This window comes from Hemiscyllium ocellatum, chromosome 14, assembly GCF_020745735.1.
Source record: "Hemiscyllium ocellatum isolate sHemOce1 chromosome 14, sHemOce1.pat.X.cur, whole genome shotgun sequence".
In the NCBI taxonomy this organism is placed as follows: domain Eukaryota; kingdom Metazoa; phylum Chordata; class Chondrichthyes; order Orectolobiformes; family Hemiscylliidae; genus Hemiscyllium; species Hemiscyllium ocellatum.
The window spans coordinates 36826948-36971126 of record NC_083414.1 but is presented as its reverse complement, the minus strand read 5'-3'; the positions used below and the strand labels follow the sequence as shown (position 1 = coordinate 36971126).

The 144179-nt window shown below is 46.8% G+C and overlaps 1 protein-coding gene across 4 annotated transcripts; it reads left to right on the top strand.

Annotated features, from left to right (window-relative positions):
• The first annotated feature begins 33157 nt into the window (after nucleotides 1-33157).
• LOC132822354 (protein FAM3C-like) lies at nucleotides 33158-91680 on the top strand. 4 transcript variants are annotated; one of them, XM_060835650.1, is made up of 10 exons: nucleotides 33158-33314; nucleotides 50627-50739; nucleotides 51668-51725; nucleotides 65132-65239; nucleotides 72025-72145; nucleotides 72889-72947; nucleotides 73045-73095; nucleotides 73351-73435; nucleotides 77980-78106; nucleotides 90985-91680. In XM_060835650.1, exons 3-10 carry the CDS (start codon nucleotides 51668-51670, stop codon nucleotides 91072-91074), a joined length of 699 nt encoding a protein of 232 aa, XP_060691633.1. In that variant the 5' UTR covers nucleotides 33158-33314; nucleotides 50627-50739; the 3' UTR covers nucleotides 91075-91680. The 4 variants fall into 4 exon arrangements, with proteins under 4 accessions (XP_060691633.1, XP_060691634.1, XP_060691636.1 ...); XM_060835651.1 differs by lacking the exon at nucleotides 51668-51725 and having other exon boundaries at nucleotides 33160-33314; XM_060835653.1 differs by lacking the exons at nucleotides 33158-33314; nucleotides 50627-50739; nucleotides 51668-51725 and adding an exon at nucleotides 51743-51900.
• Nucleotides 91681-144179: the final 52499 nt, after the last annotated feature.

Genomic DNA, 144179 nt, shown 5'->3' with positions numbered 1-144179 from the left:
AAATAATGTTCCAGAAACTTTAATGTTTGCATGAGAGTAGACATCTGTGATTAAGGTCCCAATTCCATGACATTGTAATGTCACAGTGTTTTAGAATGAGGAATTAAGCTGGGCATGGACAGTTTATTAACTCCCTGTTCATATAAATAAGAAGCGATAGTCACAAGAATGTAGATGTATTGTTAATTGAGGAAAGGTTAATTTTGCTAAAAGCTTCAAGTAGGATTGAGTGTGACAATGACACGGAGGAGTGCATCAATATCACTGCTGAAAAATCCTGAAAATATGTCTTTATATGTTCTCAGTAAAAAGTACAAAATATTAATGCAGTCTTTGGGTAAGAATTTTTTAAAAATCTGCACTGAAGCTTCCATTTGAATTAAATACTCATGTTATTTAAATGTGATTGCATCATGCCCCCATGTGGCAGTGCAACATTGGTGCATTCAATTAAATGGTAAATTTGTTCATCGTACGCATGTATGGTTTTAGATTGAAAGTAGCACACAGCAGAATTAACACCAATGCAGGTTACTTTTGTGAGCTTGTCTAGATGTGTAACTTATATAATTTATGGACAAAATGTACCACCTAGCTCATTGGGTCTTTGGTAATGCCATATTTGTACTAACTCCTCGAATTCACAGTCTTTCACAGTACTACTTAATAGTTTTGTTCTTCAAATGCATAATTTCTTTTGAAAGCTGGATTATCTTCAGTGGATTATTTTGGTAAAATATTGTAGAATGAAAAAGCTATTGTTGAAGACAGAGTGTGGTACATTAGAGAATTAAATAACAGCCTTCTTCTGTTACAGTTACAGATTGAATCAGGTGTCCAAGGAAAAGACCAAGTCATCCAATTTAAATATATACTTCTTATGGGATGTATTCTAATATATATTTGATTGGCAAGTCTTTTGGACCTTAATTGTTGCTTAAATTTGCATGATCATTTTTAATATTAAAATTTGCAGCCTATCTGATTCAAATTTAAAAGTGCATCTGAATCTTCAGGGACATGTGTGTGCAGCATTATAACTAATAATGTGCTCTGGGATTGTAATTTTCTTGACGTTTAAAAATCTTAAATTTATTAACACATCACTTTGCTTCGTTGGCATTTAATGTGAAATTTATCACCAATTACAGTATTAGTGTTTTGGCAGAATGTGTAACCCATTACCTGTAATAAATCTACAACATATCGGAAATTAAGTAGTTTGAAATAAAGGTGGCGTGATGAGGTGACATATTGTCATCATAATTTATTGCCATGGATTAGTAGAGTCAGAAATTATATTTGATCATGCTTGATTTCCCACAAGATAAGGTCCTTGTTTAAACCAAACCTCCGTAGAGGATAGGTACTGAAAATTGAGCAGGAATTGGTATTACTTTTTTGCACATTGAATTGTAGAATAAATTTAGCATAACAAAGATTTAGAAAATCAGCATCTGTCCACCCTGTTCCTTGTACGCACAGGACTTAAAAGAGTTGACATATCAAAATTGAACTATTTTGGAAAGGTACCAAGTGAGCTCCTGATAATTCGAGTTTGTCTATAGAGCAACAAAGTCACATTATATATGAAGGTCTCTAGTTCAGTTTTTCAATGTCCAAAACTGGTCCTAAGATCAGTTTCAAGTAGTTCTTAACTTGTTTGTATAACCCCTAGCACCCAATCAAATTATCATTTACCCTCGTTGCAGCTGCCGATACTCTATAATGCTATCTAAAAATAAATTGCTGGTCATTGGTGTGCTTCTTTTTAAGATTTATTAGAAGAGATTTTTATATCCCTAGTTGTTTTAAAATATCTTCTCATTTCTTTCATAATGTACTGATCAAACTCATCAAATGATAATTGACTGTTGTTTGGCTTTGATGATTTGCAATCACGAAATAAATAAATATTTTCTTTTGTGTCTCAGTTCCATGCCACTGCACATTTGTTTGGTGGAATTTATTTCCTGTTCTATTCACCATTTTAAAGCCTTTGGCCTTACTCTTGTCAGCACAACTGCAGCTGCAAAAGCTCAACTGTGAATTTTTGGCACCCCTCTGACCTATTGGAGCTATGACCTCTTGAAGTAGCTGCTATACTGGGAGGGTGACAGAAGTGAGGGATTGATAAAGATCTTTAAAGATCCAAGTTCTAATATATCTAAGTTAAAGATATAGTAGAACCTGGGAAGAGAATGTACTGGCCCAAACTAGACTTTTGTTTCCAAATATTCAAACAGTAATTTGGATTCATGTACAATAATTCCGATGTTTCACCATTTTTTAACTTGTATAAGCATAAAAGATGAAGACAAATTGCTTATTGGAGAAATCTGAGCATTAGAATCATTACAAATGGTTTTCTGGGCAGAAAGGATGTGAAATTTCAGAAGGTATAAAAGAGGGCTTTAGTGATGGTTAGGCTTAATGTAAAATTTGTCCCTGCAATTCCTGTTGAAATGCAAATTGAATTAGTTTCAATACTGATCCCCCTTCTCGTTAACACACTATAATCTGAATATTTTGCTTGTCAAATCAAGGTATTTCTGGATTAATTTGAATCAATGGCAGCTAATGAGATATAATAGCTCAGATGTTCCAATCTGGCTTGGAAACTCTTATTTTCACTCTGGCAGCTGTTGTGGAAGGGTATGTATGTCAGGCAAGTGTGGGCTTAGAGTGACATTCAGTTGAGGGATTAGAGTGCCAGTGGAGCAAAGTAGTCAGTCAGGTGGGTGAGCTGGGTATAATATCAGGTGGGTGAAGTGCGTATGGTGTCGATTGGATAGGTTGCTGGATGCTAGCTAAGTAAATTGGTACTTAGGATAAGTCAGGAATTATCAGGTCCAACAGTGAGTTTGGTTCTGCCAGAAAGTCAGGTAGGTAGGGGCATTGTTGGCCCAGAATTTGGTCAAGGTGGAGAATTGCTGGATCTGGGCGGGTCAGGTCGCTATAGGTGAAGTCTCAGTTCAAGCTGGATGGAGGGGAGATGTAGGACTGAGATTCACTCAGGGATGAAGGCTGTCAGGTCTAGGGTTGGCAGGACAACTTGGAGGGGGTGATAGTGGGTAAAAGGGCAGTGGAAAGGCTGCAAGATCTGGGAGTAAAAAGTGAGGTCTGCAGATGCTGGAGATCAGAGCTGAAAATGTGTTGCTGGTCAAAGCACAGCAGGTCAGGCTGATGAAGGGCTCTGGCCCGAAACGTCGAATTTCCTGTTCCTCGGATGCTGCCTGACCTGCTGTGCTTTGACCAGCAACACATTTTCAGCTCTGCAAGATCTGGGAGCCATGGTGCTTGCGTCCAGGTAGATCAGACTGGCAAGTGGAAGGTGCCTGGTCCAGTGGACTTACCAGGTCAAGGGCTATAAGTGGAAGTGGGACTGGGGAATAAAGTTCAGGACAGTTAGGAGTCAGTTTAATAATTACCCAGACGTTAGAGTAGATTTTTGATCTTCTAACATTTCCAGGGTAGCTATTAAGCTTAAGTGAATGAATTCTTAGACTTTAATGGATTTTTTGGAGCATTCCAGGCACAGTAGAATTGCCTAATGAAAAATTCAATTCAATGGATAGTTCCCTTGCATCAGAGATTTTGTGTAGACCAGATGCACAATTCCAGTCTACACTTCAGCACTTCTCTGTCATTGAAATGTATGGGTCAACATGTTCCAAGACTCGGTTTGTGAGTGCTTCGAACAGGAAGGGAAATGATGGCATATTTACAATTACACAGTTCCCACATGTGCATGGCTGTGATCTGGCATTTTCTTTCGGCTCTCTCATACACCAGCATGTCATTCTGTGTATCTCTGCATCCCTCTTGTAAATGCTCACCTGACTTTAGACTAAACAAAATGCTGAAAAGAGAGACATTACTGAGCTTATTTTGCCGTTGAAGAGCATTATAAATCATTGTGATGGTTTGACGTTTGACATTCCTGATGTCTGCAAGACAAAATTATTCAGCAGTGCCTCTCTTTCCTCAACAATTCTCTCTAGGTTGTTTCATCATTACATTTTTTGCAATGAACATACTTTTGAATGTCATTTTACTGTATTAAGTTTATTTAATTATGCATAGTTATGAATGTGTTTTGAACCGTTGCAGTAATCAAACTTATACATATTCAACACTGAGAAGGCATGAGGAGCTGAATATTTCAGAGGACTCTGCCATCTGCAGGCAGGATCGAGATGGCACTGACTCCAATAAGGTAAAATAATAAAATGCACGTTATTCTTGATAAGACTGCCTTCATTTTCAGTAATTGAGTTTTATCTTTTGATGTATTTATTATGCACTTTAGTTTTAGATCGCAACACAACACAAAAACAAAATAGAAGTAAACCATAATTGTTATTCGTAAAGCATTTTCTGGAAAACATTTCAGCCTGTAATGGAATTCTCTTTCTCATTTGTTTACTGAGCATTTTATTTTTGATTTTATTTTCTACAAATCCATGGAAACAACTCTTGGGTATTTCTTGAAGAGGAATTCTTCATGCCAAGGTGTAGGGATGTAAAGGGTATTTATCAGTTTGGTTACTCAGGGCTGACAATGGTTAAAATGTAAAAATTTTAAACAGGAATCTTCACCCACCTTAAACTCAGTCACTTATGTTTTCAACAGAGACAGAACAAGAGACAATGACCAACCTACATGCAGAGCCTACACATCATTAATATACTGTAATGAGATTGCCTGCCTTCAGTTTAATAGTCATTCTATTTTTAGCTTACTATAGCCAGTTTTGACAAGCATTGGATAACCTGACAGCTGAAAGAAGATGAAAACAGCTGAATCCATGTGCTAAGTAGAGCAATACTTCAGAAGCAGGAGTGTTATTCTCAGCTTCAACAAGGTTGTAACCTCCCACCAGCATCACATGACTTCCCACCCTCCCCACTCCTACCCTTGAAGTCTCCACGCTGTACTTCAAGCTGCTGTGCAGGAAAATCTTGAAGAAGCCCACTAATCAAAAATGCAGGACTTTGCTAATGCCCATTCGTACAAATTACCCAAACACCCAACACTTCCCAATCCAGATCTCGTCTCTGAGCTAGAGTCCAGGCCTTAGTGACATTTTAAGTGCTCCCGGCTACGAGTACATTGTCTCTGAAAACAAAAATGCCTGAAGAAAGCATTCCTGAAGAAGGGCTTATGCCCGAAACGTTGATTCTCCTGCTCCTTTGATGCTGCCTGACCTGCTGCGTTTTTCCAGCAACATATTTTTCAGCTCTGATTTTCGGGAATGTTTGGTTCTCTCATACCCAACCCCTCATTGATGCTAAACGTTTCTTTATCTCACTGTAGGGAAAATTGAAGTCAACCTTTCAAATTCCATCAGCATATCCTGTTTCAATCAACCTCCTTGCTGCTCTCAGTTTTTGGTTTTACTCCGTACCCTACGTTTACCCCATTGTGAAGAATCTTGTAAGATCCATATTGTTTGTGTTCTTACCTCCATTTAGAAATCCTGAGTCCAGAAATCTACGAGTGGTTCCTGAACTGCTATTCTCACAAGATTCCACTCTTCATGGCTTTTGGCTCATATAAAATTCATGTTTTTTCCAATAAAGAGTCTCTTGCACACAGCATCCATGTCAAGCCACATGGTTTCCTTTGCACAACAAATTAATCCTGCTTTGTCTGAACAATGTTCTTCGCTGGACATGCTGTTCATTCTGACTCTGGATTTCTGCCTGCTCTTCATTCTACAGTGAACCACTCATACTTTATGTTCCTACCCATTAATATCTTGTACCATCACTCTCTTTGCCTTGGTGCCAATTGCCATGACTTCAGAAGCCTCCTAAACGTTCATCTTAGTCTGTGCTTTTTGTCCGTCCGCTTCCATATGATCCCAAATTCTATCCTTTACTTATCAATTGCCTTGTCATTCATTTTGGAATGCATTAGGTACTGTACCAGTGAATATTGTCATTGATAATCAGGTATGCCATGCAAAAAGATGAGCAGGGCAATATGAGAGTGGTATGACTGACATTCAGAGAGGACTGTGAAGAATATCAGTTAAAAATGGTTTGAAAAGAAGCTGCTACTCTGACATTCTCCTGCTCTGTTAATTTTGCAGGTTGATTTTAATTTGAGTTGTCAGATGATATCTAATCATTATAATGCATGTTTTTGAAACTGAGGGTCACCTCTGCCAGGTTTCTTGGAATCAACAGATGCTGATTGCATTCTGAGCTCTAGTCAATAACAGAGGTTTCCGCCAGCATTTGTCTTGACAGGACCTGTTTATAGTGTCTGTTTCATTCTAATAACATTTTCATCAAAGTCAAAATTTCTGACCTGTATGCACTAAGCATTATCTTTGTCCAGGCTTTTCATTTGCAGAAGACATCCTTTTTATTCCTAGTTTAAATGAATCCAATTTAGTCTTTCTCTTTCTGGTTATGAAGAACATTTTTAGTTCCAGTGCTTAATATTTTCAGTACATTTTTGAATAAGTTTTGTGAATGTATTGTTCTATATCAATATTGGGTACAAGAAGTACAAGAATAAATTGTTAATAATAAATAATGGAGAATTATTCATGCTTTCTTCCCCACATGGAAGAATAAGAGTTAGTGGGAGCTAAATTAGATAAAATAATTAATTTGCAGCCATAGTTTCCATTGCAGGCAGTATGCAGTTTTGTCATAGCTGCTAATTAATATGACTGTGGCTTGCAGCTAGTATTAACCATGCTATTGAATGACTGTGCACATCAGCAGGGGAGCCAAAGTTGTGAAAGACAAACATCAGCTAATGCTAGACTGCACAATTTCAAATCAACTTGCAGCTTTGAAGGGAAAGTTGTATTGTGGCTAAAGTAGGTGCTGGAATTTATTGTGGAATTTACCTTAACATGGAAAAAGATAGGAGAGAGTAGACTCCAAGCTTGTTGCACCAGAATCATTTGTTGAGGAGATGCAGAGGATGATGACTTTTTCCCACTGGGTCTTCCAGACAGAAATTGTGAAGCTGTGGAGCAGGTAGCCATCACAGCCAAAATCATGCCCCCAGGAGCTATGGACCAAACAAAACTTTCAATGACCTCCAGCACGTGCCATGGACTGCACCATTTGTTTCACACCCTGTGCAACACACTGCACTCTGTCACTCCCAACAACCTCTGTCATTCATGACTTGTAACTCATATTCATAATCTCATTCTCACACACCTAACACTACTGCAAACCTCATACCCACAATTCATAACTTGCACATGCTAGTGCTATTCAACCACGACAACCACATCACCCAAACCGACTGCACCACACTCCTTGACATACTTTCCTCTCTCTTGCAGAACAAAATGCCAACTGATGGGGCCAGGGAGGGGGACCAGGGAGGGGGTGTGTGAGATAGGGTGGAGGTTTCTCTGTTGTTGCAATGTGGCTTTCATTGATCTAATTCTCCTTCCATGTATGTATGATTTGTGTACCATCAGTGAATACTCCATGTCACCCAATAACAATCCTCTGGTTTACCAGTGATGACACAGAAGCACGCAGCACAGTGGACTTCCACAGTATCGTGGCACTATGATGGTTGTCGGATTATTTGGCATTCACCTTCATGACTTGCCTGCGTACCGGTTAGATATCAATGGAATATATCACTTGTGGTATTTCTCAGGGTCTTTGTGCAGCAGCCATAAAGCCACGTGCCTGCTCTGCCTGCTGCACTCTGTCAAGAGGAAATAAATCTAGTCAGCTCAGAAAGAATACAAGTCTCTTTTACTCCATCCAGGGAATGTCGGAATTAGAGATAGTGAATTCCTACTCCTATCTGGATGGGGTCCAATGCAAAAGTATTCATGGCTATAGCCAGCTTCTTCTCAGCTACTGGCAATGCCATCCTCTCCCAACTGTGAGGTTGCAGCAGGTGGCTGCAGTAGGTAGCACATTTCAGCGAGGACATTACACTGTGTAGTGCAAGTGTCTCACACATTTATTCTTGCTGAGGTGCAAATGCATAATTGCTCTCTGAATACTCTGGGTTGATCTGTTGCTGCTGAAAATTGACCCTGTCCTCCTCACCCTCTTGCAGTTTGCCCTGATCTGTGTGCCATCTGCCCAGTCTCCCAATCATGCTGTAGTGTTTCTTATTTGGGAGGAAGTGGTTTGTGAAATCAGGACCCAAGTCCTTCATCATTTGCTGTGTTAATCCCTGTAGTCATTTGCACCTTCGAAGAACTCTAGGTAGTACCAAACACGTACAATGGTAGCAACAACCAAGAAAAAAGTCAACAGGCAAGAACTTGAAACTTGATCCCTTTAGTAATGCTGGTTCCGGCTGCTGGCTACATTTTAATCAGCATGTGTAATTAAAACAGGGCATTAACTGGCGGGTCAAACTCCAGGCCAACTTACTTGTTAGCATCACAGCCTATCTGCTTTGCATACTCTGTGCCACCTTCGCCACATGCACTGACACCCGCACTAATATATGACAGACTCAACTCACAACAGAAGTGATTGCATGTATTATCTTTTGTCTCGAGAACCACTCATGTCCAAAACACGTTTGATATATATTTACACTGTATTCCATTACAGAACCTTTGACTTGAGCACTGGATTCTCCCTTATTCTGTTCTCTCTATTCACTCTTAGCTATTCGATATGTGTATCTTCATAACAGCTACCCACCCAAGACCTATATGTTATTTGAGTTCTCACATGTGTAATTTGACTGCAGCTCCACAGTCCTTTTTTCATTTTTGACTTTCTATTTTGTTATTTCATTTTGTTTTAACCCTCCTAAATCCCACTCCTGTTCTTTCACCCCTCTCAGATACTATACCCTCCCATATCACTGCCCTCACACTTCAACCTTCCTAAACCTTCCTACTGCCCTGCCTCCATACACCATAAACAAAATAGAAAGCTGTTATTTCAATGGTTTGTCTGAAATGTTTTCCATTGCTATCAAAATGCCTCCAGGCAACATGATTCAGGAGCGAACAAGTCAGTTTCACCAATAATTCAGTCACTGCGAGGGAAAGAGAAAGCCGAGAATATTCATGAAGTTTAACTGATAAATCTACTTACTTCAGGACAGATCTACAAGTGGAGTGAGAACTAAATGCCACTAATAAAATCAAGTAATGGTGCATGCAATTCATCAGAAAATATCACTAAGAAGACACAAATAATGTGCAAAATATGCTAGGAAAGTAATTGCCTACTATAAAAGGGACCAGACTGACAGCTTTAAAAAATATACATATATCATTCAAGTTCCCTCTGAAAGAAATACAAAAGGTTTGGGGCCATCCAGTTCAAGAGAGAAGCACAGATCTCAGACCATCAGGAAGGCAGTGTGAATCATCTACCTTCCACTCAACCAGCTACCACTCTTGATGTAAACATCACCCATTGCGATGATGACAGAGACTGAGAGTAAAGAATGAGCTCATAGGAGGAAGCCATGAGGCCAATGTGCTGCTTATAGTCTCTGTGGTAATGTAGGTCATATCCATATAATCTGTGAATAGGTGCAGTCATACAATACGCTTCCTTTTGTTTACTCAACAATTTCTTTCCAGTTAGACCAGAAAAGTGGCTATCCTCATCTACGCTATATGCTTGAAGGAACACACACTTGCAACAGTGCATTGATTCTTTCTCAAGATAAATAATGATCAATATTTAGTCTGTATCAGGGATTCTGATATCATTAGGCACCCCAACTTGATATCTTTACAGGGGCCTCATAAATGCATGAACATTTAGAAATATCATATGACAAAATGAAGAAGTATTTGTGGTACATTTAACACAAATATTTCTATTTGTTGTCTTTCGCCCATAAGCTTTCTTCTCCTTTATAGATGCATTGAAACAATTCAGTAAAGGAGCATCTTAATGGTCAGTGAACTTCCAATCTTTCATACTTAGAAGAATCCCTGCTAAGAGCTTGTAAGTTTTGGACTTTCACTCGCCTTGTGTTCCTTTACTGAGTTATGAATACATCATTGCGGTTTGAAGGTTAATTTGAATTAACACTTACATTCTTTGCCCTTTTAATTTTTTTTCTCTGCACACAGGGTATGTTGGAATGAATGAATGCAACAGGTTTTGATGGAACCAGAATGAAGACTGTGCTGAAATTCACTTTGCTACTTTCAGTAAGCCCAAAGTGCAGGCTTTGAATGAATTTTGGATTCAGTGCTTCTGTTTCATGTGTGCTTATTTTTGGTGGATTCTGTGTACATGGTATAAAATTGAAAAGAATAATACCTTATTACCAACAAGTTATGAACATTGATGCAAACCAATTCAACGTTTGTTTTATTTGCATGTCAATAGTAAACAACTGAGCAAATGTAGCCAACATGGGCGTACAAAGCATCTACATAATCGAATTTCAAAAAGTGCTAATGATTATTAGAGTGATATGTTCATTTATTATAAATTGTTGCTGAGGGATTTCATTATTCAGTTTTACAATTAAATTCTACAGTAATTCCGCGCTGTGATTGATTTAATACATTTGAGTAAGTCAAAAATTTTCTATCATTGCAAAAGCTAAAATTAATCCTAAAGTAATAGTTACCAACTCTAAAGTGAACCATAAGTAATAGTTACGTTGTGTCATTATAACATGATTATGCAGAAAAATTAGTAGATGATAGATGCTGCAATCAGTCTGTAATTTACATATTTTCAATCCATCAGTTGAATTGATAAATTTCATAAAGTATGAAAGGGAATTTCACAGAACACAGCAGATTTAGTTTGTGTGCAAAATTGTATTAAAATGAAAGTGGTCTGTGTGTTCGAAACTATTCACACCACTAATAATCTATCAAACCGATGACAAATTAGGTTCAGATGCATTTGTAGATTGAGTTCTTCCAATGTTTTTCTCTTTGGGGAATGCAGTTCTTATTATATTTTTGTTAGTGTGTGTATGTCTACATCCTTCCTGTCACTCCTTATTACATCAGCTGGACCCTCAGACGATATTGCACAGTGAAGTCAGAATCATTAATAGGAAAGGATTTGCAATATGCCAGGCTGTCCTTTTTAATGATTTAGGACATAAGGAAAAGCTTTAACTTTCTCTTTAGATTCTCTCAGCTCTCTTGTCTGTGGAGCTTGGATGGGTAAGTATTTACTTACCTCCAGTAATGCCATTTTCAGCAAGTACTGACTAATCTTGATTTTGGCAGAGATCTTGGACTGTTTTCAATTTTCTTCTTTTCCCTGAGAACAGGTCATTTAATCCTTTGAGCCTATTCTGCCATTCACTAAGGTCATAGTCGATCTGAACCTTAACATTGTAGACTTTCCTGTGTCTCATATACCTTAATAACCCCGATAAGCACAATATTATCAATCTCAGATTTAATCTCAACAATTGACCTTGTGTCAACTGCTTGATATGCAAGAGAGTCCAAACCTCTACTTCTTGTTTATGGAAGTATTTCTTCGTTTTACTTACAAAAGGCAATGGGGAAACATCTAATCTCCACTTAACAGATCACATCGTCAATTTTAAATCTCTGCACCTCCCCCACAAGTTGTTCTGTTTTCTCATGATCTGTTCTGATTTACGTTCGTAATTCAAAAACAATTAACAGCAACTAAAACATATTTCTGTAGCCAGATGTTTTTTGTCACCTGATTAATTGCTTTACTTAGTTGCCTTGACGAATTTTACAAAACAGGCAAAAGTGGATATTCCAGCTTCAGTGAGAGGCCATTGCAATGGAAGCCCCTGGCACTGAGTGAGCTTCTTCACAGTGGAGCCAAAATGGCTGCCACACATGAGCAGACACAGCCCATGATGTCAGCTGACAGCGAGCAGCATCTCAAAGGGTGTGTGCCATTGACATCATCAGGCTGTGTGCAAAGGGGAGGGAGTGGCTGGAGGTGAAGGGAGAGGGGGTGTGGGGGAGGGAGAAATGTGGGCTGTGGGTGAAGGGGACATAAGGGTGAAGAGGCAGCAAAAAATGGGGGCTTTGGGTGAAGGAGAGATGATAGAGCTGGGTGATTGGAGGTGCAGCAAGTTAGGGTCTGGCGACGAGATGAAGGTGGGAGCAGAGCTTCCAAATGATATGGGGTCCCTCTCCATCACTTTGTGCCACCTGGAGGTGCTGTTTGCAACAGTTGTTGCTGAGCTCAAACTGAGAGGCAGCAGCTTTTAAAAATAAGAACCAAAATTGCTGGAAATACTCAGCAGGTCTGACGGTATCTGTGAAGAGAGAAACAAAATTTCCATCTCAGGTCAATGACATTCATCAGAACTGTTCTAATTTTTCCCCTTCTCAGATTCTGCCTGACTGACTGGGTATTTTGAGCATTTTCTATCTTTATAGTTCATAGACTCAGTGGCCCTTCGGCCCATCAAGACTGTGCCATTCAAAACAATTACCTGCACTAGTCTCATTTTCCCACACTGGAAGCATAGCCTTGAATGCTATGACATGTCAAGTGTTCATCCAAGTACTTTTCAAAGGCTGTGAGATTTCCCGCCTCAACTTCCCTCCTGGTCAGTGCATTCCAGAACCCCACCACCTTCTGTGTGGAAAAACATTTCCTCAAATTCTCTCTGAACTCCTGCCTTTCATTTAAAGTGTGTCCCCTTGTTCTCAACCCTTCCACTAAAGGAAACAGTTGCTTCCTATCCACCCTGTCCATGTGCCTAATAATCTCACACCTTTCAAACTTCTCTGCTCCAAAGAAAGCAACCTAAGTTTACCCAGCCTTCTTTATAGATAAAATGCTCCATCCCAGGCAACATCCTGGTGAGTTTCATCTGCAGCCCCTCCAATGCAATCACATCTTTCCTCTAGTGCAATGACCAGAACTGCACACAGTCCTCCAGCTGTGGCCTAGTCAGAGTTCTGTAAAGCTCCACAATAACCTTTACACCGCTGAGGCTAAACGCCAGCTTGCGGACCTCCACACACATTAGCCGTTTGGGTAAGCATGGTGTTTAGAGCTGTCCTAAGGGCCGTAATCTCTTGTAATTTGATAATAGAAGGTCTATCAGCTTATGCTGTTTCAGCTGCTTTTAAGCGAGCTTTGAGCAGACGCTGTTCTCCCTTTAATTTTTTCTGGGTCGCTGAGTAGGAGATGACCAAACCTTGCGTATAAGCTTTGATGGTCTCCCACATCATTGATGGGTTGTAGCCATACCTAAATTAATTTCTAAAAAAGTTTTAAATTCTTGACAGAAGTGCTTTACAAATTTACTATCTTTCATCAGGAAGGAGTCCATGCACCAATGCCGAGGGGATGTCCCGTTGTTCCTCGCCTTGATTTCCATATATACAGCAGCATGATCGGAAATTGCTACACTACCTATTTTACAGGATGATATGGAATTTTTAAAAAATCGAGGGGGCAAAAAAAACAAATCAATTCTGGTGTGACATTTATGTGGGTTGGAGTGAAAAGAAAAATCTCTGCCCTGTGGATGAAGACATCTCCATACATCTACTAATCCTAATTCTTTGTTCAGATCCACCAATTGTCTAGATCTGGGAGATACTTCTGCAGCACTCTTGGGAATCCTATCTATTTACAGATCCATAATACAATTAAAGTCTCCCCCTATAATTGTATGACGGGCACCAAGAGCCATCAATTTTGAGAAGGCTTCCGTTATAAATTTAAAAGGATGTGCCGGGGGGCAATGCAAATTTAAAATCCCATATTCCTCTCCATTTATGAGGACTTTAATCAGAATATATCATCCAGATTCGTCTTTTATCTGTTTTAGGATTTTGAGAGGGAAATTCTTCCGAATAAGAATAATAACTCCCCTGCTTTTTGAGCTAAAAGAAGAAAAAAAAAAGGCCTGATCAAATCCACCCTGTCGCAATTTCAAGTGTTCTTTATCCAACAGGTGTATCTCCTGTAGGAGAGCTATATCAATCCTTTTTCTTGAGATTTGATAATATTTTCTTCTTTTTGACTGGTGAATTACTCCCCTTGACATTCCAGGTGCACCACTTAACCGACCGATCAACCATAATCGTCCGGGCAAATCCGAGACCCCTCGGGAGGGGAAACCCTATCCAGAACATCTCAAGCATAGCGCATATAAAATTCACAAAAATAAAGGCTCTCTAATATACTCACAACAATATGATAAAATACTATTTCTAAATTAAAAAAATATAAAATGTATTTAAATGGAGATTTTCCCCCTTGTTTCCAGAGGGTGTCACTTCCTTTCCAAAGGTCCATTGTATCCTCTCCCAACCAGTGCCCCACCCTTAACCCAGACGCTCCTCAATAGGATGACGAAAATTCAAATATATTACAGAGCTAGAGTTAACAGTGAGCACCCTACCCCCACCCCCCTCCCCACCCACACCAACATCTGGGTATATTTGGTAATGCTAATACCATGTATAAACATATAACTATAAAATTACAACCTCAACAAGTAATACTTAACTATAATAATTCAAAATAACAAGGGAAAACAACCCCACTCCGAGAGACAGAGGTAAAATAGAATAAAGTAACCAACTCCCCCCACCAACATCAACTAGACCCCCCCGGCCTATATATATATAGAATAATTTAAAAAAACCAAGGGGGGGAGAAAATCCACCCTCACCTTAACCTCCTTCCACTTATCGCATTTCCAACGCCCCACCCCCAAGTCCCTCCTCCCTACCTTTTATCTTAGCCTACTAGGCACACTCTCCTCATTCCTGAAGAAGGGCTCATGCCCGAAACGTCGATTCTCCTGCTCCTTGGATGCTGCCTGACCTGCTGTGCTTTTCCAGCAACACATTTTCAGCTCTGATTTCCAGCATCTGCAGTCCTCACTTTCTCCACAATAACATCCCCGCTCTTATAATCTGTGCCTTACCTGATAAAGACAAACATCCCATATGCCTTTTTAACTACTCCATTTGCCTGTCCTGCCATCTTCAGGGATCTGTGGACAAGTACCCCAAGATCCCCTTGTTCCTAGTGCTTTGACATTCAGTGGTGGGCAATTTGTTGGAGGGAATCCTGAGGGACAAAATTTACATGTGTTTGGAAAGGCAAGGAATAATTAGGGATAGTTAGCATGGGTTTGTCTGTGGGAAATCATGCCTCACGAATTTGATTGAGTTTTTTGAAGAAGTAACAATGATGATTGATGAAGGCAAAGCAGTAGTTGTGATCTATGTGGACTTCAGTAAGGCGTTCGACAAGATTCCTCACTGGAGACTGGTTAGCAAGGTTAGATCTCATGGAATACAGAGAGAACTAGCCATTTGGATACAGAACTGGCTTGAAGGTAGAACACAAGGTGGTGGTGGAGGGTTGCTTTTCAGACTGGAGGCCTGTGACCTGTAGTGTGCTAGATCCACTGCTTTTTGTCATTTATACAAAATAAGTGGATGTGAACATCGGGGGCATAGTTAGTAAGTTTGTGGATTATACCAAAATTGGAGATGTAATGGACAGCAAAGAAAGTTACCTCAGAATACAGTGGGATCTTGATCAGTTGGGCCAATGGGCTGAGTGGCAGATGGAGTTTAGATAAATATGAGGTGCTGCATTTTGGAAAAGCAAATCAGAGCAGGACTTATACATTTAAGGTCCTAGGGAGTGTTATTGAACAAACAAACCTTGGAGTGCAGTTTCATAGTTCCTTGAAAGTAGAGTTGCAGGTATAGGATAGTGAAGAAGGTGTTTGGTGTGCTTTCCTCTATTGGTCAGAGCATTGAGTACAGGAGTTGGGAGGACATGTTACAACTGACATGTTACATTGGTTAGGCCACTGTTGGAATATTGCGTGCAATTCTGGTCTTCTTCCTATCGGAAATATGTTATGAAACTTGGAAGGGTTCAGAAAAGATTTGCAAGGAAGTTTCCAGGATTGGAGGATTTGAGCTATAGGGAAACACTGAATAGGCTGGGGCTGTTTTCCCTGGAGCATCGGAGGTTGAGGGGTGACCTGGTAGAGGTTTATAAAATCATTAGAAGCATGGATAGGATAAATAGACAAGGTATTTTCCCTGAGGTGGGGTAGTCCAGAACTAGAGGATATAGGTTTAGGATGAGAGGAGAACGATATAAAGGGACGTGAGGGGCAACTTTTTCACACAGAGGCTGATGCATGTATGGAATGAGCTGTCAGAGGTAGTGGTGGAGGCTGGTAGAACTACAGCATTTAAAAGACATCTGGATGGATAAATGAATAGGAAGGGCTTAGAGGGATATGGGCCAAGTGCTGCCAAATGGGACTAGATTGGGTTGGGATAACTGGATGCTGCCTAACCTGCTGTGCTGTAACCAGCAACACATTTTCAGCTTGGGATAACTGGTTGGCATGGACAAATTGGACTAAAGGGTATGTTTCCATGCTGTACATCTCTATGACTCTGTGAGTAATTCCTTCTCTTGTTCATTCTTCCAAAGTGCATCACCTCAAATTTATCAAGATTAAGTTCCATCAACCACTGATCTGCCCATCCACTTATATTCTCCTTTCAGATTTTCAGTCTTCAGTGCTTTCTTTATGCTTAGTTTTTGAAAAGTCTGCAGCTTCTCAGATCGGGGAAGTTGTGTTGATGCTGTGAAAGTGGGTTAAGTGTTGCCATGCTTTTTGGCAATGGCTGGGCAGCATTGCTTCCCTTTGCTGCTGTGCAAGTGAAGATGCTGCTGCAGGAAGGGCATTCAAAGAAGGCTGTTCTATTTGGAGATGCACAAAACCCTCCAGTGTAAGTGTTAGGTGATGGAAGCTCATGGTCAGGTACATTGGCAGTGAGACACGCTTACTGCAAAAGATATTTGTGGACAGCACAGTGGCAGTGGACGACACGGTGGCAGAGACCTGAGTTCAATTCCCGCCTCATGTAACTGTCTGTGTGGAGTTTGCACGCTCTCCCTGTGTCTGCGTGGATTTCCTCCGGGTGCTCTGGTTTCCTCCCATAGTCCAAAAAAAAATGCATGTTAGGTGAATTGGCCATGCTAAATTGCCCATAGTGTTAGGTTTAGGGGTATGGGTGGGTTGCTCTTTGGAGGGTCGGTGTGGACTTGTTGGGTCAAAGGGCCTGTTTCCACACTGTACGTAAACTAATCTAAAAAAAACTGCTAAGCGTATAAATGCAAAACAACCCTCCAAGATAAAAAAAAATCAACTAACCAGGCATGCATGATTAAGCCAGCTCCTAGGACTCTGCCTAGTTTGTAGGGGAAGAGCCTCAGCCACACATTATTTGGAGATCTTTATGGTTAAAATTAAACCACACATGCCAGTGTATGGTCTCAGCTCAGATTAGACCCTTTAGAGGAGTGTCCAGTTTTCAACCAGTGGTCAGTGGGGCTGCACAAAATCAAGCCTTGCAATTCCAACGTGTTTATTTTGGGCAGGATTTAGCTCCGGGATTGAGGTCCAATTGCATCGGCACCAAAGGCCCAAATCAATATGGCTGATTAGTGGCCAGGCAATGAAGGATGGCAGGCATGCCCAGATCAGCAGCTTCACCATTAGAGGGGAGAGCAGGAGAGAGGCTACCTCAAGATGTTTGCACCCTCTGAAGATTTTTGGAAAAGATAAGGTTAAACTGCCAGACAACTACCACAGACGGGTCATCTTGTGGCTGTAGCTGTGGGCACTTCAGTATGTTGGCTGTAGGGAGGGAGATGAAGTATGGAATGTTGATGGGGTGAGCTAATGGATGCTAAAACAATAGTGGAGCACTGACCAAGATGACCTCACAGCATTGACTTAATTTAATGTTACATTGGTTAGGCCACTGTTGGAATATTGCGTGCAATTCTGGTCTTCTTCCTATCGGAAATATGTTATGAAACTTGAAAGGGTTCAGAAAAGATTTACAAGGAAGTTTCCAGGATTAGAGGATTTGAGCTATAGGGAAACGCTGAATAGGCTGGGGCTGTTTTCCCTGGAGCATCGGAGGTTGAGGGGTGACCTGGTAGATTGTCGCTGTCAAACTCCCACCCACCCATTCCCATTCCCAATCCATCTTCCAAAATGGAGGAGGGGCAGGGACCAATGTTTGGGCTATCCTACCTCTACTCCTGTTGCTGACAGGAATCAGAAATTCTGTCTTTTGTCTCTTTAGATTATCCAATTATTACATGGTAATTATCACATTCAGGAGAAAGTGAGGATTGCAGATACTGGAGATCAGAGTTGAAGTGTGGTGCTGGAAAAGCACAGCAGGTCAGGCAGCATCCCAGGAGCAGGAAAATCGACCTTTCAAGCATAAGCCCTTCATCAGGAAAAGAGCTTATAATGAAAGGCTTATGGCCAATTCTTCTGCTCCTCGGATGCTGCCTGATCTGCTGTGCTTTTCCAGCACCACACTCTGACTAATTATTATATTTGACAACGTTCTGATGATAATTCATCAGTGTATGTGAAATCGTTGAATCATGCAGGTCAAAATAAAACTTGATATACTATCAATAAAAATCAATCTAGTTAAATTGATTTATCAAATGTCTGCAATGGTAATTGAGGGAGGGTCTCAAATATGAGGTTCTATTTGTATTGCTGTGCATTACAAAGTATTCAGTTGTGATTCAGTGTATAATTGTTACTCTGAGATGACTATTTTCATTCTTAATTACAATAGAGAAATGTCTATGAAATCTAGCAGTTATTATCGGAATGTGCATCTTAATGTAAACAGGCTCACCTTATTTATCTCACACTGGGAAGGTATGAAACTGTATACCTCATTTATACAAGGAACTGTCTGAACGAGTTACTGGCAGACATTTAATTTAGATTGGGAACTATGACCTTTGTTGGAGTTCATGTAATTTCCAGGAAATGTTCTTCCAGCTTAAAAAAAAATTGCAAAATATTAAAAATCATTGAGTTGGGCACAAGTTTATTCCACTAGAAAGAGAATGCAAAAAATTAAATATGGCAAAATTCACAAATGGTTAAATCTTCACTACAGATGGATTAAACTCTGAAATCTACGTCTCCATTGTGTATTCTGTTTGCAAAATGCATGATTAAAATTTTATTTCATAGTGATTGGATAGTAACTTGAAAATTCCCTTGACTGGGGAATTCAATTCGCAATATCAACTTGGCAAAAATAAATGAAATCTATCTTCCTGTCTCATTTTAGTAATTGAACATAGTTAGAAGAGAAAAACTCATCTGTCAACTAGATTTTGGTATTCTGCACCTGGCAAGTGTCTGGCAGTGTTGCAGGCTGATACATCTGCCAGTTTTGACTTTACCTGTTGTCTGCATATGATGGATAAGTCAAGATTATGTATCGACCTTTAAGGGGAAATCAAATTCCTCACTGTCCATATGTAGCATATTGATGCTGACCCATTGATTGTTATTTTCATAAGGTGCTTTATTTCATTATTTGTTACGGTAGTTATCTTACACCCAGCTTATCTTCTGGACATATCTATGCAGCAACTTGATCCTCTGGTTAATATTCTTCCTCTGGAATCAGAAATCTGTGGTTTCAAACCCCACTCCAACATATAACCTAAGCTATTGCTTTGAAGGGATGCTGAGGGACAACTAGACTGTTGGAGATAATATGCTTTTAATGCAATAATAAGCCAAGGCCCTGTCAGGTGACTGTAATAGATACTGTGGCAGTATGTGTAGATGACCAAGAGAGTTTTTCCAGTGTCATGAGTAAAATTATCCTTTAACCTACATCACAAAATTGGTTCCCATTTAATTCCCTCATTGCTCTTTGTGGCACCTTGCTATGTCTAAATTGCCTGCGACATATACCTTTAAAAAAACAGTGATGACACATTGAAAAATAAACTGTGCAACATTGTGGGGTACCCTGAGGTTGTAGAAGTTGCCATATAAATACAAGCTTTGAAGAATTAGAATGTGCTTTTGTCAATTATATGACAGTATAAATTGCTGCTTCCTTTGAAATTTGGCATTCTTTCATTTGGCCTGATGTGTGCAGATTAAAATTTGACACACATGGAGGTGGTGGTGTATTAGTGATGTCACTGAACTAGTAACCCAGAAGTTTAGGCTAATGTTCTGGGAATATGGATTCAAATCTTACCATTGCAAACGGTGAAGTTTGAATTTGATTTTAAAAGTCTGAGGATTAAAAGCCATGCTAGTGATGACCTTATAACCAATGTTGATTGGTGCAGTACTCTACCTGGTTCACTAATGCCCTTTAAGGCAAGAATTCTGTCACCCTTACCTAGTCTGACCTACCCTGTGACTCCAGATTCACAGCAGCATGATTGACTCTTAACTCAGCTAACAGTGGCCAACAAGCCACTAAATCCAAGGACATTTAGGGATGAGTAAGAAATATTGGCCTAATCATTGATGTCCAGATCCTGTAAACACATAAAAAAATATGGGGCATCAACTGATCCTGTCCTTTTGGACTATATAGTATGTCATCGATTCTATGGAACATGCATTCCTACGATCATAGTTTGCTAAAATAATTATGATCTCAGTTATTAGTGTTAGACTTTAATTAGTCAATATCATAGGTCAAATAGAGCTTAAAATTCCCCTTAGCAATCAGCAATATATTTTCACTGTATGTGGGATTAAAAAGCAAGGATTCCTCCAACAGCCAACATCTATTGAACTATTGTTCCAGTTATGGTGTGGTTTTTGTGGATCCAGTGTGCTATGTTGCCTCATTTCTTCAGTGGAAATTGAATTGTTTGGATGCAGTATGGAAATGTATGAACTGTCATCGACAACCAATATACCAATAATTTGTATGATACTTAAGTAGGAAAATAAATCAAGTGGCTCGCATTTCATAGTCATCAATGAAGTATTGGCACTTGCCACAATTATCTATTGATGTCTGTGGTGTAAGTGTCAGGTTTCTTGGCATTATTGTGATTTGACATTAGCTGACATCCAGCAACAAAGATATCACCAAAGAGGCTAAGCAGACAATCTCTTTGAAAAATTCGCATAAACCAGGAGGTTAAACCATTGATTTTCCTTCACGTTTTAATTATTTTAAGAAAGACCCTCCAGAAGGACTCTCACCAACTTTTACAGATGCACAATTGAAAGCATACTATTCGGGTGCATAACAGCCTGGTACGGCAACTGCTCTGCCCGGGACCGTAAGAAACTACACACGGTGGTGTGCACAGCCCAGATCATCATGGAAGTCCATCTGTGGACTCCATTTACACTTCCTGTTGCCACAGATTGGCTGTCAACATCATCAATAACCCCTCTCTATAACCTCTTCATCTGGCAGCAGATGCAGAAGTTTGAAAACACACACACACACACACACAAACACACATACACACACACACATACACACAAAACAGTTTCAAGAACAGCTTCTTCCCTACTGTTATTAGCCTGAAGAATGGACTCTCTAACATCAAATAATTGTTGATCGTGTTAATGTGGATCTTGCTTCATGCACCTCCTGTACAGTATAAGCTGTTTGCCTCACTCTGTGTGAGCACCCTATGATCTGTATGTCCTTTGCTTACTGTGTACTGTTCGCAAACAAAGTGCACTGAGGGACATGTGACTACAATAAATCAAATCAAATTATACGGACAGCAAAATAAAATTTGATATCCATGCATAAGATTAAGATAGAAGATGGAAGCTATCAAAAACACCTTTTTAAACACACGTATTTCAAAAACCTGAGAAATTTGACATTTTACAATTTTTAGTTAGTTTTTCAGGATCAGAGATGCTATCCAGCAACAGTGATTATGAATTTGGTATTCCATATATTACAATGGCCAGAGAATTGTTGGGGTAGTGTAGACTGGAGTTGTGTGTCCGAGCCACGCCTGGGAGTTTGAAATTTCCAATGGGAAATTTGCCTGCATCGAGAATCTTCCAGAAACCTCTTTTCAGTCAGTAACATGAATTGAATTAAATTGAATTGAATGATTTATTGTCAATGGCATTTTACAGTGAATAATACAGCAAAACACTTCGATGAAAAAATTCAAATGTCACTACAACCTGGCACCATTTTGAATGGTTTAAGAATAAAAGGATATATAGAGGAACCTTGAAATTCCGGCATTCAATTGTCGGAAATCGGATTGTCTGACAAGATTGCAAGCTCCCGATGCTTGGCTAAACTATATTATCTGGCATTTGATTATCTGGAATTCAATTAACTGAACGCAATACTCCCTGCCTGAGTCCTTCAGATAATTAAGGTTCCTCTGTAACCGAAAGAGAGTCTATCATCGTTCCACTGACTTCATCATGAGTCCAGAACCCTGAGCTGGCTCATCAACGATACCTGTGCCACCACCCCTCCTCCACCACCTCACCACACCCACTAACATAGGAGATGCCACTCTTTAGGCGCCATCTCGGCATCTGGGCCTACCTTGCCAACACTGATGCCAGAGCCTGTGCTGAACCCACACTCGCCCTGCAACCAGGAAACCCATCTCCACTGACACTGCCACCTCGCTGATAACCAGGAGCCCCTAGCTTCGCTGCCCCTCATTTAACACCAGGAGTCCCCACTCCAGGTATACCATGCTGCCACCAGATCGCCAACACCAGGAGTTCCACTCTGGGCCCACTGCAACTAGGAATCCTTGACTCCACTGCTAGGCTAGACTGTCACCTCACCAAGAGTCCTAGTCCGACCAACCTCCTCCAAATTGTTGCGTTGCAGTGCCATCATCTTGAAATGTCCGTTGCTGCTGCCCTCTCCAACCAATGGAGGAGCTTTGATGTTGCCACTGCCTCCAACAGCTGGGAGGCTGTTGCTGTATCACGCATGGCCCACTCTCACTTCCATGCTGATGCCACCGATTAACTCGCCACAAAAAAGCTTTAAGGAAAAGAAAATGAATGCAAAAATGAAAGAGAAAAAAACAGAAGTATAAAGAAAAATGAAAGAAAGCAGATGGAGAGCAGATGTGCCCCAGGCTTGAGAGCCCTCAGACAGCCATGCTACTCCGCCAGAGAGTGTAGACCGAACTAAGGTTAACAGTTAGCCAGAAAATATTAGGGGATTAAAAATCTTCTCATACGCCTGGGTAACTGATAAACTGATCCCCTGAGCTGCATGATTCCTGACCATTTATACCCCCATTTCTGACAACTATCCTCCAACCATTCCCATTATTTCAACCCTGTCCCGCTGCTGGATCTGACCCAAATTGACACACCCCTGCCATTGTCTAGCAAGTCTCAGTCCCTCAACCTAACCCCATCTCACCAGGCCAACCAACCACCCAGACAGCCCTGATTCTACGCCCTTTCAGAGCAGTTGTCAAAGTGCTCTGATGCATTATATCACAGAACCTGTCACACTGCTGTGTAAAGGGTGGGAGTGGGGTGGGTGGGGTTGCGGGAGCGGGCAGTGTTTAACACAAGGAAGTTTTTTTGCTGCTCAATTCATGGATTTCCGGACAGGTACATATCCAGATGCCCCTGGAATCCCCAGCACAGAAAGCAACTAAAGGTGAGTGGGAAATCTTTAATTCAACCAGGGTAAGAAATAAATGTAGTTGGTAAATGAGACGTAACATTTTTAGTGCTTTTTTTTTAACAGCAAGATGAATGGCACAGAATCACAAGTTTGCCTTAATTCAGGTGGTTTCAGGAAATTTCCGTCTGTGGTGTGGCTGCTCCTGCACAATCCTTCCCTGCAAAATCTACTCCCAGCTTCCACAATCTCCAGCATTCACTACTCTCCCCACACCCCTTTCAAGGGTCTTCTCCAACTCCACCCAACACCCCATCCCAGCCTCTCCTCCTTCTCCAATCCTTATCTAGGGCCTGGTCTAATGACCCTCAGAAAGTTATGTACAACATCCTACAGTTAATTTCTGGAAATTCTTACTTCTGGATTTCCCATGAGTATATGTTCCCTTCACTCCTGCGCTCTGCACAAACCCACAGTGCATTCATTTCTGAAGGATTTTTCAAAATTCAGGTTTATTTGCTATATTTATGGTAACGGAATAAAGTATAAGAGGGTGTTAAAAAAGACACATCCTGTTTTAACATGTCCATGTTTTAATAATAATACAAGGATTCATGATTTCATTTATTAGTCATTTATCACAGTGCAAAATTACAGTCTGAAGGAATTAAGTTTAATTCAGGTTCAGTGAAGTTCTCTGCCAGACATTAAATTCACATCTGATCTGAAAGTAGATCTGATACAGTCAGTTCTTACATAACATGATAGTTCCGATTTCATAAGATCCCGTGTTATAAGAAAATCGCGCGATAGCTGCACTATTCAAACTAATGGCGCCAGAATCATGTAATAGCTAATGCAGGTACGGAAAGTTTAGGTTCTACAAACAGCAGTCTAAATTCTTCAATTGTGTTGAAGCCAATTTGCATTGAAGAAACACATGTTATAGCAAACACAGTAGAGTCATAGAGTCATAGAGATGTACAACACAGAAACAGACCCTTCAGTCCAACTCATCCATGCCGACCAGATATCCTAATCTAGTCCCATTTGACAGCACTTGGCCTATATCGCTCCAAGCCCTTCCTATTCATATACTCATCTGGCTGTCTTTTAAATTGCTGCAATGCAGCCTTCACCACTTCCTCTGGCAGTTCATTCCACACACGCACCACCCTCTGTGTGAAAATGGTGCCCCTTAGGTCCCTTTTATAACTTTCCCTTCTCACCCTAAACCTATGCCCTCTGGTTCTGGATTCCCCTACCCCAGGGAAAAGACCTTGTCTATTTATCCTATCCATGCCCCTCATGATTTTATAAAACTCTGTAAGGTCACCCCTCAGCCTGCAAAGCCCCAGCCTGATCAGCCTCTCCCTATAGCTCAAATTCTCCAACCCTGGCAACAAATTTATTTTGAACCCTTTCAGGTTTTGCAACATGCTTCCGATAGGAAGGAGACCAGAATTGCATGCAATATTCCAAAAGTGGCAGAACCAATGTCCTGTACAGCCGCAACATGACCTCCCAACTCCTATACTCATTCTCTCACCAATAAAGGAAAACATGCCATACACCTTCTTCACTATCCGATCTACCTGTGACTCTACTTTCAAGGAACTATGAACCTGCACTCCAAGATTTGTTTGTTCAGCAACACTCCCCAGGACCTTACCGTTAAGTTTATAAATCCTGCTCTGATTTGCTTTTCCAAAACTGCAGCACCTTGCACTTATCTAAATTAAACTCTATCTGCCACTCCTCAGCCCATTCATCTATCTGATCTCTTTGTACTCTGAAGTAACCTTCTTCACTGTCCACTACAGCTCCTATTTTGGTGTCATCTGCAAACTTACTAACTATATGTCTTATGTTCAAGTGCAAATCATTCCTATAAATGACAAAAGGTAATGGACCAGCACCGATCCTTGTGGCACATCACTGATCACAGGCCTACAGTATGAAAAGCAACCCTCCACCACGACCCTCTGTGTTCTACCTTCGAGCCAGTTCTGTATCCAAATAGCTAGTTGTCCCTTTATTCCATGAGAGCTAACCTTACAAACTGGTCTCCCATGGGGAACCTTGTCAACTGCCTTACTGAAGTCTATATAGATCTCATCTATCACTCTGCCCTCATCAATCCTCTTTGTTATTTCTTCAAAAAACGCAATCAAGTTCACTTTAATTATTATTATGGGTATTTAATAAACTATCAAAAAATCATAGGACATTGAATTGTGATCATAGGCTAATTTGTTGCATTATAGTTTTTAGTTATTCATTACATAATGAATAACACAAATTTTACAGCTTAATATTATTTACACATGTAGACTAGGCTAATTATCTGCTGTAGTCAAAAAGTGTGGTGCTGGAAAACCTCAGCCAGTCAGGCAGCATCGAGGAGCAGGAGAGTCGACGTTTCGAGCATAAGCTCGTCATCAGGAATAGGTTGGGGGTGTCCAAGGGGGCTGAGCGATAAATGGGAGGTGGGGGGTTTGGGGGAAAGTAGCTGAGAATGTGGTAGATAGATGAAGGTGAGGTGGGGGGGTGGGAGTGATGGTGATCAGTCAGAGTGGAGGGTGGAGCGGATAGAAGGGAAGGAAGGTGGACAGGTCAGTCCATAGGGTGGTGACAGGTTGTTAGTTTGGATCTGGGATAAGGTGGAGGAGAGGAGAGATCAGGAAACTGGTGAAATCGACACTGATCCCATGTGGTTGGAGGGTTGCAAGGCGGAAGATGAGGCATTCTTCTTCCAGTGCCGGGTGGTGAGAGTTTGGTGGTGGAGGAAGCCCAGGACTTGTATGTCCTTGGCGGAGTGGAAGGGGAAGTTGAAGTGTTCAGCCACAGGGTGGTGGGCTTGATTGGTGCATGTGTCCCGGCTATGTTCCCTGAAACATTCCACAAGTTGGCGTCATCCCTGTTCATCTTCCTTCCCACCTATCTGCTCCACCCACCGCTCCAACCTATCACCATTGCCCCCACTTCATCTACCTATCGCATTCCCAGCTACCTTCCCCCCAGCTCCACCCCCCTCCTCCCATTTATCTCTCAGCCCCCTTGGGGCCCTCCCACATTCCTGATGAAGACCTTATGCGTGAAACATTGACTGTCCTGCTCCTCGGATGCTTCTTGACTTACTGTGCTTTTCCAGTACCACACTTTTTGACTCTGATCTCCAGCATCTGCAGCCCTCACTTTCTCCTAATTATCTGGTTGGTACCTTTCTTGTCTATGAATCACAAAGGTCTAGGTTCAAAGCGATTCCAGGACCTCAGTACAAAAATTAAGTTTGATACTTCACTGCACCTCTGATGTTAAATTGAGACCCTGACTGCTTCTCACATCAACATGAAAAATAATAGCAACATTTCAAAAAAAGGCAGGTTGGTTATCACCTATATCCTGACCAAAACATTACAATGTTATCACACTACTGTTTTGATGAGCTTGCTGTGTTCAAACTGGTTGCTGCATTTCCAGCAATGCACAAGTGAGTACATTTCAAAAGTATATTATTGGCTGTAAAGCACCTTGAGATGTCCAGTGATCATAGAAAACATGATACAAAAGGGAGTCATTTTTTTCCTTAATTAATAATGATGACTTACTTAATTATTCTGCATGTAACATGGATAAAGTAAGGTGTTCAACTGGGAAAACTAAATGATTCTGTCTTTCCAAGTTTTATGCCCAAGATCCAGTTCTTTTCTAAAAACTGAAAGAACGGCTGTTGCTGGAGATCAGAAACAAAACAGAAATTTTTGGAAAAGCTCAGCAGGTGTGGCAGCATCTGTGGAAAGAAATCAGAGTTAACATTTCAGATCAAGTCACCCTTCCTCAGAACAGCATTCCAGTTGCTTTCCGTTTACCTGATCTGTTGTGTTCTTCTGCCCCTTACTTGATAATAATGCGCAATTCTGGTCTCCTTCCTATCGGAAAGATGTTGTGAAACTTGAAAGGGTTCTGAAAAGATTCACAAGGATGCTGTCACGGTTGGAGGATTTGAGCTATAGGCAGAGGCTGATCAGGCCGGGGCTGTTTTCCCTGGAGGCTGAGGGGTGACCTTATAGAGGTTTACAAAATTATGAGGGACATGGATAGGGTAAATAGGCAAAGTCTTTTCCCTGGGGTTGGGAGTCCAGAACTAGAGGGCATAGGTTTAGGATGAGAGTGGAAAGATATAAAAGAGACCTAAGGGGCAGCGTTTTCACACAGAGGGTGGTAGGTGTATGGAATGAGCTGCCACAGGAAGTGGTGGAGGCTGGTACAATTGCAACATTTAAAAGGCATTTGGATGGGTATACGAATAGGAAGGGTTTGGAGGGATATGGGCCGGGTGCTGGCAGGTGGGACTAGATTGGGGTGTGATATGTGGTCAACATGAACGGGTTGGACCGAAGGGTCTGTTTCTTTGCTGTTCATCTCTATGACAATGACTCTATAAGTGTTGAAAAGTCCAACTATTCAAAATTATACTGTCCAAGCTTTGTTGGAGTGAGCCAAGTATTGAGGGACCTTTGTAGCTTTTTATGGGTTTTAAATGTTAGACATATTTTCAGAATCTGCTTAGAGTACATAAAATTCTTTCGCCTCTCACAGACACACCTAATATGTGAAGTCCCCTCGGAAATCATAACATTGTAACCTGCAATATTTCTCAAAATGTAGATGACCTGTGACCATCAGAACCAATTGGAGCAGCACTTTTATTCGGCTAAAAGCAGTGAATGTGGTTTCTGGATGTGGTCAGAAGTGCAGGCAGAAGGCCTGGAACCCCATACACCTCAGCAGCAATTTGTCTAAGTTGTGACTTTGCTATTTTCCCAAATTAAGGATTAAGATCCTACATAATACATTTCTATTAATAGTGTCTTTACAAAAACTTCCATGTCGTCTCAGGGGTAGCAGGGCCCCCAGACTTTAATCAGTTCCCATTCTAAAATAAACATATTTTGATCTGATACTATGATGGTATTTATACCTAAACTCAAAAGTTTAATTCATTTTCAGTAGCACAGTTGGATGGATTTAAGGAATGTCATTGCAGCTCTGACAGAAGGGCTAGGGGATATAACACAGGCAAGACAGCATCTCTCCCTGAAAGTGGGTGCAATAGCAATGTTATAAGTTTATATGTGCAGGTTTTGTCATCATTGTGATCTTAGAGTCATAGGGATGTACAGCACGGAAATAGACCAACTCGTCCATGCTGACCAGATATCCCAACCCAAACTAGTCCCATTTGGCAGCACTTGGCCCATATCCCTCTAAACCCTTCCTATTCATATACCCATCCAGATTCCTTTTAAAAGTTGTAACAGTATCAGCTTCTGCCACTTCCTTTGCAGTTCTTTCCATATACTCACCACCCTCTGTGTGAAAAAGTTGTCTCTTAGGTCCCTTTTCTATCTCTTCCCATTCACTTCAAACCTATGCCCTAACCTGGGGAAAAGAAATTGTTCAGGCTATCCGTGCCCCTCATGATTTTATAAACCTCTATAAGGTCACCCTTCAGCCTCTGAAGCTCCAGGGAAAATAGATCCAGCCTGTTCAGCCTTTCCCTACAGCTCAAACCCTCCAACCCTGGCAACATCCTTGTCAATCTTTTCTGAAAACATTCAAGTTTCACAACATGTTCCTGATAGCAAGGAGGCCAGTATTCTAAAAGTGGTCTAACCAATGCCCTGTACAGCCACAACATGACCTCTCAACTCATATATTCAATGCACTGACCAATGAAAGCAAGTATATCAAACACCTCCATCACTAATCTGTCTACCTGCGACTCCACTTTCAAGGAGCTCTGAACTTGCACTGCAAGGTGTCTCTGCACGGTAATTCTCCCCAGGACCTCACCATTAAGTGTATAAGTCCTGCGCTGATTTGCCCTACCAAAATTCAGCACCTCACATTTATCTAAACTCTATCTGCCACTCCTCTGCCCATCGGCCCATCTGATCAAGAATCTGTTGTACTGTGAGGTAACTACCTTCACTGTCCCCTGCACCACCAATTTTGGTTTCATCTGCAAATTTACTCACCATACTTCCTATATTCACATACAAATCATTTATACAAATGGCAAAAAGCGGTTGTTAATGTACAACTTGAGAAAGTTCATAACAGGAAGTTTTCTTTGGGCTCTCCTCATACCCGATTATTGGCCCGAGCTTTGTACCACCCATCCAGCCCTCTTTGGTTGTGTTGTTTTTAATTATATCTCAGGGAAGCATTTCAGGATGCTTTCCCTCTTAAAAATGACATATATATCAAAGCTGTTTCTGAAGTCTTCTTTCTTGTTGGTCAGTAAATTAATTATTAGCTATGGAATGTGTTTCAGCTTTAGTTTAATAATTATATGATATGATGCAATATTATTATTGTTCAGCTGGTTAAAACCAAACTACACAGTTTCATGGACAATTCGAATTGGGCGGCACGGTGGCTCAGTGGTTAGCACTGCTGCCTCACAGCACGAGGGTCCCACGTTCGATCCCAGCCTTGAGTGACTGCCTGTGTGGAGTTTGCACATTCTCCCCATGTCTGTGTGGGTTTCCTCCGGGTACTCCGGTTTCCTCCCATAGTCCAAAGATGCATAGGTTAGGCGAATTGGCAATGTAAAATTGCCCAAAGTGTTTGGTGCATTAGTCAGAGGGAAATGGGTCTGGGTGGGTTACTTCGGAGGGTCAGTGTGGAGTTGTTGGGCCAAAGGGCCTGTTTCCACACTGTAGGGAATCTAATATAAACAATTAGACCAAAGGCTTTTCCACTTGTTCTCAGGTCAGCATGCAAGATGCCCTTGTGCCAAGCCCCTATTAATAAATATAATTGCTGACATTGAATGGCCATCTTTCTACCAATGAACTGTTTGTGAAGGACTATTATATGGAGATCCAAACTTTAAGACCATAAGAAATAGGAACAGCAGTAGGCTGTTCAGCCCCTCGGGCCTGCTCCACCATTCAATGGGATCATGGCTGATGTGACATTCCTCACATCCACTTATTTGCCCTTACCTTGTAACACTTGATTCCTCTATTGATCAAGAATCAATCTATCTCAGCTTTAAATATGCACAAGTTCTCTACATCCACAGATCTCTGTGGCGAGGAATTCCAAAGGCTCACAACCTTCTGAGAGAAAAAGTTTCTCCTCATCTCAGTCATAAATTAGTGCTTCCTTATTCTGACACTATGCCCTCTGCTCCAAGACTCTCCCATGAGAGAAAACACCCACTCAGATTTTACCCAGCCAAGCCTTAAAGAATCCTACATATTTCAATCAGATTACCTCTCATTCCTTTAAACTCCAGTTAGTAGAGTCCCAGTCTGTTTAATCTTTGCTCCATACTGAGGATCATTCGCATTAGCCTTCTCTCAACTATTTGTCATGAAATAATATCTTTCCTTAAATTAAGGAACCAAAAATGCTTACTATTCTAGATATGGTCTCACCTTGTACAGTTGTAGTGTCTTCCCTACTCTTATGCTCCATTCCCGTTGAAATAAGGGCCAACATTAAAGAAAATTTTTTAGGCGCACCAATTTCTGATTAATGGAATATTTAATAATTTCAGGAATCTATCAAACATTTTCAGGTCAGGTATGAGGTAGACATTAAAGCGAGGCCCAACACCTTCCTGGAACTGTGTAATTGTTTTTCTTAGTTCATGGGATATGCTTGGCTGGTATTTACTGCTTATTCCTATTTGCCTTGGGCAAGGTGTGGTGAGCCATCATCTTGAACATCAGCAGTCCATGTAGCATAGGTATGCCCACAATTCCCTTTGGAAAGGGAGTTCTAGAACTCTAACCTAGCAACAGTGAAGAAACAGCAATATATTTCCAGGTCTAGATGGTGTGAGGTTTGGAGAGGAACTTCCAGGTGGTAGGGTACCCATGCATCTGGGACTTGACTTTATCCTTCCAGATGGCAGAGGTCCGCGTTTGGAAGATGCTGCCACTAAGGAGCCTCGGTGAGTTGGTGGTGGAAGGAGAAAATGTTGAAGGTGCTGAATGGGTTGCCAATCAAACAGGTTGCTATGTGCTGAATGGTATCAAGTTTCTTGAGTGTTGTCGGAGGTGCACCTCATCCAGGCAACTGTAAAGTACTCCCTCCCAGTCCTGAATTTTGCCTTGTAGATTGTGGTTAGGTATTGGGGAGACAACGGGTTGGTAGCTCGCCAGAGAATTCTAAACTTCTGATCTGTTTTTAGTCACAATATATACCTGTCTGGGTAAAAAATGACGTCTGCAGATGCTGGAGATCACAGTTGAAAATGTGTTGCTGGTTAAAGCACAGCAGGTCAGGCAGCATCCAAGGAATAGGAAATTCGACGTTTCGGGCATAAGCCCTTCATCAGGAAGAATAGGAAATTCGACGTTTCGGGCATAAGCCCTTCATCAGGAATGATGAAGGGCTTATGCCCGAAACGTCGAATTTCCTATTCCTTGGATGCTGCCTGACCTGCTGTGCTTTAACCAGCAACACATTTTCAAACATATATACCTGTCTGACCTAGTTCAGTTTCTGGTCAGTGGTAACACCAGGTGTTGATAGTGTTAATACCATTGGATCTCAAGAGAAAACAGTTAGTTTTGCTCTTGTTTGAAATGATCATTATCTGGTACTCCAATGGCATGAATGCTACTTACGTAACATGATAGTTTTCAATTGCCTTTTAGCTGAAGTGAATCGCCAGTTATTAAACAGGGATCTGTACAACCTCCCCTCACACAGAACCCTTAAGGTAAGTAGACTTACACTCAATCTGTCTGGTGTGGATATTAACAAATTGCCTGAAATGGAACATTGTGACCAACATTTTGTGATGCCCATGAACAACATTTACACCAATTTAAAGCCATAGGTTTTGTTTAACTTTACAATGAAGCAGAACTGCCATGGTGCTGCTATGATCTTTGTTTATTCTGGTTAAACTGACATGCCAAGTAATGTTTTTTCCGGACCTCGGTTTCAGTCTAAATTCAATGATCACTGGTTAAGGGAGTGAATATTGCGGAATGAGCAACGTTATAGTTATCATTGGATAATGTCGGGAATAACAGTGCCATATTACAGCCAAACTCATAGACTTCAACTTAAAGGTCTGAAATCGAATTTTTAAAAATTACAACACATAATTGATAGATCTACAGAAAAAAAATTGCAAACCTAAAATTTCTGTAATTGATGCAAAATACAATTGTAAATAGAGTCATAGAGATGTACAGCATGGAAACAGGCCCTTTGGTCCAACCCGTCCATGCCGACCTTATATCCCAACCCAATCTAGTCCCACCTGCCAGCACCCGGCTCATATCTGTCTAAGTTTGAAATGTATTTTGCTGTGCCCATTAATTAAGTTATAAAGATTATTAAAAGTGTTTTAATTATTTTCATTAGAAGCAAAGAAAATCAAAATTAAAACATAATTTGAACATCTGGTAATTACTGTTGGTTAATTTTTTGGATTTGGTACATTTGTTTGAAAGAACACCATACTTGGATAGGTTTATGACTGCAACAAATTAGATACCATACACTGTATTTGCCAATTTGCACCTACCCTTATTTAACTTTATAAACCCATGATAATAAATTCTTTAGCACTTTACAACTTGCCGGAGAGTGATGTTTTATAGTCATTTATTTGCACAAGTTTATTACTTGTTGCGTTTTTTCTAACTGAATTTATGACGTTACTGAAGTTTTAACCTTGAATTACTTTGATGTATGAACTGGGTGTGACGCTTTGATTAGATGCCACGTTGTCACAACCTCCTCCCTTTTTGTTACCCACAATAAGCAAAATTTGATTTGTTCGGTTCCGACACAGCAGCAAGCACAAAGAAAAATGTCGAGATAATCATTGCTGAACAAACTGGTGCTTTGATGGCTGAATGACAGGTAAGTTCAATTGGTTTATGTTTTGACTTATGTTAGTCATTAACAAAAAGGAAAACCTGGCTTCCTCTCACTCTAACTTAGTGCTGTTGAAGTTTCAACATGCTACTTCCTGGTTTTTCAATGTACTTTTGGATCTTAAAAAAAGAAAATCACTTTAGTTGAGGCCATAATTTGTATCTTTTTGTATCCGTGGTGACGATGAGATCATTTTAACATACAGAAGGATTATTTTACATACTAGGTATTTTTTGGAATTTAACTGCAGGTTGTTACTCGATAAATAGCCTGTAATTGGATTACAATCATTAACCCTTCATTCTGGACAGCATACATAGGTATTTGGAATATCGTGCTTAGCAAGAAGCAAAAGAGAAAGAAAAATAATGAAATAAAACTGCCCACAAAACTCCTACATATAAAGTTTATGAAAGTAAAATTCTTAAAATACGTGAAAGATGGAGGAAGAGAACAGCAGCAGCAATAATGGCAGAGGTAGTGCCTTAACATGAAAGAGGAGATGTGAAAACAGGGGGGTCTTCAGGACAAAGGGAATCTTTCAAGAGTTGCCTGAAAAGTTGTGAAGGAGGAAGTTTAAAAAAATCACACAACACACAACACCAGGTTATAGTCAAACAGGTTTATCTGGTAGCACTAGCTTTCGGGATCGCTGTCCTTCATCAAGTGGTTGTGGAGTACAAAATCGTGAGACACAGAATTTCTGTGTCAGAATTCATAAATTCCTGGTCTTATAATCTTGTACTCCACAACCATCTGATGAAGGACCAGCGCTCTGAAAGCTAGTGCTTCCAAATAAATCTGTTGGACAATAACCTGTTGTGTGATTTTTAACATTGTACACCCCAGTCCAACACTGGCATCTCCAAATCATGAAGGAGGAAGCTGTGCTTCTCAAAGTAGATTGTTTCTGATTTTTGTCATGTGCCATTCAAAGCTTTACTTGCTGCCGCATTTGGGATTCCTGCCTTGTCAGTAACTGTTAAGATACCTGAAGGCATCGGAGGTATCGCTCAATAAGTGCATCAGTGTGGTGACAGGTGCCAAGCATTTCATTTCCCATTGATGATAGCAGTCAAACTTAGTGTCTTGGAGTCTACAGCAATGTCAGAGCACTGTTAATCACACCAAAGCTCAATGAAAACAGGCAAGAAGCTATATCAATCACAAGGAATCCCATGTAATCGATGTGAAGCTTGTGTATGATACAACAAATGGACTATCTCACAATTGCTCCCTCAACAATGATGCTGGTCGACTCCAATTCATCCTACAGGGGCCCTAGAATGCTAGGTGGTGACTTCTGGTGACATCTTTAATGTTACAACTGCAGTCAAAGTCCTTGACTCCTGTCATACATTCCAGGTGAGATTGCAGAATTGAAGTGCCAGCTGAAAAATGAATAGGTGGTGGAAGTTGACTTCTGCATTCATTCAGAAAGTTGCTCTAAGTCCTTCCCCGTGTCATTCAATCATTGGTGTATTGCAGTTTTTTTCTTATTTTCATGACAAGATCTTCAAGTCACCATGTCTGGCTCCCTTAGCAAAGCTACCAGGAAACAATGAGTTGTTTCCAAGGCTTCCTCTAATAAATTAGAAAGTGCTGGAGAAGTTCAGCAAGTCTGGCAGCATTTATAGAGAGAGAAAAAAGCTTAATATTTTGAGTCCAATGATTCTTGTTCAGCATTTGGAAGGAACAAAGCATTTAATGGTGTTTCCTTGATCTGGAGTGATAATATTTCCATGAGGTATTTTCAAGAACCTCCTCAGAAGACTATTACTGCTGAGAAAAAAATGGGGAGAGGAAAGAGACCAGAGTTAGAATGACAGTGAGGCTGGAAATGCTTACCTGGAAGAATGAACCTGCTGGATCTCAGTAATGGAAGATATCTTCAGGAGATTGTCCATTTCATGATTGTTTCTGTGGAAGCATGGAGTAAAAAAATGAGGTCTGCAGATGCTGGAGATCACAGCTGAAAATGTGTTGCTGGTCAAAGCACAGCAGGCCAGGCAGCATCTCAGGAATAGAGAATTCGACGTTTCGAGCATAAGCCCTTCATCAGGAATCATGTTTCACCTGTGGAAGCATGGGCAGCATTGTAGAGCTTTTCAGATTCAGTCTGAGGGTTTCACTCTCAGCTCATTAGCCATGCTCAAGGTTTGTGCGAAGATTTGTAGCTCGGGTGCTCATTGTTGTGGTTCTGTTCGCCGAGCTGGAAGTTTTTGTTGCAAACGTTTCGTCCCCTGGCTAGGCGACATCATCAGTGCTTTGCAGCCTCCTGCGAAGCGCTTCTTTGATGTTTCAAGGTATTTATAGTGGTCTGTCCTTGCCGCTTCCGGGTGTCAGTCTATGGTGTGAGAGTCTGAACCCTTTCAGCCAGGTGCTCATGATGTCAGGATGACCATTGCTCATTAGCCATGCCTTCTAGAGTTACCCCTTTTCACACATGGATCAGCCCTGACAACTTGGTGGGTGGAATGTTTGGCAAACATTGGCAAAACCTGAGAATCATGCAGTGTGTAAGCAGTGCAGCAGTTCCCTGGGAAGTGGATACATTAGCTGCAAGAGTTACTGCCTGTCATCAATAACAAGCTGGACATTGAGGGAGTGAAACTCTTTCCTGTTCAAGAATCTGCCTGGAAGTTGCCGTGGAGCTCTGAGCATCACATACATGCAGTCGGTGATCTCTTGAACATGAGGGAAATCAGTGATTGGTGTAGATCTGATGGTTTAGGCACCTGGACTGCATTGATGGCAAGTAGGATAAATTGTATTGCTTTCCTGTAAAGGCCATCAGTAGACTCACAAGTGCTGTTGTGTGCTGCTAAGTTGGAGATACCACACATATCCCCAGTTGAGATTTGAAAGGAACCCATGACTAGGAACTTCAATGCTGCTGTAATCTTCAGTAATTGATTATTGGGTGTTTATGTTCGCAGTCATCTAATACTGGCAGTCGAACATTTGTAAGCAATTTTCAGTTAGTTTATTAAGTTTGTTAAGAAGCAGCAGTTTAGGTGCTGTTCATTATTTAGTTGGACAAAGAAAGGAAATGCAACATTAGTCACAGATGAGAAGGCTTTCCAGACCTTCAACCTCTTCTGTAGAATGGAGAAGTGGAGGCGTTGGGTCCCTACCATTTGGAGAGGTGCAGTATGCATCCCTCATGTCTCACAGTTTTCAGTCGTGACAATCTATGTTCTCTATTTGAACCTCTGGTCTTCTTTCAAAATGGTAATGGCTTGTTCTGTAGACTTTCTCTATCTCTTGCCACAAACCCCCCACCACTCACTCTCTCTCTCTCTCTCTCTCTCCTCACCCTGTTGATATATTTTATTTCGGGAGCTGTCAGTCTATGGTGTGAGAGTCTGAACCCTTTCAGCCAGGTACTCATGATGTCAGGATGACCATTGTTCCTTTGCCTAAAAAATGAGGTCTGCAGATGCTGGAGATCACAGTTGAAAATGTGTTGCTGGTTAAAGCACAGCAGGTTAGGCAGCATCCAAGGAATAGGAAATTCGACGTTTCGGGCATAAGCCCTTCATCAGGAATCCTGATGAAGGGCTTATGCCCGAAACGTCGAATTTCCTATTCCTTGGATGCTGCCTAACCTGCTGTGCTTTAACCAGCAACACATTTTCAATTGCTCCTTTGCCACCTACATTGGAGGATTAGTTTACCATTCTTTCTAAGATCAAAAACTTTAAGACAGTACATTGCTAATAGAGTGTATATGGCTGCAGATGAATCGTTGAATGGGGCATCGTGACCTCAGTGATTCTTACTGTTTTCATTACCTTTTTTTTTGTTTTCATGCACCAGAGATCTGTTTCTGTTTGCAGAAAGCAAGTTCCTGGTGTAACATTCATGCTCCACGGAAAGCAATAAATATGAATTTAGTTTTAAATAGATTTCTAACCAATTTCCAACCACCCCGTGTGTGCAGCATTGCCTCCCAAGCTGCATGGCTGCATTCTGCCTGCAGGAGATGCCATACATAGGTGATGGCTGCCTCAACATTGCAAAGGTGCCTCTTGCACTGTTCTCCACACATCTGCAGGCAGTTGCAATACTTTCAGTACACCCTGTATTGCTACACTGCTCGCTGGTGCTGAAAACTCTGGTTCCCCTCTTTACATGGTGCTTGCTCATCCACAGCTGCTGCCGCTGTGTCTCTGATTGATTCATCCATTCTCCTCCTCCTCCTCCTTCATATTCCTAACCAGAGTAAAGCTAACAGTGCTGCTGAGGATCAAATATCTGGCATGAAAGTACTGACCTGTGAAAAATACCAGGAATGAATTGGTTGCTTGCTTTCTACTTCAGATCTTGACATAGTCAATCAATCTTTTGTTATGAGAGGCTTGTACCTTAGTTGAAAGCCACCCTATAGCCACCTCCAGGGAGTGAAATATAACCTTCATGACCCAGAGCTTGTTTTCACCTTCCTGATTCTGCCATATGCAAAATCTTTGTGGCCTTGATCTTTTAGTTTCTGTTTTGATTCCCTCAGTTGGCTGTGATGGCACTGTACAGGAATATGTGCAAATAGATCTCCAGTCCCTGCCTTTGGACTCCACATTCTCCGAGAAGTCTTGTTTTGAAAACAGATAGAAGGATAGTGGTTGTAAACTCTCCTTTTGAGTCATTCACATTCTACTCTCCTCTTCCCTTAATCCTGCTTTTCCCACATCCTCCAATCCTGCAGATGACTTTCTCCTGTCCTTTGGCATAATGAACTTCCTCCCTTTGTGACTACGAGCTCTTTCACTATGTCCCTTTAAATTCCTACTCTTCCCTTGATTCCATTCTCATCCAGATTTACATGGCCAACCTGAGTTGCTGTTCCTTAATCAATTCACCTTCCCTTTCTCCCTCCCAGCACACCCAATTGATCTATGTTGTTCCTCACCTGAAAAATGCTTCATTCTTCCATGTCCAACTTGCCTCTTATGCTACAGTTTCTCCACTGCATCCCAGTTTGCTCCCTCCATTACCCCAGTGTCCACAACAAGTGCAGAACAAGGTGAAGTACAGAATAACAGTGGTCAGATTTTGATAATTCATTTGGTACAATTTATCCCCATGTTGCGAATGTAAAATGTTGTAGCTATTACTGCATCCCACTTGGGTAGATGATGACCCTTTAAAAAGTGCATTTACTTCCTACAGCTCATTGATCATGTGGCAGACATGATCATCTTTTGTTTAAACTGGAAAATTGATTAAAATAATTGAATTTAAATCACTGAAAATAACTGGAAAATCCCAGGAACTTTGTGAATTAAATAAAAGCAAGGAACTGAACGTTGCACAATATGTTTCTTTCTGGCAGCAGTGTGTGTACTAATTTAGTGTAACATGAAACACAATACAAAATGAAATTTTGTCAGTCAAGAAAAACAAATTGTTCAACATCTAGTTCTGGACTGAGACCAAAACGCAGGCAAGCAGTTCATTGGAGATGTTTTATTTTAGGTACAAATGATTCACTTGTAAATTTTCCTTCATGTTTATAGACATTTTATGACATGGTTCAAGTGAACAGTTTTTTTGCATTTTAATTGCATATTTTCTGTATGATTGAGAAAGAGGAGAACTATTGCTAGAATGATTAATTTTGTCAACTGTTCTCACAAGGGTAAAATGGTGCTTCTCTTAGGACAGAAGCAAAAGTGGAGTGACCCGCTGATTATCCTTTGGCCCTCAGCAGAACCTGCTCTTACCAGAGATGTGGTTGAGGCATATAATCTCCTAGAAAGGCAAAATATTGCAGTCACTTGTCATCCTACCAGATGTAAAACATTAACTCAATTTCTTTCCCAACAGATGCTGCCAGACCTACTGGGTTTCTCCAGCATTTTGGTGTCCATTGCACAAAATCTGCAGGATTACATTGTTTTGTCACTAAAGAGAGAAAAGCAAAATACTGCTATGATGTTAGGGCTTTCTAAGCATTCAAAGTATCTACGAGAGCCTGCTACTATGGTTAAAACCTAAGGCTCAATAGTGAAGCAGAAAACATAGCCACTTGTGACGCTTGAGATGCACTCTGGCTGGGTTTGAGAGACAAAATGACAAGAACCTTGTAAATCTGTCAAGATGATTAATACTGTATTCTGGACTGGAATCCAGCACTCCCAACCTTCGTAACCTTATATGAGCGCAGCCATAGAAACCAAAACTGTAAGTCATAAATTAGAAAGAGATCTGAGCTGAGCTGAGATATATAGAAAATTGTTGTGGTTCTGCTCGCCGAGCTGGAAGTTTTTGCTGCAAACGTTTCGTTCCCTGGCTAGGGAACATCATCAGTGCGGTGGGAGCCTCGTGTGAAGCGCTGCTTTGATGTTTCTTCCGGTATTTATATTAGTTTGTTCTTGCCGCTTCCGGGTGTCAGTTTCAGCTGCAGTGATTTGTATCTGGGGTCCAGGTCGATGTGTCTGTTGATGGATGTTCTTGCCGTTCCCGGGTGTCAGTTTCAGCTGTAGTGGTTTGTATATGGTGTCCAGGTCAATGTGTCACATTGTCACCATATGTGTCACCATGTGTCACCATATACAAACCACTACAGCTGAAACTGACACCCGGGAACGGCAAGAACATCCATCAACAGACACATCGACCTGGACCCCAGATACAAATCACTGCAGCTGAAACTGACACCCGGAAGCGGGAAGAACAAACTAATATAAATACCGGAAGAAACATCAAAGCAGCGCTTCACACAAGGCTCCCACCGCACTGATGATGTTCCCTAGCCAGGGAATGAAACGGTTGCAGCAAAAACTTCCAGCTCAGCGAGCAGAACCACAACAACGGATACCCGAGCTACAAATCTTCAATCAGATTTTAAATATAGAAAATATATTTTTCTATATTCTGATCATTATACTAATGGAACTACTGTTGTGTTGTTTATGGCTAGTCTGAGGATCAGAGTACAAATTTAAAAGAGCCTGGTTCCTTTAAATGTAATTGGGAGTTGATAGCCTAATGATATTGTCTCAAGAGTGCAAATCCAGAGACCCTGGTGATGTTCTGGGGACCTGGGTTCAATGCTCTCCATGGCAGATGGTAGAGTTTGAATTAAATAAAAACTTGGAAATAAGAGTCGAACAATGAGTATGAAACTGCTACTGATTGTTGGAAAAACCCCACCTGGTTCACTAATGTCCTTTCAGGAAGGAAACTCCATTCTTTCTTGGTCTTGCCTACATGAGGCTGTAGACTCTCAGCAATCTGGTTGAAGCATTGAGACAGTCAGGGATGGGCAGTAAATGTTGGCCTTGCCGGTGACAACAATATCCTGTGAATGATTTTTTTTAAAAATCAATATGTTCCCTCGTGGGAATCTTGATATAAAGCTACTTACAAACATATTTATTGAATAACAGGTAAAATTGATTCAAAACTTCAGAATCTATTCTCGCAGTAGATCACTTTGTCTTCATTCAACACCATTGCAAGCCAACTTATAATATGTACATCCTTCTGAGAATCAGAAATTATGAAATTCATAAGAGTTGTTGCAACACAGCAAGAGGGCATTCAGCCTGTCATGTCTGGGTAAGATCAGTTCATCTAATCCATTTCTCAGCTCTTTCCAGCTGGCCCTGCATATTTTTCTTGATATTCCAATTCCTTTTAAAAGTACTAATTGAATTTGCCTTCACAATTCTGCCAAGCAATGCAATCTAGATGCTATCCATGCACTGGGTGAGAAACATAGTCTTAATGTGAATATTGGGTCACTGTCAATGTGGAGCTATTCTAATGGATCCTAACAGTTGCTGTGGATATGGCAGACAAGGGAGATTTGGCCCTCCACGTTGTGGGCAGAAACCTGTAGGTCCTGCTGGATGTGATGGTGCAGAGGTGGGTTAGCAGAGGAGGCCACAACACCAGATCCAAGGTTGTCATCCAGATCAGTGTAGTCCAAGTCCAACCCTGCAGGAAGGAAGTCAACTTCTCCAATCCATCAATGCAAGTGCTACCAACATCTGCTCAATACCTCACACTCACTCTATCTCTGTAACTGCACCCAAGACTCATGCTCCAGCACTCTCTCTCTCCAGCCTGCAACATCTTCCCTTATTCACTCCAACTCCTGACACCAAATGCCCTGTGTGTTGCTTAGTCACTCACTCAGGACACTGCCCAGTTGCACCAAAAATTATAGTTGTGTCACCCCCACTTTCATCCTCCATAATATCTGTCTGTCTCTCTCATTCCAGGAGAAAAACAGTCCACAATACAGCATAAAGAATCAAAGTAGGTAGTGGGCTGATGATATTTGGCTCCTTACACTTTATGAAGAGAGGATCCTGGCTGACTGACCATGTCCAAGCCTCTGGTCTAGTATCAGAGGCTGCCCTGAACTTACTATGCCAGGACCCCGTGATTGAAGGTGATCTCTTTTAATTGACTGAGGGCTGCTCACAACAATGATAAGTTTCCTCCCTTCGTACTTACATTAAATGTCATTGAACTATAAGAGTTCAGTGAGCCTGGCAACTAACTGAGGGGCAAGGTGCCAAAATGCAAAGCAAGGAAATGCAAAGGAGGGATGCGGTGAGCATCCAGGTAGGGTCAGAATGAGTGAGTTCTAGGAGAGCAGCGTAACTGTTGAGAAGACATTTCCCCTCATGGAACAGTTTAGGACTAGAGGGCAATGTCTCAAAATAAAGGGGTGCGAATTGAAAACTGAGATGAAGAGGAATTTCCTCTCAGAGGGTGGTAACTCTTTGGAACTCCTTGCCACAGGGGGCTATGGGAGCAGAGTCCTTGTGAATATTTAAAGTTAAGATAGATTCTTGAGCGGTAGGGGATTTCTGAGGAAATCACAGGAAAGTGGATGTAAGGAATGTCAGATCAGCCATGATCCCATTGAGTGGCAGAGCAAGTTCAAAGAACTGAATGACTTAGTCTTGTTCCTACTTCTTAGGGCCTTATGGCCTTATCTGTGTGGCGCAAATGTTACTTGCCATCAGTCCAATGCAATTGAGTTTCAGTGTTGGAGACTGCAGATGGCCTTGGAGCACAACCTTGCTCAGCTGTGGCCTGTGATGATGTGGCTGAGGACTGTACCATCTTGCATGGTGGCAGGAATCTGGGTTGGTTGCCTGGTGAGGAACAGCAAGGCCACTAGCTGTGTGGGCAGAGGAACATTGTCATCCTGAGAGACAAAAGAAAGTTGGTGCTTAATGAAGCCACCAGAACTCCCACACTGTAACAACTTACATGACCTCAGCAATCCTGGTAAGCTGTTGCTGAAATGCTCGCTGAACTGCGATGATACCCCGCCAACCCCATTGGTGCAATAATCCAGCAGCATTATGACAGCAGTCCGACCTCCCACTGAAGTACTCTGATTGGCTGCTGCATTGGAAACTAGAATAGGAAAGGTTTAGAGGGATATGAGCCAAATGCAGGCATATGGGGCTAGTTTAATTTAGGAAATTAGGTGGTCATGGATGAGTTGGACCGAGGGGTTTGTTTCCATGCTGTATGACTCTATGACATCACCAAGAGACACTGCACAGTGATTGGGTCTGCAAATGTGAGAATGCAGTGAAATGAATGATCATTATTGCCACACTGGAATGATTGCATTCCAACTCCAATGCAAAGCCCTTTGCCAAGTTGGTACTGGGCTCTTCTACACTGCTTAATATTAGACAAAATTGTACATTTGAAAGTGAAGAACTTAGAGAGCTACAGAAAAAAGAGTGGAACTTGCTGGTTAGCTCTTCCGAGAGCCGGTATAGACATAATAGATCAAATAGCCTCCTCTGTAATGTAAAGTTCTATGATTATTTGATTCTATGTTTGTTCTGGTAAATTTCCTAATACAATAAGTATTTTGATTTGCATTTTTGCGAGCATTCTTCTGTGAGCTATTCCAGTTATTAGGACCATTGCAGATCTTGCCTCTGATCTATCCTTGACAATACAGGCACTGCTAATATCATGGCTGAGAACGTCAATTTAAGTTGTGGTGCTATGCCATCAGTGTCCCTGTCATTTTGATATTATTGCACTGTCTGACAGCTTCAAAGTATTGGCATCTGAAAGCAAAAATCCACAAATGTGAAGTTGTGGTGGAGAGAGGGAGGAAAAGTAACAGGTGTATGCTTACAGCATTTGTAACTTGTAAATCAGAGTGTGAAGGTTGAGTGTGAGGCAAGGATGAGGATTAAATTTGAGGATATCATTCTCTTTGATGATTCCAGTCTGACCCTAAGCACAACATCATTGCTGGATCCCAATAAAGTCAGAGCTACCTCCTGCATGGGCTATAGGTCAGTTTCTATTGCCTCTGGTTGTGTATCACTTTTGTGAAGATACTGTGGCTTTAAGAGGTGTACTTTGTCGTTTTTTTAATGAAGAGAGTTTGAAACAGAGGTCCCGAGCAGTCTGCTTATGTCATTGAAGTAACCAGCTTGTGATGCCTTCTGAATTTGTTTTTAAAGTTGGAACAATAGAAGCAGCCTGAATGGGTAGAGTCAAGCTCCCACTGAACCAAAATTTTTCATTTTAGAAGTTGCATCTGTTTTGGTCCCTACAGACCATTCACCCAACAGGTCCACACCGATTCTCCAAAGTGCATCCCACCCAGAGTCCACCCCCCCCCTTATGCTATCGCTGTAATCTGACATTTCCCATGGCTATACCATCTCACCTACACATCCCTGGACACTATGGGAAATTTAGCATGGCCAATCCACCTAATCTGCATACTGTTGGAAGGTGGGATGAAACTAGAGCACCCAAAGGAAACCCATAGAGGGATGGGGAGAATGTGCAAATTCTACACAGACTGTTGCCCAAGGCTGGATATGAGCCAGGGTCACTGGCACTGTGAGGTAGCAGTGCTAACTGCTGAGCTACCATGCTGCCCCAAAGCCGATGCTCTTATTTCTCTCTCTGGTACAGCTAAAAGCTGGGGTTCTCTTCCTGTATATGAGACAATCTATTTTACTGAATTTGGCTTTGCCTAGGGTGTGTTTATGGGCTGTCACTACATTGGAACAGTTAGAGAATCATACAGACGTCCAGCACAGAAACAGACCCTTTGGTCCAACTCATCCATGCCGTCCAGATATTCTAAACTAACCTAGTCCGTTTGCCAGCACTTAGCCCATATCTTAACCCTTCCTATTCATATACCCCTCCAGATGCCTGTTAACTGTTGTAATTGTACCAGCCTGCATGATTTCCTCTGGCAGCTCATTCCATACATGCACCACCCTTTGCATGAAAACGTTGCTTCTCAGGTCCCTTTTAAATTTTTCCCCTCTCACCCTAAACCTATGCCCTCTAGTTCTGGACTCCCCCACCCCAGGGAAAAGACTTTGTCTATTTATCATATCCGTGCCCCTCATAATTTTGTAAACCTCTACAAGGTTACCCCTGAGCCTCCGACGCTCCAGGGAAAACAGCCTTAGCCTATTCAGCCTCTCTCTATAACTCAAGCCCTTCAACCACGGTAACATAGGTGTAAATCTTTTCTGAACCCTGAGTAATTAATACATTGATTAGTTTGTTAAAGCATTTTGATGGAGTTACAGTTAAGCCAATTCTTTTATCTTTATTTTAACTGTATTGTAAAAATAAAGTTAATTGAATTGCATCTGGGATGCAACACCTTAAACTTACCTTTAACCTAAGAAAACATTTGGGTGTAGACTATCTTCTTAATATATTTTGAGGGGGTTTGGCCTGGTCCATAGCACCTGCTCCGACAAGGCAGCAACTTTGTCAAGACCTAATAAGAACTCTTGATTGATGTGATGACGTAGCTCGTAGTTGAATAGGTGCCAATGTGTGTAAGCTGTAAGAAGAGGTTGTGAGACTTAGCTTCGCTTAGTGTTTATTTTTAGGGCCTTTCCAACCTATCTCCCAAGGTCTTATTTTCATCTTTTTTTAATTGTTTCACACTTTTGTAGCTGTACTCAAGCAAGTTGATTCCTGTCCTGACATGCTATTAAAAAGTTCTTAGTTTTGAAAAGGGCCCAAACAAATGTTATGTCCCATGCATTTTGGCATTTTAAATGACTGATAATGTGTTTAAAAGTACATCTCCATTTATAATCTGTGCTGAATTAGTTCAGTTAAACTCCAAATTCATTTTACAATCAAATATGTTCAAATGGATGATTAAGATCCTTCTGTTTTCCACGTGAGATTTGGTTTTCTCCCACCTACTGTTTCTCATAGATTCTTCTAAACCCATGTCCTCATTAGCTTGTATTATTTTAGCTTGTATTATTTTGTTAACTTGTATTATTTTAGACCTGCCCTATTTCAGCCACCTCAGCCTGTGAACTAGCACCTAAAATCCTGCATTTGCCGGACGGGCAGTAATATGACACTGGAATGAAATAAGGTGTGGCTCGAAACACACCTCTTCATTTGCTTAGGTTCACAATCCAGAACCTAGATTGTTTCTCACACAATGCCATCTTTAATGTTTCAGTCCCTAGGATCAGTGCATTCAGTAAACACAAAGAATGCTGCACATAAAAGATGCTTCAGACTCATTTCATTGCTGTTGACTGATTGTAATGAAAAGATCATTTACTTGGCCATCAGCTCTTCCAATCATTCAAGATTATGAACTGCAATTCCATATGTAAATTTGTTCTTTAATATCCTATTTTAAAAATAATTAGGTTTCAGCACCATGTTTAACTTGGATCATGAGCACAGTACAAGAGGAAAACTCTTGAACATATACATTTCAGTTCCATCATCATTGACTTAAATTGGCTCCAGATCTCTGCACTCCACAAGTTCAAAGGTCCAATTCATTATGGGCTTGTTGCTCCCTATATGTGTAACCTCCTCCATTTTTTAAAACTCATCCATGGGATCTGTACATTGCTGGTAAGGGCAATATTTATTGTCCATTTGACAGTTAAGAGTCAATCACATTGCAGTGTGTGTGGAGTCACATGTAAGGAAGCTGAGGTAAGGAGAGCTGTTTCTTTCCCTCCAGGACATCAGGGTTTCTCCCCAGCAATATGCAATGGTTTCATGATCATCATTAGACTCTTGATTCCAGATTTTTAATGATTTTAATATCCATTATCTGCCATGGCAGGATTCAAACACAGGTCACCAGAACATTACCTGGCTTTTTGAATTAATAGTTGAGCAATAATACTACTTGACCATTGTCACAGCTCCATCCACTGTATAACCACATTTAGATTAGCTTAGATGAGATTCCTTACAGTGTGGAAACAGGCCATTTTGGCCCAAAAAGTCCACACTGACCTTCCAAAGAGTAACCCACCCAGACCCAATCCACCACCCTACATTTACCCCTGACTAATGCACCTAACATTATGACAATTTAGCATGGCCAATTCACCTAATCTGCACATCTTTGGACTGTGGGAGGATACCAGAGCACCTGGAGGAAACCCACACAGACATGGAGAGATTGTGCAGACTCCACACAGACAGTTTTCCAAGGTGGGAATCGAACCTGGGTCCCTGGTGCTGTAAGGCAACAGTGCTAACCACTAAGACCACAACCATGATTTTGGAATGCCTAATTTTAGTTCTCACCTGAAATCTATGATTCATTTCAGCAACAAATACATATATACATTCCTCTGACTCTGGCTTGTTTTACATTTCTCTCTCTCTCACTCTATCAACAACTTCCTTTCCTGCAAATATTCCAATTCACTCTCTAAATCATTTGCCACTGTATGTAATTTACCACCTTGCTTAAAAATTGCTTGATGAAGCTTTGGTCATCCCTTGAAATGTCTCTTTTAGTTTGGTGTCCATTTTATCTACATGAAACATTTTCCAATATTATGACAATATATGGATGTATTTGTTGCTGAAATGAATCATAAATTTCAGGTGAGAACTAAAATTAGGCATTCCAAAATCTACCAGGTGTTCTACCAGTATGACATACAGATAATGATTATTTGAGATATTTGCTTTTGCCTTGGGGATATCTAGAAGATGCGCCATCATAGTGTAGCTACAGAAAGGCAATCTTTTTAGATAACAAGGTTTACTGCAGGGAGGCGATAAGTATAATCACATTTGGCCAAGGATAATTACTGAAACCTGAAGGAACTGATCCAGAGATATTTTCTTTCTCTGAAAGCTAGAATAGAACTCCTGTCTCCACATTTACCCAACCTTAGTGGCTATAAAAACGAGGTGATTGGTCTTCTTTATAGTGCACCACCAAAGGTATTAGGTTGGGAACTCCTGGTGATGGATCCAGCGGAAATAAATATTTTCAGGTAAAGATCCTGTCTGACTTGGAGATGATGCTGAGCTTGTAACATTGCCACTCCTACTCTTAATGGTCACAGAGGAAGACAGTGATTCCAGAGTAATTTTGGTGTACGTTCTGTCAGAGGTTCATCATTGATCTAAAATATTGGCTGGAATCTTTCAGGCTTCAGATTGTGCAAGGAGCGTAATGAGGAGGGAAGTTGGGGATCAGAACCTCACACCCTTTCTGTCTGAGTGGGAACACTCATGATCCAGCATCCAGCCTTGGTATAATTGAAATACAGAAGTGGGCAATTAATGGTGGTTAAGGATTTATTCCTGCCCGGCCTACAATTCTTATAGCTGCAGCTGAAGTGATTTTGTGGTACAGTGGTAATGCTCTGACATCTAAACCAGGAAATCTGGGTTCAAGTCTCACCTGTAACAGAGTAGCACTATAACATATCTGAGTAGGTTGATTAGAAAATATCCAATGCCAGGTGAGATAAGGAAGAGTTGGCCTGGCTGACTGACTAAACAGGCCATCAATTGTTATGGAAGGTATCTGCGGTTCCTCCTAAATGTGCAATAATTTTGTACACGTTCAAGGGACTGGAGAATAGAAGTGGCTGCTGACACCTCGGGCCTTGCTTCTGATCTCCCTGGGTGCCTCTCCTCATGATTCACTCTATCCCAAGTAACACTTAACTTTCCTGTAATGATCCCTCATCCTGGAAGTGGGACTGGCAGTGGCCCTAACCTCTACCATTATAGGCCAGCAGCTCTTAGTGACTGGGGCTGCTTTATTCTAGATCCTAATCATTTCCTCAGCATTTCTAGCCTTTTATGTTTCTAGTTCAGTTTTCCAGCATCTGCAATATTTTAGCTTTGCACTTGATGTATTGAATGCTGTAAAAAATACAAATGGCAGCAATTAGGACAAGAGACATCTTTGGCTGTTACACTTGAACTGCAGAGCAATTGCAAAGAAGGAACAGCCAATATTGAATGAGATCAGAGTGTTGCTGAATTTAATTTCTTGCATTTGTGGTTTCAGGTACCCTGACCACTACTGCATTACTTTTCTTTTGCTAGTCAAATTGTTTGGTCACTTAGTTTTCTAAGACTACCATCACATTATGATGAATGTATCACAGTGAGAAAAATAGAATATAATGGAACATTCCTTCCTAAAGTTTTATTTAATTTGATGCCAAGAATAACTCTTGACATCAGGTGACAAATTCAAAGGAACTGAGAAAGCAAGCATCAATACATGAGGTAGTTCTGACTCACGTCACTGTATCTGTGTTTGAGAATTTGAAACAAACATAGATCCACAAGCCACTTTTATAATGGATCTAACTACAATGGACCTGACAGGACAAACAAGGCAAATGCAAAATACGACATATGCTGGAAAACTGAAATAGAAACTGTTGGATTGGACAGTATCTGGGAAGAGGAACAGTTAGCATTTCAAGTCCATAAGATGGAGGAACAGGAGTAGGCCATTCCGCCCAGCTAATCTGCTTCACCATTCAATGAAAGCATGGCAGATCTTATCATCCTCAACTCCACCTCCCTGTATTTTTTCCTAATCCTTGGTTACCTTACTGATTAAAATCCTCCTCATTGCTATCTTAAATCGGTTACCTCTAACTTTGAGATCATACCTTCTGGCCTTAGATGCTGGAACAAGGGGAAACTTGCTCTATGCATCTACCCTGCCATGCCCACTAAGGATCATAAATGTTTCAATAAGGTCATCTATCATTTTTCTAAACTCCAGTGTGTACAAGTTCAACCTCCTCAACCTCTTCTCATAAAAGAATCCCTCCATATGTGGAATACCTAGTCAGCCTTCTCTGGACTACCTTCAATGCCAACATTTCTTTATTTTGATGAGGAGACCAAAACTGTTCACAGTATTCTAAATTTGCTCTGACTGATGCCTTGTATAGTTTCAGCAAGACCTCCCTATCTTTAAAGGAGAAAGTGAGGACTGCAGGTGCTGGAGATCAAGTGTAGTGCTGGAAAAGCACAGCAGGTCAGGCAGCATGCAAGCAGCAGGAGAGTCAATGTTTCGGGCATAAGCCCTTCATCAAGAAACCATTTATAGAACCACTACTTTTATATTGTATTCCCTTTGAAATAAAGGTTAACAGACAATTTGCCTTCCCTGTTACCTGCTGAATGTGAATACTAGCTTTATGATTCATGCACGAAGACTGCAAAATCCCTCAGAGCTACTGCTTTCTGTAGTCCTTCTCCATTTCTATTCTTCTGGCCAAAATGCATAACCTCATATTATATCCATCCACTACTTTATTTGCCTGTTCACTTAATCTGTCTATTTTCCTCTGTGGATTCCACGTGTTATCCCCACTCCTTACCTTCCAACCCAGATTTCATGTGATTTTCTATCTATTCTTGTTGACATATCCATGCCATCGTGGTAAACTTGACAAGGTGCACGGCCCTCTGAGTCCCAGGAGCCTTAGAAATTCTACTGAACGAGGTTCAAAAAAACTAAGCACAATTAGATTTAACTGAACAGAATTTTAGAAATGGGATGAGACAAAGAGCATCAGCATTCATCTTTTGAGAACCATGATGCACTTGCTAATATGCTGAGTGGCTGTATTATTCCCTAAATTTTATGTTCTAACTACTGTTGTCTTTGTTTTTCTCTATTTCTTTATTGATTACACTAATTAGTGTTAACACATTTTCCAATTGTAAATACAAGGTCCCTTAGCTATGCAATCACTTTGTTTCAGACAGAACTTGCAGTGATGTTAATTAGAACAAATTAAAGCAATTTGGAAACACTGTTATTTTTAAATAATGAAAACTGTAGCATCATTCCAGTATTAGATATTTCTGTTGATTTTAGATTATATGTTTATATTCACAATTCAATATTGACATTATATTTATCAAGATTAATGTTTAATGAATTGAAGTTATGATGCACAAATTGAGTTTTCATGAGTTAAAAAACTTGTATTTCACTTAATGGTGACATACCATTTCAGGGAGTGCTGAGGTGATGATTCTAAACAAGGAAGTACCTGAAATTGTTCTGAAAGCTCAAGTACACTAGATTTGAATTCGCATGTATTAACTTCCCAGACAATGAGGATCGCAGGTAGGAATTTCACTTTCAAAGGTTTCAAGTGACTTGATTATTGTAACTTTAGCATTTAGAATTTCCTTTGTATATTTCAGTAATTTAGCAATTAATTCTATTTTAAGAAATGCGAATTGAAGCTTCACAACTCTCAATTCATATTGAGTTTGTAAGCAATAGTTGACTGTGAAGTGAGATCGTGAGGTAAGATGTATAAATTGTTACAGCTTATCAAAGCATGGGTATTATTTGTCAGTCAAAAGGCTGAGCCAAAACATTTTTTATTGACAAAGTATACACTTATACTGATGTAAAGATTAAGTATAAAAAATGGAGTTTGATGCATGTCATGTGAAGGTGAATTTACTCAACTTGCTAGAGAATTGATTTAAAGAAGAAATGGCAATGAGTTTCATTAAACACAGATTAGAAGGGGCAGAAAATTAACTTCAGGAAAGTTAAATTTAAAAAGGTGTGGCAACTTGTTACACGACAGAGAATATGTCAAGGAAGTTAATTTACATTAATATCAGAGTAAACATCTGGGTTTATTAATACAGAAATTAATCTTTAACAATGCTTATAAACTGGGAAAGTGACATACATCTGATTAAGTAAGTAAGGCAAGGGACGGGAAAATCACATTAATTAAATCTAAATAAATTGAAATGAGGCTTTAGATGTTCCATGCAAGAGGTAAATTCACAAATGGTTTCTTATATACAGAATGTTGACTGAAAGGAAAAGTGAACAGGTCAGTCTTGACCTTGAATACTGTAATATATGAAGGTTGTGGAATATTTTAGCATCGTTAGACTTGAATTAGGAAAGTTAATTATCCAGATCTCAAAAAAGCTAATATTACAAAAAAAAATTAAAGTTGGTAAAGTTAATTGAAAATAATACTAAACGTTTCATTTTAAAGTATATTTATTCTTCCACACAGATGCTGACCAAGTTTCTCTGCATTTGGAGCACTTCAGTATCTAAGGAGTTGCAAAATGGTACTGAACCTTTTGTGGTCAACTGTGAATATCTCCTCAGTTGTCCTTATGATGAAGGGAAGGTCATTGATGAAGCAGCTGAAAATGGTTCAGCCTAGGACATTACCTTGAGGAACCCCTGCAGTGAGGTCCTGCGGCTAAGATAATCAATCTCCAACAACCATCTCCTTTTATAGTGGGTATGATTCCAACCAACTTGATTCCCATCCAATGCAGTCTTGCTAGGGCTCTGATCCACATTTAGCTAAATGCAACTTTAATGTCAAAGGCAGTAACTCTCACCTCACTCTGGAAACCAGCAGTGTTGTCTGTTTCTGCTTCCCCCCCCCCCCACACCCCTTAAAATACATATTTTTATCTCTTCTTCTTTCAACTTTCATGATCTTCTTGGACAGAATGCCCTTGCTAGTTACCGAAATATTTTATAACCAGTCAAATGGATTGGTGTAATCGACTTCAGCACAAGTTTTTGTATTCCTTGGGTGCTGGAATGGCTGGCATTCAGATCTCCTCAATACAAAAGCAACATGTTACAAATGCAACAAATCTCAAACAAAATCAGAAAATGCCACAGCTATTCAACAAGTCATGGAGAGTCTGTGGATGGAAAAGCAGCACTAATGCTTCAGGTTATTGACTTTTGATCAGAATTGGACAAAGTTCAAGATGGTAAAGGTTTTAAGAATAGAGCCGGGGGGGATGTGAAAGGAAATCAAAAGGTCTGTGATCAAGTGGAGGTCAGGAGTGATGAAATGACAAAATGGATGATGGTACAAAAGAGCTCACTCACACACCCATACTACAACAAGCTGTAGGGCTATATTTCATTAGGTTGATTCTGGAGTCGACTGGATTAACTTATGAGGGGAGATTGAGCAGACTGGGACTATACTCATTGGAATTTAGAAGAATGAGGCGGGGTTTTTGGAAACATATAAAACTTTGAAGGGAATGGGTAAGATAGAAGCAGGGAATTTGTTTCCACTAGCAGGTGAAATTAGAACAAGGGGGCATGGCCTCAAAATAAGGGAGAGCAGATTTCGGACTGAGTTGAGGAGGAAGTTCTTCACCCAAAAGATTGTGAACCTGTGGAATTCCCTGCCAATGAGGCTACATATCTTAAGGCAAAGATCCATAAATTTTTGAACAATAAAGGAATTAAAAGTTATGGTAAGTGAGTCCATGAAAAGATCAGCCATGATCTTATTGAATGGTGGAGCAGGCTCAATGGGCCAGACGGCCTACTCCTGCTCCTAGTTCTTCTGTTTTTATGTTCTTATGTTAAGAAGTGGTTGAAAGAACAGAATAAATAACAGTGACCCATAAGCAAGAAGAGATGAGTGGCCAGATCAGCTGTCTGGGAAATGTTAAGTGAAGCATTGAGGAATATGTAAGACTAACAAAGAGCAAATGAAATTTGTAAATGGTGCAGGCGAATAGGAGGTTTAAGGGGGTTAAGCTGAGGATTTTGATGGGCAATATTTTCAGAAATGAATTCAGGGAGGGCACAATGTAGGCACCGAATTACTTACATGACAAACAGCGTAAGCAGCAAGTGATGGAAAGAGCTAAGCAATTCCACATTCAACAAATCAGACCTAAATTCTGCAGTCCTTCCACATCCAACAGTGAATGGTGCTGGCCAATTAAGCAACTCACTTGACGAAGTTAAGCCTAAAATATCCTATCCTTAATGATTGAGTGCCCAGCAAATAGTGCAAAAGATAAGACTGAGGCATTTGCTTCAATCTTCAGCCAGAGGTGCTGAGGTGATAATCCATTTTGATCTCTTCCAGTGGTCCCTAGCATCACAAATACCAATCTTCAATCAATTTGATTCATTCCATGTCAATGTTTGGGAATAACTGATCGCCCTGGATCCACAAAGGCTATGGGCCCTGACAACATTGCCGTAATAATCCTGCAGAATTGTGCTCCAGGAATTGCCACATCCTTGGCCAAACAGTTCAGCTACAACATCACTATCTACTTGACATTGTGGGAAGTTTCCCAGGAATGTCCTGTGCACAAAAAAACAGGATAAATCTAACTCAGCCAATTAGCACCCCATCAGTCTACTCTCAATCGTCAGAAAAGTGATAGAAAGGTGTAATCAAGCAACACTTGATTATTCAACAATCTGGTAACTGAAGCTTAGTCTGGGATCTGCCAGAGCCACATGAACAAAAGAGATGAATTATAAAGGTGAGGCAAAAGTGACTGCCCTTGACGTTGAGGCCGCATTTGACTGAGTGTGGCATCAAAGAGCCTTAGCAAAACTGGAGTCAGTGGGAATTGGGGGAAAGCTCTGTTGATTTGGAGTCCCATCTGGCACAAGGAAGATGTGTATGGTAGATGGAGGTCAATCATTACCTCTCCAGGATATCTCTGCAGGATTCCGCAGGGAACTGTCTATCTTTCCAACCATATTCAGCTGCTTCATCAATAACCTTCCCTCCATTATAAAATCAAAAGTGGGGATCTTCCCCAATGATTTCAAAATATTCAGCACCATTCACAACTCCTCAGAGAGTGTCCATGTTCAAATGCAACTAGACCTGGTCAATATGCAGCTTTGACCTAACAAGTGGCAAGTAACATTCACACCAGACAAATATCAGGCATTCACCATCTCCAACAAGACAGAATCGAACCATCACTCCTTGACACTCAGTGGTGTTGCCATCATCAAATCCCCTACTGTCAACATCCTCGGGGTTACCCTTTACCAGAAACTCAACTGGACTCGCCACATAAATACAGTGGAGGCAGGAGCAGACCAAAGTCAAGGAATTCTACAGCAAGTAACTCACCTCCTGAATTCCCAAATCCTGTCCACCAACTACAAGGCACAATTCAGGAATGTTATGGAATTTTCTTCCCACTGACCTGGATGAGTATAGCTCCAATAACCAAGTTCGGTACCATGGAGATGGCCTCAACTGGGACCTTGGGTTCATGTCATACTACAGGTGATTCGATACACTACACACGCGCACACACTCTTACATACACACTCATGCAGACCCTCTGTCAGACATACACATGCATCTCCCACACTCACACACACGCACACACCCTCTCACAGGCTTATACTCCGTCACACTCATGCACACACTGTACCAAGTATGCGCACACACAAGCATTCTCTCACGTGCACTCATACTCACACGCACATGCTCACACTCTTTCACACACACACACACACACGCACACACGCACGCACGCACACACGCGCACGCACACACACACACACGCACACACACACGCACACACGCACACACACACACGCACACACACACACGCACACACACACCAGTCTATGGGGTGAATTTGCATTTGCAGATGTATTAGATTAGATTAGATTGTGTGGAATCTTACAGTGTGGAAACAGGCCCTTCGGCCCAACAAGTCCACACCAACCCGCCAAAGCGCAACCCACCCATACCCCTACATTTACCCCTTACCTAACACTACCTGGCATGGCCAATTCACCTGACCCGCACATCTTTGGACTGTGGGAGGAAACCGGAGCACCCGGAGGAAAACGGGGAGAGCACACGGGGAGAACGTGCAAACTCCACACAGCCAGTCGCCTGAGTTGGGAATTGAACCCGGGTCTCAGGCGCTGTGAGGCAGCAGTGCTAACCACTGTGCCACCGTGCCGCCCACTAATCTTGCTCAAAAGGCACACAACCTGCAGGCAGTCAACACAGGCAGTCAATCCATACAACATTTTATAAATTCCTACTTTGGAAATAGAACCAATCTGACTCAAGATTGGGATACATATTAGACTCTAACCTCACACCTTTAATACATTGTCTGAGCTGAGATGTTACTTTGTTGTAAAACCTTAAGTTATCTCAAGAATGTGACTCAAAAGAAGTTCTGGGATTTACATATTAATGAATCAAAACCTGCAACCCCATTGTAAAAGACTAAAGACTTAACAACAATCTAGGTTTTTTTTCAATATACCATTTTAATTGCATGACACTGATCTTTTGCTCTAAATTCTGTGTCATGATCCTGCCTCACTAGTTACCTGACGAAGGAGTAGTGCTCTGAATGCTAGTACTTCCAAATAAACCTGTTGGAATCATAGAATCCCTACAATGTGGAAACAGGCCATTTGGCCCAGCAAGTCCACACCAACTCTCCAAAGAGTATCCCACCCACACCCATTCCCCTACCCTATTACTCTATATTCCTCCTGACTAATGCATTCAACCTACACATCCCTGAACACTGGCATGGCCAATTCACCTGACCTGCACAACTTTGGATTGTGTGAGGAAACCGGAGCACCTGGAGGAAAGCCGCGCAGACACGGGGAGAATGTGCAAACTCCACACAGACAGTTGCCCAAGCCTGGGACCCTGGTGCTGTGAGGCAGCAGTGCTAACCCGGTGTTGTGTGATTTTTAACCTTGTCCACCCCTGAACAACATTGACACCTCCACAACATTCAAGAGGTTTGACATCATTTGGGACAAAGCAACCCGCTTATCCACAAACATCCAGTCCCTTCACCATTGATACTCAGTAGCAGCAGGTTGTACCAACCATACGATACACGTCAGAAATTCACCAAAGATCCTCAGACAGCACCTTCCAAAACCACAACCACTTCCATCTAGAAGGACAAGGGCAGCAGATGCATGGAAACACCATCACCTACAAGTTCCCCTTTAAGCCACTCACTCCCCTGATTTGGAAATATATCACCGTTCCTTCACTGTCACTGGGTCAGAACCCTGGAAAGCCCATCCTGTCAGCATAACAGGGACTGCAGTGATTCAGGAAGGCAGCTCCACACTACCCCCTGAATGCCCCAGTCAGCATTGCTGATATCCACTGACTGAAAGGAGAGAGAATCTAAAAAAAAGGGAAAGAAAAGTTTACCACATCAGAAAAATAAGTTGAAGTAGAAGCTATAGGCTCAGGGTTGGAGCAGCAAAAAATCAGCCCTCCCCACTCCTATCCCCTGAATGGACACAGGCCAGCCTGGTTCTGGAGTAATTATTAGATCACACACTTCCTTTGGTAAAAGGGATAAAGATATAGTACAACATGAGGGAATCCAGGGTTAAAGTTTGCAGTCTCGTAGTGGGCTGAAGTTGGTATTGGTAGGGTGGACTTGGTGTGGAGCATCAAGGAAATTCACTCACTCCAGAGACTTTTTAAGATTAGATTCCCTACAGTGTGGAAACAGGCCCTTTGGCCCAACCAGTCCACACCGACCCTCCAAAGAGTAACCCACCCAGACCCACTACCCTCTGACTAATGCACCTATCACTATGGACAACTTAGCATGGCCAATTCACCTGAATTGCATATCGTTGGACTGTGGGAGGAAACCGGAGCGAATCCATGCAGACACAGGGAGAATGTGCGAACTTCACACAGACAGTCTCCCGAGGCTGGGATTGAACCTGGGACCATGGTACTGTGAGGCAGCAGTGACTGCATGACTCCAGAGACTTGTGTGCAGACTAAATAATGAGCAAAAGTGAGGACTGCAGATGCTGGAGATTAGACTGAAGAATGTCGTGCTGGAGAAGCACAGCAGGTCAGGCAGCATCCAAGGAGCACACTGCAAGCTGAACAATATCTAGAAACTATTTGAAAGGATCGAGTAGTTGGAGGATGTACAGATTCAAACATTTTCATTTGAATGAACATCCACACGTGAGCGTAGAATCAGTTGCAGGGCAGAGATAAACATACAGTGAGGTGAAGGTCCCAGAGCAACAGAGGAATGTGGATCAGCCTAGGAGAGTGAGTCATGCAATGAAGAAATTAACTGTAGCTTAACGTGAGAACCAGCAGGCTAGCCGCAAGCAGGGCGGAGACCAATAATGAGAGGGAAGGTCTGTAAACTGATCCTCTGCTTTCAGAATTGTGCTATGTTTGCTGCTGCTGACCAGAACTCACTTGCACAATCTCACTTGGCATCCAGTTTGCTTTACCTCCATTTCTGAGATCCAACAGTGTGCCCATTGTCCACCTCTGCCAGCTAACCCACTTTCTGGCTCCTCCTAGCTCCACAAAGCCCATTTCCTGACACCTCACCTGTTTCCTCAGAGGCCCCACTCCTGATCCCTCACTGTTCCACTTATCCACTTCCTGCCACCCTTGACAGGTACCTCTACTGCCTCACTCCTGATCTCTGACCACCATGCATCCACCTCACTATCTCAACTCACTGCCCCTCTCCCAATCACCACTGCTCCACTGACTGCTCACTGTCCTGCTCACCACCCCTTAATCAATTTATTCATTGCTCCTCTTCCAGATATTTGCCCCCCACTTCTAACCCCTTACTGATTCCCCACCCCGAACAAAATCATCCCTCTCACTAACCACCTGCTCCTCCCAGTGTCCATTATTATTGATGCAAGTTGTAAAGAATTAAAACCTTTGATCTTCTGATCATTCATCTCTACCTGCCAATCCAAAGGGGACCACTTATGCTTACCCAGTTAAAAATCGAACACATTGCTGTGGGTCTGAAGTTGCTTATAGACCAGACCAGGTAAAGATGGCAGATTTCATTCCCTGAATGAAATTAGTGACCAAAACAGAATAAAAGCAAAAATTTACTGGAAAAGCTCAGCAGGTCTGGCAGCATCTGTGGTGAGAAATCAGAGTTAACGTTCCGGGTCGTGGCTCTTCCTCAGAACTGGGGAAGGGTCGCTTGACCCAACATATTAACTCTGGTTTCTCTCCACAGATGCTGCCAGACCTGCTGAGCTTTTCCAGCAATTTTGGTTTTTGTTTCTGATTTACAGCATCTCCAGTTCTTTTGGTTTTTATTGAGTCACGAAATGGGGTTTTACAGCAATTAAAGATTATGTCATGGCTTTGGCTGTGCTCCCAGAACTTGGCCACCGCTATCGCCCAGCTCTACAAAGGTATCAGGGCAGGGCAGGGCAGGGAGAGACAGAAAGAGATCCAGGGGAATGGGGATGTGAAGTTGGGGTCTGGGGGCAGCGGGGGGGGGGGGGGGAGCGATGGAGAGGGGCTGGTTTGGTGGAAAGAGGAATGGGATCTGGGGTAGAGAGACCTGGGCAGGGGAAGACACAGTGGAGGGTGAGAGAGATGGGGTGGTGTTGGGGGGGTGGGGGGGAGAAGAGACTCAAGTTGATGCAAGTTATGTGGGAGAGTGGGTAAGGAGGGGAGTAGGAGATATAAAAGAATTGGGTTAGACAAGAAAGAGGTGACTAGGTGAGAGGGGGAGGTGGGCAGAGAGTGGGTTAGGAGAGATGTGGATGAGGAGGGTTAGGAGAGACCTCACCACCAACCATCCCCCCAACCAGTGACCCCCCCACCCCCCCACCATAACCATCCACCCATTCATGGAGCGGGCTGCTTCCTGGCAAATAGAAGGAAATCTCTGATTTCAAAACTCCATTGCCTCGCAGTCAGACCCACATGTGGGAAAGGCTTCAGAAGTAAACCTTAAGGAAAAATCCAGAGCTGACAAAATGAATGAACAGAGAACGACTGCTCGAGCTGTGCATTTACCATGATTTGTGCATCACTAACTCTTCCTTCCAGACAAAGCCTCAGCACAAGGATTCCTGGCGACACCTGTGCTCAAAGCATTGGCACCAATTCGATCTGATCTTAGTTAGGTCCACCACCATCAAACATGTTCTCCACACATACTGTTATCACAGTGCCGACTATGACACAAACCACTCCTTCATGTGTTGCAAGATTAGGCTGCAACCTAAGAGATTCCATCACGCTAAAATACAGGGGAACCCTCACATCAATGTCAGTAAGATGTCCCGGCCAGACCTTGTGTTACAGTTCTCAGAGGCTTTCGAGAGAGAACGCAGTGCCTCATGACACGGACACACCTCCACAGAGAAGTGGGAAACCTTGTGGGGTACCATGCACTTCACCTACCTGGCTATCTTGAGGAAGGAGATCCGCAAGACACATGACTAGCTTAAGGCTAAGGTAACCAAGCTGACCCCCATCATTGAAGCCAAGCGTGTCGCCCTCGCTGAGTACAAGCAGTCAGCTAGCGGGAAGAATCTGCAGACTCTCAGGGCTGCCAGGAAAAAGGTTCAGTAGACTGCCAGGCGATGTGCTAATGAGTATTGGGCATAGAGAAGTGAGTAAATTCAGACAGCCGCTATAACGGGGAACTTGAGGGGAATGTACAAAGGCATCAAGAAAGGCACTAGGATCAGCTCAGAGCAAGACAGACCCATCAAATCCTCTACTGGGGAAGTGATCACAGACAAATGCCAGCAGATAGAGAGGTAGGTTGAATACTACTCTGATCTCTACTCCAGGGAGCAGACCATGTCCGCTTTAGCGGTTGATGCCCATCACGTACTTGCCGACCATGAAGGAGCTAGATGCAGAGCCATCAGTAGAAGAGCTTAGCAACACCATTGACAGCCTGGCCTAATGGGATTCCTCCTGATCTGATCTGATCAAGCCCTGCAAGGCTAGCTTCCTGCTCCCATTGTATGAAGTCCTCTGTCAGTGCTAGCAAGGAACAGCTGTACCGCAGGCCATGATTGATGCCAAGATCATTGCCCTTTCTAAGAACAAGGGCAAGAGATGCGATTGCAACAACTACAGAGGCATCTCTCTCCTCAACACTGTCGGCAAAGCCTTTGCTCGGGTCATCTTGACTCACCTGCAGAAACTGGCAGAACGTGTGTACCAAGAGTCACAGTGCAGCTTCCGAGCTAAAAGATCCACAGTGGACATGATCTTCTCTCTCTTCCCATCTGCGGGAGAAGTGCAAAGAACAGAAAATGCCCCTGTATGTCACTTTCATCGCCCTCACCAACACGTTGGACCTGGTCAGCAGAAACGGCCTTTTCAAGGTTCTCCTGAAGATTGGCTGCCCACTGAAACTGCTGAGCATGATGGAATCCTTCCGCAGTAACATGAAGGGGACAGTGCAGTTCAACGGCAGCTCTTCTGAGCCCGTCGACATCTGCAGCCGTGTCAAAAAAGGCTGCGTCCTTGCTCTCACATTCTTTGGGATTTTTTTTGTTGTGTTTCTGAAACATGCCTTTGGCACTGTAATGGAGGGGATTTACCTATACACTCGATCAGATCGCGGGCTCTCCAACCTGGCCTACCTCAGAGCCAAGACAAAAGTACATGCAGCACTCAGGCTGACTATCAGTCTGAGGAAGACGAACATCTTGGGGCAGGACATAGAGGCACCGCCAGTCATCACCATCAACGACTATGCACTCAATGTCATCCATCAGTGTGCATCCCTTGGCTTTGCCAACTTCTCCTTGGAGACAGACATTGACAAGAGGATTGGGAAAGCAGCCTCAACTCTTGCTCGCCTCACAACTCAAGTCTGGACAAATCCCAAACTGACAGTGAAGACAAGAATGTCAGTCTACAACACCTGCATCATAAGCACACTGCTGTATGGCAGTGAGACAAGGACTACATATGCCAGACAGGCGAGAAGACAGAACACCATCCACTTGAGGAGTATCCGCTATATCCTCGGCATATCCTGCCAAGACAGTGTCCAACACAGCGGTCCTATCTTGCACTGGCCTTCACAGCGTGTACACTTCACTCAGGCAACCCAACAGTGGCCCAACCAGTGCCCAACAGCACTGGTTGGGCCACATCTACCACATGGAGAATGGCTGCATCCCAAAGGATATTCTCAATGGAGAACTTGCATCCAGAAAGAAACCCATTGGGCATCCCCAGCTGAACAAAATGGATGTTTGCATGAGGGTCATGAAGGCACTTGATATTATTATGGAGTCCTGGGAAAGTCTTGCAGCAGACCACGTGAGATGGCGAAGCACCCTGAACCAACACCTCAAAACAGGGGAAAAGAAGCTGATGAGTGCTGCCTCAGACATACAGGTACAAAGGAAGGAGTGCAGCAGTTCTAGCAGATCAACGACCATATACAGGTGTGACCTCTGTGACCGGGACTGTCTCTCCAGCATTGGTCTCTTCAGTCACAAGCTTCTTGCTTCAGGGAAAGAGAAAGCTAAAGCAACAGCACAGTGGCTCAGTGGTTAGCACTGCTGCCTCACAACACCAGGGTCCTGGTTCAATTCCAGCCTTGGGTGACTGTCTGTGTGGAGTTTGCACATTCTCCTCATGTCTGTGTGGGTTTTTTCTAGTACTCTGGTCTCCTCTCATATTTTCCTCCTACTTTCCAAAGATGTGCGAGTCAGGTCAATTGGCCGTGCTAAATTGTCCATAGTTGTTAGGTGCATTAATCGAAGGGGGCGTAGGTTACTTTTCGGAGGGTCGGTGTGGACTTGTTGGGCTGAAGGGCCTGTTTCCGTACTAGTAGAGAATCTAATCTAATGGAGGATACAATCCCTGGTCAGCCATGACCGAAAGGGGCCTCACTCAAAGATTATTACATGGTCACCATTGCTGAGAAAAGTTTTCAATTCTAGATTTATTAGCTATATTTAAATTCTATCCATAATTATCCTGGGCCTGTGGATTACTTGTCCAGTAATATTATCATGATGTACCATCTCCTCTGATTGTATTAAGATTTTCTATGTGCCTTGCTGCAATCTCTTGTAATACTTCTGTGATTCTATGTTCTGTGAATTCATTAATAATAAATGCCAACATTTTCTCATTGACCTGTTGTTTCTTGCTTTCTCTCTCTCTTGAATACATGTCACATTTGCTCTTTCCAATCTGATGGGGCTTTTCAGGACTCGAGGAAATTTTCAAAAATGAAAACCAATATATTTACTATCCCGTCAGCTACTCCTTTTCCTAGGATGAAGCCTACCAGGATGTGGTGATTTATCAGCTTTATGCTACAATAATTGTTTTCCTGATGATGCTGATTGTTTTAAATTCCACATTCCCTCTCACGGTTATTTTGGGGCTGTTATTTGTATTCTCTACAGTGAAGACAGGTGCAAAATCTCTGTTCAATTCATCTACTATGTTCTTAGCTCCAATATTAATTCCCCAGACTCACTTTCAAGGCAGGAGAAAGTGAGGACTGCAGATGTTGGAGATCAGAATCAAGAGTGTGGTGCTGGAAAAGCACAGCAGGCCAGGCAGCATCCAAGGAGCGGGAGAATCAACATTTCAAGCAAGGGCCCTTCACACATTTTGGGCAAGAACCCTTCATCAGGATGATTTACTGGAAACATTGATTCTCCTACTCCTCGGATGCTGCCTGACCTGCTGTGCTTTTCCAGCAGCACACCTCACTTTCAAGAGAATCAACACTCACCTTTACTTACTCTTTTTCCTCATAAATATTTGTAGAAACTCACACTGTCTAGTTGTATATTTCTGGCTAGCTTTCTGTCATACTCTAATCTCTCCTTCCTTATTAATATTTTTGTCATCCCTCATTGTTCTGTCCAATCTTTTGACCTGCAATTGATCTTTCAGAAGTTTTTCTTTCATTTTCAATCTATCATTAACTTCCTTCATGGGTAAGGACTACACATATTCCATTTGGAATTATAGAAATAAAAATTTGAATTATCAGCTTTTTTTTTACAATTGAATAGAACTATATTGTGTGCTTTTGCTGCAACTGAATTTGACAGTTTTCTGGAACATGACCACAGGTTTCTTTGAGGAAAAAATAAGTACCTGCCCAGCAACAGCATGTGGATTGGTTATAAGTTGCAATTTGTCATTGAATTGAGAGGAGAGAGAGCAGCTCAGACATTCAAAAACCTGCCAGCCAGTGAGATCACTTCCTTTCTCTGTGAGTGGAAAATAAATACAAAAGACTGTGCCCCCCTCCAAAAAAAAACAACTGCTCATTCAATCAAGAGTTAAGTCCAATTAACTGGCTCATAGTTGAGACTGCTGCTGAAATGACAATGTTATATTATTCCATAAACCAAAAACTATTGAGAGAAGGTCGCATCATTTCTTTACTGTAGCTTGGTCTCTGATATACAAACTTTACATTTCTTGATCATATTTTCCATGCACAGTGAAAAAAATTGCCTTGTCTATCCTGTCATATTGTTTATGAGTGAATATGTATGTTTGGATTTAAAGGGGGTATAGTTTAAGTTTGCATATTAGTAATTAAGAATTTGCTTTGCTGCATTTTAGAGCATTAGTATGTTATAATAGGTTGGTTTTTGTTTTCATATTTATTAATGTATCCTGCTGTGAGTTTTTTCTGTTGGTGATCACAGTCAGGCATTTACCCAGAGACTTTATTATTATAGTGTCATACAGCATGGAAACAGATCCTTCAGTCCAACCAGTCCATGCCGAACATAATCCTAAACTAAATTAGTCCCACTAGCCTGCTCCTGGACCATTTTCCTCTAAACATTTCTTATTCATGTATCCATCCAAATGTCTTTTAAACATTATAATTGCACTCACATCCTCAGAAGTTCACTCCACACACGAACCACCCTGTGTAAAAAATTTCCCTCATGTCCTTTTTAAATCTTTCTCTCTCTCTCTCCCCTTAACAATTTGTCCCTTAGTCTTGAAAATCCCCTTCCTAGGGAAAAGACAACTACCATCAACTCTATCTGATATATTTAATATTCGTGACATTTCATGGATTTGGGATGCTTGACGTCTTGTACAATTTTCCTACAAGGGTCACAGTATTAGTTTTAGATAATGTGTCCTTTCCTTAGAATGTTTCTTTCTCACTAGAACATGGCCTAAGTTTAAAACCCCAGGACCCTACTCATTCTTCTCTTTCTTAAGCTGGATACGAAAATCAATCATGTTACGATTCCTACAAGCTAGAGGCACAGCCATAGAAGGAAACAACATATAAAGATTAAAGCAACACTGCAGCAGAACAAGGGCTGTGTTTAACTGTATGCTAGAGGGTAGAAAACATTATCTTGATGCAGATAGAGAAGTCCTGGAAGTTGGAAGCCAAGTTTAAGGAAAGCTAATTGCAGATCTGGTCAGGAGACCATAGCAGTTTATGCTTATAGTCAAATTGCAGTTGCAGTTAAGATGAACTGGCTGCAGAGGGGACTGAAACAGTGGAGGAGAAAGGTAAGTAGATGTACGAGTAAAAAGTGAGGTCTGCAGATGCTGGAGATCAGAGCTGAAAAATGTGTTGCTGGTTAAAGCACAGCAGGTCAGGCAGCATCCAAGGAACAGGAAATTCAACGTTTCGGGCCAGAGCCCTTCATCAGGAATTCCTGATGAAGGGTTCTGGCCCGAAACGTCGAATTTCCTGTTCCTTGGATGCTCCTGACCTGCTGTGCTTTAACCAGCAACACATTTTTCATCAAAGGTAAGTAGATGACCAAGGAATGAAGTACAGTCAGGAGCTCCATAGGGAGCTGGCCACCGAGACATCGGTATGATATTACAAACAGAAAAATTCAACTGTAATGCCACAAAGAATAACTCATTTCAAATGTTATCTTCCAGCTTTGATACGTGGTGTAGTGGTCCTGCTGGTCATTGGCCTGACATTGTTCCTTGCAAATAAACTGATGAATTCTTCAGAAAAACAGAGTGATTCAAAACAATTAACAGGTACAGACATCAAAGTGCATATTTCTATTACTAAAGAAGCAGAGGTTAGCTTTGTTGTATTGCAATGTATTTGAACGGAAATATTTACTGTATTCTGTCAGTGACACTAACTATCGGATTTATATAAAGCTGGATGATAGTTTTGAATTTTGGCAAAGAACATTGATTCAAACAAATCATAAAATGAGAATTAAACAATTTACACAGTGGTTCAGTCAGCATCTCAAACAGAGCCATGTTAAGGTTTTTGCTTATGTTTGCTTTGGAACATAGGAATGGGAGTAGGCCACTGTGACCATGTTATGGCTTAGGTGCAGGAGTAGGCTATTCTGGTCTTTGAGCCAGCACCACCATTCATTATGATCATGGCTGATCATCCTCAATCAATATCCTGTTCCTGCCTTATCCCCATAACCCTTGATTCCATTATCCTTAAGAGCTCAATCCAACTTTGTCTAGAAAGTATCCAGAGACTTCGCCTCCACTGCCCTCTGGGACAGAGCATTCCATACACCCACCGCTCTCTGGGTGAAGAAGTTTCTCCTCAACTCTGTTCTAAGTGGCCTACCCCTTATTTTTAAACTGTGTCCTCTGGTTCGGGATTCACCCATCAGCGGAAACATGCTTCCTGCCTCCAGAGTGTCTAGACCTTTAATAATCTTATACATCTCAATCAGATCCCCTCTCACCCTTCTAAACTCAAGCGTATACAAGCCCAGTCACTCCAATTTTTCAGCGTAAGATAATCCTACCATTCCGGGAATTGACCTCGTGAACCTACGTTGCATTCCCTCAACAGCCAGAATGTCTTTCCCCAAATTTGGAGACCAAAAGTGTGCACAATATTCCAGGTGCAGTCTCACCAGGGCCCTGTACAGCTGCAGAAGGACCTCTTTGCTTCTATACTCAATTCCTCTTGTTATGAAGGCCAGCATGCTATTAGCTTTCTTCACTGCCTGCTGTACCTGCATGGTTGCTTTCATTGACTGATTACAAGAACACCTAGATCTCGTTGTACGGCCCCTTTACCAAACTTGACTCCATTTGGGTAGCAATCTGCCTTCCTGTTCTTGCCACCAAAGTGGATAACCACACATTTATCCACATTAAACTGCATCTGCCATGCATCCATCCACTCACCTAGTCTGTCCAGGTCACCCTGTATTCTCCTAACATCCTCCTCACATTTCACCCTGCCACCCAGCTTTGTGTCATCAGCAAATTTGCTAATATTACTTTTAATACCTTCATCTATGTCATTAATGTACATTGTAAAAAGCTGCAGTCCCAGCACTGATTCCTGCGGCACACCCCTGGTAACCGCCTGCCATTCCGAAATGGAGCCGTTTATCACTACTCTTTGTTTCCTGTCAGCCAACCAATTTTCAATCCATGTCAGTATTTTGCCCCTAATACCATGTACCCTAATTTTGTTCACTAACCTCCTATGTGGGACTTTATCAAAGGCTTTCTGAAAGTCTAGGTATACTACATCCATTGGATCTCCCTTGTCCATCTTCAGAGTTGCATCCTCAAAAAATTCCAGAAAATTAGTCAAGCATGATTTCTCCTTCATAAACCCATGCTGACTCTGACCTATCCTGTTACTGCTATCCAGATGTGTCGTAATTTAGTCCTTTATAATTCACTTCAGCCACTATTACATCTGGGAGATTGCTCGTATCTTCCCCAATGAAGACAGATCTAAAGTACCAGTTCAACTCTTCTGCCATTTCTTTGTTCCCCGTAATAAATTCACCCGTTTCTATCTTCAATGGCCCAATTTTAGTCTTAACCATTTTTTTCTTTTCACATATCTAAATAAGCCTTTACTATCCTCCTTTATATTTTAGCCAGTTTACCTTCATACCTTATTTTTTCTTTGCATATTTCCTTTTTAGTTATCCTCTGTTGTTCTTTAAAAGCTTCCCAGTCCTCCAATTTCCCACTCATCTTTGCTATGTTATACTTTTTCCCTTTTGTCTTTATATGGTCCTTAATTTCCCTCATCAGCCACGGCCACCCCTGCCTCCCCTTAGATCTTTCTTCCTTTTTGGAATGAACTGATCCTGCATCTTTTGCATTATACCCAGAAATACCTGCCATTGTTATTCCACTGCCATTCCTGCTAGGGTATTGCACCATTGAACTTTGGCCAGCTCCTCCCTCACAGCTCCATAGTTCCCCTCATTCAACTGATGTTATTTTGTCCTTTTTAAAATGATTAATGAAAGGTGACAAGCAGTCTGTAAGAGAATGAACAGCTTGTGAGGCCTTGGGTTTTTTTCAAAGTTGGAACAGTAGAAACAGCCTGAATGGGTTGGGTCAAGTTCCCACAGATCCAGGGATCTTTAGTTTAGCTTTCAGCAGTTGGGGTCTCAGCAGGGCTGGAAGGCAGTGAATCTCTCCTGACTGCTCCACACTCTCTCACTGAGTTTTCTCTAGGTGTTTTCCCTCCTGGGCTATTGTCATTGCATGTGAGACAATTCAGTTATTTGAATTCATCTTTTGCCAAGAGTGTGTTTGTGGGATGTTACCAAATTGGGATAGTTACTGTTTAGTAGTAAAATAATCTATTATTCTGTTAAGTTTTCCAGTAGAGTTAAGTTATTCCAATATCCTCTTTCTTTTGTCGTAGTTTAACAATAGTGCTTAACGTTGAGTAGTTTGACCAATCGAATTACATCCAGAACACAGTATCTCACATTTGCCTTCAAAATAAACAAAAAGTTAGAGTCTAGGCTACCTTCATATTATCATTCGAGGGGGTCTGGTCTGGTCCATAACAACGTTCAACTCATGGAGCCTATCACATCTTTAGCCTGTGCAAATAGAATTTTGAGTGGAACTGAGAAATAAGAAAGGGATGATCACCTTATTGGGATTGTACTATAGACCCCCTAATTGTCAGAGGGAAATTGAGAAATAAACTTGTAAGGACATCTCAGCTACCTGTAAGAATAATAAGGTGGTTATGGTAGGGGATTTTAACTTTCCGAACATGGACTGGGACTGCCATAGTGTTAAACGTTTAGATGGAGAGGAATTTCTTAAGTGCATACAAGACAATTTCCTGATTCAGTATGTGTATGTATCTACCAGAGAAGGTGCAAAACTTGACCTATTCTTGGACAATAAGGCAGGGCAGGTGACTGAGGTGTCAGTAGGGGAGCACTTTGGGGCCAGCAACCATAATTCTATTTGTTTTAAAATAGTGATGGAAAAGGATAGACCAGATCTAAAAGTTGAAGTTCTAAATTGGAGAAAGGCCAATTTTGACGGTATTAGGCAAGAACTTTCAAAAGTTGTTTGGAGGCAGATGTTCGAAGGTAAAGGGACGGCTGGAAAATGGGAAGCCTTCAGAAATGGGATAACAAGAATCCAGAGAAAGTATATTCCTGTCAAGGTGAAAGGAAAGGCTGGTAGGTATAGGGAATGCTGGATGACTAAAGAATTTGGGGGTTTGGATAAGAAAAAGAAGGAAGCATATGTCAGGTATAGACAGGATAGATCGTGTGAATGTTTGAAGAGTATAAAGGAAGTAGGAGTTTATTTAAGAGGGAAATCAGGAGGGCAAAACGGGGACATGAGATAACGTTGGCAAACAGAATTAAGGAGAATGCAAAGAGTTTTTACAAATATATTAAGGACAAAAGGGTAACTAGGGAGAGAATAGGGCCCCTAAAAAATCAGCAAGGCGGCCTTTGTGTGGAACTACAGAAAATGGGGGAGATACTAAATGAACATTTTGCATCAGTATTTACTGTGGAAAAGGATGTGAAGATATAGACTGTAGGGAAATAGATGGTGACATCTTGCAAAATGTCCAGATTACAGAGGAGGAAGTGCTGGATGTCTTGAAAAGGGTAAAGGTGGATAAATCCCCAGGACCTGATCAGGTGTACCCAAGAACTCTGTGGGAAGCCAGAAATGTGATTACTGGGCCTCTTGTTGAGATACTTGTATCATCAATAGTCACAGGTGAGGTGCCGCAATACTGGAGGTTGGCAACTGTGGTGCCACTGTTTAAGAAGGGCGGTAAAGACAAGTCAGGGAACTACAGTCTGGTGAGCCTGACCTTGGTGGTGGGCAAGTTGTTGGAGGGAATCCTGATGGACAGGATGTACATGTATTTGGAAAGGCAAGGATTGATTCGGGATAGTCAATATAGCTTTGTGCATGGGAAATCATGTCTCACAAACTTGATTGAGTTTTTTGAAGAAGTAACAAAGAGGATTGATGAGGGCAGAGTAGTAGATGTGATCTATATGGACTTCAGTAAGGCGTTCGACTTAGTTCCCCATGGGAGACTGATTAGCAAGGTTAGATCTCATGGAATACAGGGAGAACTAGCTATTTGCATACAGAACTTGCTCAAAGGTAGAAGACAGAGGGTGGTGGTGGAGGGTTGTTTTTCAGACTGGAGGCCTGTGACCAGTGGAGTGCCACAAGGATCGGTGCTGGGCCCTCTACTTTTTGTCATTTACATAAATGATTTGGATGCAAGCATAAGAGGTACTGTTAGTATGTTTGCAGATGACACCAAAACTGGAGGTGTAGTGGACAGCAAAGAGGATTACCTCAGATTACAACAGGATCTGAACCAGATGGGCCCATGGGCTGAGAAGTGGCAGATGGAGTTTAATTCAGGTAAATGTGAGGTGCTGCATTTTGGGAAAGCAAATCTTAGCAGGAATTATACACTTAATGGTAAGGTCTGAGGGAGTGTTGCTGAACAAAGAGACCTTGGAGTGCAGGTTCATAGCTCCTTGAAAGTGGAGTCGCAGGTAGATAGGATAGTGAAGAAGGCATTTGGTATGCTTTCCTTTATTGGTCAGAGTATTGAGTACAGGAGTTGGAAGGTCATGTTGCAGCTGTACAGGACATTGGTTAGGCCACTGTTGGAATATTCCATGCAGTTGTGGTCTCCTTCCTATCGGAAAGGTGCTGTGATATTTGAAAGGGTTCAGAAAAGATTTAGAATTATGTTGCCAGGATTGGAGGATTTTAGCTATAGGGAGAGGCTGAACAGGCTGGGGCTGTTTTCCCTGGAGCATCAGAGGCCGAGGGGTGACCTTATAGAGGTTTACAAAATTATGAGGGCCATGGATAGGATAAATAGACAAAGTCTTTTCCCTGGGGTCAGTGAATCCAGAACTAGAGGGCATAGGTTTAAGGTGAGAGGGGAAGCTATAAAAGACACCTTAGGGGCAACCTTTTCATGCAGAGGGTGGTACGTGTATGGAATGAGTTGCCAGAGGAAGTGGTGGAGGATGGTACAATTGCAACATTTAAGAGGCATTTGGATGGATATATGAATAGGAAGGGTTTGCAGGGATATGGTCCGGGTGCTGGCAGGTGGGCCTAGGTTGGGTTGGGATATCTGCTCGGCATGAACGGGTTGGACCGAAGGGTCTGTTTCCATGCTGTACATCTCTATGACTCTATAATTGATTTCTGTTTTGAACCTGCTCAATGATTGAGCTTCCACAGCCCCATTTGGAAAGAATTCCAAAGATTCACCACCTTCTGAGTGAATAGATTCCTCCCCAACTCAGTCTTCAATAGCCTGCTTCTTCTCCGAGATTACCCTGGAAACACCAGCCAGGGAAGCATCCTATCAATATCCAAACAGTCATGCCCTGTAAGAATTTTGTGAGCTTCAATGAAATCACCCTCATTCTGTAAAATTCCAGAGGATACAGACCCAGTTTGCTCAATCTTTCCTCAAGAGACAATTTTACCATGCCAGGGATTAATCTGGTGAATCTCCATCAAACTCACTGTTGGACAAATATTTCCTTCCTTACATTAGGACAAACGGGCACAGTACTCCAGTTGGGACTCACCGAGGCTCAATACAACCACAACAAGACATCTTTACTCTTGTACTTAAATGATTAGTTTTCATTTACTTAAATTACCAAAGTAAAGAGTTCTGGTTTCAAGTTGAGCTTGCCATTATTTCATCATGGTTGGCCAACAAAACTGAGTATGTCTACTCTGAGGCTAAGCTGCTCCAATATTTAATAACAAAATCAACAGCTGGGTGCTATGTTGGGAGTAAATAATCTCTAACATTTGTGCTTATACTTGGGCATTTGGGGAGTGATTACAGCTACAACATGTGATTGCTTAGCTATCTAAAACACAAAGAGATATGCAGATTCCATTTATTTGAACATCTCTGGTATAATTTAGTCATAACTAAGCTAGTACAGACAGTACAGAGTAATCTATAGACGGATCTTTTTTCTAGGGTGTTATCATGCAAAGCAGTTGTGGTCTCAGGTTATGTGATTACATCCAGATACTTGATTCATCTGTGTGCTGAGCTTCTTAAAAGATCATCACTCTTAAAGCAATAATAGTTTACAAAGTGCCTGATGAAGACATATTTACATTTTAAATAATTTCACTCCAGTTTTGCTGAAATTTCAGTTACATCCAGTAAAATCCAGTGAAACTGTTTCATTTATTCTATGAAGCTATTAATAAAAGGTGGTATATAATTTGCTCCAAAGATAAACGAATTCTTAAACAGGTGTTGGGTTTCTTTTCAAACCTGTAATTTCTATTGCTTTATTCAGCACCATCCTCGGGTGTTTCATTTCTTGCCTTTTTTATTGATATGACAGGCAGCAAATTCCCAGTGCACATGCTCACTGCCTGCTTCATTGCCTCCTTTAAAACTCCTTTAATAGCTAAAAGGAAGGTACAACATCTGCCAATTTCATTTTTGAATTATAAAAAAGTATATTATGTGCTTCTTTTTACATTTACAGAGTCAAAAGTTAAGCCCCCGTGTGGAATGGAAACACGTTGCACTGCAAACCATTTCCCATTTAAAATCATTAGTGGGGCAGCTAATATTGTTGGACCCCACATTTGTATCAATGATAAACCGTAAGTAGCAAAGATCTAACTTTGAACATTGCTGCAACTGGATTGTAAATATCCTTTGAATTGTAAACTTCCCATGATATTTGTTTCATTGAAGACCATTCTAAATCTAATGTATGCCTCTTAATTATTCAGTTTTGACTTATAATGGTGCAAGACATTCAGTATTTAATAAAATATCAACCAGAGTCAAGAAACAAAATGAAGAATTCAGCCATCAAATAATTTTCGCATGATTTTGTCCTCATTCCTGATACCGACCATAGAAGGGAAGCAGTACACAATAAGAGATTAGCAGAAATGAAGAAAGGAGACCCTAATGCTGATTGATTGGAATGGATTAAAGCCAACTGGGAAATAAAGAAAATCTGCAGATAAGCAATCAGTGGGCTTAAATCTTCAGGCCCATAAACCAATTCAGACCATATGTTCCACTCATCCTAAAAAATAACTTTTTTCCAGACATTTGCAACCCCATTCAGATATTGTACAATGTCTCAAGTCAAATTGATTAGCATTTCCAATCTACAATCCTTTCCAAATTAACTTCTGCTTTTCTATCAATGTTGAGTGTGATGGTAAGGATTTTATTGAGTACAATGCACTCCTCACTCTTAAGTTCAAAAAATCTGATGGTGCTTAATGTTCAGCTTAGCAGTCATATAGACACTGCACAAAGCATGGGTTCAAGACCATGGTAAAAATGATTGCTTGCTATTTGAGATTTTTTTTTCCCTTCCTTATAGAATCATGAGCAGTATAAAGAATAACATTGGAAAGGGATTAAATATTGCTTTAGTTAATGGTGAGTAGAATGTGAACATTTTTTGAATAAATGTTCCTACTGCTTCATATTAATTATTATTTCTAAAAAGTGATGATTATATCTCTTCATTTCACAGCTTCATCTGGTGATCTAATAGCAACTGACTTTTTTGACATGTGGACTGGAGGTAAGATGCTTGTAAACTTGAAATGAATTTGTTCTGATTTAGAACAAACATTTTTGATCCTGCACAAACAGAAACATAATCAACTACCCCTTTCCTTCATTGTTAGACATTTGTAGATGGTGGGAGGTGTGGCTGTTGAGATAAATTCACAACAAACGCAAACAGGACATAATGGTTTCAATATTAATTACTGTCTCGAAAGACAAGGAAAGTAAAATTATAGAATTAAAAGATTACTAATTTCCTTTCTTCCAGATATCAAGTTGCTGGTGAATTTCTTACATAAGGTTAAACCTGGGACTATTGTTCTACTTGCTTCTTTTGATGAACCGGCAACAAAGTGAGTCAAAGCAGCTTCTGGCTGGAATGGGTGATGGGCTATGGTGGTCTGGCCTCAAGACCACATCATATGATCCAGTTCTAATTTGTTTTATTGTGATCTCATCATGTGTGGCGATTTGAAATAATGAATGCAAACCCATCCATGGAACATGTATCATTTCATAATTACAGTAGAAATCATTTGTAACAGAATCATTTATAACCCATTGTATCATAGTTATCCCAGTGTACAAACTTTTATTGCCTATGTTTCTATTATCGACAGGAAAACTTTTTGTGAGAAAACATAGTGGATCTGCCTCCTAATACTGCTTCCACTCTAGTGAGACTTCTCTCGGCTGCTGCTCCTAATACATCCATCCAACCCTGTTGCATCTCTCCATCTGTCTGTGTCTATTCTAATGCTCTGAAGCAGGTTACCAGCTGGGACAGTAAGCTGCTAATTTGGATTAAACACATGCTGTATCATATTTAATGTGCTGTTAAACAGCATGCATGCTTAATGTTCATCAGCTGGCTATCATTCTGGCTGGTAACTTGCTCCAGAACATTGGCACACTGGCTAGTAGGTTAGGAGAGGCAGTAGCTTTAGATTCCGAGGTTAGAAGTATTAGCTGAGTATCAAAATAATAAAAATCTGAATTGTTGACTTATTAATGCCTTTGTCTGCAGCTACATTATTATCAGCAGAATACGCTGTGTTTCATCAGTTTAATATCCACACAGCAGGAAGGGAAGCATGTTTTTTTTAAGCAACAAGTAAAGGATAGATTGGAAATTTTAAAATGTGGATAAAATTCTCCCAATACCTGCATTCTATTTACCTACTCTAGAGTTCTGTAGGCCATCAATTTCCATGTTGAAACTGCGAGCTTTAGGACCTGATTTCCAAACAGTGTGTGTGAAGCCAGGCGCCAACAGTTTGAGGGAAATAGGAGAAAAAAATTAAACCAGAAGGTGAAATTATAGTTGCTTTTACTTTGGCACTATTTTACACACAAGTAAATCATCAGCTTTCCAAGTTTATATTAGCTTTCCTTATTCTGAAATGTGGCCTTCAGACAGTTTTTAAAATTGATTTGTGCATCTGTTACCAAGGTATGAAAACCAGATTCAAGAAAGTGAGTGACTTCTAAATGCCAGCATCCTGGAAACAAGTTAAATAATGCCAAATTAAATGTCAAAAATCACACAACACCAAGTTATAGTCCAACAGCTAGCTACCCTGACCAAGGAGCAACACTCCGAAAGCTTGTACTCCCAAATGAACCTTTTGGACTATAACCTGGTGTTGTGTGATTTTTAACTTTGTTGTACCCAACACCGGCACCTCTACATCAAAATAAAACTCTGCATTGATGCGGCTCTATCGATGTGGGTAAGTCACATGCAAGAATCTCTTGGATGCAGTAAAAGTCTTCCAGCTAATTAATGGAAAGATCAAATACATAATGGCCTCAACCCAAAAAAAATTATAACCAACCATTCACTCCCTTTCCAACTTCAGCTATGTCAAGTTTAACAAGGCTGTTAGCAAAGGGTATGCTAACTGAACTGGAGCCAATGTTTTAATTCCATTTCTCTGTAGCAGTTGTCCCATCTCTCTTATGACCTCTGACTTTAACCTTACTTCAACCAAACTGTTGCTAAAACTTTCATTCATGTCTGTCATCTTCAGACTCAAATATTCAGACACATTTTGACCTAGAACTCCTATCTCTATCCTCCATAAATCAACTCATCTAAAACTCTGCAGTGTACCTTCACTTTCACATCTCATCCTGTCCTCACTGATCAACATTGACTTTAGGTGCGCCATCCTTTCAATATGAATATTTTTACTTTGAGGTTTAAATTCCTTTGTGGCCTTATTCCTCTCCATCCTGTCACCTCTTTCTACCTCTCGTGCTTCTCCCTCCTTATACTCCACCATTGATTCTCTATAGCTATACATCCAGCAGCTGTCCAGATCTCACTGACTGAAATTCCCTAACCCCACCATCTTTTAACTCTTCTTCATTCATTCCTGGGATATGGGTGTCACTGACTGGGCCAGCATTTATTGAAAATCCTAAGTTGCCCTTGAGAAGGTGGCGATAAGCTCTCATCCTTAATCGCTGCAGTCCATGATTTGTAGGTACACCGTCAGTGTCGTTAGGACAGGGAATTTCAGCATTTTCATCCAGTGACATTGAAGGAACAACAATGTATTTCCAAGTCAGGATGGTGAGTGTCTTGGAGAGGACCGCACAGGTGATGGTGTTCCCCTGTATCTTCTGCCCTTCACCTTCTAATGGCAGAGGTCACAGGCTTGGAATGTGTTGAGGTATCCTGTATTGCTGGAGTACATCATAACAGATGGTACACACTATTCCCAATTGTGGTGAAGGGAATTAATGTTTAGAACACCAAAAGGGGTGCGAATCAGCAAATTGCTTTGTCCAGGTAATATTGAGCTTCTTCAGTGTTGTTGGAACTACATTCATGTAAGCCAAGGGCAAGAATTACATTATACAGGCTCAGAGTGATTAGGAGGTGAGTTACTCACTATAGATTTCCTATTTGTTTTGCTTTTGTAGTCATTGTATTTATATGGCTAGATCAGTTCAGTTTCTGGTCAATGGCAACTGCCACAGTACTGATAGCAAAGGGATTCAGTGATGTTAATGCCATCTTCTCATTTTAGGCCTTCCTTACACTGCTTCTATTTGATTAAGCTTTTCATAATTACTATTATTATCACTTTGAAGAAGTGATTTCCTTTTTTTGGTGTTAAAAGTGCTATATAAATGCAAATTGTTATTTTAGTAAAATGGAAATTCTTTTTATTCATTCACACATGGGCATTGCTGACCAGCCAGCATTTATCACCCCTCCCTAGTCGCCCTTAAGGTGGTGGTGAGCTGCCTTCTTGAACCATTGCAGTCCATCTGCTGTGGGTTGATCACAATGACTTTGGGGAGGGAATTCCAGGATTTTGACCCAGAGATAGTGAAGGAACAGCAATATATTTCCAAGTGAGGATAGGGAGCAGCTTAGCGGGGAAATTACAGGTGATGGTGTTCCCATGTACCTACTGCCCTTGTCTTTCTAGATGGAAATGATTGTGGGTTTGGAATGTGCTGTCTAAGGAACATTGGTGAATTTCTGCAGTGTATCTTGCAGGTAGTACACACTGCTGCTTCTGAACATTGCTGGTGGAGGGAGTGGATGCTTGTGCATGTGATGGCAACCAAATGGGCTGCTCCGTCCGGGATGGTGTCAAGGTCCTGGCATGACCTCCTGCATACTCCATTGAACCAGGATTGATTCCTGTAGCTTGATGGTAGTATTTGAGTGGGGAATGTTGGAGAACTTGGAGTGCAGCTTCATAGCTCCTTGAAAGTGGAGTCGCAGGTAGATAGGATAGTGAAGAAGGTGTTTGGTATGTTTTCCTTTATTGGTCAGAGTATTGAGTACAGGAGTTGGGAGGTCATGTTATGGCTGTACAGGACATTGGCTAGGCCACTGTTGGAATATTGTGTGTAATTCTGGTCTCCTTCCTAACAGAAAGATGTTGTGAAACTTGAAAGGGTTCAGAAAAGATTTGCAAGGATGTTGCCAGGGTTGGAGGATCTGAGCGACAGGGAGAGGCTGAACAGGCTGGGACTGTTTTACCTGGAGCGTCGGAGGCGGAGGGGTGACCTTATAGAAGTTAACAAAATTATGAGGGGCATCGATAGGATAAATAGGCAACGTCTTTTCCCTGGGGTCAGGGAGTCCAGAACTAGAGGGCATAGGTTTAGGGTGAGAGGAGAAAGATATAAAAGAGACCTAAGGGGCAACATTTTCATGCAGAGGATGGTTGATGTATGGAATGAGCTGCCAGAGGATGTGGTGGAGGCTGATACAATTGCAACATTTAAGAGGCATTTGGATGGGTATATGAATCGGAAGGGTTTGGAGGGATATGGACCGGGTGCTGGCAGGTGGAACTAGATTGGGTTGGGATATCTGGTCGGCGTGGACAGGTACACCTCTATGACTCTATGAACAATTCTGCTGCTGTTGATGGCCCACAGCATCTCACGCTCAGTCTTTACTTGTTATGTCAGTGCGAGGTTTGTCCCGTTTAGCATGGTGATAATGCCACATATCACAATAGAAGGTATTCTTAATGTGTAGTGTCTACAAGAGCTACATAGAGGTCATTCTTATCAATACTGTCATTGGCAGATACATCTGCAACCGATAGTTGATAAGGATGAGATCAACTATGTTTTTCCCTCTTGTTGGTCCCCATCCTGTGCCTCATGTCACATCAAATGTAACAGCTGCCAAACTCATTTTAATAATTCCCTACAGACACGTAGGAAGCTTCAACCTCTCAGTCTTAAGTGTATTCAAACATAGATCCAGAAGGTCAGTGTGCTAATTTACTGTTCCACACAGGCTTTTCTGATTTGTACAGCTCTTCTCTATAGCTTTTGCAGTTCAGTCCACATTTTTAAAAAATGGTTGCTTGATGTAAATACAAATTGATCTTTTTTTTTCCTTTTTTAGGTTTACTGATGAAGCAAGAACACTTTTTAGTGAGCTAGGAAGTTCCTTAGTTCATGATGTGAAATTTCGGGACAATTGGATTTTTGTTGGAGCAAAACCAATTAAGGAGAAAAGTCCATTTGAACAGGTGTGAACGAAGAATATAATTGCAATCCAAATTAATTAATTTGATCATATATTGAAGTGCTGATATTTTGTTTAATTGATATATATTCTTGTGGTTGAATGTTGCCAGTTTATGTACAGATGGATTGTATGGTTGTGATTTGAGGCTGAGTAACAGCATATTTTTAAATCTTGTCTTACTTGCAACCATTTTTGTGAAGTTTCATGTAACAAAATTAAAGTGGATGGAGTGATTGGACAGCTTTTTCACAACCTCATAATTCACATCAAGTGAACTTTTGTAACCAAGGGGAAAGGGATCAAACTTAGTATCTGAACATTGAAGTCTGAGCAGCCCAGATTTTGGGCTTGACACCTTTTTGGAGGGGGGAGGGGTATAGGGCTGAGGAGAAGGTAGTTGGGAATGTGATGGGTAGATGAATGTGTGAGTGAAAGTGATAGGTTGGAGAAGAGGGTGGGAATGAAGATGGACAGGTAAGACAGTTCAAGAGGGTGGTGCCGAGTTGGAATGTTGGATTTGGGATAAGGCTGAGGGAGGGGAAATGAGGAAACTGGTGAAATTCACATTGATCCCATGTGGTTGGAGGGTCCCAAGGCAGAAGATGAGGCATTGTTCCTCCAGACATCGGGTGGCTACATTTGTTGGAGGTGGCCCAAGACTTGCATGTCCTTGGTGGAGTTGGGGGGGGGGGGAGGTTGAAGTATTCAGCCACAAGGTGGTGGGGTTGTTTAGTCTGTGTGTCCTAGAGATGTTCTCTGAAACATTCCACAAGTTGGCGTCCTACCTCCCCAGTGTAGGGCAGACAACATCAAGAGCAACAGACACAGTAGATGAGGTTTTGGAGGTACAGGAAAATCTCTACTGGATGTGGAAGGATTCTTAAACTCCCCCTCCCACTCCACTAAGGAATAGCAAATCCTGGGCCACCTCCACCACCAAATTCTAGCCACCCAACATCTTCTGCTTTGGGACCCTCCAACCACATGGGATCAATTTGGATTTCACCAGTTTCTTCATTTCCCCTCCCCCCACCTTATCCCAGTTCCAACCTTCCAACTCGACAATGGCCTCTTGACCTGACCTACCTGACCATCTTCCTTCCCACCTATCCGCTCCACCCTTCTCTCCAACCTTCATCTATCTATCACATTCCCAGCTACCTTCCCCCCAGTCCCTCACCCCCTCCCATTTATTTCTCAGGCCCCTTGGACTACCCCCTCATTCCTGATGAAAAGCTGACGCTCCCAACATTGATTCTCCTGCTCCTCAGGTGCTGCTTGACTGGCTGTGGTTTTCCAGCACCACACTCTTCGACATATTTCATCCTCAGTCTGGCATTGGCCAAAGACACATCTATAATATTGTACCCTATCATGTCCCTCCAAAACAATCAGCCCATCTCCTGGCTTTCCCTCATAGGTGTTCAGTCTTAAATCATTTAATCTTCTCCATACTCTTAGCAATACAAAAAAATGATGACGGAAAAAGTTGACTTTTCGTTTATCTGTGTCTCTGAGTTTGCTACTTTAAACAAATTTGCTGTTTCATTAAACTCTTTCTTGACCCCCATCCTCATGTCTTATTATCTCCATCCTGGATACATTGTCCACTTTGGAATTAAGCTGTTGTGCCAAATATCTTACAGGTCATCACTTCAGCTGTGACTTGGGATGAGTTTTCTTGCACATCAAGTTCTTTTCAACTTACTGCACATACGTACAACTTGTTGTGAGAGTTAAATGGCAAAGCTTATGGGGCAGGCACTCAAGACATTTTCTCCCTCTCTGGGTCAAAGGTTCTGGTCAATATCCAAAAAGTTGAATAACCTAATGCAACTTGTGGATTCTTTGTCTTTGTGGACTTTGCCTGGATGAGGAGAGATTCCAGAACCTGAATATACAGAGCCAAAAATATTGATCTGGCTCTTCTTAGTGCTGAATATGACCTTCTCATGGTGATCCCCACCATCAATGAGTGAGGGATCTGGCCAGGTTTTTCTTTGATGTTGCTCATTACTGCAATATCGTCAATAATGAATCCACACCACTCTCACAGGCCCAGTTTCTGTAATTCTGATCATATGCTGCTGTAGTTCTTGACTGATGATAAACCGAAAGGAAGCACTGTTTTCCAGATAGTGTTCTGAAGGCAATGACGTGTTGAGATTCCTTGGCATGGTGTCCAGCTCAGAGAAGGACCTAGGTCTTAGGAGCCTGGGATTCAATTCTCCTAGTGTTGGAGTCCTGTGTGGGTATGTTTCAATGATTTTCAGATCCAGACATACCCTGATTACACTATCTTCTTTTAGTTCACTGAACTACAACAGTCCATGTGGTGATGCACAAATGAATGGTGCCATTGCATTCTATGCGATTAAGGTTGTACTTCAGTTTTCTTCCAATGCTGAATCTTGTGGGAGGGCTAATTGACACAATTAAATCTTCTCTCTCATGCAGTACATCAAACCTGACTGGGTCCATTGTTGTAAATCAGGGAGTGGCTTAATGTGAGTATTCCATCCCTTCTACTGCCAGTTACCTTGGTAACCTCAAGTATAATCACAAAGTTGAGATCTGTACACACTAATGGCTCTGCCACGGCTGGTCTACTCATGTTAAGTAAAATACTTGTGGTTAAATTACATAGCTTTATTGCATCATTAATATGCTAATATAAGGGATGGGTAATTTGAATAGCTAATTTGGCAGAAGCTTGATTCATCATTGAGTTCCCACAGTGTCCTTCAGAATTTGGAATGTTCAGATACTTGCATACACTACCATGTCAACCTTGGTTTTACTTGTGTAGTTGCTAGTTTTTATGGAATAATGATGTTGATTGTGCCGAAAGCTTCATCCACAAAATGTCAAATGTTTGTTTATCCTCTGGTTAAAAGTTGTTCCCCTCCAGGTCATGTCTCAGGTCTGTCATTCTGTGATCTCTGTGCATCAGCTTATGTTTACTTAGATCTCTGGTACACTCCTCATTGATATTGTCATCCTGCTGTGTCAGTCTTCTGTTTGGCTGTTCCCTGTTATACTCTCTAGCTGCGGCTTTGGAGCCAGATTTGTTTCTTAGTTTGGCCCAGTGTCATTTTGTACCACTGCCTTGCAGAGATCTTGGAATGCAGGAGGGCTTTGTGGGGTGTGAGAGACCGTCCATTCCACACAGCTGACTTGTTTTTTGTGTCCTAGCTACAATGCAGTTCTATTGGCTGTATCCAGTGCTTGTTGTTTGACTATACTGGCTTCATATTTTGTGCCATCTGCTAGCAGTGAATCAATGCTGTAACCTTTCATTTTTTTTCCCAGGTGGTCCCTTTGGAATGCTTCGATCACTGTTGAGGCAATTACCAACACCATTATCCACTCCAACATTTCAGTCTCTGAAAAATCACATTGTCACCCCTGTTACAGCATTGACTTACAGACTGAACTATTGATTTTTGTAGCTGTCACTAATAGAACATGAATTATAAGTGGTACATTTGACAATGAGCTCTTACATGCAGCTGGTCTTCTCGAAACTTTGTATATATTTGAAGCTTCTTTCTGGTCCTCTTCAGATAAGCTCATAGTATTGATGTTGTTTACAAATTGTTATCAGTGTTTTTATGGCTTGTGTAAATAGTTTGCAACTGCAAGATCTGTGAAGCGCAGCTGCCTTAGTTCAAAATGTTTGAACTCAAATAAGCAATTCACACTCTTCCAATTCACAGTGGAGGATGTGGTACCAGCCTTATGCTCTTTTGCGTTTTTAAGACATTACTGGTATGCAGGAGTCTTCGTTTCAGTCATCTTATTACCATGGGGTCATTCAGTATATATCTTCAGCATGGTTTCTGCTGTGTGCTCTGCTTTTGCCTTTTCTTTTGTGTATTCACAAAACACAGAACACTACTGCGCAGTACAAGCCCTTCAGCCCTTGATGTTGCGCTGACCTGTGAAACCAATCTGAAGCCCATCTAACCTATGCTCTTCCATTTTCATCCATACGCCTACCCAATGACTATTAAATGCCCTTAAAGCTGGCAAGTGTACTATCGTTGCAGGCAGTGCATTCCATGCCCCAACTAATTTCTGAGGAAAGAAATAACCTCTGACATCTGTTCCATACCTATCAACCCGCAATTTAAAGTTATGCCCCGTCATGCTAGCCATCACCATCCGAGAAAAATGGCTCTCACTGTCCACCTGAGCTAATCCTCTGATTATCTTCCATGTCTCAATTAAGTCACCTGTCAACCTTCTTGTCTCTAACAAAAACAGCCTCAAGTCCCTCAGCCTTTCCTCACAAGACCTTCCCTCCATACCAGGCAACATCCGAGTAAGTCTCCTCTGAACCCCTTCCAACGTTTCCATATCCTTCTTACAGTGTAGCGACCAGAACTGTAAGCAATACTCTCACAAGTGCAACCACACCACAGTTTTGTACAGCTGCTGCATGACCTCATGGTTCCAAAACTCAATCCTTCTAACAATAAAAGCTAACACACTGTAAATCTTCTTAATAACCCTATCAACCTGAGTGGCAAATTTCAGGGATCTATGTACATGGACACTGAGATCCCTCTGCTCATCTACACTACCAAGAATCTTACCATTAGCCCAGTACTCTGCATTCCTGTTGCTCCTTCCAAAATGAATCACCTCACACTTTTCTGCATTAAATTCCATTTGCCAGCTCTCAGCCCAGCTCTGCAGCTTATCTATGTCCCTCTGTAACCTACAGCAAGCTTCTGCAGTATCCACAACTCTCCCGACTTTAGTGTCATCTGCAAATTTACTCACCCATCCTTCTACACTCTCATCCAGGTCGTTTATAAAAATGACAAACAGTAGTGGACCCAAAACCGATCCTTGAGGTACACAACGATTAACTGATTCTGGGTAATCCAAGATGGAGGAAGGGAAAAATTTCTAGCTGTAACAGCTGCTCCTTTTTTGAGGTATTTTATATGCTGGAGGTGATTTCCTCAAATTCCAGGAGCAGCAATTACTGTTTCATATGCTGTCGCATTGTTTTGGAACTTGGAAAAAAAAGTCAAAACAACAACAGTTTTAAAAGGGAGAATCACAGACAAAGGAAGCGCATGGTGAGGACAGTGCAAGAGAGAGAGAGAGAGAGAGAGAAGAAAAACCTGCACAGTTACTGCCTTTGCTGTTTGAATTCATGTATCGTTGGACATCGGAGTGTGCCTGGGAAAATGAACAAACAGTGAAACTCACAACTGATCTTGGAGGAACCTGTTTGGGCGAAGTTCACAGCACAGAGTCAGATAAGTGAATTGTTGTTTTAAGTGTGTCCAACAGAAAGGGTGCAGTAGTGAGTAGAGTGGGTTCTTTCTTGATTCTATGATTTTGGAGCCATAACTATTAATTTAACCTGGGGCAGTGTTTTGTAGAGGAATAAGACGGTGTTATTTTCTGGGGCTATAGATTGTGAAGGAGTAAAAATGGCCTTTAGTACAGTGATATGTACTTATTGTCAGATGTGGGAGTTTAAAGGGAGATTAAGGGTTACTGTGGATTATATCTGCCATAAATGCTGTTGGATGCGACTTATCAGATCGAATGGATCAGTTGGAGAGACAGTGAGAAGCAATGAGGAATTTGCAACAGCATGTGATGGATGGCAGTTATTGGAAGGGGAGAAAGTCTCAGATACAGTCACATAGATGGGTTAACTCCAGCAAAGGTAAGAGAGGTAGGCACCTGGTGCAGGAGTCTTTGTGGATATACCCATTTCAAACAGGTATGCTGTTTTGGAAAATGTAGGGGGTGATGGATTCTCAGGGGAATGTAGCACGAACAGCCAAGTTTCTGGTATTAAGACTGGCTCTAATGCAATGAGGGGTACATCGGGTTCCAAGAGATCAATTGTATCAGGGGACTCTCTAGTCCAAGGTACAGACAGACGTTTCTGTGGTCAGCAGAATGGTGCCAGGATCAAGGATGTCTCATGGGGGAGAGGGGCCAGCAAGAGGACATTGTCCACATTGGAACCAATGACATAGAAAGGGAAAAGGTTGAGATTCTGAAGGGAGATTACAGAGAGTTATGGAAGAAAGTTAAAAAGGAGGTCCTCAAGGGTAGTAATATCTGGATTACTCCCAGTGCTACGAGCTAGTGAGGGCAGGGATAGGAGGATAGAGCAGATGAATGCATGGCTGAGGAGTTGGTGTATGGGAGAAGGATTCACATTTTTGGATCATTGGAATCTCTTTTGGGGTAGAGGTGACCTGTACAAGAAGGACGGATTGCTCCTAAATTGGAAGGGGACTAATATATTGGCAGGGAAATTTGCTAGAGCTGCTCAGGAGGATTTAAATTAGTAAGGTGGGGGAGGGGTGGGACCCAGGGAGATAGTGAGGAAAGAGATCAATCTGAGACTGGTACAGTTGAGAACAGACGCGAGTCAAACAGTCAGGGCAGGCAGGGACAAGGTAGGACTAACAAATTAAACTGCATTTATTTCAATGCAAGGGGCCTAATAGGGAAGGCAGATGAACTCAGGGCATGGTTAGGAACATGGGACTGGGATATCATAGCCATTACAGAAACATGGCTCAGGGATGGGCAGGACTGGCAGCTTAATGTTCCAGGATACAAATGCTACAGGAAGGATAGAAAGGGAGGCAAGAGAGGAGGGGGAGTGGTAATTTTAATAAGGGATAGCATTACAGCTGTGCTGAAGGAGGATATTCCCAGAGAAGTTATTTGGGTGAAACTGAGAAATAAGAAAGGGATGATCACCTTATTGGGATTGTATTATAGACCCCCCCAATAGTCAGAGGGAAATTGAGGAACAAACTTGTAAAGAGATCTTAGTTATCTGTAAGAATAATAGGGTGGTTATGGTTGGGGATTTTAAGTTCCCAAACATTGACTGGAACTGCCATAGTGTTAAAGGTTTAAATGGAGAGGAATTTGTTAAGTGTGTACAAGACAATTTCGGATTCAGTATGTGGATGTACCTACTAGAGAAGGTGCAAAACTTGACCTATTCTTGGGAAATAAGGCAGGGCAGGTGACTGAAGTGTCAGTGGGGGAGCACTTTGGGGCCAGCGACCATAATTCTATTTGTTTTAAAATAGTGATGGAAAAGGATAGACCAGATCTAAAAGTTGAAGTTCTAAATTGGAGAAAGGCCAATTTTGACAGTATTAGGCAAGAACTTTTGAAAGCTAGTTGGGGGCAGATGTTCGAAGGTAAAAGGACGGTTGGAAAATGGGAAGCCTTCAGAAATGAGAAAATGAGAATCCAGTGAAAGTATATTCCTGTCAGGGTGAAAGGAAAGGCTGGCAGGTATAGGGAATGCTGGATGACTAAAGAAATCGAGGGTTTGGTTAAGAAAAAGAAGGAAGCATGTATAGACAGGATAGATCGAGTGAATGTTTGAAGAGTATAACGAAAGTAGGAGTATACTTAAGAGGGAAATCAGGAGGGCAAAAGGGGGACATGAGATAGCTTTGGCAAATAGAATTAAGAAGAATCCAAATGGTTTTTACAAATATATTAAGGACAAAAGGGTAACTAGGGAGAGAATAGGGCCCCTCAAAGATCAGCAAGACGGCCTTTGTGTGGAGCCGCAGAAAATGGGGGATATACTAAATGGGTATTTTGCATCAGTATTTACTGTGGAAAAGGATATAGAAGATATAGAAAGTAGCGAAATAGATGGTGACATCTTGCAAAATGTCCAGATTACAGAGGAGGAAGTGCTGGATGTCTTGAAACGGGTAAATGTGGATAAATCCCCAGGACCTGATCAGGTGTACCCGAGAACTCTGTGGGAAGCTAGAGAAGTAATTGCTGGGCCTCTTGCTGATATATTTGTTTCATCGATAGTCACAGGTGAGGTGCTGGAAGACTGGAGGTTGGCAAATGTGTTGCCACTGTTTAAGAAGGGTGGTAAGGACAAGTCAGGGAACTACAGAACAGTGCGCCTGACCTCAGTGGTGGGCAAGTTATTAGAGGGAATCCTGAGAGACAGGATGTACATGTATTTGGAAAGGCAAGGACTGATTAGGGATAGTCAGCATGGCTTTGTGCGTGGGAAATCATGTTTCACAAACTTGATTGAGTTTTTTGAAGAAGTAACGAAGAGGATTGATGACGGCAGAGTGGTAGATGTGATCTATATGGACTTCAGCAAGGCATTCGACAAGGTTCCCCATGGGAGACTGATTAGCAAGGTTAGATCTCATGGAATACTGGGAGAACTAGCCATTTGGATACAGAACTGGCTCAAAGGTAGAAGACTGAGGGTGGTGGTGGAGGGTTGTTTTTCAGACTGGAGGCCGGTGACCAGTGGAGTGCCACAAGGATCAGTGCTGGGTCCTCTACTTTTTGTCATTTACATAAATGATTTGGATGTGAGCATAAGAGGTACAGTTAGTAAGTTTGCAGATGACACCAAAATTAGAGGTGCGGTGGACAGTGAAAAACGTTACCTCAGATTACAACAGGATCTGGACCAGATGGGCCAATGGGCTGAGAAGTGGCAGATGGAGTTTAATTGCCAGGGTTGGCTCTCCTCCCTTCTTGAACAAGAGAATAACATTTGCTATCCTCCAGTCTTCTGCCACTATTCCTGTAGACAACGACGACATTAAAGTCAAAGCCAAAGGCTTGGCAATCTCCTCCCATCCTTCCCAGAGAATCATAGGATAAATTCCATCCAGCCCAGGGACTTATCTAATTTACTTGTTTTCTGTACCAAGAGGACTTCTGTTCTGCTATTACCTTGTTTGTTATTCTCACCTCGGTCTTCAAGTGTACATGGCCTCCTTCTTTGTTCAGTTTTTTTTCCCTTAAAGCAACAATCATTGCTCTACACCATGGAGTAATAATCACACTGACATTATATAGTCGGATGTTATGCTGTCTAAATGTCACACAAAGGAGGTGCACAGTTCCTGTTTACTTGAAGATTTGTGGTGGGTTCATTTACAGCTAAAGTAGAACAGACAATATACTGTAATCTCTAAATACTTATTTTGTCTCGGTTGTTGTGGTATAGAATAACACTGGTTCCTGGTCATGTATGAGGTAGAGCTTTTTGGCTCACCATTATGTTGAGTGTCTTAAAGAGATATCCTTCTTATACTCAAATCTAGTTCCTAGTAGTTGAAGTGTTCATTAAGGAGGAGAAAGTGAGGACTGCAGATGCTGGGGATCAGAGCTTAAAAATGTGTTGCTGGAAAAATGCAGCAGGCCAGGCAGCATCAAAGGAGAAGGAGAATTGACATTTTGGGCATAAGCCCTTCTTCAGGAATGAGGAGGGTGTGCCAAGCAGGCTAAGATAAAAGGTAGGGAGGAGGGACTTGGGGCAGGGGCGTTGGGAATGCGATAGTGGAAGGAGGTTAAGGTGAGGGTGATAGGCCGGAGAAGGGGTGGGGGCCGAGAGGATGGGAAGAAGATTGCAGGTCAAGAAGGTGGTGCTGAGTCTGAGGGTTGGGACTGAGAAAAGGTGGGGGGAGGGGAAATGAGGAAGCTGGAAAAATCTGAGTTCATCCCTTGTGGTTGGAGGGTTCCTAGGCGGAAGATGAGTCGCTCTTCCTACAGGCATCGTGTTGCCATGGTCTGACGATGGAGGAGGCCAAGGACCTGCATGTCCTTAGTGGAGTGGGAGGGGCAGTTAAAGTGTTGAGCCACGGGGTGGTTGGGTTGGTTGGTCCGGGTGTCCCAGAAGTGTTCTCTGAAACATTTCGCAAGTAGGCGGCCTGTCTCCCAAATGTATAGGAAGCTACATCAGGTGCAGCGGATACAGCAAATGATGTGTGTGGAGGTGCAGGTGAATTTCTGATGGATATTGAAAGATCCCTTGGGGCCTTGGAGGGAAGTGAGGGGGGAGGTGTGGGCACAAGTTTTGCATTTTTTGCGGTTGCAGGGGAAGGTGCCTGGAGTGGAGGTTGGATTGGTGGGGGGTGTCGATCTGACAAGAGAGTTGTGGAGGGAGTGGTCTTTCCAGAACGCTGATAGGGGTGGGGAGGGAAATATATCCTTGGTGGTGGGGTCCGTTTGGAGGTGGCGGAAATGACGAAGGATGATCCGATGTATCTGGAGGTTGGTGGGGTGGTAGGTGAGGACTAGTGGGGTTCTGTCCTGGTGGCAATTGGAGGGGCGGGGTTCAAGGGTGGAGGAGCGGGAAGTGGAGGAGATGCGGTGGAGAGCATCGTCAACCACGTCTAAGGGGAAATTGCAGTCTTTGAAGAAGGAGGCCATCTGGGTTGTTCAGTATTGGAATTGGTCCTCCTGGGAGCAGATGTGGCGAAGGCGAAGGAATTGGGAATATGGGATGGCGCTTTTACAGGGGGCAGGGTGGGAAGAGGTGTAATCTAGGTAGCTGTGGGAGTCAATCGGTTTATAGTATACGTCTGTGTTGAGTCGGTCGTCCGAGATAGAGATGGAGAGGTCTAGGAAGGGGTGGGAGGAGTCTGAGACTGTCCAGGTAAATTTGAGGTCAGGGTGGAAGGTGTTAGTAAAGTGGATGAACTGTTCAACCTCCTCATGGGAGCACGACGTAGCGCCGATGCAGTCATCAATGTAGCGGAGGAAAAGGTGGGGGGTAGTGCCAGTGTAGCTGCGGAAGATGGACTGTTCCACATATCCAACAAAGAGGCAGGCATAGCTAGGGCCCATGCCGGTGCCCATGCTGGTTACTCCTTTGGTTTGGAGGAAGTGGGAGGATTGGAAGGAGAAGTTGTTAAGAGTGAGGACCAGTTCAGTCAGTCAAACGAGAGTATCAGTGGAAGGGTACTGGTTGGTTCGGCGAGAAAGAAAGAAGCGGAGGGCTTTGAGGCCTTCGTGATGGGGGATGGAGGTGTACAGGGACTGGATGTCCATGGCGAAGATAAGGCGTTGGGAGCCGGGGAAGCGAAAATCATAGAGCAGGTGGAGGACATGGGTGGTGTCCTGAACGTAGGTGGGGAGTTCTTGGACTAAGGGGGACAGGACCGTGTCAAGTTATGCAGAAATGAGTTCAGTGGGGCAGGAGCAGGCTGAGACAATGGGTCAGCTGGGGCAGTCAGGTTTGTGGATTTTGGGCAGGAGGTAGAAATGGGCGGTGCGGGTAGTGGGACCATGAGGTTGGAGGCGGTGGATGGGAGATCCCCGGAGGTGATGAGGTTATGGATGGTCTGGGAGATGATGGTTTGGTGGTGTGAGGTGGGGTCATGGTCAAGGGGCCAGTAGGAGGAGGTGTCCGCAAGCTGGCGTTTAGCCTCAGCAATATAAAGATTGGTGCGCCAAACTACCACCGTGCCTCCCTTGTCTGTCGGTTTGATAGTGAGGTTGTGGTTGGAGCGGAGGGAGTGGAGGGCTGCACATTGTGAGAGTAAGAGGTTGGAGTGGGTGAGAGGGGTGGACAGGTTGAGGCGGTCAATGTCACGCGGCAATTAGCTTTGAAGAGATCGAGGGTGGGTAAGAGGCCAGCACGGTGTGTCCAGGTGGATGGGGTGTGTTGGATGCGGGAGAAGGGGTCGTCAGAGGGTGGGCGGAAGTCCTGGTTGTAAAAGTGATGCGGAGGTGAAGTCGGTGGAAGAATTGTTTGACATCTCGCTGTATGTTGAACTCGTTAATCCGGGAGCGTAGGGGGATAAAGGTGAGGCCTCTGCTGAGGACTGATCTTTCATCCTCAGAGAATGGCTGGGCTGGGAGCTAGGACCTGGTGTGGGGCTGGAGTGGGGAGTGGGGGCGGGTTTAGGCGCGGGGGCAGGGATTGGCAGGGGGCGGAGGCACATTCGGCGTGGTCGGTGTGTAGGAGAGTGACGTCACTGGGGGCGGAAGTAGATGCTGCGACGGCAACTCCGGGGGCGGAAGTGGCTGCGGCGAATGCAGAAACGGTGTTGTTCCCGGTGGCTGTGGACTCTGCGAAGGCCGCGAATCTGTCGGCAATGGTCTTCCTGGCGATCGTGGAAGCAGGTGTCTGGACAGCGATCGCGGAGGTTGCATGGTTGGTGGGGGCGGAAGAGATGTCATGGGATCGCGGCGGCAGTTGCTGCAGCGGCCGCATGGTTAATGGTGCCTGAGGGCTTCCGGAGGCCGACGGAAGATTCTGGAAGTATTCATTAAGTCGACATCAATTTGCAAACGTCTCAGTAATGAAAAACAAGCAATTGTAATGTCTTAACATGAATGATTCGGGTGTGGAAATGCATTATCTTGAGATGTGGCCATGAGATGATTAGTTAAATGAAACAGTGTGGGAAATATGGGGAAAAGGAAAGGGAGTGGCACTAATAGTCATGAAGCTCATTTGGAGAGCCAGTGCAAACACTGTGGGCTGAATGGCCTTCTTCTGTGCCACAGCGCTTCTGTGATTAATGTATTCCTGTTTTGACATACATTATAGTTTATATTTTATATTTGTATCTGACAAATAAAGTATTATTTTTTATCCCTGTGATTCTGTACTGGCAGTATAACCATGGGGCATGGGGTAAAAACCTAACTTAGGACGTCAATAACCATTCTATTCATTGCTGTTCTCAAATATGGTTCCACTGCAATCTTTACATGCTGTTGACGTCCAGATGGTGAGTTTTTTTCTGCCTGTGTTTTCAATAGGGAAGAACAGATCTGAAGAACCTCCCAGATAACAATGGAAAAGGATGTGAACATAGGCTGAGACTGAATACATAGTCCCACTTTCACCCAGGGGTTAAGACATGTTTTAAATTTGAAACTGGAAAAGATTGTTGTTGTTTAGTAAACCTTTGGGTGGTCAGTAAATCAAAGAAAACATCTTCGGTCCTAAATAAAGAAGAGTAAATCTCAAATGTCACTGAGGACGATTGCATTTTAATGAAAGAAACAAAAGTTACTTTAAGTATCTCAGCAGTATTTTCATTAAAGATATATTTTTGTTAACAGATCCTGAAGAATGAGAAATCAAAGAACAAATACGGACAATGGCCTGAAGCAATCGAAATGGAGGGTTGCATACCAAGAAAGATGGATTAACTGCAATTTATAAAATTTTATTTTTACATTTCTTTAAAAACACTATATTGGTTCTTTATTCCCAAAACAATAATGATCAATTTAATATTTTTACCCTCTTCAAATTCATTATTGTTACCAAGTAAAGCTTCAATTTCCATTTACCTTACCAGGTAAGGTATACATATTTGAAGGCTGTTGCAGCACAGTGGTAGTGTCCCTATCTATGTGTCAGGATGCCTGGGTTCAAGTCCCACCTACTCCGGAGTTGTATAATACCATCTGTTAGCAGGTTCATAAGAAAGTCAGAAATGAACCTACTGGTAATTAGATTACAACATAATCATGGTATTTGAAAGAAACTCACTGTTGTCATTATTTCAGTCTGGGGTTAATTTTTGCTTAAACCAATGCTAAAGAGACCAGAAACTCAATTTATTGCTTCAACTTGCATTTAACGTTCCATGATCTTTTACATTGGTTCAGCTAGTTTCTCCCTAATGGCACTGGTCAAACTACTGGAAATTCTAACAGTGTACATTTTTTTATGTTTTGTATTTCTTGCAAATCCTTGATTCATTTATGCACTTACGTCTCATTAAAATTTAGTTTGTCCAACATCAAAAATCATGTTGTTTTATTGTCCAACCTTGTCAGTCGTTGTTACAGGAAGTACAGAAATTCATCGTAATATGATGAGCAATATTTGGTAAAATTTGAAAATCCCTCGAAAAGGAGGTCAGATGTAGAGATGTTCACAATCATCAGCATTAGATCAAACGAATGTTTTGAAAAATTCGGAGGCCAGCTTTTGGTTTTCTGAAATCCCTTTTTCAACCTCACTTATTCATTTATTAGGTGATATAGCCACATAGTAACAATACCTTCTGTGCATATAGGGCATAGGAACACCAGCAGAAGCAGAATTAGTCAGAATTACCAATATTTTTAATTATCAACCCACTATCAAACATAAAGCCTTAAACAAACAAAGGCATGAAGTTTTTAGACACCAGAGTATTTAGATTGCTAGAAATCAACAAGTTTGAGTTAACAGTGAAAGATGCTTTCAAAATAACTGATGCACACATCAACACACAAAAAGCTATACCAAACGTACACCTTGTGCAGACTGGTGAAGTCTTAGCTAATAGTGTGTTTCCATTGCATATGAACAAAATTAGAACATTTTAACCTAGCCATTAGAAAACCTCTCACTACATCTCAAATCTCAATCTCGGATTGAATTAAAAAATTGACAAAATGTTTATTACAATATATTTTACAGTATATATTTTCTCCTCATAGTAGTTCTGGAACCTAAGCAAACTGAAGATAGTTTTCACATTCAATTTCAAGTAACATATTACCTCAGTGATTTCACATTTTCTTAGCTCCAGTTTGACGGAGTATTTCTTTGTTGATGGGTTTCTAAACTATTCTGTCTCCTCTGTAGATTCCAAATTGTCCACACTCCTTGCAAACACGCATTATCTAACACCCCTTGTAGGCCTCCTTCTGCCCTCCTTGTTTGCAGCCTCCCTCTCAAAGCCTGTGTTTTCTTTCTCCCATCCTATCTCCTCTCACACCCTTGAAGCCTTTTACAGCTCCTTCTACCCCCACACCTCACTTTGAGCCTCCTTTATCCCCACCTCCTCCTTACAGTCTCCTTCGCCCCTCATGTACTTGTCACTTCCACCTCCTCTCCACCATACCCTCTTCTAACCTCAGTCTTCCCTGGAAAATGAAACTCCTGGATCAAGCAGTTGGATACCCCCACCCAAGCAAAAGGCCCTCACCCCACGATATCCAATCAGCAAAAGACAGTCCCCGCCCCTCCCCCAGCACAGGCAAAAGGCATCCCCAGCGACCCCTTACTGCTACCACTTATTCTCCTGACTATTCACTGCTCCTATAATTAAAGGGTGTTTCTGTCCTGAAGTTGATTCTGATCAAGTTGTCAGTTCTACTTATGAAGGAGACAACATTCTTACATTATTTGCCTCAATTATTAAATTTGCCTAGATATTTTAGTATCACCCACTGCTACTGTGAATTTCAACCTCAACCAAGGAATATTTGGCTTTCATTAACAGGGGGATTGAGTTTAAGAGTCGTGAGATCTTGTTGCAGCTCTATAAACCTTTGGTTAGACCGCACTCGGAATACTGTGTCCATTTCTGGTCGCCCTATTATAGGAAAGATGTGGATGTTTTGGAGAGGGTTCAGAGGAGGTTTACCAGGATGCTGCCTGGAATGGAGGGCTTATCTTATGAAGAGAGGTTGACTGAACTCGGACTTTTTTCATTGGAGAAAAGGAGGAGGGGAGGGGACCTAATTAAGGTATACAAGATAATGAGAGGCATAGATAGAGTCAATAGCCAGAGACTATTTCCCAGGACAGAAATGGCTAACACGAGGGGCCATAGTTTTAAGCTGGTTGGAGGAAAGTATAGAGGGGATGTCAGAGGTGGGTTCTTTACACAGAGAGTTGTGAGAGTATGGAATGCATTGCCAGCAGCAGTTGTGGAAGCAAGGTCATTGGGGACATTTAAGAGACTGCTGGACATATGGTCACAGAAGTTTGAGGGTGCATACATGAGGATCAATGGTCAGCACAACATCTTGGGCTGAAGGGCCTGTTCTGTGCTGTACTATTCTATGTTCTATGTTGTATGTTCAAGTGCTGTTGAGTGCTACTCCCAACTCCTCAAATGTTAAATCAGCCTGTGACCCTTTGCAGCAAGTCCTGGACAACATCCAGCCTTGGACTGATAAGTGGCATGTAATTATCATCTCTGACAAAAGAGAATTTAATCAGCTCCCCTTTACATTCAAGAGCCTTACTGTGACTGAATTCTCCACCATCAATATCTTGGGGCTTGCTATTAACCAGAAGCTGAACTGCATAGATATTGCGAATACAAAAGCAGGTCAAAGGCTTGAAATTCTGCTCCAAGTAACTGACTCCCCAAAGACCTTTTACCATCTTCAAGGCACAAGTGTGTTGCAATACGGCACACTTCCCTGGATCAGTGCAGCTGCATCAACGCTCAAGATGTTAACACCATTCAGTGTAAAGCAACTCACTTGAACAGTAACCCATCTACCACCGCTACTGAGCACAGCTTGACTGCAGAGTGAACATCTACATGATGAATGCAGCATTTCTCAAAGCATCTTTTTAGATGACCCACCAAATCCATGACCTCTATCCCCTTAAAGGTCACTCAAAGACCACTCCCCATTTGCCTGGATGGATGCAGTTTCAAAAACACTCAAGAAACTTTGACCATCCAGGCCAAAGCTTGATTGGCACCACATCAGTAAGCATCCACTCCCTCCATCACAATGCTCAGTAGCATCAGTGTGTTCTATTTAAAAGGTGCACTGCAGAAATTCACCAAAGATCCTTAGGCATCACTTTTCAAACCAGTGACCACTTTCATCTGAAAGGACAAGAGCGTGGGAACACCACCTGCAAGTTTCTCTCCAAGCCAGTCGCCATCCTGACTTGGAACTATAACACTGTCGCTTTACTAATCTTTGACTATGTCACCGATTCTAGAATCTTTAACCAATGGAAATAGTATATCTACTCTGTGTTGCCCCATTAATATCCAGAAACCTCAATTACAACCCCCCCTTAACCTTCTACAGAAGGTTCTAGAGCATTATGGCCTAATTTGTCTAATCTCTCCTCATAAATTAACCCCTGAAGTCCAGGGTTCATCGTCGTAAAACTGTGTTGAACTCCCTTCAGGGACAAAACATTCTTCCTAAGGTATGGTGCCCAGATCTGCTCACAGTACTGTCATTGGGGTCTAACTGGGGTTTTGAATTACTGCTGCATAACATTTGCATCCCTATAGTCCAGCCATTTAAATAAGAAAGCCAGCAACTATTTTCTGCGCCTGTCCCTGGCATTTAAACAGCTATGTGCCTGAAAGCCCAAATCTCATTGGACACCCATTGTATTCAACTTTGTGCCCTCTAAAAAAAAGCCTGATCTATCCTTTTTTATTCTGAAATGGATAACCTCACCTTTGCTTTTATTAAAATCAATATCCCACAGCTTTCCCATTCACCTAATCTATTAATATCCTGTCGTAATTTTATGTCTTCAATGCTACCCAATTTTGTATCATCAGCAAATTTGACTTTTTATGCCATTATCAAACTTGATAATAAATATTGTGGTAATTGAGGCCCCAGCAGAGACCCCTGTGAGATACCACAAGTTACATCCTCTCATGTCCTCTTGAGGTTTGAGTACTTATCCATTATTTCACATCTCTAATTCTTGCTACTCAATCAATTTCCTATCCATGTCAATAATTTGCCCTCAGTTCAGTGGGTTTCCACCTTAGCCTACAGTTTCCTGTGTGGGCCTTTATAAAAGTCTTCTGGAAGTCCAAATAAACAATATCCATTGGGCTTATCTCTATCTACTACCTTTGTTACCTCTTCAAAAAGCTTTATGAGATTTACCAGGCATGACCCATCTTTCATGAATCCATGCTGACTCTCCTTGATCAATTGGAAATGTTTCAAATGATCGGATACTCTATCCTTAATAATAGACTCCAACAATTTCCCCACTGCAGATGTGAGGCTAATTGGTCTGTTATACCATGGTTTCCCTCTCTTACCTTTCTTAAAGAAGAGAGTGACATGAGCAAATTTCCATTCCAGAGGTAGAATTCCTGAATCCAGGGAACTATGAAAGATTATGGTTAGGGTGTTGGCAATGTACTCTCTTACCTCCTTTAACACCTATTAATGGAAACCATTAGGTCCTGGGATTTGTCACTCTTCAGTTCCATTAATTTCCAATTATTGAAGATTTACTTAATTGTATTTCGACCAATTCCCTGATTCTCTGTTAATTCCTTTTGGACTTCTGGCCAGTTATCCTCCTTTTCTGGTGTGAATACTGCAGCAAAATAATCATTCAACATGTTCCCCTGGTCATTGATAATATCCCCGCTGTCACCTTCAGTGACCTAACAGTACACTTAATCAGTCACTTTCCCTTTATACAACTGTAAAATCTCTTCTTTTTGTCTTTCATATCCCTTGCAAGATTCCTTTCATAATTCTTTTTTAGCCACTCTTGTAAGCACTTGGTGACCCATTGGTCTTTGTATTTGTCCCATTCTGTGCGATCTGTGCTGTCCTTTGCATAGATATGCTTTAGTCACTTGGCAGCTTTTATGATTCTGCACCTGGTATCTGCAAGTGAAGTTGATTGCCTATTAGGCCAGATTGATGGGAGAGATGTCTTCTCTCTCTGGTGACTGTACATTCCATATGCACAATAATTTGGAGAAACTTGATTCCAATCCACAGAGGACATGAATCCACTGCATTAAGCTGTCCAAACTTTGATATTGATTATCAAACTCGTTCAGAGAGGTAGAAATAACAGCTGCTTCTGGGAACTTAAAATGTGTTGAAGCACTGAAGACCATTCCACTGACTTCAGAGCTGAGGCAAATTGCTGATATAGGCTAGAGACAGCTTCATGTTGCAGCTGCCTAGGTAACTGGGAATGCTTAATACTGAAATATACATAGCAACGTGAGATTTGGCAGGAGGAGGAGACCATAACCCCTTTCAGCCTATTTTGCTATTCAGTATAATCATGACTCCTGTGGTTCTGGTCTGAATTCCACTTCCTGACTCTCCCCGCCCCCAACCCAACACCACCAAATTACCCTGGACTCCCTTACATTTCAGAAATCTATCTTAATTCTGCCTTGAATAAATTTAGGGACATAATTTCTCCATTGTTTTCTGAGGAAAACACATACCAATGACCCTCAGAAAAAAAAATTCTGATCATTTCCATCTTAAAATGGACACCTTTTATCCATAAATTCTAATTCCTGGTTTTTGTCTCCAACAGCCTCATGTATCCACAATATCATATTTCCTCAGGATCTTATATATTTCAATATGTTCACCTCTCATTCTTCTAAATTCAAATGTAATTAGACAAAGCATTCAACCTTTCCTCATATGAGGAATGAGTGAAGTGAACCTTCTCTGAATTGCTTCCAACAGGCTTGTATATTGTTTTCAAACAATGAGACTAGATCCATGCATGGTACTCCAGATGTGGTCTCATCTGGCACGGCTGTAGTAAAATGCTCCTACTTCTGCATTCCATTGTCTTTACACTAAATACCAATGTTCTATTTGCCCTCCTAATCATTTGATCTCCCTACATTCCAGATTTTTGTGATTCAGGTAACAATCACACTCAATTTAAATACTTCTTCATTCTTCCTGTCAAAACGACTAAGTCTCATTTTGCCACATTATGCCTCGATCGGCTAATTTTTTGCCTTCTCAATCTATCTATAACTCTTTGCAGTTTTGTTTCCTCACCTTGATAATTTGCTTACTTAGCTATCTTACTGTCATTGGCAAATTTAACTACCCCATTATTAATCCCTCCATCTAAGCCATTGATATAGATTATACATAATTGAGACCCCAGCACTGACCTTTTTGGCATCCACTAGTTGCAGCATGCCTACCCCACTATCATTACGTGCTGCTTCTTGTTAGCTAACTAATCCTTCATCCATGCTACTATGTTACCCCCTATACCGTGTGCTTTCATTGGTTACCGAAGATGAAAGTATTAACTTCACTGCACTGACAGCCCTCAGGTGAAGAAAACTTATTCTTACCAAGTCTCAGATTCATAGTTCAACTTGATAAACTAGTTTTATCTCCTTCAAAGTGGCCCATTGAAAAAATGTGTTGTGAAGTGTCTTAATTTCATAGTTTTAGGAATGTAACTTGTAGTTGTGGATTAAAGAGTTAAATATAACATAAGTGGAAAAACTTATGTTTGAGAAATTGGTAAACACCCCAAAGATAAATACTATTCAAAGGATGGTCCATATTGACTTAAAGAGTTCAGAGGTGAAATGGGTTACACCCTTCTGAGATTATGGATAGAGACAGATATATCCTGTTGACTTTATAAGACATTTAAAATATTTTTTGGTTTAAATAATAACGTACAAAATTTAATATTAAATTAATACTACTTGCGTTGTTTGCCTTGTATTGTAAAAGTTTTTATTTAAAATGTGAAACCTTGTTGAATAATTCTTTCAAGTAATTACTGGGAATTCAAATTTCTTTTGTTAATATGCTCCTTTGAGATAACAACTTTCAATCTTAAACTATAGCAATATGGGAAGTATTTCTGATAATATTAATGATGATTGTTATCTTCAAGGCTAAAATCTTTATTTGCTGTGCTGTACTATATTAGTAGCAATTGCTAGAAGAGGCTGTGCTGTTAACATCATCAAAATACTGTAACGCAGTAACCAGAAAATATCAATTGTTTTATTGTGGACTAACACATTAAAACATTGTTTTGGAAATAAGAATGACACATTTTATTTTATGCAGTTTTTTTTGTACCCAAGCCATTGTTGGTTTTCCCCCTCTCTCCTCCAATTATAAGGGGGTGGGTTAGCTCAGCGGACTGGACAGTTGGTTTGCAATACAAAGTATCACCAACAGCATGGGCTCAATTCCCACACCAGTTATTGTTACAATGGAGGTCCTGCCTTCTTGACCTCATCAACTGAAGTGTTGTGACATTCAGGTTATACTCACCACCAGGCAACTCTAATGATAAAGCAGTCCTATTGCCCATTGGGAGTATCGCAAGTTTACATATCAACACAATGTACTTGTTTTCATGTTGTATTAATGTTTGCTTTCTCTTTCATCTTTGTATCAGTTAACAACTCAACTTTTGTAACAGTAATCCCAATTTGCAGCTATATACCTTTGCAGCTACTTGAAGGGCCTCAACAGGAGATTACTGGTGGGTGAAAGGCACATCTGCATATACTAACCCTAATGCAGGAGGCATTACTGGTTATAAATTAGGTCACTTGAAGAATGAACTTGTCAATAATTAGTTTGACTGGCTGGAGCTGTGCAGACTACTATGAATGAAGAAAATATAAAAGAAGTAACAAAGAGGATTGATGAGGGCAGAGCAGTGAATGTGATCTATATGGACTTCAGAAGGCATTTGAAGGGTTCTGCATAATAAATTGATTAACAAGGATAGAACACATGGAATACAGGGAGAACTAGCCATTTGGATATGGAACTGGCTCAAAGGTAGAACACAGAGGGTGGAGGTGGAGGGTTGCTTTTCAGACTGGAGTCCTGTGTCTAGTGGTGTGCCACAAGGATTGGTGCTGGGTCCACTGCTTTGCGTCACTTATGTAAATGATTTGGATGTGAACATGGGAGGATATGATTAGTATGTTTGCAGATCAGTAGGGCCAATGGGCCAAGGAATGGCAATGGAGTTTAATTTAGAGAAATGTGAGCTGCTGCATTTTGGAAAGGCAAATTAGGGCAGGACTTATACACTCAATGGATGTCCTGGAGAGTGTTGCTGAACAAAGAGACCTTGCAGTGCAGGTTCATAGTTCCTTGAAAGTGGAGTCACAATTAGACAGGATAGTGAAGAAGGCAATTGGTATGCTTTCCTTTATTGGTCAGAGTATTAAGTACAGGAGTTGGGAGGTCATGCCTCAGCTGTACAGGACACTGGTGAGGCCACTTTTGGAATACTGCATGTAATTCTGGTCTCCCTGCTATAGGAAGGATGTTGTGAAACTTGAAATGGTTCAGAAAAGATTTGCAAGGATGTTGTCAGGGTTGGAGGGTTTGAGCCATAGGGAGAAATTGAATAGGCTGGACCTTATAGAGCTTTATACAGTCATGAAGTGCATGGATAGGGCGAATAGCTGAGGTCTTTTCCTCTAGGGTAGCGGAGTCCAAAACTAGAGGATATAGGTTTCAAGTGAGAGGGGAAAGATTTAAAAGGGACCTAAGGGGCAACGTTTTCATGCAGAGGGTGGTGCATATGTGGAATAAGTTGCCAGAGGAAGTGGTGTAGGCTGGTACAATTACAACATTTAAAAGGCATCTGGATGGGTATATGAATAGGAAGGGTGTGGTGTGTATCACCTACCAGATGCACGACAAAAATTCACCAAGGTTCCATGGACAGCACATTCCAAATGCAGTACCCCTTCCATCCAGAAGGGCAGGTGCTGCACAGGATCACCACCACTTGCAAGTTCTTGTACAAGTCACTCACCGTTCTGACTTGGAAATATATCATTGTTCTCTCAGTGTCACTGTGTCAAAATCCTATCGACGGACTATATTCTCAAATGGACTACACCAAATGGACTACAGAGCTTCAAGACGGCAGATCATCACTACCTTCTTATGGACATCTAAGGTTGATGTCCTTAACCTGGCCCAGCGAGTGATGCCCACATCCTCTTCATGAATTAAAAAAAAAACTCCATCACTCATCTCCTGACAATCTCTATCAATCATAACTCATATTTAACATTCATGTCACAAAAACAAAAACAGAAAATGCAGGAAAAGGTCAGCAGGTCCGGCAGCATCTGTGGAGAGAAATCAGAGTTAATGTTTCAGATCAAGTGACCCTTCCTTAGAACTCATTTCTATTTATATTTTTGTTTCTTATTTCCAACATCCGCAGTTCTTTCAGTTTTTTGTAAGATTCATGTGTTCCACTTCAACCCCTCATTCTTAACACCTCTCACAGCTTATACATTACAGGTATTCGACCAAACCACCGTTTGCAAAGCATTCACTGATGCATTTCACTCTGTCACATGGAACAAAGTTGGTGCATACCCAAACACAGCAGTGGGTGAAAGGCACATCTGCATATCCTAATCCTAATTCAGGAGACATTACTGGCTATAATTGCATGCACTTTGTTGAGGGCATGAGCAGCAGCAGTTCTAAAACCATCAAAGATGACAGTACACTCATTCCACTTTATTTTCCCCACCTCCCACATCACAAGTTCCCTCCTGTGTTTTTCTTCTTTCAGGTATTCAAGAGGCCCAGTCTGGTCAGGCCTTGGAGGAAGAGCAGCATGAAGACAGGAACGATGATGGCACACAGCCATTTGAATACACATTCACAGCCATCAGTTCCAATACGTACTTACACTGCTCGACACCAGGGGATAGCAAAGAGGTGAGATCTGCGTGTTATAAGGTGCATCAGGGCTGCAGCAGGAATGAATTTCAGTGGAGAGCTCCTTACTCAAGCTGTAGTTTGTGTGTGACCTCTGTTCATTCTCCATGTCATGATGTGCCAAAGGGACACATGTATTAGGACATCAAAATCAGGGAGTAACTGGTTTTGGATAGAAGGCTTGAAGTCAACAAAGTCTCTTTCAGCACCTGCCACTCCACCCCTTATTGAACCTTGCAATTTTAAATTGATACAAAGCAACAACCACTTACAAAATTAAAGGAACTGCTAGAAGAAATGATTCAGCAACTAACCCAAAAGTATTTGATCTCTTTAAACAGTAACAATGGAGTTCTTTTACAATCTGATCGTATGCGCAGATATCTCATTTTAAGAGTGGACATGAACTAGAGCATTGAACTCAAAAATGGCACCACTAGCCGTAGCACATCAATGTTGCAGACCAATTCACATCATGATCTCCTGCTCTTTTTAACACCAAATAGCCACACGTGATAATGTCATCACTAACAAAGCAATTTACACTGAAAATGGATTCACTGTGGGTGCTACTTTGGAGTTCGACAGGCACTCATGGCTCCCAGAAAACTGGTGGAAATCACAGAAACATACAATTGTAAAATGGCCACAGTGCAGAATGAGGCCTTTCTGCCTGTTGTGTCCATGCTGGATCTCTGCAAGATTAGTCTTCTTTCCAGTACTCCTGCAATTTTCATCGCTTTACATTCTTATTCTTGCCTTCTGAAGGCCATAAAGGAATCTGTCACCATCCATAATTTCAGGCAGTATATTCAGATCCTAACCATTCACTCCATAAAGAGATCATTTCCCATGTGTTATTTCTTTTGCCAATCACTTTATTAGCAGAATGTTGCCCGCTTCTGAAGCCTTCTACCACAGGGAATAACTTCTCGAAGTCTTCACTATACAACTGATGATATTGAACACATCTATCTAAACTCCTGTCTACCTTCACCTCTCCAAGGAGCACAGCCTCAGTCTCCAGTCATAGACTCATTGAGATGTACAACACGGAAACAGACCCTTCAGCCCAACTCACCCATACCGACCAGGTATCCTAAATTAGTCTAGTCCCATTTGCCAGCACTTGGCCCATATCCCTCGAAACCAATCCCTCCACCTAACTGAAACTTTGCATCCTTGGAAGCATTTTCATAAAAAAATTTCTGCAACCTCTCTAAATCCTTCAAGTTGTTACTAAAACGTAATGACTAGAATTGGGCACAATAATCCAGTGAGCCAGAACCCAGAATTTTATAAATGTTTGTTATAATCTCTCTGCTTTAGTGCACTACACATCCAGTTTTAGCCCATCCAGTATTGCAAAACCTTCTGCATTATCTGAAACGTTAATTTGTAATATAATTAACACCTTTCTGGACAGAACATTTTTCACAGCAAAAGTTACTGACTACAGCAGCAACAATGTTGCATTTATAAAGAACCAGCTGTTTTCTGGACATACTGAGTCTGTGACATGTTCAGAGACAAGTCATAAGACTCAGTTTGTAATTGGGTGAAATTTTGGTTTTGAACACAGTGAGAAAGACATCACCACAGGGAAACAACCTTTGCCCTCTGTCTCAGAACACCCTCTCAAGGTTTAGGTTGAAATCCCACTGGAAATAGGGATAATCCAGGAAACTATAGACCGGTGAGTGTCATATTGGTGGTTGGGAAGCTATTGCAAAGAATTGTTCGGGATAGTATTTACGCGCATTTGGAAAAGCATGGGCTAATCAGGGACAGTCAGGATGGCTTTGGGCAGGGCTGGTCATGTCTTTCTAACTTGATTGAACATTTCGAGGAGATGACAAAGGTGATTGATGAGGATAGAGCAGAAGATGTGATCTACATGGATTTTAGTAAGGTTTTCAACATGGTCCCTTATGGTAGGCTCATCTAGAAAATTAAGATATATGGCATCCACAGTGACTTGGCCACACGGATTCAGAAATGGTTTGCCCATTAAAGGCAGAGGGTAGTGGTGGAAAGGTATTTTTCAGGCTGAAGATCTGTGACTAGTGGTATCCATACTGGGACCCTTGCTGTTTGTGATATATATAAATGACTTTGGGTAGATTATAGGTTTGTAGACGATACAAAGATCTGCTATGATTAGTGTAGAATTTTGTCAAAGGATATACCAAGATACAATTTTGTTGCAGATGTGGGCAGAGAAATGGCAAATGGAGTTTAATCCAGGTAAGTGTGAGGAGCTGCACTTTGGGAGATCAAATGTTTAGGAGGAGTGTACAGATAATGGCAGGACCCTGAACAGCACGGATGTACAGGAGAATCTTGAGGTTCAAGTGCATAGCTCCCTGAAAATGTGGCCACACAGTAGATAGGGTGGTAAAGAAGGCATATGGTATGCTTCCCTTTATTAGTTGAGGAATTGAGTGCAAGAGTCAGGATGTCATGTTGCAGCTTTATAAGACTTGGTTTAGGCATACTTAAGGTTATTGCATTCAATTCTGGTCACCACATTACAGGAAGGATATGGAAGTTTGGAGAGGGTGCAGAAGAGGTTTCCCAGGATGCTGCCTAAACTAGGTGGTATGAGCTATAAGGAGAGGCTAGAAAAACTCGGGTTATTTTCTCTGCAGTGGCAAAGCTGAGGGGAGACTTGATGGAAGTCTATAAAATTGTGAGATGCAGAGATTGGGATAAAGATTCTGACTGTCAATCCTAAGTTGAAATCTAAAACTAGAGGGCATGCATTTAAGATGAGAGGGGGAAAGTTCAAAGGAGATGTGAGAGGCAAGCTTTTTCTTTCTACGGAGATTGGTAGGAGTCTGGAATGTGCTGCCAGTGTTGGTGGTGGAGACAGATGTGTCAGGGGCATTTAAGGGACCTTTAGATAAGCACATGAATATAGAGGGAATGGAAGGGTGTGGACCAAGAATGGACAGAAGGAATTAGTTTAATTTGGCACAATGTTGTTCCTGTGCTGCACTGCTCTATGTTAACGTTGGAAGGCCTCATCATCACAAATGAAGGATTCTTAAAGGAGAAGTTTCAAACTATATCACTGTCTCCACAAAAAGAGAATTCAGCCAACTATAATTAATTCAGGAGGAAACCCTTCCAACAGCTATTGTAGTTGCAGATCAGCATTTGAACAATTTACTAATTTGTATTTTCTTCCAAATTTACCTGTATTTTTAAGATAACATTGTGAGATGTAAACATTACTACCCTAGGCCTGCAGAATGTGTTCTTTACTTTTTAAACATTTTGTTAGTAATCTTCACATTTTTGCTGTGAAATAATTGCAGAGGCCAGTGTCCTGACACCAAGTCACTCTTTATTTCCATGTGGCAGTACATGGACTCTGATCAGCTAGCTCAGACCCAGTCCTTAGAGTGAGGAGAATCCCTGTGACTCCTGTTTATATCTGTCAGCCAAGACTCCCTGATTTGTCCAGGTTAACAGCCCCACTCAGGGATCTCATAAGCAAAGAGATTGGCATCACTAACCTGGTTCTAATCACGATATCCCTCCCCCGCCTAAGCCTGGGGATGGAGATATATTCCTTTCCTTGTAGCTTCTCCTGGGATATTTTCACCCCATGTTTGGCTCCTTCGACTCAGACCTGGACACAGGTGGCATATACTGGACCGTAGCCCAGCTGCTGTACTTTGGAGTGTTTGGGAGAAATTCCTCCTTTCCTTTAGCTGGTAATGGTATCAAAGCTGCATCCATTTCAGATGCTGAGGTTTCTTCCATGCTAGATGGAGAAGAGGGTGATCCTACAGTTTCTGAAAGCCTTGCTGAATGTTCTGAGGGGCCTGTAATGTTTGCTCCTGCCCCATTTATGAGGTAGCAGCTTTCAGATGATCCACACGTTTGTTCAGGACCACCTCATCTATCCGTTCACAGGACCTGACCTCGCATCGACATTGCCTCGAACCCATGCAGGGCCATTTCTGTGGTTTTGACACCAGAAAGCAAATTGTCTCTCTCACATAGTGGAGGCATGTGGCCTATTGGTGATCCTGATGCTGTTTTACCACCCATCCCCAGGCCCAGAAATATCAGGTTTAACCTGATGTTGAGTCCTCTCCCCATCAGCAAGTTTGCTGGAGCTATCCCTGGAGTTGCATGTAGGCTGTGTCTATAATTAAATGGGAACTGGGACAGCTTGATATCACGTGACGCTGTAGTCTGTTTCTTTAAGCCTGCCTTCAATGTTTGGACCGCTCTTTCTACTAGACTATTGGATGATGGAGCTATCCGAACATGCCAAATGCCATTTGACTTAAGGAAATACTCAAATTCCCTGCTGGTAAGTGATGTCCCATTGTCCATAACCAATATTTCCAGGAATCCAAGTATTGCTAATGTTACTCGTAGTTTCTCAAACATCATCTCTGAGTTTATGAATGAAATTTATGCATGTCCAGACACTTTGAATGGGCACCCATAATGACCAAGAACATTGAGCCCATGAAATGACAGTATAAGTCGACGGGCAACTGAGTCCAGGGTTTACCCGGTCATACCCATGATTATGGGGGAGCTGCTGACGGTATTTTGTGTTGTTGTTGGCACTCTGGGCACTGCCCTACCAACACAGTTATGTCAGCATCCAATCCTGGCCACCCAGCATAACTTGTCAAAATTTTCATTTCAGAAACCCCTAGATGACCCTGGGGGAGTTCAGCCAGTATCTGTCAGTGACCTTTACTCAGGATAATCACTCTTGCTCCCCATAATATTATGCCATGATCAGGTCTCACTGGGTCCAGGAAGGTTTGAATTCTGATTGTGGTGGCACATTTGCTTTCCCCATCACCATCAGGTGTTTTAGTTTTGCCAGGACAGGATTGTTTTATGTCCACCATTAGATATTGTCAGCAGTGACTGGTAAGGTGTCCAGAAAGTTTAACATCAGAATGAGGTTTTCCAGGAGAGGCACCACTGGTGGGAGGTGGCTACAAGTATCCTTATCTGCTGCTTGGCCTCCTAGACGGTGCTCCACCTTGTAACTGTGAACACTAAGGATAAGGACCCACTGCTGAATTCAATCAGAAGTTATTGGTGGCACAGCCATGTATTCTTTAAGTAGCCTGAGCTACTTTGTTTGTGGTCCATTACGATTACAAATTTATATCCATCAAGGTATTGATGGAACTTTCTCACAGCAAAGATGATCGCCAGACCTTCCTTCTCCATCTGGATGTACTTGCATTCAGTATTAGCCAAATTTCAGAAAGCATACACTGTTGGGCGTTCCTCTCCATTGGGCCAACAGTGAGCCAACACTATCCCGATACCATACAGGGAGGTATCGCATGTCAGTACCACATCTCGCTTTGGATCGTAGTGGGCCAACACCTTAGATGGTAATAGCTGCTTTTTCATTCTCCTAAAGATTACTTCTTGGCTACTTGCCTACTGCCAAGGTTAACTCTTTTCCATTAGTAGGTGTAAGGGCATAAAAGATGGAGACCAGGTTATGTATGAACTTTCTGTAATGATTCAGTAACCCAAGGAAAGACCTAAGCTCAGGAACAGAAGTGGGAGTCGGGGCACTTTTGATTGTCCTCACTTTATCTTCCAAAGGGTGTAATCCCATCTTGTCGATTCTGTAGCCCAAGTAGGCCACATGGGGGGGCCTGGTGTACACATGTTTCCCTTCTAAAGTCTGAGAGAAGCGTTTAAGCACCATGTCCAAGTGCTCTTTATTGGTCTTCCTGATTATGAGCGTGTCAGCCAGATATATGGCAAACTAGGGTACCCTTGAAAATACTTTCCATCATTTGTTGGAAAAGGGCGCAGGCTAATGATACCTCAAATGGCAGTTTTGTTTATTGGTACAAACCCTTATGGGTATTAATTGTGGCATACTCCTGGGACTCCTCATCAAGTTGTAATTGCTATTATGAAGGACATCTTCCCCTGCCAAGTTCTCTAAGCAAGAGATTATGCATTTATCCAGTTCTCAGAAGCAGTTTACCAGCTGCTTAAAATCCCCACAAGAGTAAACTGCGCGATCAGGCTTCACAGAGGATTGGGAAGCTTGCAAAGACCAACAGAGGGCAACAAAAAAAAAAGATAAGGAGGGAGAAGATTAAATATGAGGGTAAGCTAGCCAATAATACAAAGGAAGACTGTAAGAATTTCTTGAGATATATAAAGGGCAAGAGAGAGGAACAAGTGGACATTGGGTGACTGGAAAATGATGCTGGAAAGATAGTAGTGGGGAACAAAGAAATGGGTGAGGAACTGAATAATTACTTCATGTCAGTCTTCACAGTGGAAGACAAATAATTTCCTAAAAATTCAAGAGAGTGAGGGGGCAGAGCTGAGTATGTTGGCCATCACCAAGGAGTAGGTGCTAGAAAAACTGAATGGCCTAAAGGTGGATAAATCACCTGGACCAGATAGACAGATAGAGTTCTAAAGGAGATAGCTGAAGAGATAGTGGAGGCATTAGTGGTGATCTTTCAGGGTTCACTAGAATCAGGGAGGGCCCAGAGGACTGGAAAATCGCTCACATGATACCCCTGTTTAAAAAGGGAGTAAGGCAGAAGAGCGAAAATTACTGACCAATTAGTCTAACCTCGGTCATGGGGAAGATCCTGGAATCCATTATGAAGGATGAGATTTCTGAATACTTGGAAATATACAGTAAAATAAGGCAAAGTCATCATGGTTTCATCAAGGGGAGGTCATGCCTGACAAATCTGCGAGAATTCTTTGATGAAATAATGAGCAGATTAGACCAAGAGCCAATGGATGTTAATACCTGGACTTCAAGGTGGCCTTTGCTAAAGTGCTGCACAGGAGGCTACTGAGTAAGATAAGGGCCCATGGTGTTACAGGCAAGGTGCTAGTACAGATAGAAGCTTGGCCATCAGGCAGAAAGCAGAGAGTGGGGATAAAATGGTCCTTCTTGGTGGGGCTCAGTATTGGGACCACAAATTTTCATTTTAGACTTAAAGATCTAGATGATGGAACTGATGGCATTCTGGCTAAGATACAAAGATAGGTAGAGGACAGGGAGCATTGAGGAAATTGGAAGGCTGCAAAAGGATTTGGACAGACTAGGAGAGTGGGCAAAGAATTGGCAGATGGAGTACAATGTGGGAAAGTGTGAGGTCATGCACTTTGGTAGGAAGAATAGAAACATGGACTATTTTTTAAATGGGGAGAAAATTCAGAAGTCTGAAGTGCAAAGAGACTTGGGAGTTCTAGTCCAGGATTCTCTCAAGGTAAACTTGTAGGTTGAGTCAGTAGTTAGGAAGGCAAATGCAATGATGGCATTTATTTTGAGAGGACTTGAATATAAAAGCAGAGGTGTACTTCTGAGGCTCTATAAGCCTCTGGTCAGACCATATTTGGAGTATTGTGTGCAGTTTTGGGCCCCATATCTCAGGAAGGATGTATTGGCCCTGCAGCGTGTTCAGTGGAGATTCACAAGAATGTTCCCAGGAATGAAAAGCTTAACATATGAGGAATGTTTAAGAACTCTGGGTCTATACTCAATTGATTTTCAAAGAATGAGGGGGATCTAATTTAAGCTTAAAGAATACTGAATGGCCTGGACAGAGTGGATATTGGGAAGATAGAGACTGGAGTCCGAGGACACAGCCTTTGAAGACTTTTTAGAACAGAGATGTGGAGAAACTTCTTCAGCCAGAGAGTGGCAAATCTGTGGAGGCCAGGTCATTGAGTATATTTAAGATGGGTAGATAGGTTCTTGGTTGTGAAAGAAATCAAGGGTTATGGGGAAAAAAATGAGAAAATGGCGCTGAGAAACGTATCAGCCATGATTGAATGGCAGAGCAGACTCAATGGGCTGAATGGCCTAATTTCTGCCCCTATGCCTTCTGGTTTTATGGTCTTACAACCTGTGTGACCAGTGCTGCCCATTCAGCAAACTGCATGGATTTGATGATCCTTCGCTTTCTGATTTCTGCCTCTGCTTTTGCCCATAAGGCAAATGGCTCTGGAAGATCCCTGCAGAATCACGGAATCGCTTCCTGGTCAACATAAGGTGACCTTGGCTCCTTTGAAAGTCCCTATACCTTTCTTAAAATCTTCTGGGTATTTAATTACAACTTCTGTGTCAATAAAGTCAACAAAGTCCCAGAAGAACATAGGGCTATCATGATGAGAGAGATGACTGGCAGTGATTTATCCTGAGGTGATTTAACCTCAGGGTCACAACATCTCAACATCTTTGTGGGCGGCACGGTGGCACAGTGGTTAGCACTGCTGCCTCACAGCGCCTGAAGACCCGGGTTCAATTCCCGACTCAGGCGACTGACTGTGTGGAGTTTGCACGTTCTCCCCGTGTCTGCGTGGGTTTCCTCCGGGTGCTCCGGTTTCCTCCCACAGTCCAAAGATGTGCGGGTCAGGTGAATTGGCCATGCTAAATTGCCCGTAGTGTTAGGTAAGGGGTAATGTAGGGGTATGGGTGGGTTTCGCTTCGGCGGGTCGGTGTGGACTTGTTGGGCCGAAGGGCCTGTTTCCACACTGTAAGTCTAATCTAATCTAATCTAATCTAATCTAATCTCAGGTAAAATGAAAGGTTGAGAAAGAGAGTTCTTCACAGTAACCTCACCCGTGGCAGGAATTCAGTCCAAACAGTTGGCATCACCCTGTAATGCAAACTAGCCATCCAGCCAAGGAAATGGATGTCAATGTTTGTTCATATTACAAAAGGATTTGTGGAGTTTTTCGGGTATCCGGGTCATCATTCTCCCTGCCAATCACAAACCTTCCTTCCACCCTGTGGTCTAGTCACCACATCCTCAAAAAAAACTGGATTGAAACAAAAACAGAAGTTGCTGGAAAAGCTCAAGCAGAGCTGGCAGCATCCATGAAGCGAAATTAGTGTTAATGTTTCGGTTCCAATGATCCTTCCTCAAGGCTGATAGTAGTCAGGAAAATGTTGGTTATATGCAGAAGATAGGGTGGGGGGAGGGGGTAAGGGGTAAATGATACGTAGGGATAGAATTCAAAGAGAGAGAGAAAACAGTTGGACAGACAAAGGAGAGGATAAAGCTCTGACTGGGGTGAATAGCTGTTAATGGAGACTGTTAGTGGCTCGTGTGTAATGGCAGACTATGTGATCGGTTAGCCACTCGATTGACCTCAAGCTCCAGTGGAGTGTGGCTGTCAGTAGAAGATATGAACCTGCAACATGATGGAGAATGAGCAAAGCAGACACAGCAGGAAAAGCTGGTCAGAGTGGGAGGAAGAAATGGAGGAGATGGGCTGTCAACAGGAGGTAGCATCGGCCTAGGATCTTGGGGAAGCAGTCCTCCAACGTTAACCAAGTAAGAAACTGTATGTCAGGTGTCTCCACTTCATCAAGAAGGTCCTCACTCGAACAGATTACCTGTTTCAGCCCAAACTGTAAATTCAGAGAGGAGGAGGAAGAACAGTACCAGTGACTGTGAAGGTATATGGCTCCTTTCAGCTGGAGTAGGTGATACTAGGAATGTCTGCTGGTTTTCCATCCACTGATTGTCAGAGAAATCACTGAGTGCCTGTATGCAAAATGAATGAAACATTTTACATTCCCTCTTTTTACATTCCCTCTTCCCGGATAGAAACAGGTTCAGTAAACATGCTGCTTTGCTGCGGTTGCAGCTTTTCTCCATGGTGCAGGAGGCCGTTACCAACATACACATTGCTTTGTGAGGATCAGATGTAAATTCTGTCAAGGACCTCAACTGAAAGGCTTCTTACACCCTCAAGGTCCAACTGGTATGCAGCATACTCAGCATTACCTCAGTCAATACCCAGTAACCTGGCGGCTGTTCCACCACTCCAGTTTCTGCACCAGCCTGTTGTACTAAGAGAGTCTGGAGGGCAGGTATCAAGTGACAAGGCTCATGGTTATTGATTTTGTGCACACCCTGTAACACAAGTGGGCAATATGCATATGACAATATGGCAGTAACTTAGTTACCATACAAACTGTGATCAGGATGCCCACTGGGGGAGTTCACACAATGCTGACAGGAACGTTCTGGATGAGCTTTTTCAGTACTCACCAGAGAGGGGGCTGTGGTCCACTGCATGCTGCACAATCTTGACCTTCATGATGCGGAGGTCCTCGTCCCCAGGTGTAGGGAGGATGAGTGGTGGGGATAGTGAGGGAAGAGGAGGGTTCAGAGACTGCATTCACTTTCTGGGTGGGTGAATTATCTGAGATAGCACTGAATCTCCATTCATCAATAATTTTCCATCTTCTCTTCCCTCTATTTCATACATCACAGTGTCCTCTTGGCCATGATGTATAAGTAAAATCATCATAAAACAAACATCGAAACCAATTTTATCAGGGATTCTATCTAATATTCCATAAATGTGTCAACTAATCATCCTTGTATATTCCCACAATTCCTGACCTAATTGTGTCGATTGTACAATGCAATGCTGTGTTTCAGTCAGGGAAACTGCAGATGGCTTTGGAGAATGACTGATCAGCTCTAGTTTAAAATGACCTTTAGTCATAAGTAATCTAGTCTGGCTAATGGGTTATGACATTCACAGTTGATGGATTGCACTGCACTGTGGTACAGCCCTCTCAGTGCCATGTGTGTACTGTCAATGGAACTCGGCAACTGAGGGATCCCAGCAATGTTTCTGAGTCCTACTGCCTGAGGTGCAGCACTGTGCCTGGCAAAGATGGCACTAGTCACTATCCTGTTGTATTTAAAGGTGCATGATTGAGAGATCCCACACAGATCCTTAGGAGGAATCAGTTACAAAGAAGTTCAATGCAGCAGTGATCTTCCCAGCCACTGGGAGAAGATGGTCTCTCGCTCCTGCAGCTCTCAGTTCGTGTTCCAGCATCCGGTACAGTTCTGTCAGCGTTCTGGGACAAGAGGAGCTTGTATTGCTATTGCACTTCATCCCCAGGAAATGGAATCAGAGCTGGAAAATTCTGGATCTCTTGAGAACTCCACACATCCTGAGATGCCCAGGGATTGTATCTTCTCCCTGAGCTGGGTGATCCTCATAGAACATAGAACATAGAAAAGTACAGCACAGTACAGGCCTTTTGTCCCACAATGTTGTGCCGAGGATTAATCCTAATCTAAAATAAAATAACCTAAACTACATTTCCCTCAATTCACTGGTATCCATGTGCATGTCCAGCAGTTGCTTAAATGTCCCCAGTGACTGCTTTCACTACCACCGCTGGCAACGCATTCCATGCATTCACAACTCTCTGTGTATCTCTGACGTTTCCTCTATACCTTCTTCCTAACGCATTAAAACTATGACCCCTCGTAGCAATCAATCCTGCCCTGGGGAAAAGTCCCTGGCTATTGACTCTATCCATACCTCTCATTACCTTGTACACCTCGATCAAATCACCTCTCTTCCTACTTCTCTCCAAAGAGAAAAGTCCAAACTCAGTCAACTCCAGTCCAGGCATCATCCTGGTAAACCTTCTTTGCACCCTCTCCAAAGCCTCCACATCTTTCCTATAATAGGGCGATCAGAATTGGACATAATATTCCAAGTGTGATCTCACAAGGGACTTGTAGAGCTGCAGCAAAACCTCACGGCTCTTAAACTCAATCTTCCTGTTAATGAATGCCAAAACACCATATGCTTTCTTAACAACCCTATCCACTTGGGTGGCAACTTTGAGGGATCTATGCGCTTGAACACCAAAATCACGCTATTCCTCCACTCTGCCAAGAATCCTGTCCTTAATCCTATATTCAGCATTCAAGTTCGATCTTCCAAAATGCATCACTTCACATTTATCCAGGTTGAACTCCATCTACCATTTTTCAGCCTAGCTCTGCATCCTGTCAATGTCACGCTGCAGCCTGCAATAGCCCTCGATACTATCAACAACATCTCCAATCGGCAAATTTACTAACCCACCCTTCAACCTCCTCATCCAAGTCATTTATAAAAACTACAAAGAGCAGAGGCCCAAGTACAGAGCCTTGCAGGACATCATTCACCACTGACCTCCAGGCAGAATACTTTCCATCTACAACCACTCTCTGCCTTCTGTCAGCCAATCAATTCTGAATCCAGATAGCCAAATCTCCCTGCATTCCATGCCGCCCGACTTTATGAATAAGCCTACTGAAGTCCATGTACACCACATCCACTGCTCGACCTTCGTCAACATGTCTTGTCACCTCCTCAAAGAACTCAATAAGATTTGTGAGGCATGACTTGTCCCTCACAAAGCTGTGCTTTTCCAAATAGTCATAAATCCTATCCCTTATAATTCTTTTCAAAACCTTGCTGACCACGGACATAAGACTGGCTGCTCTGTAATTGCAGGGATTTCCCTATTCCCCTTTTTGAAATGAGGAACAATATTCGCCTCCCTCCAATTCTCCAGTGGAGAGTGAGGAGGCAAAGATCTTCACCAGCAGCTTAGCAACCTCCTTTGTTGCTTCCCAGAGCAATCTGGGATAAATCTGGTCTGGCCCTGGGGATTTATCAATCTTAATGTTTGCCAAAATGTCCAGCACATCAACTCCTTCAATCTAGATTTATTCAAGCCTGTTTCCCCGCTCCTCAAAGTTCTCATTCACAACAAGGTCCCATTCTTTAGTGAAAGCCAAAACAAAAAATTCATTTAGGGCTTCTCTTATCTGCTCAGATTCCATGCACATGTTCCCTATGCTATCCCTGATCGGCCCTGCCTTCTCCCTGATCATTCTCATATCCCTCACATATGACTAAAATGTCTTTGGGTTCTCCCTAATCCTTCCTACCAAGCCTTTTTCGTGGAGCTTGCATACTCTCCCCGTATCTGCGTGGGTTTCCTCTGGGTGCTCTGGTTTCCTCCCACAATTCAAAGATGTGTAGGTCAGGTGAACTGGCCATGCTAAATTGCCCATAGTGTTAGGTGCGTTAGTCAGGGGTAAATTTAGGGTAGAGGAATGGGTATGGATGGGTTACTTTTTGGAGGGTTGGTGTGAACTTGTTGAGCCAAAGGACCTGATTCCATCCTGTAGGGAATCTAATCTAATCCCTCATTGGGCAGGGCTCATTGCTCACCGTGGGAAGGACCAAAATTGGGAACAGAAGGACTGAAAGAGTTTCTTAGATCTCAGAACAGTCATCAGTGGCTAACACTGTTGCTGATGGCTGAGCACAATTCACCGTTCAGAGAGAAAGAGAGACATACTGCACCCAGATTATCAGGGCCGTGTCTTTACCTCACACTACAGTCTGCACAGACACCAGATCTACTTTCATGATGGATAAACCACCAGGCTCTTGAAGGTGGGTTGAACAGTGATTTCCTTTTAGCCAACACTGGTCAACACTTTTGTAATGTCACTGCTGCTAACATCATTAAGATTGCCAAGATCCAATAATATATAGCAGATCATCTTTGACCAGCACCTGGTGTCCAAAGCAGCCTCGATTTGAAATGGTGCAATGACTGCAAATTAAATGTAGCTTTGCTTTGCGAATCTTCTTTCATGTGTTTTTGTCAGTGCAACGTTCTGACAACCAGCAAACATTGTCCTGCACTTTCACCCATCAAGCCGAGATGTTGTTCCAATTATTTTCCAGTAGCACTTTAGATCCAGAGAAAGGAAAGTGAGAGCTGGGAATACAGCTTGCAGTGGACACTATCAGTGCCTGGTCCTGCCTGGTCCCTCTGTAAGCCCCCCTTCTACTGACTGCATGTCCCCCATTTACTTCACACTACCCTAACAACCTAAACTGAACCATCCCCTCAAAGTGGAGACCTACCACACCAAACTTTGTGCCAACTGCCCTCTTTATGCCCTGAACCCAGGCATTGCAATTTATTAATGCCCATCCTACTCCTTTCCCCTCCCTCTGTGGAGGCCACAGTGGTGTCTCCTGCCATGACTATACTGAAGTGTCCCACACCAGTTGCTGACATGGCTATTTGTTTGAAGGAACGTGCAGTGTGTTTGCCATTCAGGCAGCTGGCGTATACTCTAGGTGTTACACTGTTGTGTCATTCACTTCCTCCCTCCCTTGGACCATTCAGTAATGACAAACATGACAAGCAGCCTGTCCAAGAGTCTCCACTAAACGGCCTGTTAGAATGATACAGGTGAAAGCCTTTAGCTCTGACTGAAGCACCAGTGCACTAACAGACATGGCAAAGCATGGACAGTGTGGGTGTGAAGATAGCTAATGAGCATCTCTGATCCAGTCCTTCAGCTGGGTCCCTGTCTGTGTGCACAAAGTGTCTCTGTTGTAGCCTTCTTAATGCTAGTTGCTAATGCAAATTGGTGCCTCATGAGTATAAGTATTTCAGAAAGGAACCATGATGGTCATCCTTGGTTAGTATGTGCCATGTGCCAGAGACCATAGATGAAGGGTATATGTGGCTGCTGCTTGGGCATCATGCCCTAAGATGTTGCCACTCACTAACATGAAAGCCATTCAGAGCAAGTTGAGGGCTAAAACTGCCAACTACACACTCTGACTTACTTGTCGGGTTTTCCTGACATCTAGCATATTTGGTGAGTTTGGTGGGATGGAGTCTGAATATTAATAAGGCAGATTGTGGAGACCACCACTGTCCGACGAGAACTGCATCATGGCACTTGTGAAAAGTCTACAAGATGGAGTGAGGCAATCTCAATGCTGAGATGGGCCTTAACACATTTGGCGCCCAGTGTTACCACACACTTCACCAGAAACCACATCACTCAGACTTCCACAGGATACCATCCTCAGTTTTCAAATTGTGCTAAAATATAATGTTATAATTTGCTTCACATTGTAAAATGTTGATACTGAGTAAAAAAATGAGGTCTGCAGATGCTGGAGATCACAGCTGAAAATGTGTTGCTGGTCAAAGCACAGCAGGCCAGGCAGCATCTCAGGAATAGGGAATTCGACGTTTCGAGCACAAGCCCTTCATCAGGAACGTCAAATTCCCTATTCCTGAGATGCTGCCTGGCCTGCTGTGCTTTGACCAGCAACACATTTTCAAAATGTTGATACTTCCAATGTGTGTGTTAAATTTAGACAATTAAATCAGTCCCTACTTTATTATAAGCTTATACAATTAAATACAATGCAGGCAAGTGATTACAGCTACATCAAAAGTAACCACTAAATATATCATGATTCTATTAAATATTCACAAAATTCTATGTACGGGGGAACCTCGATTATCCGAATACCAATTATCCGAAAATTGGATTATCTGAAGAAGATCTCAAGGTCCCGACAGAAACATAACATCAAAGACGTGTGTCCAACACTGATCATGTCTTTATTTACAATGATTAAAAGTGTTGCCAAAGAATAGTCCGGCTCTGATGGAAACTGAAAATGTGTTGCTGGTTAAAGCACAGCAGGTCAGGCAGCATCCAAGGGACAGGAAATTCGATGTTTCGGGCATAAGCTCTTCATCAGGAGGCTCTGATGGGAATATAGGCACTGTGTCTAAATGACTGACCTCCCACCGTGCCCCCCCCCCCACCCTCCCTCTCTTCCCACACTTTCCCTTGAGTTCTACACAGGCATGTACCCTAAACCCCCCCTTCCTCAGATAATCTCCAACATTGTCCTGTACAGGGCAGAGGTGGAACCTGTCAAAAAGTTACAGTAAAAAGTTGTGTGTGTGTGCGTTATTTGGAGACACACCCTCCAAATGGCAATAGCAACAGCAGCGGTCTTGTTGTTGGTATCCAGTGCGGCTGTCTTGGGGAGGGATTGGGGGTGTAAGGGGGTGGGGGGAGAGGCAGATGGGGGTTGCGTGCAGGGTGGTGGTGGGACGGATGGGGTGCGGTGCTGGACGTTGTTTGGGGTAGGGTAGGGGGCGGTGTTGGATGGGGTTTGGGGACTGGCAAGGGCCAGTTTTAGACAGGGTTTGGGGGTGGGTGGGAGGGCAGTGTTGGACAGGGTATGGGGCGGGCAGAGGGCACGGTGGATGGGGATTGGGGTGGGCGGGAGGCAGTGTTGGATGGGGTTTGGGGGCGGTCGGGGGGGGAAGTGTTGGACTGGGTTAGGTGGCGGGTAGGGGGCAGTGTTGGACAGGTTTTGGGGGTGGGCGCGGGGACAGTGTTGGACAGGGTTTGGGGTGGGTGGGGGGCAGTGTTGGATGGGGTTTGGGGGCAGGCAGGGGACAGTGTTGGATGGGGTTTGGGGGCGGGTGGGGGCGGTGTTGGATGGAGTTTGGGAGTGGGCAGGGAGTAGTGTTGGACGGGGTTTGGGGCCAGGCGGGGGGGCGGTGTTGGATGGGTTTGGGGGCGGGTGGGGCAGTGTTGGACAGGGTTTGGAGGTGGGCGGGGGGCGGTGTTGGATGGGTTTGGGGTGGGAGGGGGACAGTGTTGGACAGTGTGTGGGGGGTGAGCAGGGGGTGGTGTCGGATGGGTTTGGGGATGGATGGGGGCAGTGTTGGATGGTGCTTGGGGACAGGCAGGAGGGCAGTGTTGGATGGGGTTTGGGGGCGGTAGGGGTGCAGTGTTAGATGGGGTATGGGGGCAGTGTTGAATTGGGATTGGGGCGGGCGGGGGGACAGTGTTGGACAGGGTATGGGGCAGGCAGGGGCAGTGTTGGATGGGGTTTGTGGGTGGGCGGGGGGTCAGTGTTCGATGGGGTTTGGGGGCGGGCGAGGGGGCAGCGTTGGACGGGGTTTGGGGGCGGGTGGGGGACAGTGTTGGACGGGGTTTGGGGGCGGGCGGGGGGCAGTGTTGGACGGGGTTTGGGGGCAGACGGGAGACAGCGTTGGATGGGGTTTGGGGCGGGCGGGAGGCAGTGTTGGATGGGGTTTGAAGGCGGGCGGGAGGCAGTGTTGGACGGGATTTGCGGGCGGGGTGGGGGGACAGTGTTGGTTAGGGTTTGGGGGCAGGCAGGGGGCAATATTGGACGGGGTTTGGGGGGGCAGGGGGGGCGGCGTTGGATAGGGTTTGTGGGTGGGTAGGGGGCAGTGTTGAATTGGTTTTGGGGCCAGAGGGGCAGTGTTGGACGGGGTTTGGGGGTGGGCGGGGGTGCGGTGTTGGATGAGGTTTGTGGGCGGGTGAGGGGCAATGTTGGATGGGTTTTGGGGGCGGGGGCAGTGTTGGATAAGGTTTGGGGATGCGCGAGGGGCGGTGTTGGACAGGATTTGGGGGGTGAGCAAGGGGCGGTGTTGGACTGGGTTTGGGAGTGGTCGAGGAGCAGTGTTGGACAGGGTTTGGGGCAGGCGGGGGGGGCAGTGTTGGACGGGTTTTAGGGGTTGGCAGGAGGGTGGTGTTGGATGGGGTTTGGGGGCGGGGTGGGTGGCAGTGTTGGACGGGGTTTGGGGGCAGGCGGGGGGGCGGTGTTGGATGGGTTTGGGGGCAGATGGGGGGTCAGTGTTGGATGGGATTTGGGGGCGGGGGTGAGGGCCGTGTTGGACGAGGATTGGGGTTGGGCGAGGGGCGGTGTTGGACAGGGTTTGGGGGCGTGTGGGGGGCGGTGTTGGACAGGGTATGGGGGTGGGTGAGGGGCAGTGTTGGACAGGGTTTGGGGGCAGGTGGGGGGCGGTGTTGGACATGGTATGGGGGTGGGTGAGGGGCAGTGTTGGACAGGGATTGGGGGCAGGCGGGGGCAGTGTTGGACGGGGTTTGTGGGCGGGCAGGGGGCAGTGTTGGACGGGGTTTGGAGATGGGCGGGGGGGCGGTGTTGAACCGGGTTTGGGGGGGCGGGTGATGGGGCAGTGTTGGATGGGGTTTGGGGGGGGAGGGGGCAGTGTTGGACGGGGTTTGGGGATGGGCGGGGGGGCGGTGTTGAACCGGGTTTGGGGGGGTCGGGTGATGGGGCAGTGTTGGATGGGGTTTGGGGGGGGAGGGGGCAGTGTTGGACGGGGTTTGTGTTGGATGGGGTTTGGGGGACGGGTGAGGGGGCAGTGTTGGACGGAATTTGGTTTCGGGCGGGGGGGCAGTTTTCGAGGGGGTTTGGGAGCGGTTGGGGGCAGCATTGGAGGGAGTTTGTGGGCGGGCGGGAGGCATTGTCTGATGGGGTTTGAGGGTAGGCGGTGGAGCATTGCTGAACGGGGTTTGGGGGCTGGTGGGGGCAGTGTTGGACGGGGTTTGGGGATGGGCTGGGGATGGTGTTGGATGGGTTTGGGGATGGGTGGGGTGCATTGTTGGACAGGGTTTGGGGGCAGGCGGGGGCAGTGTTGAACCGGGTTTGGGGACGGGCGGGGGGGGTGATGTCGGATGGGTTTGGGGGTGGGTGGGTGGCAGTGTTGGACGGGGTTTGGGGGCAGGCGGGGACAGTGTTGGATGGGGTTTGTGGATGGGTGGGGGGTGCTGTTAGATGGGTTTGGGGATGGGTGGGGTGCAGTGTTGGATGGTGTTTGGGGGCGGGCGGGGGGACAGTGTTGGTTGGGTTTGGGGATGGGTGGGGTCAGTGTTGGACGGGTTTTGGGGGCAGGCGGGGCGCAGTGTTAGCTGGGTTGGGGGTGGGTGGGGTGCAGTTTTGGGCGGGTCTAGGGGGCAGGCTGTGGCAGTGTTGGACGGGGTATTGGGACGGGCGGAGGGTGATGTTGGAATGGGTTTGGGGGTGGCTGGGGCGCAGTGTTGGATGGGGTTTGGGGGCGGGCGGGGGCAGTGTTGGGCTGGTTTGGGGGTTGGTTGAGGGGCAGCATTGGACAAGGTGTGGGGGCAAGCTAGGGGTAGTGTTGGGGGGGGGTTGGGGGCGGGAGAGGGGCAGTGTTGGACGGGGTGTGGGGCCAGGCGGGGAGGCAGTGTTGGAGGGGTTTTGGAGCAGGCGGGGGGAGTGTTGGATGGGGCTTGGGGGCGGGCGCGGGGCAGTGTAGGAGGGGTTTGGAGCCGGGCGGGGGTGCAGTGTTGGACCGGGTTTGGGGACGGGCGGGGGGGTGGTGTTGGATGGGTTTGGGGATGGGTGGGGGGACAGTGTTAGACGGGGTTTGGGGACGGGCGGGGGCAGTGTTGGATGGAGTTTGTGTTTGGGCAGGAGGCAGTTTTGGAGGGGGTTTGGGTGCGGGCAGGGGGCAGTTTTGGAGGGGGTTTGGGGGCAGGCAGGAGACAGTGCCTGATGGGGTTTGGGGGTGGGCGGGCGGCATTGTTGAACGGGGTTTGAGAGTGGGGTGGGAGAGCAGTGATGGATGGGGTTTGGTGCAGGCGGGGGGCAGTATTGGACAGGGTTTGGGGGCGAGTGAGGGGGCAGTGTTGGACGTGGTTTGGGGGTGGGTGAGTGGCGGTATTAGACAGGGTGTGGGGGCAAGCAGGGGGTTTGGGCATCGGGCGAGGGGCAGTGTTGGACGGGGTGTGGGTCCGGGCAGGGAGGCAGTGTCAGACGGGGCTTGGGGGTGGGCGGGGGTGCAGTGTTGGAGGGGTTTTTGGGTGGGCGGGGGGAATATTGGATGGGGTTTGGGAACAGGCGGCGGGACAGTATTTGACGGGGCTTGGGGGTGGGCACGGGGCAGTGTAGGAGGGGTTTGGGGCGGGCGGGGGCAGTGTTGGATAGGGTTTGGAGGCAGACGGTGGCAGTGTTGGACGGGGTTTGGAGCGGGGGGCGGTGTTGGACAGGGTTTGGGGCGGGCGGGGGCAGTGTTGGACGGGGTTTGGGGCGGGGGGCGGTGTTGGACAGGGTTTGGGGCGGGCGGGGGCAGTGTTGGACAGGGTTTGGGGCGGGGGGCGGTGTTGGACAGGGTTTGGGGCGGGCGGGGGCAGTGTTGGACAGGGTTTGGGGCGGGCGGGGGCAGTGTTGGACAGGGTTTGGGGCGGGGGGCAGTGTTGGACAGGGTTTGGGGCGGGCGGGGGCAGTGTTGGACGGGGTTTGGGGCGGGGGGCGGTGTTGGACGGGGTTTGGGGCGGGCGGGGGCAGTGTTGGACAGGGTTTGGGGCGGGCGGGGGCAGTGTTGGACAGGGTTTGGGGCGGGCGGGGGCAGTGTTGGACAGGGTTTGGGGCGGGGGGCGGTGTTGGACAGGGTTTGGGGCGGGCGGGGGCAGTGTTGGACAGGGTTTGGGGCGGGCGGGGGCAGTGTTGGACGGGGTTTGGGGCGGGGGGCGGTGTTGGACAGGGTTTGGGGCGGGCGGGGGCAGTGTTGGACAGGGTTTGGGGCGGGGGGCGGTGTTGGACAGGGTTTGGGGCGGGCGGGGGCAGTGTTGGACAGGGTTTGGGGCGGGCGGGGGCAGTGTTGGACAGGGTTTGGGGCGGGGGGCAGTGTTGGACAGGGTTTGGGGCGGGCGGGGGCAGTGTTGGACGGGGTTTGGGGCGGGGGGCGGTGTTGGACGGGGTTTGGGGCGGGCGGGGGCAGTGTTGGACAGGGTTTGGGGCGGGCGGGGGCAGTGTTGGACAGGGTTTGGGGCGGGCGGGGGCAGTGTTGGACAGGGTTTGGGGCGGGGGGGCGGTGTTGGACAGGGTTTGGGGCGGGCGGGGGCAGTGTTGGACAGGGTTTGGGGCGGGCGGGGGCAGTGTTGGACAGGGTTTGGGGCGGGCGGGGGCAGTGTTGGACAGGGTTTGGGGCGGGCGGGGGCAGTGTTGGATGGATTTTGGTTTCGGGCGGGGGCAGCATTGGAGGGCGTTTGGGGGCAAGCGGGGTGCAGTATTGGATGGGTTTGGGGGTGGGTGGAGTGCAGTGTTGGATGGGTTTGGGGGCGGGCGGGGGCAGTGTTCGATGGAGTTTGCATTCGGGCGGGGGGCAGTTTGGGTGCGGGCAGGGGGTAGTGTTGGAGGGGGTTTGGGGGCAGGCGGGAGGCAGTGTCTGATGGGGTTTGGGGGTGGGCGGGTGGCATTGTTGAACGTAGTTTGAGATTGGGGTGGGTGTGCAGTGATGGATGGGGTTTGGGGGCAGGCAGGGGGCAGTATTGGACAGGGTTGTGGGGCGTGCGGGGGGCAGTGTTGGTGGGGTTTTGGTGCGGGTGGGGGAATGTTGGATTGGTTTGGGGGCAGGCAGGGGTGCAGTGTTGGATGAGGTTTGGGGGTAGGCGAAGGGTGGTGTTGGACAGGGTTTGGAGGCAGGCAGGAGGCAGTATTGGACAGGGTTTGGGGGAGGGCGGATGGGCGGTGTTGGACAGGGTTTGGGGGCGGGTGAGGGGGCAGTATTGGAAAGGGTTTGTGGATGGGGGCAGTGTTGGACGGGGTTTCAGGGCAGGCAGGGGGCAGTGTTGGGCGGGGTTTGGGGGCGGGCGGGGCAGTTTGGATGGAGTTTGGTTTCAGACGGGAGGCAGTGTCTGATGGGGTTTGAGGGTGGGCGGTGGAGCATTGTTGAACGGGGTTTGGGGGCAGGCGGGGGGGCAGTGTTGGATGGGTTTGGGGGTGGGTGGGGTGCAGTGTTGGACGGGGTTTGGGGGCGGGCGGGGGGGCAGTGTTGGATGGGTTTGGGGGTGGGTGGGGTGCAGTGTTGGACGGGGTTTGGGGGCGGGCGGGGGCAGTATTCAATGGAGTTTGCGTTCGGGTGGGGGGCAGTTTGGGTGCGGGCAGGGGACAGTGTTGGAGGGGGTTTGGGGGCAGGCGGGAGGCAGTGTCTGATGGGGTTTGGGGGTGGGCGGGTGTCATTGTTGAACGTGGTTTGAGAGTGGGGTGGGTGTGCAGTGATGGATGGGGTTTGGGGGCAGGCAGGGGGCAGTATTGGACAGGGTGGGAGGGCAATGTTGGACGGGGTTGTGGGGCGTGCGGGGGGCAGTGTCGGTTGGGATTTGGGGGCGGGCATGGGGTGGTGTTGGATGGGTTTGGGGATGGGTGGGGAGCAGTGTTGGACAGGGTTTGGGGACAGGCGGGAGCAGTGTTAGATGGAGTTTGCATTCGGGCAGGGGGCAGTTTTGGAGGGGGTTTGGGGGCAGGCGGGGGCAGTATTGGATGGGGTTGGTGGGCGGGCAGGGGCAGTGTTGGACAGGGTTTGGGGCAGGCGGGGGCAGTGTTGGACGGGGTTTGGGGGCGGGCGGGAGGGTGGTGTTGGATGTGTTTGGGGGTGGGAGGGGAGCAGTGTTGGACGGGGTTTGAGGGCGGGTGAGGGGGGCAGTGTTGGATAGGGTTTGTGCGCGGGTGGGGGGGCGGTGTTGGACAGGGTTTGGGGGCAGGCGGGAGGCAGTGTTGTTCGGGATTTGTTGGTGAGCGGGGGTGGTGTTGGACGGGGTGTGGGGGCGGGCAGGGGGTGGTGATGGATGGGGTTTGAAGACGGTGGGGGACAGTGTTGGACAGGTTTGGGGGCGGGTGGGTGGGCAGTGTTGGAAGGGGTTTGGGGACAGGCGGGGGGGCAGTGTCGGACCGGATTTGTGGATGGGCGGGGGGCGGTGTTGGACGGAGTTTGTGGGCGGGCGGGGGACAGTGTTGGAAGGGGTTTAGGGGCAGGCGTTGTGCAGTGTTGGACGGGGTTTGGGGACAGGCGGGGGGGGACAGTGTCAGTCGGGATTTGGGGACGGGTATGGGGGCAGTGTTGGACGGGGTGTGGGGGTAGGCGGGGTGGCAGTGTCGTACGGGATTTGGGGGCGCACGGGGGGGCAGTGTTGGAGAGGTTTTTGGGCGGGCGGGGGGAATGTTGGACGGGGTTTGGGGGTGGGCGCGGGGCAGTGTTGGACGGGATTGGGGGCGGGATGGGGGGAGTGTAGGATGAGTTTGGGGTGGGGGGCAGTGTTGGACGGTGTTTGGGGTGGGTGGGGGGCAGTGTTGGATGGGGTTTGGTGTCGGGCGGGGGGGCAGTGTTGGACGGTGTTTGGTGTCGGGCGGGGGGGCAGTGTTGGACGGGATTGGGCGGGTGGGGGGGGCAGTGTTGGATGGGGTTTGTGGGACAGGCGAGGGGCAGTGTTGCAAAGGGTTTGGGGCGGGCGGGGGTGCAATGTTGGATGGGTTTGGGGCGGGTGGGGGGGCAGTGTTGGACGGTGTTTGGGGGCAGGTAGGGGGCCAGTGTTGGAAGCATTTGGGACAGGCATGGGGGGCAGTGTTGGATGGGTTTGGGGGGCAGGTGGGGAGGCACTGTTGGATGGGCTTAGGGCGGGTGGGGGGGCAGTGTTAGTCGGGGTTTGGGGACAGGTGGGGGGGCAGTGTTGGAAAGAGTTTGGGGGCAGGGTGGGGGGCTGTGTTGGACGGGGTTTGGGGACGGGCGGGGGCATTGTTGGATGGGGTTTGGAGGCGGGTGAGGGGTAGTGTTGGATGGGGTTTGGGGCCGGGCGGGGGGGGCAGTGTTGGATGGGGTTTGGGGACTGATGAGTGACCGTGTTGGGGGTGGGTGGCGGCGGTGTTGGATACGGTGTGGACGGGGCTTGGGGGCAGAATGGGGGGGGGGGGGGTGGTGTTGGATGGGTTTGGGGCGGGTGGGCGGTCAGTGTTGAACGGTGTTTGGGGACAGGTAGAGGGCCAGTGTTGGACAGGGTTTGGGGGGCGGGTGGGGGGGGCCAGTGTTAGATGGGGTTTGGGGGACAGGTGGGGGGAGGCAGTGTTGGAAAGGGTTTGGGGGTGGGCGACGGGCAGCGGTGGACGTGATATGGGGCCGGGCGGGGGGTCAGTGTTGGATGGGGTTTGGGGGCGGTGGAGGGGCAGTGTTAGTCAGGGTTGGGGGCCAGGTGAGGGGGCAGTGTTGGAAAAGGTTTGGGGGGCGGGGTGGGAGTCTGTGTTGGATGGGGTTTGGGGGCGGGTGGGGGGGCAGTGTTGGACAGGGTTTGGGGGCGGGCGGGGGGCAGTGTTGGATGGGGTTTGGGGGCGGGCGGGGCAGTGTTGGACAGGGTTTAGAGGCGGGCGAGGGGGCAGTGTTGGACAGGGTTTGGGGACGGGTGGGGGGGCTTTTTATGGGGACAGGGTTTGGGGACGGGTGGGGGGCTGCGTTGGACAGAGTTTGGGGGTGGGCAGGGGGCATGTTGGACAGGGTTTGGGGGCATGCGAGGGGGCAGTGTTGGACAGGGTGTGGGGCCAGGCAGTGGCAGTTTTGGACAGGGCTTGGGGGCAGGTGGGAGGGCAGTGTTGGACAGGGTTTGGGGGTGGGCGGGGGGCAATGTTGGATGGGGTTTGGGGGCGGGTGGGTGGCAGTGTTGGACACGGTTTGGGGCCAGGTGGTGGGAGTTTTGGACAGGACTTGGGGGCGGGTGGGGGTGCAGTGTTGGACAGGGTTTGGGGGCGGGCAGTGGCAGTGTTGGACAGGGTTTGGGGGCAGGTGGGAGGGCAGTGTTGGACAGGGTTTGGGGGCGGGCGGGGGGCAATGTTGGATGGGGTTTGGGGGCGGGTGGGTGGCAGTGTTGGGGGTGGGTGGGGGCAGTGTTGAACGGGGTTTGGGGCCAGGCAGTGGCAGTTTTGGACAGGGCTTGGGGTGGGTGGGGGGCAGTGTTGGACGGGGTTTGGGGTGGGCAGGGGGCAGTGTTGGATGGGGTTTGGGGGCGGGTGGGTGGCAGTGTTGGACACGGTTTGGGGCCAGGTGGTGGGAGTTTTGGACAGGACTTGGGGGCGGGTGGGGGTGCAGTGTTGGACAGGGTTTGGGGGCGGGCAGTGGCAGTGTTGGACAGGGTTTGGGGGCGGGCAGTGGCAGTGTTGGACAGGGTTTGGGGGCGGGCGGGTGGCAGTGTTGGAGTGGGTTTGGGGGCGGGCGGGGGGCAGTGTTGGATGGGGTTTGTGGGCGGGCGGGGGGCAGTGTTGGACAGGGTTTGGGGGCGGGCACGGGGCAGTGTTGGACAGGGTTTGGAGGCGGGCGAGGGGGCAGTGTTGGACGGGGTTTGGTTGTGGGCACGGGGCAGTGTTGAGCAGGATTTGGGGGCAGGCGGGGGCAGTGTTGGACAGGGTTTGGGGGCGGGCGAGGGGGCAGTGTTGGACGGGGTTTGGTTGTGGGCACGGGGCAGTGTTGAGCAGGGTTTGGGGGCAGGCGGGGGCAGTGTTGGACAGGGTTTGAGGGCGGGCGAGGGTGCAGTGTTGGACAGAGTTTGGGGGCGGGCGGGGGGCAGTGTTGGACAGGGTTTGGGGGCGGGCGGGTGGCAGTGTTGGATGGGGTTTGTGGGCGGGCGGGGGGCAGTGTTGGACAGGGTTTGGGGGCGGGCACAGGGCAGTGTTGGACAGGGTTTGGGGACGGGTGGGGGGCTTTGTTGGACAGGGTTTGGGCCGGGTGGGGGGCTGGGTAGGACAGAGTTTGGGGGTGGGCAGGGGGCATGTTGGATGGGGTTTGGGGGCGGGCGGGCGGCAGTGTTGGACAGGGTTTGGGGGCGGGCAGGGGGCAGTGTTGGACAGGGTTTGGGGGCGGGCGGGGGGCAGTGTTGGATGGGGTTTGTGGGCGGGCGGGGGGCAGTGTTGGACAGGGTTTGGGGGCGGGCACGGGGCAGTGTTGGACAGGGTTTGGAGGCGGGCGAGGGGGCAGTGTTGGACGGGGTTTGGTTGTGGGCACGGGGCAGTGTTGAGCAGGATTTGGGGGCAGGCGGGGGCAGTGTTGGACAGGGTTTGGGGGCGGGCGAGGGGGCAGTGTTGCATGGGGTTTGTGGGCGGGCGGGGGGCAGTGTTGGACGGGGTTTGGGGGTGGGCAGGGGGCAGTGTTGGATGGGGTTTGGGGACTGGTGAGTGGCAGTGTTGGGGGTGGGTGGGGGGCAGTGTTGGATAGGGTGTGGGGGTGGGGTGGGGGCATTGTTGAACGGGGTTTGGGACCTGGTGGTGGCAGTTTTGGACAGGGTTTGGGAGCGGGCGGGGGGCAGTGTTGGACAGGGTTTGGGGGCGGGCGGGGGCGGCATTGGACAGGGTTTGGAGGCGGGCGGGAGGCAGTGTTGGACAGGGTTTGGGGGGGGGGGGGCGGCAGTGTTGGACAGGGTTTGGGGGCGGGCGGGCGGCAGTGTTGGACAGCGTTTGGGGGCGGGCGGGTGGCAGTGTTGGAGTGGGTTTGTGGGCGGGCGGGGGGCAGTGTTGGACAGGGTTTGGGGGCGGGCGAGGGGGCAGTGTTGGACGGGGTTTGGTTGTGGGCACGGTGCAGTGTTGAGCAGGGTTTGGGGGCAGGCGGGGGCAGTGTTGGACAGGGTTTGGAGGCGGGCGAGGGGGCAGTGTTGGATGGGGTTTGGAGGCGGGCGAGGGGGCAGTGTTGGATGGGGTTTGGAGGCGGGCGAGGGGGCAGTGTTGGACAGGGTTTGGTTGTGGGCACGGGGCAGTGTTGAGCAGGGTTTGGGGGCAGGCGGGGGCAGTGTTGGACAGGGTTTGGGGGCGGGTGAGGGGGCAGTGTTGGACAGGGTTTGGGGGCGGGCACGGGGCAGTATTGGACAGGGTTTGGAGGCGGGCGAGGGTGCAGTGTTGGACAGGGTTTGGAGGCGGGCGAGAGTGCAGTGTTGGACAGGGTTTGGGGACGGGTGGGGGGCTGTGTTGGACAGAGTTTGGGGGTGGGCAGGGGGCATGTTGGACGGGGTTAGGGGGCGTGCGAGGGGGCAGTGTTGGACGGGGTTTGGTTGTGGGCACGGGGCAGTGTTGAGCAGGGTTTGGGGGCAGGCGGGGGTAGTGTTGGACAGGGTTTGGGGGCGGGTGAGTGGGCAGTGTTGGACAGGGTTTGGTTGTGGGCACGGGGCAGTGTTGGACAGGGTTTGGAGGCGGGCGAGGGGGCAGTGTTGGACAGGGTTTGGGGACGGGTGGGGGGGCTTTGTTGGACAGAGTTTGGGGGTGGGCAGGGGGCATGTTGGACGGAGTTTGGGGGCGTACGAGGGGGCAGTGTTGGACATGGTTTGGGGCTAGGCGGTGGCAGCTTTGGACAGGGCTTGGGGGCGGGCAGGGAGCAGTGTTGGACAGGATTTGGGGGCGGGAAGGGGGCAGTGTTGGATGGGGTTTGTGGGTGGGCAGGTGGCAGTGTTGGACGGGGTTTGGGGTTGGGCAGGGGGCAGTGTTGGATGGGGTTTGGGGACTGGTGAGTGACAGTGTTGGGGGTGGGTGGCGGCGGTGTTGGATAGGGTGTGGGGGTGGGCGTGGGGGCATTGTTGAACGGAGTTTGGGGCCTGGTGGTGGCAGTGTTGGACAGGGTTTGGGGGCGGGCGGGGGGCAGTGTTGGACAGGGTTTGGGGGCGGGCACGGGGCAGTGTTGAGCAGGGTTTGGGGGCAGGCGGGGGCAGTGTTGGACAGGGTTTGGGGGCGGGCACGGTGCAGTGTTGGACAGGGTTTGGAGGCGGGCAAGGGGGCAGTGTTGGACAGGGTTTGGGGCCAGGCGGGGGCAGTGTTGGACAGGGTTTGGAGGCGGGCGAGGGGGCAGTGTTGGATGGGGTTTGGGGGCGGGTGGGTGGCAGTGTTGGACACGGTTTGGGGCCAGGTGGTGGGAGTTTTGGACAGGACTTGGGGGCGTGTGGGGGTGCAGTGTTGGACAGGGTTTGGGGGCGGGCAGTGGCAGTGTTGGACAGGGTTTGGGGGCGGGCAGTGGCAGTGTTGGACAGGGTTTCGAGGCGGGCGAGGGGGCAGTGTTGGACGGGGTTTGGGAGTGGGCAGGGAGCATTGTTGGTTGGGTTTTGGGGGCGGGCAGGTGACAGGGTTGGACAGGGTTTGGGGGTGGGTGAGGGCAGTGTCTGATGGGGTTTGGGGGTGGGCGGGGTGGCATTGTTGAACGGGGTTTGGGGCCAGGCGGTGGCAGTGTTGGACAGGGTTTGGGGGCGCGCGGGTGGCAGTGTTGGACAGGGTTGGGTTGTGGGCAGGGGGCAGGGTTGGACAGGGATTGGAGGCGGGCGAGGGGGCAGTGTTGGACAGGGTTTGGGGCCAGGCGGTGGCAGTGTTGGACAGGACTTGGGGGCAGGCAGGGGGCAGTGTTGGATGGGGTTTGTGGGCGGGCAGGTGGCAGTGTTGGACGGGGTTTGGGGGTGGGCAGGGGGCAGTGTGGATGGGGTTTGGGGACTGGTGAGTGACAGTGTTGGGGGTGGGTGGCGGCGGTGTTGGATAGGGTGTGGGGGTGGGCGTGGGGGCATTGTTGAACGTGGTATGGGGCCTGGTGGTGGCAGTGTTGGACAGGGTTTGGGGGCGGGCGGGGGGCAGTGTTGGACAGTGTTTGTTTGTGGACACGGGGCAGCGTTGAGCAGGGTTTGGGGGCAGGCGGGGGCAGTGTTGGACAGGGTTTGAGGGCGGGCGAGGGTGCAGTGTTGGACAGACTTTGGGGGCAAGCGAGGGGGCAGTGTTGGACAGGGTTTGGGGGCGGGTGAGGGGCAGTGTTGGACAGGGTTTGGTTGTAGGCACGGGGCAGTGTTGGACAGGGTTTGGGGACGGGTGGGGGGCTTTGTTGGACAGGGTTTGGGGACGGGTGGGGGGCTGGGTAGGACAGAGTTTGGGGGTGGGCAGGGGGCATGTTGGATGGGGTTTGGGGGCGGGCGGGCGGCAGTGTTGGACAGGGTTTGGGGGCGGGCGGGGGGCAGTGTTGGACAGGGTTTGGGGGCGGGCGGGTGGCAGTGTTGGACAGGGTTTGGGGGCGGGCGGGTGGCAGTGTTGGAGTGGGTTTGGAGGCGGGCGGGGGGCAGTGTTGGATGGGGTTTGTGGGCGGGCGGGGGGCAGTGTTGGACAGGGTTTGGGGGCAGGCACGGGGCAGTGTTGGACAGGGTATGGAGGCGGGCGAGGGGGCAGTGTTGGACAGGGTTTGTTTGTGGACACGGGGCAGTGTTGAGCAGGGTTTGGGGGCAGGAGGGGGCAGTGTTGGACAGGGTTTGAGGGCGGGCGAGGGTGCAGTGTTGGACAGAGTTTGGGGGCAAGCGAGGGGGCAGTGTTGGACAGGGTTTGGGGGCGGGTGAGGGGCAGTGTTGGACAGGGTTTGGTTGTGGGCACGGGACAGTGTTGGACAGGGTTTGGAGACGGGCAAGGGGGCAGTGTTGGACAGGGTTTGGGGACGGGTGGGGGGCTTTGTTGGACAGGGTTTGGGCCGGGTAGGGGGCTGGGTAGGACAGAGTTTGGGGGTGGGCAGGGGGCATGTTGGATGGGGTTTGGGGGCGGGCGGGCGGCAGTGTTGGACAGGGTTTGGGGGCGGGCAGAGGGCAGTGTTGGACAGGGTTTGGGGGCGGGCGGGGGGCAGTGTTGGATGGGGTTTGTGGGCGGGCGGGGGGCAGTGTTGGACAGGGTTTGGGGGCGGGCACGGGGCAGTGTTGGACAGGGTTTCGAGGCGGGCGAGGGGGCAGTGTTGGACGGGGTTTGGTTGTGGGCACGGGGCAGTGTTGAGCAGGATTTGGGGGCAGGCGGGGGCAGTGTTGGACAGGGTTTGGGGACGGGCGAGGGGGCAGTGTTGCATGGGGTTTGTGGGCGGGGGGGGGCAGTGTTGGACGGGGTTTGGGGGTGGGCAGGGGGCAGTGTTGGATGGGGTTTGGGGACTGGTGAGTGGCAGTGTTGGGGGTGGGTGGGGGCAGTGTTGGATAGGGTGTGGGGGTGGGGTGGGGGCATTGTTGAACGGGGTTTGGGACCTGGTGGTGGCAGTTTTGGACAGGGTTTGGGAGCGGGCGGGGGGCAGTGTTGGACAGGGTTTGGGGGCGGGCGGGGGCGGCATTGGACAGGGTTTGGAGGCGGGCGGGAGGCAGTGTTGGACAGGGTTTGGGGGCGGGCGGGCGGCAGTGTTGGACAGGGTTTGGGGGCGGGCGGGGGGCAGTGTTGGACAGCGTTTGGGGGCGGGCGGGTGGCAGTGTTGGAGTGGGTTTGTGGGCGGGCGGGGGGCAGTGTTGGACAGGGTTTGGGGGCGGGCGAGGGGGCAGTGTTGGACGGGGTTTGGTTGTGGGCACGGTGCAGTGTTGAGCAGGGTTTGGGGGCAGGCGGGGGCAGTGTTGGACAGGGTTTGGAGGCGGGCGAGGGGGCAGTGTTGGATGGGGTTTGGAGGCAGGCGAGGGGGCAGTGTTGGATGGGGTTTGGAGGCGGGCGAGGGGGCAGTGTTGGACAGGGTTTGGTTGTGGGCACGGGGCAGTGTTGAGCAGGGTTTGGGGGCAGGCGGGGGCAGTGTTGGACAGGGTTTGGGGGCGGGTGAGGGGGCAGTGTTGGACAGGGTTTGGGGGCGGGCACGGGGCAGTATTGGACAGGGTTTGGAGGCGGGCGAGGGTGCAGTGTTGGACAGGGTTTGGAGGCGGGCGAGGGTGCAGTGTTGGACAGGGGACGGGTGGGGGGCTGTGTTGGACAGAGTTTGGGGGTGGGCAGGGGGCATGTTGGACGGGGTTAGGGGGCGTGCGAGGGGGCAGTGTTGGACGGGGTTTGGTTGTGGGCACGGGGCAGTGTTGAGCAGGGTTTGGGGGCAGGCGGGGGTAGTGTTGGACAGGGTTTGGGGGCGGGTGAGGGGGCAGTGTTGGACAGGGTTTGGTTGTGGGCACGGGGCAGTGTTGGACAGGGTTTGGAGGCGGGCGAGGGGGCAGTGTTGGACAGGGTTTGGGGACGGGTGGGGGGGCTTTGTTGGACAGAGTTTGGGGGTGGGCAGGGGGCATGTTGGACGGAGTTTGGGGGCGTACGAGGGGGCAGTGTTGGACATGGTTTGGGGCTAGGCGGTGGCAGTTTTGGACAGGGCTTGGGGGCGGGCAGGGAGCAGTGTTGGACAGGATTTGGGGGCGGGAAGGGGGCAGTGTTGGATGGGGTTTGTGGATGGGCAGGTGGCAGTGTTGGACGGGGTTTGGGGTTGGGCAGGGGGCAGTGTTGGATGGGGTTTGGGGACTGGTGAGTGACAGTGTTGGGGGTGGGTGGCGGCGGTGTTGGATAGGGTGTGGGGGTGGGCGTGGGGGCATTGTTGAACGGAGTTTGGGGCCTGGTGGTGGCAGTGTTGGACAGGGTTTGGGGGCGGGCGGGGGGCAGTGTTGGACAGGGTTTGGGGGCGGGCACGGTGCAGTGTTGGACAGGGTTTGGAGGCGGGCACGGTGCAGTGTTGGACAGGGTTTGGAGGCGGGCAAGGGGGCAGTGTTGGACAGGGTTTGGGGCCAGGCGGGGGCAGTGTTGGACAGGGTTTAGAGGCGGGCGAGGGGGCAGTGTTGGACGGGGTTTGTTTGTGGGCACGGGGCAGTGTTGAGCAGGGTTTGGGGCGGGCGAGGGTGCAGTGTTGGACAGGGTTTGGGGACAGGCGAGGGGCAGTGTTGGACAGGGTTTGGTTGTGGGCACGGGGCAGTGTTGGACAGGGTTTGGAGGCGGGCGAGGGGGCAGTGTTGGACAGGGTTTGGGGGCAGGCGAGGGGCAGTGTTGGACAGGGTTTGGAGGCGGGCGAGGGGGCAGTGTTGGACAGAGTTTGGGGACGGGTGGGGGGCTTTGTTGGACAGGGTTTGGGGACGGGTGGGGGGGCTGTGTTGGACAGAGTTTGGGGGTGGGCAGGGGGCATGTTGGATGGGGTTTGGGGGCGTGCGAGGGGGCAGTGTTGGACAGATTTTGGGGCGGGTGGGGGGCAGTGTTGGACAGGGTTTGGGGGCGGGCGTGGGGTAGTGTTGGACAGGGTTTAGAGGCGGGCGGGGGGCAGTGTTGGATGGGGTTTGTGGGCGGGCGGGGGGCAGTGTTGGACGGGGTTTAGGGGTGGGCAGGGGGCAGTGTTGGATGGGGTTTGGGGACTGGTGAGTGGCAGGGTTGGGGGTGGGTGGGGGCATTGTTGAACGGGGTTTGGGGCCTGGTGATGGCAGTTTTGGACAAGGTTTGGGAGCGGGCGGGGGGCAGTGTTGGACAGGGTTTGGGGGCGGGCGGGAGGCAATGTTGGACAGGGTTTGGGGGCGGGCGGGGGGCAGTGTTGGACAGGGTTTGGGGGCGGGCGGGTGGCAGTGTTGGACGGGGTTTGGAGGCGGGCGGGGGGGCAGTGTTGGATGGGGTTTGTGGGCGGGCGGGGGGCAGTGTTGGACAGGGTTTGGGGGCGGGCACGGGGCAGTGTTGGACAGGGTTTGGAGGCGGGCGAGGGGGCAGTGTTGGACAGGGTTTGGTTGTGGGCACGGGGCAGTGTTGAGCAGGGTTTGGGGGCAGGCGGGGACAGTGTTGGACAGGGTTTGGGGGCGGGTGAGGGGGCAGTGTTGGACAGGGTTTGGGGGCGGGCGGGGGGCAGTATTGGACAGGGTTTGGAGGCGGGCGAGGGGGGAGTGTTGGACGGGGTTTGGTTGTGGGCACGGGGCAGTGTTGAGCAGGGTTTGGGGGCAGGAGGGGGCAGTGTTGGACAGGGTTCGGGGGCGGGTGAGGGGGCAGTATTGGACAGGGTTTGGAGGCGGGCGAGGGGGCAGTGTTGGATGGGTTTGGTTGTGGGCACGGGGCAGCGTTGAGCAGGGTTTGGGGGCAGGCGGGGGCAGTGTTGGACAGGGTTTGGGGGCGGGCATGGGGCAGTGTTGGACAGGGTTTGGGGGCGGGCGAGGGTGCAGTGTTGGACAGAGTTTGGGGGCAGGCAGTGGCAGTTTTGGACAAGGCTTGGGGGCGGGTGGGAGGGCAGTGTTGGACAGGGTTTGGGGGCGGGCGGGGGCAATGTTGGATGGGGTTTGGGGGCGGATGGGTAGCAGTGTTGGGGGTGGGTGGGGGCAGTGTTGGATGGGGTGTGGGGGTGGGCGTGGGGGCAGTGTTGGATAGAGTGTGGGGGTGGGCGTGGGGGCATTGTTGAACGGGGTTTGGGGCCTGGTGGTGGCAGGTTTGGACAGGGTTTGGGGGCGGGCGGGGGCGGTGTTGGACAGGGTTTGGGGGCGGGTGAGGGGGCAGTGTTGGACAGGGTTTGGGGGCACACAGGGGGCAGTGTTGGACAGGGTTTGGGGCCAGGCGGTGGCAGTTTTGGACAGAACTTGGGGGCGGGTGGGGGGGCAGTGTTGGACAGGGTTTGGGGCCAGGCGGTGGCAGTTTTGGACAGAACTTGGGGGCGGGTGCGGGGGCAGTGTTGGACAGGGTTTGGAGGCCGGCGAGGGTGCAGTGTTGGACGGAGTTTGTGGGCGGGCGGGCGGGGAGCAGTGTTGGATGGGGTTTGTGGGCGGGCAGGGGGCAATGTTGGATGGGGTTTGGGGGCGGGCGGGTGGCAGTTTTGGACAGGGTTTGGGGTGGGCAGGGGGGCAGTGTTGGACAGGATTTGGAGGCCGGCAAGGGTGCAGTGTTGGACAGGGTTTGGGGACGGGTGGGGGGGCCTTGTTGGACAGGGTTTGAGGACGGGTGGGGGGCTTTGTTGGACAGGGTTTGGGAGTGGGCGGGGGGCAGTGTTGGACAGGTTTTGGGGGCGGGCGGGGGGCAGTGTTGGACAGGGTTTGGAGGTGGGCGGGGGGGCAGTGTTGGATGGGGTTTGTGGGCGGGCAGGGGGCAGTGTTGGATGGGGTTTGGGGACTGATGAGTGACAGTGTTGGGGGTGGGTGGCGGCGGTGTTGGATAGGGTGTGGGGGTGGGCATGGGGGCATTGTTGAACGGGGTTTGGGGCCTGGTGGTGGCAGTGTTGGACAGGGTTTGGTTGTGGGCGAGGGGGCATTGTTGGACAGGGTTTGGGGATGGGTGGGGGGCAGTGTTGGACGGGGTTTGGGGGTGGGCAGGGGGCAGTGTTGGATGGGGTTTGGGGACTTGTGAGTGGCAGTGGTGGGGGTGGGTGGGGGCAGTGTTGGATAGGGTTTGGGGGTGGGGGTGGGGGCATTGTTGAACGGGGTTTGGGGCCTGATGGTGGCAGTTTTGGACAGGGTTTGGGGGCGGGCGGGGGCGTTGTTGGACAGGGTTTGGGGGCGGGCGGGGGGCAGTGTTGGACATGGTTTGGGGGCAGGTGGGGGCAGTGTTGGACATGGTTTGGGGGCAGGTGGGGGGCAGTGTTGGACAGGGTTTGGGGGTGGGCAGGGGGCATGATGGACGGTGTTTGGTGGCGGGTGGGGGGCAGTGTTGGATGGGGTTTGTGGGCGGGCTGGGGCAGTGTTGGACGGGTTTTGGGGGGTGGGCAGGGGGCAGTGTTGGACGGGGTTTGGGGGTGGGCAGGGGGCATTGTTGAACGGGGTTTGGGGCCTGATGGTGGCAGTTTTGGACAGGGTTTGGGGGCGGGCGGGGGCGGTGTTGGACAGGGTTTGGGGGCAGGTGGGGGGCAGTGTTGGATGGGGTTTGGGGGCGGGCGGGCGGCAGTGTTGTACAGGGTTTGGGGGCGGGCGGGGGGCAGTGTTGGACCGGGTTTGGGGGCGGGCGGGTAGCAGTGTTGGACAGGGTTTGGGGGCAGGCGGGGGCAGTGTTTGACAGGGTTTGGGGGCGGGCGGGCGGCAGTGTTGGACAGGGTTTGGGGGCGGGCGGGGGGCAGTGTTGGACAGGGTTTGGGGGCGGGCGGGGGGCAGTGTTGGAGAGGGTTTGGACGCGGGCGGGGGGCAGTGTTGGAGAGGGTTTGGGGGCGGGCGGGGGGCAGTGTTGGACAGGGTTTGGGGGCGGGCACGGGGCAGTGTTGAACAGGGTTTGGAGGCGGGCGAGGGGGCAGTGTTGGACGGGGTTTGGTTGTGGGCACGGGGCAGTGTTGAGCAGGGTTTGGGGGCAGGCGGGGGCAGTGTTGGACAGGGTTTGGGGGCGGGTGAGGGGGCAGTGTTGGACAGGGTATGGGGGCGGGCACGGGGCAGTATTGGACAGGGTTTGGAGGCGGGCGAGGGGGCAGTGTTGGACGGGGTTTGGTTGTGGGCACGGGGCAGTGTTGGACAGGGTTTGGGGGCAGGCGGGGGCAGTGTTGGACAGGGTTTGGAGGCGGGCGAGGGGGCAGTGTTGGGCGGGGTTTGGTTGTGGGCACGGGGCAGCGTTGAGCAGGGTTTGGGGGCAGGCGGGTGCAGTGTTGGACAGGGTTTGAGGGCGGGCGAGGGTGCAGTGTTGGACAGAGTTTGGGGGCAGGCAAGGGGGCAGTGTTTTATAGGGTTTGGTGCCAGGCAGTGGCAGTTTTGGACAGGGCTTGGGGGCGGGTGGGAGGGCAGTGTTGGACAGGGTTTGGGGGTGGGCGGGGGGCAATGTTGGAGGGGGTTTGGGGGCGGGTGGGTGGCAGTGTTGGGGGTGGGTGGGGGCAGTGTTGAATGGGGTGTGGGGGTGGGCGTGGGGGCAGTGTTGTATGGGGTTTGGGGCCAGGCGGTGGGAGTTTTGGACAGGATTTGGGGGCGGGTGGGGGGGCAGTGTTGGACAGGGTTTCGAGGCGGGCGAGGGGGCAGTGTTGGACAGAGTTTGGGGGCGGGTGGGGGGGTCAGTGTTGGACAGAGTTTGTGGGCGGGTGGGGGGCAGTGTTGGACGGGGTTTGGGGTGGGCAGGGGCCAGTGTTGGATGGGGTTTGGGGGCGGGCGGGTGGCAGTGTTGGACACGGTTTGGTGCCAGGCGGTGGGTGTTTTGGACAGGATTTGGGGGCGGGTGGGGGTGCAGTGTTGGACAGGGATTGGGGGCGGGCAGTGGCAGTGTTGGACAGGGTTTCGAGGCGGACGAGGGGGCAGTGTTGGACAGAGTTTGGGGGCGCGCGGGCGGCAGTGTTGGACAGGGTTTGGTTGTGGGCAGGGGGCAGGTTTGAACAGGGTTTGGAGGCGGGCGAGGGGGCAGTGTTGGACAGGGTTTGGGGACGCACAGGGGGCAGTGTTGGACAGCGTTTGAGGCCAGGCGGTGGCAGTTTTGGACAGGACTTGGGGGCGGGTGGGGGGGCAGTGTTGGACAGGGTTTGGGGGCCGGCGAGCGTGCAGTGTTGGACAGAGTTTGCGGGCGGGCGGGCGGGGAGCAGTGTTGGATGGGGTTTGGGGGTGGGCAGGGGGCAATGTTGGATGAGGTTTGGGGGCGGGCGGGTGGCAGTTTTGGACAGGGTTTGGGGTGGGCAGGGGGGCAGTGTTGGACAGGGGTTTGGGGGTGGGCGAGGGCGCAGTTTTGGACAAGGTTTGGGGACGGGTGGAGGGCTGTGTTGGACAGAGTTTGGGGGTGGGCAGGGGGCATGTTGGACGGGGTTAGGGGGCGTGCGAGGGGGCAGTGTTTGACATGGTTTGGGGCCAGGCGGTGGCAGTTTTGGACAGGGTTTGGGGGCGGGCACAGGGCAGTGTTGGACAGGGTTTGGAGGCGGGCGAGGGGGCAGTGTTGGACAGGGTTTGGTTGTGGGCACGGGGCAGTGTTGAGCAGGGTTTGGGGGCAGGCGGGGGGGCAGTGTTGGACAGAGTTTGTGGGCAGGCGAGGGGGCAGTGTTGGACAGGGTTTGGGGGCGGGTGAGGGGACAGTGTTGGACAGGGTTTGGTTGTGGGCACGGGGCAGTGTTGGACAGGGTTTGGTTGTGGGCACGGGGCAGTGTTGGACAGGGTTTGGAGACGGGCGAGGAGGCAGTGTTGGACAGGGTTTGGGGACGGCTGGGGGGGCTTTGTTGGACAGGGTTTGGGGAGGGGTGGGGGGCTGTGTTGGACAGAGTTTTGCGGTGGGCTGGGGGCATGTTGGACAGGGTTTGGGGGCGTGCGAGGGGGCAGTGTTGGACAGGTTTTGGGGGCGGGCGGGGGGCAGTGTTGGACAGGGTTTGGAGGCGGGCGTGGGCAGCATTGGACAGGGTTTGGAGGCGGGCGGGGGGCAGTGTTGGACGGGGTTTGGGGGCGGGTGGGTGGCAGTGTTGGATGGGGTTTGGGGGCGGGCGGGTGGCAGTTTTGGACAGGGTTTGGGGTGGGCAGGGGGGCATTGTTGGACAGGGTTTGGGGACGGGTGGAGGGCTGTGTTGGACAGAGTTTGGGTGTGGGCAGGGGGCATGTTGGACGGGGTTAGGGGCCTGATGGTGGCAGTTTTGGACAGGGTTTGGGGGCGGGCGGGGGCGTTGTTGGACAGGGTTTGGGGGCGGGCGGGGGGCAGTGTTGGACATGGTTTGGGGGCAGGTGGGGGCAGTGTTGGACATGGTTTGGGGGCAGGTGGGGGGCAGTGTTGGACAGGGTTTGGGGGTGGGCAGGGGGCATGATGGACGGTGTTTGGTGGCGGGTGGGGGGCAGTGTTGGATGGGGTTTGTGGGCGGGCTGGGGCAGTGTTGGACGGGTTTTGGGGGGTGGGCAGGGGGCAGTGTTGGACGGGGTTTGGGGGTGGGCAGGGGGCATTGTTGAACGGGGTTTGGGGCCTGATGGTGGCAGTTTTGGACAGGGTTTGGGGGCGGGCGGGGGCGGTGTTGGACAGGGTTTGGGGGCGGGCGGGGGGCAGTGTTGGACATGGTTTGGGGGCAGGTGGGGGGCAGTGTTGGATGGGGTTTGGGGGCGGGCGGGCGGCAGTGTTGTACAGGGTTTGGGGGCGGGCGGGGGGCAGTGTTGGACCGGGTTTGGGGGCGGGCGGGTAGCAGTGTTGGACAGGGTTTGGGGGCAGGCGGGGGCAGTGTTTGACAGGGTTTGGGGGCGGGCGGGCGGCAGTGTTGGACAGGGTTTGGGGGCGGGCGGGGGGCAGTGTTGGACAGGGTTTGGGGGCGGGCGGGGGGCAGTGTTGGAGAGGGTTTGGACGCGGGCGGGGGGCAGTGTTGGACAGGGTTTGGGGGCGGGCGGGGGGCAGTGTTGGACAGGGTTTGGGGGCGGGCACGGGGCAGTGTTGAACAGGGTTTGGAGGCGGGCGAGGGGGCAGTGTTGGACGGGGTTTGGTTGTGGGCACGGGGCAGTGTTGAGCAGGGTTTGGGGGCAGGCGGGGGCAGTGTTGGACAGGGTTTGGGGGCGGGTGAGGGGGCAGTGTTGGACAGGGTATGGGGGCGGGCACGGGGCAGTATTGGACAGGGTTTGGAGGCGGGCGAGGGGGCAGTGTTGGACGGGGTTTGGTTGTGGGCACGGGGCAGTGTTGAGCAGGGTTTGGGGGCAGGCGGGGGCAGTGTTGGACAGGGTTTGGAGGCGGGCGAGGGGGCAGTGTTGGGCGGGGTTTGGTTGTGGGCACGGGGCAGCGTTGAGCAGGGTTTGGGGGCAGGCGGGTGCAGTGTTGGACAGGGTTTGAGGGCGGGCGAGGGTGCAGTGTTGGACAGAGTTTGGGGGCAGGCAAGGGGGCAGTGTTTTATAGGGTTTGGTGCCAGGCAGTGGCAGTTTTGGACAGGGCTTGGGGGCGGGTGGGAGGGCAGTGTTGGACAGGGTTTGGGGGTGGGCGGGGGGCAATGTTGGATGGGGTTTGGGGGCGGGTGGGTGGCAGTGTTGGGGGTGGGTGGGGGCAGTGTTGAATGGGGTGTGGGGGTGGGCGTGGGGGCAGTGTTGTACGGGGTTTGGGGCCAGGCGGTGGGAGTTTTGGACAGGATTTGGGGGCGGGTGGGGGGGCAGTGTTGGACAGGGTTTCGAGGCGGGCGAGGGGGCAGTGTTGGACAGAGTTTGGGGGCGGGTGGGGGGGTCAGTGTTGGACAGAGTTTGTGGGCGGGTGGGGGGCAGTGTTGGACGGGGTTTGGGGTGGGCAGGGGCCAGTGTTGGATGGGGTTTGGGGGCGGGCGGGTGGCAGTGTTGGACACGGTTTGGTGCCAGGCGGTGGGTGTTTTGGACAGGATTTGGGGGCGGGTGGGGGTGCAGTGTTGGACAGGGATTGGGGGCGGGCAGTGGCAGTGTTGGACAGGGTTTCGAGGCGGACGAGGGGGCAGTGTTGGACAGAGTTTGGGGGCGCGCGGGCGGCAGTGTTGGACAGGGTTTGGTTGTGGGCAGGGGGCAGGTTTGAACAGGGTTTGGAGGCGGGCGAGGGGGCAGTGTTGGACAGGGTTTGGGGACGCACAGGGGGCAGTGTTGGACAGCGTTTGAGGCCAGGCGGTGGCAGTTTTGGACAGGACTTGGGGGCGGGTGGGGGGGCAGTGTTGGACAGGGTTTGGGGGCCGGCGAGCGTGCAGTGTTGGACAGAGTTTGCGGGCGGGCGGGCGGGGAGCAGTGTTGGATGGGGTTTGGGGGTGGGCAGGGGGCAATGTTGGATGAGGTTTGGGGGCGGGCGGGTGGCAGTTTTGGACAGGGTTTGGGGTGGGCAGGGGGGCAGTGTTGGACAGGGGTTTGGGGGTGGGCGAGGGCGCAGTTTTGGACAAGGTTTGGGGACGGGTGGAGGGCTGTGTTGGACAGAGTTTGGGGGTGGGCAGGGGGCATGTTGGACGGGGTTAGGGGGCGTGCGAGGGGGCAGTGTTTGACATGGTTTGGGGCCAGGCGGTGGCAGTTTTGGACAGGGCTTGTAGGCGGGTGGGGGGCCAGTTTTGGACAGGGTTTGGGGGCGGGCACAGGGCAGTGTTGGACAGGGTTTGGAGGCGGGCGAGGGGGCAGTGTTGGACGGGTTTGGTTGTGGGCACGGGGCAGTGTTGAGCAGGGTTTGGGGGCAGGCGGGGGGGCAGTGTTGGACAGAGTTTGTGGGCAGGCGAGGGGGCAGTGTTGGACAGGGTTTGGGGGCGGGTGAGGGGACAGTGTTGGACAGGGTTTGGTTGTGGGCACGGGGCAGTGTTGGACAGGGTTTGGAGACGGGCGAGGAGGCAGTGTTGGACAGGGTTTGGGGACGGCTGGGGGGGCTTTGTTGGACAGGGTTTGGGGAGGGGTGGGGGGCTGTGTTGGACAGAGTTTTGCGGTGGGCTGGGGGCATGTTGGACAGGGTTTGGGGGCGTGCGAGGGGGCAGTGTTGGACAGGTTTTGGGGGCGGGCGGGGGGCAGTGTTGGACAGGGTTTGGAGGCGGGCGTGGGCAGCATTGGACAGGGTTTGGAGGCGGGCGGGGGGCAGTGTTGGACGGGGTTTGGGGGCGGGTGGGTGGCAGTGTTGGATGGGGTTTGGGGGCGGGCGGGTGGCAGTTTTGGACAGGGTTTGGGGTGGGCAGGGGGGCATTGTTGGACAGGGTTTGGGGACGGGTGGAGGGCTGTGTTGGACAGAGTTTGGGTGTGGGCAGGGGGCATGTTGGACGGGGTTAGGGGCCTGATGGTGGCAGTTTTGGACAGGGTTTGGGGGCGGGCGGGGGCGTTGTTGGACAGGGTTTGGGGGCGGGCGGGGGGCAGTGTTGGACATGGTTTGGGGGCAGGTGGGGGCAGTGTTGGACATGGTTTGGGGGCAGGTGGGGGGCAGTGTTGGACAGGGTTTGGGGGTGGGCAGGGGGCATGATGGACGGTGTTTGGTGGCGGGTGGGGGGCAGTGTTGGATGGGGTTTGTGGGCGGGCTGGGGCAGTGTTGGACGGGTTTTGGGGGGTGGGCAGGGGGCAGTGTTGGACGGGGTTTGGGGGTGGGCAGGGGGCATTGTTGAACGGGGTTTGGGGCCTGATGGTGGCAGTTTTGGACAGGGTTTGGGGGCGGGCGGGGGCGGTGTTGGACAGGGTTTGGGGGCGGGCGGGGGGCAGTGTTGGACATGGTTTGGGGGCAGGTGGGGGGGCAGTGTTGGATGGGGTTTGGGGGCGGGCGGGCGGCAGTGTTGTACAGGGTTTGGGGGCGGGCGGGGGGCAGTGTTGGACCGGGTTTGGGGGCGGGCGGGTAGCAGTGTTGGATGGGGTTTGTGGGCGGGCGGGGGGCAGTGTTGGACAGGGTTTGGGGGCGGGCACGGGGCAGTGTTGGACAGGGTTTGGAGGCGGGCAAGGGGGCAGTGTTGGACGGGGTTTGGTTGTGGGCACGGGGCAGTGTTGAGCAGGGTTTGGGGGCAGGCGGGGGCAGTGCTGGACAGGGTTTGGGGGCGGGCACGGGGCAGTGTTGAGCAGGGTTTGGGGGCAGGCGGGGGCAGTGCTGGACAGGGTTTGGAGGCGGGCGAGGGGGCAGTGTTGGACGGGGTTGGGTTGTGGGCACGGGGCAGTGATGAACAGGGTTTGGGGGCAAGAGGGGGCAGTGTTGGACAGGGTTTGAGGGTGGGCGAGGGTGCAGTGTTGGACAGAGTTTGGGGGCAGGCGAGGGGGCAGTGTTGGACAGGGTTTGGGGGCGGGTGAGGGGGCAGTGTTGGACAGGGTTTGGTTGTGGGCACGGGGCAGTGTTGGACAGGGTTTGGAGACGGGCGAGGGGGCAGTGTTGGACAGGGTTTGGGGACGGGTGGGGGGGGCTTTGTTGGACAGGGTTTGGGGACGGGTGGGGGGCTGTGTTGGACAGAGTTTGGCGGTGGGCTGGGGGCATGTTGGACAGGGTTTGGGGGCATGCGAGGGGGCAGTGTTGGACAGGTTTTGGTGGCGGGCGGGGGGCAGTGTTGGACAGGGTTTGGGGGCGGATGGGTGGCAGTTTTGGTCAGGGTTTGGGGTGGGCAGGGGGGCAGTGTTGAACAGGGTTTGGGGGTGGGCGAGGGTGCAGTGTTGAACAGGGTTTGGGGACGTGTGGAGGGCTGTGTTGGACAGAGTTTGGCGATGGGCAGGAGGCATGTGGACGGGGTTTGGGGGCGTGCGAGGGGGCAGTGTTGGACAGGTTTTGGGGGTGGGCGGGGGGGCAGTGTTGGACAGGGTTTGCAGGCAGGCGGGGGGCAGTGTTGGACAGGGTTTGGAGGCGGGCGGGGGGCAGTGTTGGACAGGGTTTGGGGGCGGGCGGGGGGCAGTGTTGGACAGGGTTTGGGGGTGAGCTGGGGGCAGTGTTAGACAGGGTTTGGGGCGGGTGGGGGCGGTGTTGGACAGGGTTTGGGGGCGGGCCGGGGGCAGTGTTGGACAGGGTTTGGGGGCGAGCTGGGGGCAGTGTTAGACAGGGTTTGGGGCGGGTGGGGGCGGTGTTGGACAGGGTTTGGGGGCGGGCCGGGGGCAGTGTTGGACAGGGTTTGGGGGCGAGCTGGGGGCAGTGTTGGACAGGGTTTGGGGGCGGGCGGCCGGCAGTGTTGGACAGGGTTTGGGGGCGGGCGGGGGGCAGTGTTGGACAGGGTTTTGGGGGCGGGCGGGGGGCAGTGTTGGACGGGGTTTGGAGGCGGGCGGGGCAGTGTTGGACGGGTTTTGGGGGCGGGCGGGGGCAGTGTTGGACGGGGTTTGCGGGTGGTTGGGTGGCAGTGTTGGGGGTGGGTGTGGGCAGTGTTGGATGGGGTGTGGGTGTGGGCGTGGGGGCATTGTTGAATGGGGTTTGGGGCCTGGCGGTGGCAGTGTTGGACAGGGCTTGGGGCGGGTCGGTGGGCAGTGTTGGACAGCTTTTGGAGGCCAGCGAGGGTGCAGTGTTGGACAGAGTTTGTGGGCGAGCGGGGAGCAATGTTGGACGGGGTTTGGGGGTGGGCAGAGGGCGATGTTGGATGGGGTTTGGGGGCGGGCGGGTGGCAGTGTTGGACAGAGTTTGGGGTGGGCAGGGGGCAATGTTGGACAGGGTTTGGGGGCGGGCGGGGGGGCAGTGTTGGACAGGGTTTGGGGGTGGGCGAGGGAGCAGTGTTGGCCACGGTTTGGTTGTGGGCAGGGGGCAGTGTTGGACAGGGTTTGGGGGCGGGCGAGGGGGCAGTGTTGGACAGGGTTTAGTTGTGGGTAGGGGGCAGTGTTGGACAGGGTTTGGGGGCAGGCGGGGGCAGTGTTGGACAGGGTTTGGGGCGGGCGAGGGGGCAGTGTTGGACAGGGTTTGGTTGTGGGCAGGGGGCATGTTGGACGGGGTTTGGGGGCGTGCGAGGGGCAGAGTCAGTCGGGTTTAGGAGCGTGTATGGGGGCAGTGTCGGACGGGGTTTGGGGGTGGGTGAGGGGTGGTGTTGTACAAGCTTTGGGGCAGGCCTGGGGGCGGTGTTGGACAGGGTTCGTGGGTGGACATGGGGCAGTGTTAGACAGGGTTTGGGGGCGGGCAGGGGTGTGGTGTTTGTCATGAATTGGGGGTGGGCGCGGGGCAGTGTTGGAAAGGGTTTTGGGGTGCGCGGGGGCAGTGTTAGACGGGGTTTGGGGCCAGGCGGTGGCAGTTTTGGACAGGACTTGGGGGCGGGTAGGGTGGCAGTGTTGGACAGGGTTTGGGGACGGGCGGGGGGCAGTGTTGGACAGGGTTTGGAGGCAGGCAAGGGGGCAATGTTGGACAGAGTTTGTGGGTGGGCAGTGGGCAGTGTTGGATGGGGTTTGGGGGCGGGCAGGTGGCAGTATTGGGGGTGGGTGGTGGCAGTGTCTGATGGGGTTTGGGGGTGGGCGAGGGGGCAGTGTTGGATGGGGTTTGGGGCCAGGCGGTGCCAGTTTTGGACAGGGCTTGGGGGCGGGTGGGGGGGCAGTGTTGGACAGTGTTTGGAGGCCGGCAAGGGGGCAGTGTTGGACAGAGTTTGTGGGCGGGCGGGGGGCAGTGTTGGACGGGGTTTGGGGGTGGGCAGGGGGCAGTGTTGGACAGGGTTTGGGGCCAGGCGGTGGCAGTTTCGGACAGGGTTTGGGGTGGGCAGGGGTCAGTGTTGGACAGAGTTTGGTTGTGGGCAGGGGGCAGTGTTGGACAGGGTTTGGGGGCGGGCGATGGGGCAGTGTTGGACAGGGTTTGGTTGTGGGCAGGGGGCAGTGTTGGAC

What these genes read in the sequence shown, in the direction of transcription:
- LOC132822354 (XM_060835650.1), top strand. Translation starts at nt 51,668, where the DNA reads ATGCTGACCAAGTTTCTCTGCATTTGGAGCACTTCAGTATCTAAGGAG. An exon ending in TTTGATGAACCGGCAACAAA is followed by an intron (nt 73,436 to 77,979) that starts GTGAGTCAAAGC and finishes TTCCTTTTTTAG; the next exon opens with GTTTACTGATGAAGCAAGAA. An exon ending in AGAAAAGTCCATTTGAACAG is followed by an intron (nt 78,107 to 90,984) that starts GTGTGAACGAAG and finishes TTTTGTTAACAG; the next exon opens with ATCCTGAAGAATGAGAAATC.